Below are 136,524 nucleotides of genomic sequence, written 5' to 3' on the forward strand. Positions count from 1 at the left end.
AAGCAAGCATTCTCCTAGCAGCCTTTCTATGAAGCTGAACTCTCAGCTTCTCCTGCACCATGCCTACCTGGATGCTTCCATGCCTTGATGATAATGGACTGAACTTCTGAACGTATAAGCCAGCCCCAATTAAACGTCATACTTATAAGAGTTGCCTTGGTTATGGTATCTGTTCATAGCAGGAAAACCCTAAGTAAGACACTTCACCAATGCAAAGAGCAGGTCTAATATTCTTCACACCAGTAAAAAGCACCACCCCAAGTTATTTGTTTTAAGCTGTTTTCTTTCTCTCTCCCTTTCCCTCTATTTCTTTCTTCCTTCAAACAAGAGCTGGCTATGTAGCCCAGACTAGCCTCAAATTCATGGTGATCCTCCTGTCTCAGCTTCTTCAATCCCAGGTGAGGACCACCATGCTTGCCTTCATATTTCTTAGACTATTGTTGTCTTGAGATTTAATGATATTTCATGGGCTTTAACCTAGTATGGTTGTGTTTTTAAACTGATTGAGAATTTCAGAACATGCCAATAGCATGTTTTGATTGAACCCATCCTCAGTGCCTTTCTGTTAACTCCACAACTGAATCCACTTTATGCCACTCGTGAGTGTGGGAATAGAAGTATAAACCGTATCTTGAACAGGCCTATCAGGGGCACAACCCTGAAGAAAACTGACTCCTTCTCCTGGCAGCCATCACACATTGGAGCTTAGCACTCCATTTAGGAGTGAGACTTCGTGAGCCTCTCCCCTTCCACACTGGAATTCGCCTGGCTCTTTTAGACTGCTGATAAAGATCTCCAGATGATAACTAAGAAGTACCAGAGTGAATGTTTCTTCCAGCATCACCCTGGGCAGGTACTCTGCCACCTCCTCTGGGCAGGATGGAGGGGGCATTGACTTCAGTGACAACGTATCTCGGTAGAAAACCATCTTTAGTCCATTTATAAGCAAATTGTAACCTAACTCCTTACACGTGAGTCCCTCCTTTCTGCTGGATTACACTGTCCACCTTACAGCTTGACATCTAACATTGCTATATGTTCATGAAGACGGCTAAAATGGCTGAAAACTTTAGCTGCAGCTCCAGGGGACACAACAAGAAAATGACAGGAAGAGATGACAGCAGAAGACAGACCAGGGTGTGTGCTCACATGTGTGTGTGTGTGTGTGTGTGTGTATGTGTGTGTGTGTGTGTGTGCTCGGAAGTACTGATGTGAGGGGTTTGACACGGAAGGTCAGCAGTACAGGGTGCGTGTTTGCATGTGAAGGAGCACATGGATGTGCTTGTAAGAGATGGAACCCAAAGTGAGCCTCAGGTCTAGAGACAGGCTCTGCCCTTCCCAGCCTTTCTCAGTGTTACCCAGGGTCAGTCCTGGATCTCAGAGGGATTTGAGACATGAACTCATTTGGGTCACAGCTTCCCTCAGGGCCTAGACAAATTTAGGACAATTGGACCCATGTGTGGACCCGCAAGCTCCATGGAAGGCAGTAATGCTTTAAGATTCCTCTCAGCAAGAGAATTAAGAAAAGGAGGCACCTGGCCAGGAGTGGCAGTGCCCCTGGAGACTCTCAGGACCTCGGAGACAGAAAGCAGGAGGGTCGAGGCTTCAAAGAGTTCAGTTACATGCTGAGTTTGGGGCCAGCGCAAACTCTGTGTAACCCCGTCTCCAAAACCAAAAAGCAAACAGTTAACAAAGCAGAGTCTAAAGACATGGAAGGAGAACCCAAAGAGAGTTCTGGAAGCAGAAGCAGGTTCTCAGCCCTAAGCAAAACGACCACTATTTTCTCAGAAATAGAAACCTGTAAACCCTAGCTGTCCTGAGAGCTTCCATAAGCCCCCTCCTCCCATTCTTAGCCCCCCATCTCTTCCTCTTCTACAACAGGAGGTAGGGTGTACTCCAAGCTTGCCCAACAGAACAGATATATTAATGTTGCCTGTTAGCATCTCTTGGCCTTACTTTAGTCTTGGATCACACATCCTTAGTTACTTCCTTTATCCCAAGGACTAATAAAAGTTGAAGGGCAGAAGGGAAGCTGCCCTGAGGATGGGGAGGGGGTGAGTCTTGGGGGGGGAGAATCAAAGAAGGAGGAAGTTTCAAAATTCCTGAGAATGGCATGGAGCCAGTGACTACTCTGATGAACAGTTTACTTAAGAACTTCTTTGTATGAAATAAAACTTACTGACACAAAACCATAATTCTGCATCCGCAGGACCAGCACACAGCAGAGGCTAAGTCAGTCACAATGCCTCCGATTGCATCTGTGTTAGCCCCAGAGATGCCTTTCTCCCAGGTTTATCTTGGAATGAAACAAACACATGGAGGGAAACAGAGTCACCTAAGGAGACCTGAGAACTCCGAGAACAGTGCCTGAGCCTGAACTCTGTGTCTGAACCTATAGTCTCCAAATGGATGGAGCTCACAAGTCCCTAGTTTTGCTTAAACTAGTTTCATCTGTGGCTCTGCCCTTACTTGTCATTGAGAGCCTTGATTGACACTACAAATGGGCATAACTGTTAATAAGAAAGACAGGAAGTAATAGAATCGATGTGAGGGGTAGACAAATTGAGTGATAGGTGAAGTCTCTGAAGCTTTCCAGACTCTCAAGGTGTTTTATGAATTTGTCTTCATTTCCAGATTGAATGCATGGGCTCGTCTGAAACTCAGACCTTAGTAAAGTTGTCATGTACTTGCAGCAGAAAGCGGTTCACCAGTCTCCATGCATAGCTTGGTGGCCTCTGGGGTAGAACATGTCAGTTTCCTCTCACAGAATGACCCTTTGTAGGTCAACCATACTTCCACCAATGACCACACACCCAGAAGTATATGAGCATAGAAACTGGAGTCAGTGTGCTATTTAAACAAACAAACAAAAAACATGGAGGCCATAGAGTTGGGGTGTTGTATTGTGGTGGGAGTGAATCTGGGGAGAGGTATAGAGAGAAGTTGGGGATGTGACCAAATCACCCTCAAATATGAGCAAAATACATTGTATGAAATTCTCAATAGAAAGATGTCATGTGTCTTTGAGATTCTTTTGTTTCTTTCTTGTGTGTGATGTTCATGTGTGTACATAGTCATGTAGGTGTGGGAAAGCAAAGTGCCTGTGTTGGGTATCTTTTCCCAACTGTCACTACTTCTCAGGTCCCAAAGATTGCAGAAGTACTGAGCCATCTTCTCATCTCCCCTCTCCCCCCCCCCCCGTATTCTTTTCAGAGACTCCTAACCATAAATTATGAAAGTGTAGAGGGTGTATGTATTTTTTAAAATTATTTCTGTTATTATTTGTGGAGATTCTACCTGAGCCTCAGAATATCTACAGGGAATGTCTCAAAAAGACAACAGCTGACTTATTCAGTCATGTCTGGGTTCCAGGTTCTGATCTGTTTGTTAGCTCTGTAAAAATCACTCAGCTATTGGTAGAGATTGTCCCAATGCCACCATTATTTGCGGAAACCAAGTCACAAGGGTGACTTTTCCTAAGCCATCAGCTTCAGTGAACCATGCAAAGAAGGAAGACAGACAGATAGACTTCCACACAGCCCACCACCAGGGTTTCAATCAGGGACCAGCACCAGCTACATCATTGTCATTGACTGCCCATGTAAGCGAAGCAAGAGGCAAATGACCCAGATAACTCTGCTTCCATCTGGAAAAAGATGGAGGAGCCAGCTCTGCTATTATGGTGTCTCAATCCTCTGCATTCTCTGTTTAAACGCAGCCTCGGAAAAACTCACACTTCATTTGAAATTAAGCGATTTCTGAGAAATCCCATTTTCCTTCTCTGTGGTAGCCAACCACCTGAGATTGCTTGATACATCTGTGCCAAGAATTAAAACAAAACAAAACAAGAATCTTCAGCATCAAAGCCATACAGGAAGTTCACTTGCATGACAACTAGGAATTAAAATGTCAAAGGGTGTTTGGGGAATCCACTGGGTGGCTACTATTAAGGCCACTCTTTCAGACTGACAAAGGAAGCTGAATTTATCCAAAACATTTGTCACCCGCCCATGAGTAAAATCATAAAGTGGTTTTTAACTTTCGTTAGATTTAACTTGGGGTTGGAGAGATGGCTAAGCAACTTCTCAGTTGAAGTTCCCTCTTCCCAGATGATCCCAGCTTATTATAGTGAGCTGACAAAAACTAACCAGCACAGCTGTCCCCTTGTAAAATTGTCACACAAATACACCCTAATCAAGCCACTACCTTTCATTTGTTTATCCACAGGATCTATTAACCTCACAACAGAAAACAAACTCTTACATGTTCCCTTGTCTTTAACACTTTCAACATTTTAAAAGAGTCCAAGTTTGTTCTTTCTTTTCTTGTTTTAAAATCTAATGGCTCAACCAGGAGTGGTGGCCCAGAGTTTGATGCCAGCCTAGTGGTACACAGAGCCAGTTCCAGGACAGCTAGGACTACAAAAAAAAAAAAAAAAAAAAAAAAAACAAAAACCAAAAACCCTTACTCAAAACAAAATGAATTCATGAATTAATTAATTAAATCTGATGTCTCTTTGAAAGTCTAAACCCAGCTATGGGCTCCTGTAAAACCAGAAAAAATTTATTTATCTTTTATTCCAAGAGGGAAGAACCAGGGCACAACTACAATAAAAGCAGAGCAAAACCAATATCCAGACATAATTCAAACCATTAATCAAATCCTGTAATTCAATCTACAGCATCTGGGACTCACAATCTCCAGGGTTCCAAGTACTCCATCATGTATGTGAAACATATACAATTTGTCCCATGGACTCAGATCCGTTCCACGAAATGGCTGAAACTGTCCTTGTGACCATATTACAGCCTTGGCATCTCCAACCCGCTGGGGTCTGCCCTGGAACCAAGGCTGTTCCTTTACTAATGGTCTCTTCTTCTCTTTTCAGGGACAACCACCCTGCCACATGGTGACAACCCTCAGCCTCTTTCTCTGGTCTCTTCAGTCCTGGGGTTTCCACTGTGAATAAGGCTACACCTTCCCCAGTGGCTTCTTTAGACTCTCTGTAGGGACTCTAATCCTACTATACAGTGTCAAATCCCAGATACTCCTATGACTTCTGCAATCTTGAAGTTTTTTATTGATCCCAAACTAATACAACCTGGTAGACTCTTACACATTATCAAGTTTATTTCCAGAATAAGATCACATGTTCTGCCCCCGTTTGGATCATAGCTCTGTGTGCTGACCCCCAAAAAGTATTCAGAGAAGGTTTCACCACAGTGGTGTTGTTCTTTTCTTTCTTTTCTTTTTTTTTTAAATTGAACAACTTTATTTTAAAAAACAGAGATAAATTTACAGATTATAAAAGCATTTTTGCATAAAAGTGTATGAATACATTTTTGTCAGCACTTGATTTTTTTTAAAGGTTTGATAGTGTGCATTAAAATCTTACTAGTTACAATGAGCATAAAGTACATGTAAAACAAGATGTAACCTGGAAATAGTCAAAGTTTTCTTGGTGTGTAAAAATTAAGCATAATGATTTTTCATTTTTTTTGGCCTTTGTTGTTTTTTGTTTTTGTTTTTTTTTTTTTGTTTTTTTTTTTTTTGAACTTCGTATGGTCTGTGAGTTCTTCTCTTAATAACAGCTGATCTCGTAGTCTCAGGTGACCCAGTAAAGCTTCAGTGATCTTGGTATCTTCCTAATTGTAGCTTGCTGGAAGCTGACAGAATTAAGAAATTCCTTTAGCCTGAGTGATGCCATTTTACACAAATCTCAGCCTAGGTTTCTGTTTCCCACAGTAAAGGCCTTTTCCCAGAAATTAGGTGATCTCACTTTGGTCAGGTAGCTAGCCGAGTAGAATGCTCACCCAGACAATGGATTCTGCTTGGCAGAACACTCCCTCCTGCACCTGGGTCATTCCCCTCCTCAAGTAATTCTTCACAAAGGGTATTGTGAGAAATCCTTTGACTGAAAAGTTCCTTTAGTTCCATACCTTACTTTCCCATGCCTTATTTCCTTCTACTACCTGTATAAAACTAGCATGTGAAAAATTAAAAATTTGTCAGCTTGATTGGACCACTTGACTTGCTGGCCTTATTCGTGCCTCTTGTTCCCCCATTCTCTCCTAGGTGATTCCGGGTTCCCGTTGACTGTCCTGCAGGTCAGGTCAATAGCCACAGCTGATGAGAAACTACAGGTTTTTAATCCAAACATACCATACAAATGACCCCATCTTAGGTGATAAAACATCATGGCTCTAAACAACTTGAGGAGGAGAGTGTTGAGTTAATTTCAGCTCTAAGGTCACACTCTGGTGCTGATCTAAGTTGGGGCAGGAACCTGAAAGCAGGAGCTAGTGCGGGGGCTATAGGGAGTGCTGCTTACCGGCTTGCTCCTCACTTGTTTATCCTGATTTCCTATTGTCCCCAGTGAACTGTCCCCTCCCATAGGCCTGCCTACAATCAGATCTTCTGGAAGAATTTTCTCAATTCAGAGTCCCTCTTCCAAGATGCCTCTAGTTTGCTTCCGGTTGACACAAATCACCAGGCATAGGCCCTGAGAACGTCTTTGTTTCATTTTTAAACTTCACAAACCTGGCCTTCATCATCTGCATAGCTCTCAGCATTACCATCCAAGTTCTCACAGGACAAGCGCCCATTAAGCTTTGAGTACTCAGTGGCATTTCAGCTGAAAAAAAACCTTAAAAACTCCCACAACCCCCTGAACAACATAGTCAGGTCTATTGCAACAACTCAGTTTTAGATTGCTAGGAATGTAGGCCTCTTCTAGAGAAATGTGTGTATTAAGCTTTGCCTCTTACAGGTATTTTGTTTGGTGGTAAACAAATATCCAGCATAAGAAGAAAAGTGTGAGATCTACTCTTTGGGGGTAGAGCCAACATCCCAAGTCATTTGAGATCTGTGCCCACACACTAGGAAGGTATCTGTCTCACTTCATAAAACCAATACAGTTTGTCCCTCTGCTCCAAGTACCAGCCTTGACACACATGAACGTGTTTACTTCTTCTCTCCTTAACTCCTACTTTGGCAATGTGTGCCTAGAAGCCAGATGAGAAATTTACCATATGGCCTCAACTGCTGGCCAGATTAAGACAACCCTGGACAGCTAAAGATTTGGTGTGGGTTGAAAACTAAAAACCTGTCCCAGCGATGATGATGACGATGATAATAATAATAATAATAATAATGATAATAATAATAATAATAATAATAATAGTGGGCTAATTTTAAACAATTGTAAATTTATTGTGCAAAGTGGCAAGTCTCATAGTGGCATTTAAAATGTTTTTAGTTTTAAAAATTAGGCGTGTGTGTGTGTGTGTGTGTGTGTGTGTGTGTGTGTGTGCAAATGGCTGCAGGTGATCACAAGGTCAGAAGATGGCACTGTGTCCCCTGCAGCTGGTGTTACAGAGCTGGTGAGCCCCCTCACATGGGTACTGGACACTGAACTCGAGTCCTCTGGAAGAATAGTAAAACACTATTAACTGGTGAGTCATCTTCTAGTGCACAGAATGACATTTAAGTTTATTTTACACTGTGACCTTATTCACCCCATTACCCTCTCTTCTCCCACTCTTCACTTCTGCCCTCTGATTCCCCCTTCATCTTCCCAAATAGTCTCTATTGTGTGTGTGTGTGTGTGTGTGTGTGTGTGTGTGTGTGTGTTGCTAAATCTAGGAGATGTTTGTCTTCCTGGATCAGGCTTACATTTCATAACACAACAATCTCCAATTACATCCATTTTTCTCCACATGACATAGTTATACTTTTTTTGTGGCTGAATAAAACTGTTTGATGGGTGAGGTAGAAAATGAAATAGGAGAATTCAATTTTTCCTTTACAGCTTCACTTACTTATGAAGAAAGTGTTTGTTCTCATGAAGCATGGACCCCACCCAGTCTTCTTCCTTAAATATCTTTTAGAAGTCTTTTTGGTAATGGGGTAGTGGTGATGGAATGTGTGCAGGAGGGTGGGGGCAGGGTGGAGTGGGTTACCGTTTCTGGGAGCACCTCTAGATTTGATTGGTCGCATAAATAAGCTTTTGTTAGTGAAAAAGGAGTTTTATATATATATATATATATATATATATATATATATATATATATATATACACACATTTATACACACATATCATTATAAATATGAATAATTAATATGTAATATTATGTATTACACATATTACATATATATGTATATGTTACATCTTAATTATTTATATGTGTACATGTTATATATTACTTTTATATACACTCCTGCCTGCAAATGCCCTATGTATGGTTCAATTGTATGTGTCCATACCTCTATGTGTTTCCTAACTAGTCCCTGCAAATGTCCTAATGTCACAGAGGAAGGAGGTAGTCTAGGGTAAAAAGTCTGAGCTCACATCTGGGTTTTGAAAACCTACCAATTCCTGAGCTCGACTTGAAATCCCACCAATCCCACCCTGGATATTTCCACCCTGGAAAACGCTATCCCCAAGAAACTATGCAAAGCCTGACTCCTATTCCGTTCTGTGTGCGTCTCGATTGAGCAGAAGTAGCCACCCTCTCGTGTCTTTCCTAGTAAATCTATGTGAGGTCTGTTGTACAGTGTGACCTTCTGCTAGTCTTTGGCTTCCCACAGCCAGGATACCTTTCCCATCAAAGCTGTAAAAGGCTCGTTGGAAAAACCTTTAGAGCTGTGACATTTACAGTCAGAGGGGGGAGGGGTGATTTCTTCATTCCCCACATTTGTTGTGCAGCGCTGGACTTCATTCTGTTTAGCTGGCCAAAGTCACATCACTGTGTGTTGTCCACCAGAAACCCTCAGCCTCAGGCTCCACACTGCAGTAAGTTAAACCACGAAAGAGGCACATCCTCCATTGTCCACCAGGTGGCGACGAAGCTTCAGGAGAACCAAACAGGGTGCTCCAGAGGCCAAACCATTGAGGCCAGCTGTTGTTACTTATTAGGCCCGCTGGCAGTGTGGGAGAGGAAGCTGATTCAGACAGCTGTGAAAAGGCTTCTGGGGGCACGGGAAAAGTCTCACGGTTCCAGAAAAACCAGCAAATTGATGTAACAATTTTCCTCATTTAATCAAAACCAAACACCTCTTTCCACAACTAAGGGGAGGGTAGGGGGAGGTGCTGAATGGCAGGATGGGACAGAAGGTAACACTGATCAAAATCGCTCCTAAAGAGGCCAAGAATGAAGACATTCTTGAATTCTATTGTTCAGTGCTGCCAGAACTGGGGTGTGACAGCAGTCTTCCCAGGCTTTGCCTGACCCGTTCCGGTGCCTTTCATGCCCCGCCCCCCGCCCTATATTTCTTGCTGAAGTCCTTTTTATTCTGTAATAGTTTCCGTCATACTTCACTGGGCCCCGAATTAAAGAATTAAAGCCCTGAGATGGGAACAGGCTCCTGGACTTCCTGCCCAGTTTCCCATTTGTGAAAAGGTCCCTGTGTTGGACACTCTTCCTCTCTGATTATCTCCCAGGAGCCTGTCTGGAAGGGGTTGAGCACGTGACTTCCGTTTTCCCTTGGTCATGGGTTCCACCGACAGGATTTTGACGGCGAGGAAAGAACCCCACAACTGAGGTCCTTCGTGGCTCTCCAGTCCCTGAAATGGCCTTTGGAAATGAACAGTAGCCTTTCTCACTCCAGAAGCACAGAGCCTTACCACCCGCAGCTTAAACGAATGTGCTGGAAAGTATTTACATATATAGGACCCTGGGAAAGTACTTCAGCCAACCAAACCACACATGGTGGAACAGACAAAAGTTGCTTTATTTCCTAGATACTTAGGTCCCATTCACTTTGCTTCACGGACCCTGCTTAAAACACCCGCATGGTACTGGATCATCACAACATTTCCCGGAGTCTGGACGTCGTGACAAAAATCGAGGGGCCTGCCAGAGCTCAGCCCTGACCCTCTGGCCTCTTCTGTGTCTGGAAACCTGAAAGCCTCACTGGGGATTTGGAGAAGAGGATCCAGTCCTGACTGATCTCTGGAATCAGGAGCCAGCCAGCAGCACTTGACTAACAAATGAGCACCGTATGCAAAGCAAGCTGGGTAAATCATTAGGTGTTTTATTATGAGGAAAGAAAGCGTCACCGTACACTGAGATTTTACTAGGCTATGATTTTGAACTCCGAGTCATAGGTCTAGAAACCCATGGCATCTGGTTGCAATAGAAATGCTATTTCTGTTGTCTTTAACAATAGGTAAGAAATAGATGTCTGTTCTAAGCTCCTTCCTTGTGGATTCTCAAGGAACCAGGCTTCTGTTGACCTGGTCCACTGTCTTCCTTTTTAGCGTGCAAAAGCCCATGGGCAGTGTCTCTACATGCTGCAGATAAAACACGTTCTCCCCGAATAAACAGCCACATAAGTTTTTTTTTTGTCTTTGTAACTGGCTGTGAGTTACTGCTCCTCTCACTGGCGAATCACTCGCCCACGCCTCCCTCCACGATGACTGGTTGTTGTACTCTTTCCCATCTTCCTGTGTCTTTTCTTCCAACGAGGGAACCTCTCTGAAGGGGCCTGCGCAAATCACAAAAGGCCCTGACTCCCCATGGTGTTTCTTTGTTTCCTCCCTGGGTGATGCTTACAATGTTCCCTGAGAACACTTCTGTGTATCAGTTATGTATTTTTTGGATTCCGCCACTTCACAACCCCTGAAACATTAGCATAGATCTTTTTGCAAGATGCTGCCTTAATGGACAGTCCCTTGAGGAAAGTTGATGGCCCTTGGGAACCTACCTACTTTACATAATAAAGTTGTGGGAATGTGGGCAGTAGGGGGCGCTCTGTTTGCAAAGTGAACATGGCTCACTTGGCACCAAGGTCAAAGATCATGCCTTCTCTGCCTCCTTTAGTGCCCCTTGCTGCCGCAGAACTGAGTACACCATGTTCTAGTTTTCACACCATGCCCAGACCCTGTGTGCTTCTGTCTTTTACAACTTCGGCGACGGTGTTTACTTTTGTTAGAGTGGGGTTGCATTACAGTGGTGGGGAGAAAACCACCAAGTGCTCCTTCTGTGTCTTGTTACATAGATTGTCTGGAATTTATTTTTAAACAATTATGTGTAAATGTGTCCGGCAGAGAGGGACCTATGCACACGCATGTGCCCTCAAAATCAAGAAGAGAACAGTGGATTCCCTTCAACTGCAGCTATAGTGGTAGTAAGCCACCCAACATAGCTGCTGGGACCTGAACTTTGGATTCATCTGTAAGAGTAGTTCACGTTCTTAACCACTGAGCCACATCTTCACCCTCCTTTTCTGGAAGCCAGTGCTGTGCCTTGAAAGACCAAGGTGCATCTGTGTATGTGCTTGTTGGAGTGGATGTGGATGTGTCTGCCCCCTCCTAAATTCTGCATTTATAGACTCACAAACTTCCTGTAGGGATTTTAAATACAAAGCCATTCAGTTGGGACAAAGATGTGGCAGTTCTCTGAAGACGTCTGTACGTGTGTGCCTGTGTATTTGGGTGATAGTGTGTTCATATGTGCCAGTGTGTGTGAGTGTGTGTGCATGTCTGTGCACACATTTTCTTGTGTGCCTTTGTCAAGTTGTGGGTCTGTTTATGATTTTGTGTGTGCATTAGAATTTGTAGGCATGCTGGTTGGTGATGGGGGCAGGGGGCAGGTCTCTCTGAATGAAAGCAGGCAGAGGGCCTGGTCTGCATCCTATGGAATTCCAGCTCAGACTTTCAACCATTATGCTGGCATGAAGGATCTCCTTACAAGGTCAAGCCCAATGACTCCCAAAGGAGCACCAATGAAGTGAGCCAAAGTTCAGTGTTCTTTGGATCTTTGCCTTCTTGAGCACAACAGCCCCAGCCTCTCCTGGTCAATGTTGTCTTGTTATATGATGCAAACATCTCTGGCTCAATGCTCCTTCATATAACTCAAAGGGCTGAACCATGTGGATCATGATTCTCTGATACTTGATTCTAATCCAAAGGATGCTCTATCCTAGATTCCTCTGTCTTCCCTTTGCTGAATTCTGCTCTGCTTTGCAAGCTCCATGGAGAGCAAGCACAGCCACACTTCCTGTGGATTCCTTCCCTGTAAGAACTTTAAATAATGAGCCATTAAATTGGGGCAGGTGTGTGGTGTTCTCATGGAAGTATGGGAAGATGTAAATGACACTTGAGCAGGAATGGAACTCAAGAGATGGGACTTTGTTTACCCCACCCTGCTCTTCCTTCTGCTGTGAAGGGCAGAGAATCAGAAATAAAATTTAAGCTTAGAACTAATAGATTGAAAGTACTTAAACTTTGAATGTCAGACCTCAGGCTCTTCTGTCTTCCCAAGGAAGGACCCACATAGTCTCTCATTCCATAAAACCTCAACACTGCATGTCCGTCCTAAATAGTCTGCATTTTGTTGCTGTTTGGGTGTAAACTGTCCCCCATAAGCCCATGTATCAGAACCCTCTGCCCCCCCAGTTGATGATGCTGTTTGAGAAGATTATAGAACTTTTAGGAGGTAGGGCCTTGCTAGAGAAAAGATGTCACTGAAGGAGGGCTTTCAGTTCTCACAGTCTGACCCCACTTCCTGATCTTTATTTCTAGGCTGCTGAGGCAGACTGATGGGCTGACTTCTTGCTCCTAAACTGTGCCTTCTCTGCCATGTCGGGCTGTATTTCACAGGCTAAGCCAAAGCAACTCTTTTCTCCTGTAAGTTTTCATCAGCACACATCACTACAACAATGAGAAATTAACTAAGACATCACCCTTACTCACGCTGTTCCTTTGAGACCACACTTGGATACGGAATGCATGCTGGCTCTTGGATACAGAGCATGGTGAGTTCTAACATGGATGCAGTTTTAATAAATATCTGTATTTTTTTGAGACACACATACAAAACACACATAGGAATAAATTTACAATCTAATCCTTGGCAGTGGGGGTGGTGAACATGCCATTTGCTTGTCAGAGTAAAATGTGGCTGAGCGCATAGACGAGCCAGGTACTTTTTCTCCAGAAGCCTTCCATGTGGCTACAAGAAACACAAATCAGACTATAGAAACTGAATGTATATTGGTCTGGGAACTCAGAAGGCTGGGGCGGGACAGTATATAGTAATACACACAGCACACCAAGGACTATCATCACCGCGGCCACAATGGAGTCAAAAAAGGCAAAATAAAAATGTACATGCTACACATTGATTAAGTCTATTCTACAGTGCACAGAGTACCTGGTTAAAGCTGTTACATGTAAGACAGATGTGGGACTCTGAGCTCAGTGCAGTAGACCAAGTCTGTCAGTTATCGGAGAAAATATATACATATGCATGCATTGCTTTCAAAATACTGAACAAATTAGCGTACAATACTTATCTGACAGATCCTGAGAAATGAACCTTTCTTGACTCTTACAGAGTGGCTGTCATATGTGCTCTGCATGTTCACCCTGCTTTGCTCAGACCTTGACATACAAAGCTTCATACATGTCCTTCTCATGAGGAGAACGGTATCTCCTTGGGTGCACTGCTTGCAAATATTATCATCCAGCCACAAGCAGCCTCATGGTGATTTCTCCCTCCTTTCCCTACTTCCCTCCTCTGTCTAGGATATTTTCAGCCAGGGAAAGATCAGGAACTTACTTACATCCCCTTTCATTTTCATTTTTTCCTTTCATTTTCCATTTTTTGAGCCATATATTTTTATTCTCAGGGCTGTGGTAGATGAGTGGCCATATTAGATCACAATTATGGAAACCTTAAAATGTGCTCCCTAATGTTTTCTACATTATCCATACATACATCCATCCTTCCTTCCTTCCTTCCTTCCTTCCTTCCTTCATTCATTCATTCCTACCTTCCATTAAATCATCCTTTTTCCCTCCCTGCCTCCATTCTTCCTTCCTTTCTTGAATTCACTGAACTCCCGGATACTAGCTTTTTACTTACTGGTTCAATCAGCTCTCATCTTTGTAGCCAATTGTGTGTGTGTGTGTGTGTGTGTGTGTGTGTGTGTAAAACTCTTCAAAACTCTATTTTACAATACACAGAGAAAGGATGAGCCTTGTGGGGAGGGTTCTTTTAAATACTATACATATTTGGCATTATACGAGGGATAGTTATGGGAGCAAAAATAAACATGGCCATTGCTTTTAGTCTGTCTTTACAAAAGTAAGCATCTTCTCTATTGAAAGAGTCTCTTCAGCGTCTGCTCCCAGAAGTCTGCAGAGAGAACACTTTATCCATAGATTTGGATATGGGTCCCTTTTCTTGGCAGGGGCCCTGTTTCTGACAGGTCCTGTGGATTTGGCTTTGTCTGGTCCTAGTTGAGCAGTGAGTAAGCACTAGAGGAATTTTCCAGGGATGAGCTGGTTGTCTCTGGGGTGGAAACATTATATGTTCCTGCAAAAAAAAAATTAAAACAAAACAGCATCTCAGCCTCAAAGACAAAAGTTCAGGCACTTTGCGGGGCAATATCTTCTAAGGAACCAAGATGAACTCTGGTGCAGCAGCCATGTCTGGAAACCAAGCCATGTCTGCCATCCGCCCTCACTCAACGTGCCGGAGAACAAACAACGGAAGTGCTGCCCTCGAGCATGCGCAGCAGCCACCAAGCGCTAACTGTACCACACACCAGCAGTCAGACTTTCACACCAAGCAGGGCAGATCTCAACGGAGGAAGTCTCTCCATACGCCCCCACATGCATGGACCTGAGGGCTTCTACACAAGGAAAACTTTCTGGTCCCCTTATCTTGACTTGGGGACACCATTAGGAAGTAACAAATCATTGAGCCAAAGGTTCATAAAGGGAAGAAAAGGAACGAGAAGATTAACCATAAGGGAAGAAGAGGCAAGATGCAGAGGAGGGGCAGGTACTGACCGAAGTACTGAGGACTAGCACAGCGGGAGGGCAGTTGGCGTGACTGCTCAGCCTTACGTGGGCAGACAGGAGGCACTGTGCACTGTGCTTGGAGTAGATAAAGAGCATACACTGCGCGAGGGAAGGGTTGAAACGACTACTACCCTACCATCATGATGATGAACTGCCACTGCTAACAGGGTTTCCATCATTGCCTTGGGGGACCTTTGGGGCTGCTGACAACATAAACCAAAGTTACAGTAATTAGCCGCCGCGCCCCTCCCCCAAATATCCAGAGCAAGGCTGTACCGATGGCCCACATAAGACTATCCAGCAGCAGTGACCAGAAATCTCAGGCCCTGATATGCCAGGAACAAGGCCCACACCTCAACTTAGACCCCTGGATTATTCTCCAAAAAAGAAAAAGAAAAAAAAGAGTATATTTTGTAAAGTTTAGATTTGGTGGGTTATGTTGTAACTTCTGCTCACTTGGTTGGGAATGCTGAATACCTATGCAGTGCAATAGTTTTGATGTTCTAAAGACTCGGTCATTTTATATTTAGGTCAAATTTGTGACTTTCAAAGTAAAAGGGGACAATCTCCCAGTCTCGAATGGAAGCACATCCAGTGGAGTTGGGTCTCCGCAGACTTCTCAGACTATTCAGACTGAGATATATTTGATATCACATGTATGGTAGCCAGTGTCTGGAAGTGCACACAGTCTAAGTTTGCATTTGTGAGGTCTATCTGGTTCTAAAGAGATGGAAGGGTGTCTGGGAGGTGGATGAATGAAAGACTGCTTAGCATGCGTGAGAACCTGGGCTTGATCCTGAATACTGAAAAAAAATGAAAAGGTCGGAGTTCAGTCAGTCATTTTCTTGTGGGAGGGGACTGGGATGGGCATTCCTTGTTGAGGAGCAGTGTAACAGGTCTGCTCTATCAGGAGGTGTGCTGGGACTGTCCTGTCAGGGGCAGTGTTCTGGGACTGTCTTGTGGGAAGCAGTAGTTAGAACTGGGATTTACATTTTGACAGAAAAGACAAGTTCATTAATGCTATCTAGTTCCTATTTCCCAGGTAGAACTTATAAGTGTCCAATAGAATATCTAGGTTGCATGGTACCTCGTGCATGTATACCCAGTTTGTGAATGCCGATGTAAAACACACATGCTCCATAAAGGGGAAGAACAACCCTGACTTGAATCCTATAATCAAAATGTCCATGGTTACTCTTTGTGACACAGAAAAGAATTCTATGTTAGACAAGCCCAGAGACTTGCAGGTACTGTTTATATTTGATAGACAGTTCCCCGGGTCAGGTCAAGATTCCTAACATCTTTGGGACTTTACATTAGTTGCCCATTTAGAGTAACTGCCTCTCTTTAGCAACCTCCTGGTTGCTTATGAACATGTAAGCAAGTTCCAATATTAAATATCTACCCTAAACACAGTAGTTTAGATTTCTGGCAAGAAGCAGGGGAAAGAGGCAGGATTAAGTCTGGGCCAGTATAATCTGGTCTACCTGAGAATACCTAGTAGTCACTACTTACCTGTTTTACCAAACAGATTGTTAAATCTTCGGGATATCGGAGAACTCATTGAAAACACAGGTGTCGATGAGCCTAGGGATGTTGACTAGAAAAGAGAGGGAGAAAAGACAATCAGAAAGCAAGTCTGGGAGATCAAAGCTGCTTAGAGGGTTTGGCTTGCTGCTGTCTAGTGGCCGCTTTCTTGTGTTTGAAATGCTATCTTGTCAAGTGACAGCCAGGGTATGGGATGTTCTGGACTGGAGAAATAGCTTGCAAATATATATGAGTTGTAATCTCCCTTCCCCTTACCCATCCCCCCTCTATACTTTCATCCTTCCTTCCTCCTTGCCTCTCTCTTCCTTTCCTTCCCTCTTTTTTTTCCTTCCCTCCCTCTTTCTTTTTGCCAGTTCCACACCTATTTGTTCCTTTCTCACATTCTTCTTCCTTCCCTGTATTTTTCCTCCCCTTCCATTCCCTTCCATTCCCTTCCCTTCCTTTCTTTTTCCTTCCTCTCTCCTCCCCTCCCCTGCCCTGCCCTTCCTTTCCTCTCCTTCCCTTCTCTTTCTCCATTTTATTTTTCTTTCTTTGCTAAGGATCCATGGTCATAACCCCAAGGTATGAGTTGGTCTACTCCCTTGTATCATATTACCGGACTCCATGAGGATATGAAACAGGAAGTATTTTCATGGTCAGTCTTACCTTTGAGTGTTGAGAAGACCACCTTGACAATGAAAACTTATGCAGCAAAGCTTCCTGCACCTGTATTGTTTGAAAGAAGTCAGGGTCAATCAATAGGCTTGGTTTGGGCATGTTAGACATTTCCAGAAGCACAAAAACTATCATCATTCTCACCTTCTGATCCCAGAGGCAGCCGAAGAGCAAAATGAAGAGCCCCTGTGGAAAGTATTAAGAGCTGTGTTTTAAGATTCAGTTCTGCAGAAAGCATTATTAAGCAGGTGTTGAGTTTGTCCCACCTCTTTCCCCGATCTGAATGGATGTGATGAGTCCAGAACACGATGAAATTGCAAGAAGCAACAGTTATGCAGTGAGGAGCCATAAATGACCCATGCTAAGGGAATCATTTCTATTTTTCTCCATTTATAAACAGTATTTCCATGCAGGTTATGGTACTAACTGCATGTCTTTAATTATGAACTGTTCCTCATTCATCCCTCTATGTTGTGAAGAAAATCATAGGAGGAAACCGTTTCTATTCATGGAAGCATATCTTGAAATCCAAGAATCTTGTAGCTTATAACACACAGTGGTAGGAGTTGGAATTCATACACTTTTGTTATAGGCATCCAAGAACAAGATGCTTCCTTTTGTCCATCTTTCTCTTATAGCTCGTTTAACTAACTGGCACCCACTGGAAATGACTACATACTCTAAGAGAGAAAAGAAATGTCTGCCCCTGAGCATCAGTGACTGGATTGGCACATACAGAGAGTTTATTTTTCAACATACTTTTCCAGAGAAACTATGGGGTACCCAGCATCTATTTCCTTCAGTTGTCATTGAAAAACATACCTTGGACCAAGGTCTTCATTAGGCACTAGGGGGAGATACATGGACCAACAGAACCCTGTCTTCTCAAAGCTTGTTGATGCTCACAGAGACCAAATGGAACTGTGACTCGACTTAGTGCTAGTGCTATATTTAAGAGAAAAGACTAAGGGAAAATTATCTTGAGCAAACAGCCTCATCTAGTTTAGGATGATGACTCTCCTCCTCCTTGTATTATGGAAACATTTGGAACCAAGTTATAATGTAGGTGATAAAAAGGTTCAAGGTTCCATGGGAACAGAGAACTCTGTCCCTTTGTCTCTTTGAGTGCTTGCAATTACGGTTCTCTGAAGTTTAGGTCTTCTGTACATGAAAACCCTTCCCCATTCCTCCTCTTGTGTGTCTATCATTAATTTATCCCACAAGAACGGGCATTTCCTGAGATCCTGGTGGCATGAGCTTACCTGGAAGGCATTGAGAAGGGTAAATATGATGTGAAACACGGCATTGCTCCCCTGGATCACTGTGGCAAGACCAAACCCCCAAGTGAGCCCCAAAAGTGGCGTGAGGACTCCGATGCTCTTGCTGATCTGGAATAGGCTGCTCTTCTCCTGCTTGCCTGGCTTGTCCCCGATGGAGGGCCTCAGGATCTTGGTGATGACCACAACTGTGATGCTCACGTTCACCACCACAATAATCAGCGCCGGAATGGCAAAAGCCAGCAGTGCCCTGGTGTCCTCCCAGTTGAGCCAACATGCATTCTTCCTCATGTAGACTTCCTGTGGCTGAGTAACCCCCACTGTGATGGATGAGATGATGAGTGGACAGCCATAGCCTAGCGAGAAGGCAAAGGCTTTCTGGGCGGACTTGCTTGCATCATGTAGAATGAAAATCAGCCGGTAGAAGAGCATGAGGCCCAGCGTTAGCATCCAGAAGAAGACGCTGAGGTAGAAGAAGTGAATGAAGAACGTGGCCGCCACACAGGCTGTTTCGTTGAGCGGGTAGTGCCCGTCATGGATAGCACCAGCCACGATGAACCAGATGTCAGCAATCAGAAGGCAGAAGGCAATGTTCACTATGCAGATGTGGCGCATATAGGAAGTTCGGTTCTTGGTCACCGATTTCCACACCATGGCTTCCACAACTAGACAGGCAGCTAAGCTGACTATGGAAAAGCCCAATCCAATGTAAGAAATTATATCCAGAAGTATTTTTAAAAGAGAACCTGGATCTGGGGAGTCTGGGGACATGAGGATGGAGAAGGACGTCAGGTGGTTACATTTGCAGAAAACTCTGTCCGTATGGTCAGCAGCGTCATCTTCCACAGAGCACCCACTGCTGTCCCAGCCCCCTGTGTTGTTGGCGAGGCTGAAGTTCCAGAAGACGCACTGTGGCTTGCCACCTGATCGATGGTTGTTCTTGAAGGTCATGGAAATCCTAAAAGGCTTGACAATATTCTGACTGATGGTGGTCGTCATTACTAAGCTGCCGGAGGATGCCTTTCTCTGTTCACCCTGGGCAAGTATGGCTTTGAGAGTCGGGAAAGCCACGGTCACGATCGACGAGTCAGGATGCAGGTTTCCCAGCTGACACTCATCAATGGCTACGTCGCCCCACAGGTCAGAGTCCGTGAAGACGAACTTCTGTTGGTAGATTTGGGGGGGACCATGTTTTATCACCATGCTCTTCATCTGCACGTTAGGGTGGAAGAGGAACGGAGGAGCGCTGTCTCCCAGCTGGAGCGCCTGGGAAAACCTTTCCACGGAGTGCAGGAACTGGGAGCTCTGGTTGCTCTGATGCTGTAGTAACTTCTCCCAGGAGTTCAAGGTGGACTTGTCTAAGATGACATTGACAGTAGCAAGTATATCCTGTAGGCGACATGGGTAGGGGGTAGGGGGGTGAAATCGATTTTCAAGATTTAAAAATAAGACAACATTTCTCTAGATACTGGTTGGTGCAAGGGTCTGAGGCACCACAAGCAGAGAAAATGTCTCCTCTCAACAGACCTTGACAGAGGCAGAGACCACAAGGCTGTGAGACTTGGCTTGTTATTCGGTGACAATGACCGTGAGAATCATCCCCACACCACAGAGCTGGCTGGGTGGGGTCTTATACTAATTTTTGGCTATTACTTTTGTAAACATATACATGTTCATGTGCATGTGTGTCAGTGTGTGTGTATGTGTGTGAGTGTGTGTGTGTGTGTGTGTGTGTGTGTGTGTGTGTGTGTGTGTGTGTTTAGGTTCAGAGGTTAATATTGGGTCTCTTTCACAGTAGCTGTCCACAAGGGTCTGTCACTGAAACAGGAGCTACTGATGCTGCATGTTCGGCTGACTGGGATACTCTAGGGAGCATCCTCCTATCTGCTTCCCCAGCACTGGGATTCAGGCCCAGCACTGGGATTCAGGCCCAGCACTTGGATTCAAGCCTGTACTCATTTTATCTACATGAGTACAGGAAATTTCACTCAGATTCTCATGCTTGCACAGTAGGCACTTTCTAGACATCTCCCCAGGCCAGTGGTGATTGACTTTGTTTACAATCTCAAGCCTCTGAAGGTTTTGGGTAGGCAGCATGTCAACAGCAAGAGTGTCTCAGAAGACCCACGCTAGCCCTGAACATCAAATAGCTGTGAAACTGTTTCCAAGGGCAGCTTTGTCTGATAAATAACTTCTCTTCCTCATAAGCTTGGGCCTGATGTTTTCCATTTAGTCCCTCCTCCGTATTTTTGCCTTGTCGGACTTATAAACGAGTAAGCCTATGGAACAGGTTGAGTGACAACCTCTGACAGGACATATCCTGATACCCAAACCTTGAGAATGTGGCCTTATACAGAAAGCCTTTGCAAATGTAATTATTTTAAGGATCCGTTCTAGTCAGCTTTAACTGTCAACTTGATACAACCTAGAGTCACAAGTGTTGCCCAAGAAGAAGTCTTGATAGAGGGGATGCCCAGAGCAGATTGGTGGGTAGGCCTGTTTGTGAAATTGTTTAATTAATACAGGAGAGCCCAGTGCATTGTGGGCAACACCATTCCCTGTGCAGGTGGTCCTAAGCTATCTAGGAAAGTAAGCTAAGCACGAGATTGTGAGCCACCAAGAGGCATTCCTCTGTGGCTTCTGCATCAAGTTCCTGCCTTGACTTTCCTCAGTGATGGACTGCCACCTGTAAATTTTCCTTCCCCGAGATGTTTATCAAAGCAACAGAATTAACCTCGGGCAAGACTTACTCTGAATTATCTGAGTGGCTCCCAAGTCTAATATGTCTATACAAAAGACGGACGAGAAAAAGGCTTGGACAGAGAGATTCGGGCTGTGCAGCAGGAACCAAAGCATAGCTGGTGTCCTCAGAAGCTTGAAGAAGTGAAGAAAGGTTCTTCACTAGCACTTTCTCTGAGAGTGTGGCTTTGCAGCCACCTTGAATCACCTGTCGAAGAGTGACAGTACTTCTGCCCAAGCTACCCAACCGGTGCTTGGATTGTCCCCACCCGCAAATGTAAAGCTTTGCACGTTGCTACCAGCCTCCATGCTTGTTGGTCTACTGTTGGGTTTAGACACTAAAAGGCAGGCAATGAAAAGATGGGAGTGAGAAGAATTGACGTGTATCATCCCTGCTGTCCTCTTACCCTGTTCTCTTCATCCCCAGCTTGTCTCTGGTAAAAACTACACTGGCCTTCAAAATCTGTAGCTTCTGAGGAGAGTGAATTTCAACTACGATTTCAGCTATCACTGGACTTGTGTGAAATCCAGTCTTTTGTCTATAGCATGGCAATGGTTTATAAAGACTATGGCCTCTGAGTGCCCCAGCCCTTATTTTATTCTGACTCACCTCTGTATGTTTCCCTTCATTGAAGTTTCTGTGTTTGAACTATTAGGAGCTCTCTTTTCTCCCCAAACAAGTACCTCCCAGTTTACATTCAATGTAAGACCTTTGAGAATCTTGTCTTGGTTTCCTTTTTAAAACTGTAACAAAATATTCTGACACCCCCCCCCCCCCACAAATTAAGAGCCTATAATTTCAGATCACATCCTATCATGACAGGGCAGCAGACAGTGGCAGGATCTTAAGAGAGCTGGTCATATTACAGCTACAGTCAAGAGCAGAGAGCAACAAACAGAGGCACGCATGCAAGTGCGCAGCTCATGTCCTCCACTCTTAATTCAGGATGGCCTCTAGGGAATGGTGCTGCCCACAATCAGATGGGTCCTCCTAAATCAATTAATTTAATAAAGACAGTCTGTGGCAGACCTTCTCAGAAGCTGACTGTAACCAAGCCAGTATTTCACAGATGTGCCAAGAGGCCTGACTTCTAGGGGCCAAATTGACACCACCATACCCACCTCACACGTATGTTGTAATCTCTAAATTACTAGGCTTTTATTCTAGAACACTAGCAGAAATTCATTCTATCTGAATGAAGGCAGAGATTCATTGAAGAAATCCTAAAACTTCCTGTTCTCCTAGAAGTCATAGCCCACAGATCACACTATGCTATTCTCCTATCTAAATCAGTGCTCTGAGAGAGATGACTCTGTGTAGGAAGGAATGATGCTTCCTACACACAAGCCCAGAGGTGTGAGAAGGCAAGGACCCAAACTCCCATAGGGCGTAAGTACACTTACCCTCATCATTTCTGAATTCACTTGGGTGGGAACTGTTGAGAGCAAATCAAGGATGCTGATGATGGCTCCCAGGCTCCCGGGAGATGAGCGGATGTCCTGTTCTTCCTTCCCAGCACTAACGGAAAGGTCCCTAAGGTATGTAGGGAGCTTCTGGTCCTGGGAGGGGCTCTTGATCAAAGCCTAGTTTTATTTTTAAAAGCAAAAACAAATGAAATTAATCTGATCCAATAACCTGGAAGCTGTGGTTTCCTTTTTTTCTCAATGCTTACATCAATAGTATATACTATAAATTAAAGCCTAAGCCTCTTCAACTCTCTGTGCACACTCCTCAGGATAGAGAAAGATTATGGTCTCATGCACAGAAAGCAAAGAGTTAAACATACGCCAACCTGGAAACTTACTAGAAAGAAAGAAATGGTCAATAAACTAGTCCCTTGTCCACACAGAAGCACGTCTACCACTCTTTTCTTATACTACTCATACTTCTGATTGTGAATATGTTTGTCCCTCCTTATTTCATCCTTCTATATCTGTTGTCTTGGTATAAGTATTAGGAGTGTCCCGAAAAGTGCTATGCAGGCTGCCAAGGGAGTGGAGTGCACTGAAGTCCTACACAGCTGTGAAGCCTATGAACCTCAAAAGAGACCAGTACGTCAAGATGCTCCTAGAGTTGCTACAGTGTCACTCCTTCTTGGCAATAACCAATTGCCATCTAATGGGACTTGAAGTTTATTCAACAGCAGGGAAACCATGTCTGTTCCTAGAAATCTAGCCAACGACTTGGGCCTAGTGACGTCATGCATCTTAGAGGACACCCTTGTACCACCACTTCACCAAAACACATAATTCCTAGCTTAATTTTAAACACACACATATACACAGATAAGTGTAGCTTCTAACCCTCACCAACAAAACTCTCTGCAATGGACAGAAGCCATTATAGAAACCCATTACTGGTCAGAATGCAGAAAATGACTGTTCACAGGGTGTCCAGTCCAATGGATACAGTGTGACATCTGTATCTAAGGCTCAGGAAAAAAAATGGAGGAAAAAGTAGAAAGATTGTAAGAGCCAGAGGAGTTGGAAATCATCTGTGAGATTGTGTCTTGTAGAAATGACCAAAAAAGCTTTATCCAGGATGCCTCAATAACATGGCTGTCTCAACATGACACAGGGACAACAATAACAGACATGCTAACATGTAAGGGAAAAAATTCACAGGGTCCCATGCCTAGAGAAAGAACTAAGGCAACTCAGGGACACTGAGCGCAGAGGAAGTATTCTTACCCAGGGATGAGTTTCCTAATTGGTAATACAATATCAAGTGGTCAGCTCTGAAGTCATACATACAAGCAACATTAAATGATCTGAGAAGACTGTGTGTGTGTGTGTGTGTTTGCGAATAAATATATACATTAAAGTAAAATGGGAACAAGCAGAGGTATGGGAATATTTGAAAGAGAGGAATGGAATGGGTAATTATATTTTAATAATAAAATATTTTTATAAAAATAAGAATTATTCTTAGAGAATCTTGATCCAGATGACAAATTATATCATCTATCTGTACACATCAGCTTTCTAACTATCTTTTATTCCCCTTGACATAGGGTTTCTCTGCATAGTCCTGACTGTCCTGGAACTCACACTGTAGACCAGGATGGCCTTCAACTCACAGATCCACCAGCCTCTATCTCCTGAGTGCTGGGATTAAAAGCTTGCATCACTATTATCTGGCTCTATCTGCCTTTCCAATGCTTTGTGAGGTGTGAGTTGAAACAAAATATTTTTCTGTAGAGAACCTTTGATAAGCACCCATTTGTGAATATGCAGATATTTGTTTGATTTAAATTCTTTGTACCAGCGTCACATTGTGGTTCACTTTCAATACTTTCTTAATTATTTGTTATTGAATTTTGTTTCTATATTATCTCCTTATGGAAACATTATAGCTATTTGTCATCAGAGGTATTTGAAAGAAATTAGTAAGAAAGTATAATACACCAGCACTTGCAGGTCTCAGACATGAGGCGCTGGGTATTTGAGGTTAGGCATCCAGGTGAGCCTAGAGAACGACACATCCATTGTTGACTTCATGGTCAAATTTGTTTTCAAAGCAATTTTAGGTTTCATTTTTGAAATAATTAATCCTGATTGTCAACTTGCTGGGATTTGGAATCATCGCAGAAGCAAACTTGGGCATATCTAATAGAGAGTTTCTAGGCTGAGTCCATTGAAGTAGGAAGAACCACTTTAAATGTGGTTGGTTACCACTCAACAGGTTGGGGTTCTGGGATTGAAAAGATGAGGTCAATGTAAGCATCAGCACCATATCCCTCAGCTTCCTGACTGTAGATGCAACATAACCCTCCTTTCCCCCCTCCCACCATGATGGTCTTCACCCTACAACCATGAGCTAGAACAAAACTTTCCTCCCTTTCACTTTCCTCGGCCATAGATTTTTGTCAGAGCAATTAGAAAAGTAGCCAGTACAATATGTGTTGACCATGCATTTCAGAGTGGTACATGGGACAATTTTCCTAAGTGCTGAGAATTCTGCTGAGCCAGAGAAATATCCCTTCCCAAGGATTTAGAGTCCAGGGTTTCAGATTCACCTTGGCCAACTGGAGTAAACCATTGATTGGGGCTGAGATGCAGGCCCTTGTCTCCTCCTTCCACTGGGAGCCCACACATTTATAAGTGACGGTCCCACCGATGGTCTGTCCAGGGCTTCTGGAAACACCTGAAAACTGACACAGCTTCTGGATGACTTTCCCAGGTTCCCCAATACCTATGATGGGATCCTGGCATGTGATATTCTCCTCTGCATCAGAAACATAGAAATAAAAGAGACGGTTGGGAAATTTCTTTCAGCTATAAAGAAGAATGAAGTTGTGTAATCTGTAGGGTAATGGGTATAACTGGGGATAGCCCTGCTTACCAAGGGTTTTAAGGTCATAGATAATACCTTCCTACTTTGATGGACAGGCCCCTGTTACCAATATGTACAAGAATGGACACACAAGTATTCAGTAAGTTCAAATTAACTGGTTAGAAGAACTATGGAATCTTCATATATCAGGGGGCTCCAGTTACAAGGAAGTCATCACTACTGGCTAGTTTTGTGTCAACTTGACACAGCTGGAGTTATCACAGAGAAAGGAGACTTTATTGAGGAAATGCCTCCATGAGATCCAGCTATAAGGCATTTTCTCGACTAGTAATCAAGGGGAGAGGGTCCAGTGTGGGTGGTGCCATCCCTGGCCTGGTAGACCTGGGTTCTATAAGAAAGCAAACTGAACAAGCCATGGGAAGCAAGCCAGTAAGTAACATCCCTCCATGGCCTATGCATCAGCTCCTGCTTTCTGACTTGCGTGAGTTCCAGTCCTGAGTTCCTTTGGTGATGAACAGCAATGTGGAAGTGTAAGATGAATAAACCCTTTCCTCCCCAACTTGCTTCTTGGTCATGATGTTTTGTGCAGGAATAAAAACCCTGACACCATCTTAATCACCCGGCTTTCCTGAGTAGGGAGGATTCTTCCACATGAACTCTATTAGAAACAGTCACACAGATCACAAGTTCTTGTCTTAAGAATAGAGCAGGTAGCCAAGCACTGACACAATTGTATTTGTACACATTTATGCAAAAATGTTTAAATTTTTTCTTTTATCTTTGTTTTTTAAACTAAAGTTAAAAAAAAAAGAATAGAGCAGGTCACAGTGGCTCAGTGGTGACAGAGGATAGGAGGGCCAGCACCTGATCTTCCCATCATTATTTTTCAAAGGGATCTATCTCAGGAAGATTGCTGGTAAGGATACATTCTCTTGGTCTTATCTGTAAGGAATCTCAGAAGGACACAGAAAGCACCCAGTCTAGTCTGCTTAGCAACCCACTTAGCCTTCAGGGCTTGGCCTAAGAGTGACATCATTTGCCAGGCTTCCTCTCCGATATCAGCAGTAGAGTTGAACCAGGCAACATTCTTGCCTTCCACAATAATTCTAACTTTATGTTCACTCTAGCATCTGTGACAGCATCTTCAATTGCATCTCTTACTCCCTAGGCTAGAGGCCAGAGAACATGGCCTCTGTTTCTTTTAAAAATTCTCTGTGGTTCTCCCAAAGCCTTTATATGCAAATGAGGAAGCCAATCAATCAATTAATAAGTCTCTGCTCATAGAGACTTGAAAGTTATTTAAATGCACTTACTTGGAACAAGGGTAAGCTTCATAGATGGACTCCGGACTGAGCTGTTGGCTGCATTGGTAAAGTGGCAGGACACATTGATGTCTTTGTGACACAAACGCCGTGAGTTTGCAGGAAGACTGTATTTGTAGCATGCCTGCTTGCCAATAACTTCTCTTTCTAAAAATAATATTATTGAGAATATGAATTCACAATATGAATAGACAAGACATAAATAAGGGTTGTCAAGATGTTCTGATATGAACAAATTTGCCCCCCAAATCTTCTGGGAACCTGTGACATCTAATTTTAATATGGTTTCATGTATTCATGTGAAAATAACCTTCAGTTCTCAGAGTAGGTAAATTCATCTTTGAATGTGTGCTAGCCAAAATGTCACCTTGACCATACATAGTTTCAAGTCTAAGCCTACATCCTGCTCTGAACATCAACTGCACCCTGCCTCACAGTGATTTATAATCATGTCTTTATAGACCATTCTATATTTTAAAGATTAATGTAAAATTAAAAAAATAAATGATATGCACCCAGGGGTGCCTATGTATGCGTTAGCTAGTGCAGTTACCTGCAGAGACCAGCAGAGGGCATCAGATACCACGGAGCTGAAATTGCTGGTGCTTGTGAAACCCACCTAAGGTGGGTTCTGGGAACTGAACTTTAACTTGGAGCAGTATACTCTCTCAGCAATTAAGCCATCTCTCTTCCCCAAGGTCATTCTGACCTACTAACCCAGAAGCTTCAAGAGAGAAAGTCTCCAGTCTCCTTTATCTTCACATCTCCCAGTGCTTGGCTGATTATCAGGCATATACGAAACACTCAATGTATGCACACTGAATGTTGACATTCTTCAACATCTGGGGTGAATGTCCATCATCCAATAATGTAACACAGCCTTCTTTATCTAATGAGAGTCTTGATTTTCTGAACTTCCACTGCCTTTTCAGTGTATGCTACTCACTTTTTAGGCTATTTAGTGTTAAATACATTGCCTTTGATAAGCATAGGTCTTTTTAGACAATAAAGTGTACGCCTAAATTTATTATTATCATTATTAATTTACTTCTAATTTATGTGTGTCTGATAGTCTGTTTATGCATTGTGTACATGCAGGATCTCACAGATGCTAGAAGTGTGTGCAGGATGCACTACAACTAGAGTTATAGGTGATTGTAAATTATCCAAGGAGGATGCTTAAAGCCAAACCCAGGTCCTCTGCAAGAGCCTTTCCAGGTGTCTTCAACTGTAGGAGACTTGGAGATCCTTGTGCTCACAGCTAAGCACCAGTGGCAATGGAGCCGGCCCTTCAAAGGATGGGATGCATAACCTGTTGTCTGCCCGGAAGGCTGGGAGCCGGGGTTCATGGCTTGGTGACCTTTGCTCTACCTGTGTGACCAAGACTACACTGGATCCTTTCCCAGATCCTTATCACGAGCTTGTTTTTCTCAGTCATTCCATAGAGCCAATCATTGTGGAAGGTGTCATGTGTACTTAACAACGATGTAGTCACATCTGATCTTTATTTAGCTTATTTTGTTCCTCAAGGAAATTTATGGGCCTTTGCTTTAGTGTGCATATCGGATTGAATTAATTGTCACCAGAAAAACTGTACTCCATTTAAGTATACCTAAAATAAACTTCTGGGGTTGGGCTTATGAAGTTTGAACCAACACCAGCTGGTGAGTCATGTTGAAATGAACAGGCTCTTTGCCTCCCACAACCCATTACTCTGTTGGCCATGGTGGTTGCAGACACTCCCATATTCAACTTCTAAGCTATCTCTCCGTCCTATGCCTATTTTCTTTCCAGCCATGATTGAAGAATTATTGTTTGTCTAATTTAGTTTTCTACCAAGCATGTCGCTCCTTGAAGATCTTCTTTTAGGGGTGGGATGTGGTGGGCAATGGCTTGGGTACCATTTAAAATACAAAGGCTAGGGATGAAGAGATGTCTCTGTGGTTAAAGGCATTGACTGCTCTTGCAGACAACCTGGGTTTTGTCCCCAGAACCCATAATCTCCTATAACCCCAGTTGCAGGGGACTCAACATAGACTTCTGACTTCCATGGGCCCTGTGTCAATGTGATACACACACATATATGCAGGCAGAACACTTACACACATAACACGAAATAAATAAATCTAATGAAAGTTTTGAAGAACAAGGTCTTCCTGACACTAAGAGCCTTCAATCAGAGGTTCTTGGGTGCTGATAATGGCAAATGCCTTCAGGAAGCATCATTCTTGCTAGAGAGTGATTCTTACTTTCTTTCCCTCTGTGCTGCTTGGCTTTTTCTCTCTTATCATCTTGATGGCTACAGTCATGCGTTTAGAAGGATGACTGGGTCATTCTCTATCACGTTATAACAGAGAAGAGTGCATCATCAGAGTGTCTAGTTGGACACTCTGAGAGTGTGGAGATGAAGAAAAACTTACGGGCTCCACCCAAGACTTCTGGTTCAAACCAGTGAGTCATCAGCCATATACCAAAACAAGATAAGAGAGACAGGCAGACTTCTCCCTGATACACACTCCAAGATTTTTTTTTTATCCCACAGCAACCAATGTTCTTAACGACCAATCCATCTTTCCAGCCCCAGGTTCTGTATTTTAAATGGTCCCCTAGCCATTCCCCACCATGTCTCACCCTGGAACAATGGCAGGCTCTTCAAAGGGTGGCTTGCCCAGTAAAAGACTGGAAAACAAAACTCCATCTGTCGTGGTTAGAAGTCTAGCCTCCTCTCTGGGCACTGAGGATGGACCCCATGGGCCATTCACAGGTCTGGCCAGTGCTCTGCAACAGAGCTACATCCTTACCCTCTTTTCATTTCCGATTTTGAGACAGGGCTTCCCCGATTTGCCAAGCTTGTCCTTAAATTCTCTCTGATGGCTTAGGCCTAGCATAGGAATCCAACTGTGTCAGCTTCCTGAGTAATTAGAATTACCTTCCTGTACCTGCGAGTGTAGCGCCTCCATTTCTGAGTATTCTTTAATATGTATTTTTAAGAGTAAAAAAATCACATCTATGAGCTAATATGGCCTAGCAGATGGCACGGTCTGCCTCTTACCAGCGGGAAAGGATGAGGAATCCAAGTGGAAAGTCACAGTGTACTTCTCCCCTGCATCCTCTTCTACGCAGCACTTGAACTGATGGGAACTGGTACACAGGCCACTGGCTTCCAAAGGATCCATCATGATGTCTGACTCCAGAGGCAGTGGGTGAACGGTGACATCTTTGGTGGCAATGCTGTATGAATTCTTATATCGAAATATGCAGTGGTAGGTTCCTGAGGATGAGGAAGCCAAAGTGAGACAGAGGGAAATCATTGCTCTTAAAAGGTATCGTGATGAAGTCATCAATCCTAAATAACATCAGGAACAAAGAGTGTCTGTGTGTTTTCTCCTCAAATGTGTGCACGGACCTGCTCCACCTTCCTAAACACTGGGAGTGCTTGACTGACTCCCCTCCTACACACTTCACAAGTCTAAAGAACTAGCCAATAGCCTTCCTACCTTCGAGTATGCATTCACTCCAATCAAATTAACTGGCTTTATCCAAGGTCAAGAATGAAACCGGGCTCCAAACTCTTTACTCCAAGCTTCTCCCTCAACCAAGGGAAGAATGGAAATTTGGTGGTGTGCAGAAAAGTGAAAGTTTTCGAAGAACTGGGACATCATAGAGCACTTTGGTGTTATCGCAGCCACTTGTCTGTCTCTAGGTGAATGGTCCACTTAGACTGTAGGTCACCATGGTACCAGAGGTCAAACCACCATTTGAGCAGCTGCCAGGGATGTTTAAGTACTTAGCCCAGTGACCTACTATATCATAAAGGCCCCATGGATGTCAGCTGTCACCAGACAGTTCTACTGAATCCTTATGCCTTCAATGACTTGCATCCCCTGACAATACAAACAACAAACAGGAAGTTCAAATTCTTCTCTACTTAAAACTAGAGTTTTCATGGCACCACTGGGTAGTGTAGCGCCAAACATGTAATAAATCTGTATATCATCATCATCATCATCCTTATCATTTTGTGTGCACAAGTGTATACAGATGTATGTGTGTGCAGGTACATGTGTATACACACACGTGTGGCGATCAGAGAACAGTCCCCAGTGTTGTTTCGTGGATACCTTCCCTTGTCTGTTTGAGACAAGGTCTCTCACTGGCCTAGAGCTTTGCCAAGTAGGCTCAACTAGCTGGCTAGCAAACCTCCTGTCTCCACCTGCCCCCACTGCCACTGCTAAGGTTGCAAGCTAGCACGACTGTGCAGGGCTTTCTATGTGGTTTCTGGGGATCAAGCACAGATTCTCACGCTTGCAGGGTAAGAGCTTTACTGGCCGAGCCATGTCTCAGGCTGTAGGAAAGCTATTTTTGAAAAAATACTCCTACTGTCAAGATGGCAGGAGTGCTGGCTGTGGAGTTCAATCCTGGCTGCACAACTTAATGTGCACTGCTGTGTTTGGTATTGCTTATGAACATCATTTTCCACATCCATAAGATGGGATAATGTGGACCAGGTGGTGGTGGTCCAGGCCTTAACCCAGGACTTGGGAGGGAGAGGCAGGTGGATCTCTATGAGTTTGAGTCCAACCTGGTCTACAGAGTTTGAGGACAGCCAAGGCTACACAGAGAAAGCCTGCCTTGAAAATTAATTAATTAACTAACTAATTAATTAATCAATTAATGGGATAACGCTGATATGCCTCCTACACTGTCATGTCACCCACAAAGAGTAATTAATCTAAATTACTCATGATGGGCATGTCTCAAGACAGACCTTTCAAAGGCAGCTGCCTGCCATAGTGTATTTCCAGGGGTCTAGACAGCCTGCTGCAGGGTCTGGCCAGTCACTCACCATTCCACTCTCTGGTGGAGGTCTTCACCGTCAGCACCGACTCTGCTCCATCCTCGTACCTCCTCAGGGTATAAAACCTTGGGTGGATTTTAATACCAGCGGAAGTATTCCAGTACACCTCATCAAAACTACTCACATCGCTGAGGCATGATATAGAAAAGCTTTGTCCCTCAGAAACAGAAATTGGGTCCCGGGTTATTGTTAGGTTGGCTGAAAGAGGGCAAAACAAAACAGACAAGACAAAAACTGACGACAGATCCAATGTTTAGTTTTCCGGATGACATCAACACGGGAATGACATTTAAGACAGAGACAGCAACACGGACCGTCCTGACTCTACCCGTGTCAACGCGGGATTGGTACCTTGCTGCTCCTGGGTTTTACTTGTTTCTAGGCTGTTCCCGGTGGTGCTCTGAACTGTACTCACTTCCATCACATGCCTTAGGACCTCGGGCACTTCCCCTTTGGAGCTGGAATTATCTGATGATTAGCAGGGTAAAAGGTTGCAAACTTAGGGATGTTGGCTTAATCCGGGCTCCCCTCCAACCTCCTCTGTGACCCCTCAGTGGAAAAATACAGGATTGGGTTCTTGTAACCACTTCATATTTACTCTTTAAGCACTTTCCCCACAACACGGTGTTGTGTCTTTGAAGGCAGCTATGCCCTCCACTGGACCACCAATGTCAGACCACGGAAATGTATATTTACTTCTTTCTATATCTGTCCCCATAAGAAGGCAGCCTTTTGCCTCTGTTGGTACATCCTTAGCATTTTCTGAAGATCTAGTATACAGTTGGTGCTTCATAAACAAATGAGTGGATTCTTGATTTACCTTTTCAGCAGAGGGATCATAAAGTTCACTCTCCAAATAATCATGCTTAGATCATCTCAGGAAGATTGGATGTATGAGCATCTTAATGTTATTTATAGCTATTTCATTTTAACTATATATAACACTATAATGGAGGTTAGTAATATAATTAACATAATATAATACTAACCGAGGTTAGTACATGAATAATATAATAATTAGTAATATAAAAATCGCGTTTACTGCTATTTTTAGAATTTGTTCATAGATTCTGTAAGACATTGTTGACAGTGTTGGTATTATTACAATATAAATGCTGATATTAAAGCACATTATTCATTTTTCTCCTGTTCTATCTTAATTTTCTCTGGGAGCATATCTCTCCCACAATTGACATCTCAAGATGGTATTTGCTTTAGTGATTTATGGAGGTGAACTGCCTATTGCCACAAGCCTGGTTTTTTTTTTTTTTTTTTTCAGTCATATCTCAGTCTTATTCTCAGTGATCATCAAAAGAAGCCAGCGCTTTTCACAGTGTCTGAGTGGGGTTCACATGCTGAGGCATAGTACCCAAGTATACACAAGACATAGTGTGTCCCTCACTCTGCCCTGCCTGACTGGAGGGATCTGAAAAGGGCTCTCTGGGGGGCTAGCCATTTCTGAGCAGAAAGCAAATCTTCATGAGCCCAGATATCTGCTTCTCTTGTTTCCAGGGTAGGTCAGATGGCCAGACCAGGAATTTTCAGCAAACACTAACTCTGCCTCTATAACATGTTCAGGTTTCCATATAAGAGCTATGTCTGTTGAATATGCACTAAGTTCCCAGAGCAGAACATGTGCGGAAGGCAAATGAGTATTGTTGGCATCCTGCTTCTCATGACATTTCTCCAAAAGGCTGTAAACGGTCCATTTTCAGAGGATAGATGGAAAGAAATGTCTGTAGCTGTGGTGGCTCTAGAATACCAATTGATGAATGGTCCCTTTATTATTTTAATCAGCGTAGGACCAGTGTTGAAGACTGAATGAGACATGTCCCCCAAGGCTCATGTGTTTAAACACTTAGTTCCTAACTGGTGATACTCTGTGAAGGCTACAAAACTTTTAAAGCTTGGAACTTGCTGAAGCCAGTATATCACTGTGGACTGGATTTAAGGTTTTATAGCCTAGCACACTTCCTGTGCCCCCCCTCATTCCTGTGTATCAATAAATAAGAAATAGCCTTTTAGAAGCTGAAAGACTGAAATGAACCTTATTATTCAACCATGTGACAATACCATGTGGCAACACCAAGTGGTTAGGTCATTCTAGCTTTATATGGGCTTATTTCTAGAACAGAGAGACTGAATGAGAAGCAACAAGAGGGAGGTCTGAGGGTGGGGAAGTAACTGAGGCTATTGGGATTTAAGGAGGGGAAACCCAGTTGTGGGGAAAAGAGAGGTTAGCAATCACATGAATTCAATGACCACAGAACTAGCCGGGTCATGATACTACTTTCTTAGCCCAACTGCTTCCTTTATCTGAACAACACAATTCGTTTCTTCCCAGTCTTTCTGGCCCAAGCCAGTTTAAAATGATTCCATCTGCATTGAAATGGCCTAGAGAGACTGTCTGACACCATCCCACACCCAGGGAAAGCTGGGTTTTATTCTGCCCACTGATGCAATGATCCCAGCTGATGAGCAGCTATAACATATGTTTGTCTAAAGAGCTATGACAAGAGTTCTTACCTACAGAGGTGAAGGTCACTGCTATGTTCTTACTGCCTTTGGCTCCGTAGGCACTGACAAACTCACACGTGTAGATGACTGTTGTTCCAGAAGAGCCACTGGGACACTGGGTCCCATCTGCCTTGAGGGTGTAAGTACTGCAGCTAGACTCTAGATCTGTGTCTGGGTTCCCTGCAATGATATAAACAAATCCTCAACATCTTGGGTTTTAAGTTATATTTTATTTCAAATGGGGGTTTCTATCCCATCTTTGATCATTCAGTTCCTAGATAAAAGACACATCCCATCTTTGATCATTCAGTTCCCAGATAAAAGACACGCAATATTTATATTTATAATAAACCTTAGTCAGCACTAGAGCTGGGCATATATCTATCCTCTAAGCTATTAGTTTTTACCTCCCTATCAATAACCCTGAGTTGTGACTTGTGAGTTATGGGTATAATAAATAGATTGTCATTAAGAGTTATTTTTATTGCTATGTTCTTTTAGTAGAACTGTATTTGGTTTGGTCCTAGCTCCCTGAATTACCTAGTCTCAGGTACTTAGTCACTCAAGTAGCATCAGGGATGTCTCTTATCTCAGGGAGAGGGCCTTTAGCTGCTGGTTGGCCACTCCCACAAGTTTTATGCCACCATTGTACTGGCATACCCTGCAGGCTGGACACCATGTTCTGAGTGGGTCACTTTTACTCTGATTGGCCAGTCCACATCAGACCATTCATATAATCTCTTATCCCGTGGCATCTTCCTCTCTCCTTTCACTCCTTCTTCCTTGTGGTCTCTTGCTTCTGCTCCAAACCCAGGAATCAATTTCTCCCTCTCTATCTCTCTTCTGCCTAGCTATAGGCTGTAGGCACCTTTATTCTTCAATCAGGGATAACTTTGGGGGCAAGGTTATATATTGTCACTTGTGTCTACATAGGAATTCTAAATCCCCGGGGGCAACTGGGCCTTGGGGGCTAATATTTAGCATTAGAATACACAGCAAAAGACAAAAACCTCAAAAAATATGATTGTCTGACTCTGAATTAGCAAGTCTTTTAGTGGAAACTTCAGCTTCATGCTTTTTTAGTTGCTGACAACTCCATATCTCCAAAATCACAGCTTCCATTCCCAGAAACAGCCCACCCTCCAAGCCATCTTTACTTCTTGCCTAGGGTTCTCAAATAACACTGTGTGTAATTATTCTCCTACTCTGGTCTCCATATTCTTCTCTCCCCAACTTCACCTGTCACTGTGGTTGTCAAACACGCTTCCAACACTTATACCATCCCCAAGTGAAAAACACAGAATAGGCTGGTGGGTTAGTGTCAAAATAAATGCATTATTTCAACTATAGCTGATCAATAATGATCACAACTGGACACAAGGTGGACTCATCAGAGAGGGAGGAACCTCAGTTAAAGTATCTCCATAAGACCAAATTGTAAAGCATTTTCTTAATTAGTGGTCAGTGGGGGAGCATCCAGCCCATTGTGGGTGATTCCATCCCTGGGTTTGTGGTCCTGAGCTCTTTGGAAAGCAGATTGAGCAAGCCATGAAGAGCAAGCCAGTAAGCAGCACCCATCCATGGCCTCTGCATCAGCTCCTGCCTCCAGGTCCTGGCCCTACATGTGTTCCTGCTCTTACTGCTTTTGATGGTGAACTGCTGTTATGCTTTGATGATGATGTTCTATGGAACTGTGAGGAAAATACGGGTCAAATATTAGTCTGCTCATGTGAAAACTATTCAAGCTCTGCCCCGTCTCATGATGCTACTGCATTCGATACCTGTGGTTTTCCACTCCTCTTTTCATTAAGTCTTTGAAACTGGCCTTTCTCACCCTCTATGTTATCAAAAGTGTTTTCTTAAGGCCAACAGGAACTTTCTCTTTCCTCCATCTTGGGCTTCTTATTTTTTCTCCTTTGCCTCCACTGCCAGCCATCTTCTTTCCACTATAGTTGTGTGAGCCTCTTTCAGGTCCTTCCTTCTTTCCTGCCTTCATGCTCCTGGGCTTCCTTTCTAAGGCCCTCCCTGAGCAGCTTTCTTAAATGCCTATGTTGCTCCTGGTATTATCCCTGACCACACCCCTTACCCCACCCTCTTCCACTCTTGCTCCTCTTTTCTTCACTCCCTTGGCAACACCAGCTCCCCACCCCCACCCCAGGCTCCTGCTATGACCTGAGACTTGGACCTCTTCCCTCTCTGCTCTAAGAGAAATGACCAGGTTGGAAACTTCTGAGGCAAATTCCCAAACGTTTGATTTGACATGTCCGGTACCTCAAACTCAACACATGCTATTTCTTTACTTTTCCCCAGACAGAATTCCCACATCCAGTGTTTCCTGTCAGTGTTATTGGCTGGAACCCAAATTAAGATGCTTAAAGGCCACTTTAATCACCTGAACTTCCTCACATTGCACTTCCACTTACTTGTGAAAACCCTCTTTGAGATTACACCCCCCAAACATGGCTGTCTCCAACAGTGAAAGGTCACCCCCTACCCCCTAGCCCCTGGCTTAGGCCCTACTGTGGTCTCAACTTTGCAACTGATTACATCTAGACTTCAATTGTGAACTAATTCTCTCTCTGACTTACTCATCGTGCTGCCTGGAAGCTTCCGTTTCTTTTTGTTCTCGGCTGGGTTTGGTTTTGAGACAGGGCCTCACTCTAAAGCACAAGCTCACTTTAAATTTGCAGTGTGGTTCAGACTGGCCTTCAATTTGTGATGCTCCTGCCTTAGCCTCCTGAGCTTCAAGTACAAATAATCAATCATGATGTCCGGTGCATGTTTAGGTTTCTAAACTTTAGCTCTGATCATCTAATTTTCTTTCACCTTTAAATTCTTACTGTAGGTACTGAGTAAAGTCAAATGTTCTTAACAGTGTCCCACCGGGAAACCAGGGATTAGACAGATCCCTAATAGGCAGACAGATAAGGAGAAGACCCACGAATAGATAATGAAGATGGCAAACTTCCAGCTTATTCTTCACCCTCCTGACCTAAGACATATGCCTGGTATCTCAAAAGAAAGACTCCGTGTGTTTCAGTGGGCCAAGCCAACAAGTCAGGGCTAGATCAAGCAGGACATGCTTACACCAACATTGTAGGCCTATCAACCTCATTGTTGGTTAGGTTTCAAACCCAGGACTCAGATCCCTAACCTTGTTAGTATATAGGCAATGTCACCAGCCTGCTTTCAGGGACCTAGGAATAGCTTATGTCATCATCACCTGCCACAGCCAGATGTGCCAGGTGTGTGCTCTGGCTAAAAGGACCTGGCCACCACTCCAGATTTTTCTCTCTCTGTGTTCCTCCTCTCTGCTTTCTGCCCACAGCTGGTCTCCTTCTCCCTCCCTTTCTTCCTCTCTCCCTCTCTTCTCTGTCTTCTCTCTTTGTCTCCTTGTCCCTATGTCGATTTCTCTAGCCTTGGTCTCCTGAGACGGGTGAACCCACCTGAGAGCTGTTTCCAAATAAATCTGCCTTTAAACTTTTAATTTGGCTTGAAGTTGCTTATTAGATCAGCCGAGAAAAGCTATTATCTTGGTGCTGAAACCTGGGTCCCAGAGAGAAAACCAAAAATTGTCTTTCTTCAAACTGACCAGACCTAAACTGGGGAAGGAAAACCCCTCAAAGACCCTTAGGATCCCCAGCCAATTGAGAGAGACCACCTAGTTTTAGGCTCCTGATATCTTCCTTCCTATGCTTTGCATAAGGTCTTTCTCTCACTTTCTCTAGATTGGCCTTACTGAGTTTGTGTGTGTGTGTGTGTGTGTGTGTGTGTGTGTATGTGTGTTCACCCTTCATAAAAGCCTTTCTCCAGCTGCTGAGTCTGTCCGTCATATCTGAGATTTCTCTCATTGCTACCCATTACACTTGAGGTGTGTGTGTGTGTGTGTGTGTGTGTGTGTGTGTGTGTGTGTGTATGTGTGTGTGTGTGTGTCCCCATCCATCCATCTGTCTGTCTTTAAATTATTTCATTGCCAGATGAAACAAGCCTGATTCAGACCCCCAGAGGACAGTGGCATTTCTTACACAATATCTTCTAACCTATTATTCTCCTCTGAATTTGATTCTTCAATTTGTCAAAACATGAACCACATGCTGCCCCATTCCTGGATGCTTGTGGTCACATTTGCAACTCCCCATCGTCTTCCTGTTGAATCTACCTCATCCTTAAAGGTCCGGCCTTTTTACCTAATGAACAGTCCAGTAAACCATCCAGGGTGAGAGGCGTGTCGAAAAAGACAGAGCGTAGGAATGTGTCAGTGAGAGGTCCCATCAAAGAAAATCCAATACAGTTCAAGTGAGGGTCATTTCAGATGGGTGACTGAGAAAGACTTCAGAGGAGAGGATGTTATTCTAAGCCTTCAAAGACAACGGAGAGGTTTATAGAAATCAAGGCTGTGGTGTGAAGTGAGGCTGTCAGTTGTGTGAGCCTAGACCAGCCATTCGCACTATAGGGCTTAGCACTCCATATGGCTGCTCTGGGGACCAGGGCTGGGTGCAGGATGGGACACCAACAAGCTATACAGGAAATCCATTGTTTTGCAGGCTGGTCAACCTTGCTGGACTTAGGAAAGTCTGCAAAGGGGTCACCGAAGAGAGAGGTCCTTGAGCATCTAACCGCAGACTTCCTGGTTCCTCTGCCAGAGGGTGAGGTCTGTCACCTTCCAGAGTTGAAAGAGACAAGGGAACTGCGCAAGGTCTCTCCTCCATCTGGCAGCTCCTTCAGGATGCCTGTGCCACATTTTCCTTATAAACTGGGGAAGTGACTAAATGTCCCTTACAGATGGTTTTTTAGAGTTGACCAGATGTCTTTCTCGGTCCTCAGAGGTCTAATCAGATGCTGCAAGTGGCATGTGCTTGGTGAACTAGAGGTGCTTGGGAAAGGGTGGGTAAAAACCTGACTTTTCATAGGATAGTGATGATGGTGATGATGGTGGTGGTGGTGGTGATTTGGTGGTGGTGGTAATGGTGGTGATGTAGCATAGTCTATGGGCACAGACTTGTAATTGAAAGATATGTATTTTAGGTCAAAGATTTTGCTGCTTAAATGTTAGCACATAATACTATTGTTTCTTAAAAGGAGAGGTAGCTATGGTCTCACATGGTTCCTAAGTATCCTTTTTTTATCAAAACTGCTAGCAGCTCAGTCCAGAGCTGACTCACCAGGATGAAGAAGATGATGGTCACTATAGCTAGTGAAATCAAACCAGTGAAGAGTCACAATTTTTATATTGGGACAACCTTAGGAAAGTTGTTTAATCTGGATCTTAATTTCCTTATTACCCCATTGGAGGATGGATATATATATATATATATATATATATATATATATATATATATGTATATATATATATATATATATATACACATATATATATATGTATATATAATCTGTTATTAAAAAGCTACTATTTCTGCTTTATTTTTTTTAAGATCTTTTAATTTTATGCTGTGCCTGGGTGTTTTGCCTGTGTGTGCATCCAGGCAGCACGTGTGTGCATGGTGTCCAGAAAGGTCAGAAAAGAGCATCAGACCCCTTAGAACTGGAGTTACATATAATTGGAAGCTGCCACTTGGGTGCCGGGAACTAAACCCTGGTCCTCTGCAAGAGCAACAAGTGCTCTTAATGTCTCTGGACACCACTGCTTTTCTTCCCATTCATTAATATAACCCATGGAGGATGGGGAACTTCAGTTTGGATCTCAGGGCAAACTAAAGCAGAGTTTGGTAAAACACTATAAATGATGACTGACGTCATATCCCCAACATCTGTGACAATGCAGCCACCTGAGAATAATGTCAGCAGGCAGAAGAGAGAAACAGGAGATTCCTGGATCAACCAGAATAAACAGCTTCTCTCCTCTGCCTTACAAGATCTCCCATTTTCGGGTTGAAAGGCAAGCAAGGGGCCTCTTTGCAAAGTCTTCATCCACCATCCTTACCTAGAATGCTTATTTCCCCTTCCTGCTTCCACTCAATGCTGCTCCAGTTGGCAATATTTTCGCTGCAGCAGTTCAACGATATAGGGTTGTTATCACACACCACCTTTCTTTCTTCCTTGGCCAAAATCCGGATGGGAGTGACATCTAATTTTCTGACTGTCCCATATTCAAAAATATCCAGTGTCACATTGCAACCATACATGCCTGCAAACAAGACACAAAATTATGAGTTATGATCACTCCTGTGAGTTTCCTTTAATAAAACTGAGCCTCACTTCATGTGCCGTGGCATCTGAGACTTGATTCAAGGACCCCTTGAGGAATGTTCAGAAACTGTCAAGCCAGTGCAGGCACGTCTGATGACATGAGGTAAGAGGTAGAAGGGGGGCATTCTCGGAGTCACATGGGGAAGTGCAGTTGGGAAATCTTGAAGGTTGGGGGGGACCATGAATTATTCGGGTGTGCTATTTAACCCTGTGGTAAAACTGGAATCTGCAAAGGTCTGATCAGAGTCACACATCCACAGTCCTCTTTGCTGTGTAGAGGAAGAGAGTTGGTCCTCTTGATATCTGGTTTTAAGTGAGGTTATTAAATACTAGAATGTGGCAGGCTCATTGTTAATCTCTGGAGAATTAAGATGTATGATTTTGTGGTTGCCTGGAGTGGTAGGAGGGTGGGGAAAGGCCAAATAGAGGGATGGCTCTGGGGAAAAAAAAGTATTTGAGGAGGCTGGGTATATTTCCACCTTAATTTTAGTGATGTCTTTTCAAGTATATACGTCAAAACTTAACAAGTTGTATACTTAATATACGTGCAGTACGTTATATGCCAACCTCATCTCAGCAAACTAAAATTTTCATAAAAACCATTACTACATACTATGTAAAATTAAAAAACAAAGCACTGCATTTAAACATCATTTAGAATTGTGCCCTGGGTCATTGGGCAGATGGTTCAGTGGTCTCCTGTGTAAGCATGGGGATCTGAGTTCAGATCCCTGGAGCCTGTAGAAAAATGGAACTGGTAGCATGCACCTGTAACTCTACACCCAGAGAGGCAGAAAGGCAGGCGGGTTTTTAGATCTCCCTGACTACAGAGAGACCTCGCCTATCAAACCAAAATGGGAACAATGAAGGAAGGTACCCTGAAGTCTGGCTTCCTTGTGGTGATGTACACATCTCCATGCAACATACACACACACACACACACACACACACACACACACATACATACACACACACATACACCCACACATACACACACATACACATGGAAACACACACATACGTACACACATATAAATAAACACACATGCACACACATACAAACACACATACATATACCCACACATACATACATATACACATGGAAGCACACACATAAACACACATGCACACATATACATGCACATATATACACACATATAAATATACACATATGAAGACATATATACACACATACACACATGAATAGGCACACAAACACACACACACACACACACACACACACACACACACACACACACACGAAAGCATGCCATGGGATGAATTTTCTGTTTTGGCTTCTTCTGAATAGTTTATCCCCCAACCCCTGTTCTGTGGGCTGCTTCTCTGAGCACACCATTCAGTTCCTCCCACAAGTCTCTGATCAGAAACCTACCTGCATCCTGCTGTGTGAAGTTGTAAATGGTGAGGCGGGTGATCAGGCTTATATTGTTGATGACTGAGGTGTGGATGGAGAATTTTTCACTGTTCTGGATTTCAGAGCGTTTTTCTCCATAGTACCAAGACGTGTTGGAGGACAAAAATTCACTTTCACATTCCAGAGTTACATTGTCTCCTTCAAAGATGAACTCTGGTATGACAGTGAACTTTGTTTCATCTAGAAATTTAAAGAAAAAGTTTGAGGATTACACATCCATGGTGCTGACCATGGGAATCTGCAGGTTTTCCTCTGAGATTTTTTTTTTAAGATTTATTGATTTATTATATATGAGTACACTGTAGCTGTCTTTAGACACACCAGAAGAGGGCATCAGATCTCACTACAGACGCTTGTGAGCCACCATGTGGTTTCTGGGATTTGAACTCAGGACCTCTGGAAGAGCAGTCAGTGCTCTTAACCCCGGAGTCATATCTTTAGCCCAACCTCCAGGACTCTTGAGGGCTCTTCTTAGCATCTGTCTGCCACAGTCTTGCTCACACACCCCCCTTACCACTCTCTGAGTAACAAAGGTCCCATCGTGTACTGATGCACCTGAGCCCATATCTGAATCCCATCTGGGAAGTGCAAAACGGTACCTAAAGTCATGGATTTTCCCACTACCATTTTAGATGACCTGGAACCAGACTTTGGAAGCCTTCCCATGCACCAGGTCCATCCAGGCTTGAGGTGTTGGTGAGGTATGGATAGGTCTTTGTAGGGCTAGTGTGGTGTGGATATGTTCTGAGGCCCACCCTTTAAACCAATAATAGAACCCTGTTTAGTATCAGCATCTGCTGTTACTGTTTCCCCACAGTGATAGCCTTATATTTATGGATCTTTTCAATATAAGCACATAAGCAAGTCATAAGCCCCATGGTTCTAGTATGAACCCCATTCCCGTCTCCCTGATGCCCCTGCTGCAGTAATGCTAGTCAAAAAGAGACAGGTGGCTTGCAATGCTCCAGACCTCTGTACCAGGAAACATCTATGATTCCCCAGCTCTTTGTTTCCTGCCTCTTTTTAGTATAGAATTATTATACTGTATATAATGTATCTCATTATGGAATTTTATTTTTGCTTGCTTATTTAATTAAAGACAATTTTTCTCCTTATAGCCCTAGCTGTCCTGGAACTTACTCTGTAAGTCAGGCTGGCCTTGAACTCAGAGATCCACTTGCCTGTGCCTCCTGAGGGCTGGGATTATAGACTTGTATCACCACTGCCTGCTTCATTTTGGCATTCAAAAGACAATTTTGTTGTTGTTGTTGTTGTTGTTGAGTCTCTCTCCAACTTCTCCCCCAACCCCTCCCATCCCCAGGAGCTTCCTTTCTTCTTACATTAAAAGTTAGGGTCTACATATGAGAAAGAATATGCAATTTTTCCTGAGCTCAGCTGAGTATTTTCAAAATTCATCCATTTTCCTGGAATTTTTATAATTTTATTGTTTTTGATATACTAGGAAACACACACACACACACACACACACACACACCGAGATTTCATTATCTGCTTATTTTTGAGAGTTATCTAGGCTGATACTATTTTCTAGATCATGTGAATGGTGCAGCAGTACACAGAGATATACAAGAATCTCTGGGGGGTAGATTTCCTAGGTTTACTCAATACCATTACATCCTGCCTGCCCCAAATGAACAAGGCAGGTGGGGTGTGATAATGAACTAGGTTCCACTTACTGCTGCTCGGTGTTCCTTGGAAGGAGTTGTAGTCCATTCTGTAAGTCTGGTTGAGGTTCTGTATGACTTGCTCATTGGCTTTATGAATTGATCCAGGAGGTGGTGCCGATCTAAACTGGACTATGTAGTCCACAACCACGCTGCCTTTGCTGCATAGAGACCACTCGGTTCAGTAAAGTAGTAATTCATCTAGGAGAATCTAGATCCTTGTGGTTTATTGCACAGGGAAGCAAAATAGCAGAGGCCAACTGAGTTCCATCAGTGAGGAACCACTCAAGCAAGCCTGTCTTTAAACGTAGCCCATACCCAAGGCAATATTTGGCCAGTAATATAAATAAGAAAAGTGGTTATATAAAGAACAATGAGCTGAGCCCGTAAGGGTTCCAGGCTCCCTTAGAGCTCATCATGTACGCCAAGAAATCCTGAGATCCTGTCTGTATCAGAATCTTCTAGTAATGTCTCTAACATTGCTGTCCGATACAACTCTATTTTAACATTTCAGACTCTCAGAACCACAGATGTATTTGTTGGCAAACATCTTTCATGCATGAGATGAACACACCTTTGTGTTTTCTCAATGCTAAGGGGTAGGAACGCGTCTCGGTGTTTCCGTTTCCCGTTTCCGGTTCACCACTGTGCTCTGGTGGTTTCCGGTTCACTACCTTGCTCTGGTGGTCAGAGCTCTCACCTCTGCCAAGCTGCTCCTGCTAAGGATCCCACATAATAGCCCATGGCTGTTTTGTCTCGTTCCCTGGTATATTGGTTTCTGCCCTCATAGAAAAATGAGAAAATTACATCATTCTTACGTGAACTGTGTCACAGTCACCGATCTGAATCCTGGTAAAGTTTTGTAACCCGCTCGGAACTGGAAAAGAAAGCAAAGAGAACGATATGAGACTGGTCATACCGAAGACTTATAGGTACACTTTGCCAACCTGGATAACGCTTCATTTTATCTATATTGCTAGTGGTGGCATTGGCAGAGCTTTGAAGGAGTAATTTCTAACAACTTGTGTCAGTCTTAGTTTTTAGAGAAGCATACAGTAACTTTAAGTGGTCAAAATGGCTGCTCAGGAACATGCAAGAGAAAGAGAGGCTTGGGGATGTCGGTGGGGGGACATGTCACCAAACTCCAAGTGAAAGAAAAAAGGAAGTGGAAGGAAAGGATCCTACACAACATCTGACAACATTCAGGAAGACCTTTCAAGAACATTACAGAGTCTTTCCAGAAATCTCCCTGTCTGCCAGATATTTATTACCACATATTTAATACATTTATTAATACACTCAGTATGTGTATTCTGAGGTAAGGAGCAGAAATCCATTCCTGAGTGTCAGAGGCAGCCCCCGGGGCTACGTACTGAACCAGAGTCAGAGAATTGGAAGTCAGGAGCACCCTCACGGACATCATCCCATTTGTCCTCCACCTTAATACCAGTGTGACTTTGGTAAAGCCAGTTTCATTTGTCAACAGGATGTGTTCATATTGTTTTTCTGAATATCAACCCCATAAGAATTCCTGACCTTCTCAAGTCCATTACCATGTATCATATTTAGCCTTTAAGTGTCACTTGACACAACCTAGAATCACCTACAAAGACAGCCTCTACTGAAGGAATACTTAGGTTATGTTGGCTTGTAGGCATAGCTGTGAGAAATTGTCTTAATTTAATTGTTAACTTATGTAGGAAGACCTAGCCCACTGTGGGCGGCATCATCTGTAGGCAGAGGGCCCAGAGCTACATGAGACAGGGGAAAGCTAAATGAAAACTAGCAGCAAGAAGCAGGCAGTATAGATGAACTCATTCCTATCTATTTTGGACTGTGGTTATGATATGTTTAGTTGTTTGAGTCTCTACCTTTACTTCCTCAAAATGACAGACTAATGACCTTTGCTTAAATTCCTTTGTTTCAGAGTTGCAATAGAAATTAAAATGAGGGCACCAAGAAATCTACAATATGTGTTGTTGGCCTGGTGCCTGGGTGAGTGAGACTATTACATGATCCCATAGTTCCTTAAAAATATATAATTTAGTGACTGGTATGCTATATAGAATTATTATACATAAGAGATGTAAAGCAGTCATTCAAAGACTCTGTAGAATCAATATTCCATCAAGGCACCATGTCAAAATCATTATTTTTGTGTGGCATACTGAGTTAGGCCGTGGGGACTTCTCCTGCCCTGAGGACTAGGAGTTATGGGGAGTCACAACCTCAGCCCGTGTGTAATAGTAGTCACCACACCAATTAGGAGACAGTGTTTAAAATACATCAACTTAAGCAAAACATTTACATTTGGCTTAATCCAACATCAAGCCCTGCATCTGGGAGACAGTTAACACTTGCAGAGGCATCTCTGTTTTTACCTTAGTAACAAAAGGCTGACCCTGGAGTGAACACCTAGTGACTTCCAAGCTAGAGAAGTTTGAAACTCTCTGAGTTCAGCCTTGAGGTGGGCTGCCCAGTGATGTTAGAAGTCTTACCTGTGTAGAAAAAAACCTAACCATTTAGGGTTCAGTACCATTCACGTGGTAGAAGGAGAATGCGAGACTGCCTGGACCAGGCTCAGGAGCCTCTGAATTGCTTTTAGTGAAGGGATGCCACCAATCATCTAAATCATCTCTACTCAAGGGAAAAGTCCTCCTGAGAGGCCAAGGTGACACCCTAGTCCTCTGACTGCTGTTTGAGTGCTTCTTAATTCTCCACAGGTGAGTTTTCATGACTTCAAATCCTTATACCTAGTGCACACTGTCCACTGTGAATGTAAGTGACTCCAATCCTCCTAAATAGTTTCTCTGGTAAGAGACTCCAGTAGCCCAAACCTACCGCTCTTTCCAGATCAGTCTTGTAGGACCTATAGAGGGCAGAGGATGTGTTCTTTAGGTCTTCTTGAAATCCTATGTTCAGTCTGACTTTGATTTTTAAGGTAATATATGCTGAAAAAACATAGGGAAACATAAATTTCTCGCTGGTGTTTAAATACAGACAAGACAGACAATCATTGGCTTATGGTAAAGTTGAAAAACACATTCAACAAATCTTTAAAGAATAAGTGCATACCTTCTGGGAGCTGGCAGAAAGGTCCCTGGGAAGGAAGTCCTTTCAGACAATCACAGTAGCGGCCTGGCAGGGCCCTGTCATGCTCTTGACAAGTCAGAGAGTGGCGACATCTTTCCTCAGGCCACTGGTAGCCTTTCTCGCAGAAGCACAAGAGGTCATTTCCAGCAGGAGTGCAGACTGCCATCAACCAAAAGAGCCATGCAAAACAAGGTGGTCACCATCCTTACATTGGCAGATTGCAAGTATCTATGCCAGTAGGAAATCCTAGCTCAGTTCCACACAGACCTTCTAGAAAGCTCGGTAGAATTGCATAAGATTGCCTATATGGATCACAAAGCTATAGATGAGGTCCCGGAAAGGTGACAATGTTGAGTGGCTACAGACTATTAAGTCATTTTTTCTTTTTTTTTGCTGGAAAGTCATGTTTTCTATCACGTGTTCACTAGATATCTATGCTGATTTGATCCCTTGATACAGAGCAGTAGAGATTCTCAACCTGGGGATTGCACACCTTTGGCACACCTTTGACTCCCAAAATATTACTGCAGCAAAATTACAGTTACAAAGCACCAATGAAAATAATGTTATGGTTGGGGGTCAGTGCAACATGAAGAACTGTATTAAAGAGTTGCCCCACTAAGAAGGTTGAGAATCACAGAGAGACCACTGAACATCTCTGCCTCTAGAAAGACAGCCTTTTGTGGTGCTTTCTTATTGAACATAGTAAAAATGCAGGTATAATTTAGCATGTATTCCCTTCTATCTGTCTGTTTGTCTATCTATCTATCTATCTATCTATCTATCTATCTATCTATCTATCTACCTCTATCTATCCATCCATCTATCCATCTATCTATCATCTATCTATCTATCTATCTATCTATCTATCTATCTATCTATCTATCTACCTATCTATCATCTATCTATCTATCTATCTATCTATCTATCTATCTATCTATCTATCATCTCTCTCTCTCTCTTCCTTTCCTTTTTCCCTCCTCATTTTTCCTTTCCTTCCTCTCTTTTCCTCTGGGGAAGGTAGCTGCCTGGTACAAAGACCTGTCGGGAGGAGAACCACAGGGTAAGGAATTAAGGCCTCTAAACAATAATTATTTAGGAACAGTATTCTGCAAAAAAACAAAACAACAACAACAAAAAACTGCACGTTGAACTTGAAAATGACCTTTTTAGTCCACTAGAGCTGTCAACTCAAAGTTTCTAAGCTAGAACCACCATCTAGGTGCTACTACAAGACTCCAGGCCCCCAGAGACTTTAGATAATACATGGTTGTTGTTGTTCAATAGTCCTAAGAGAGATTTGTTACATGGGAATAAATCATGAATATAGAACACAAATAAATAGCCTTTACATTTCAAGTCAAAAAGAATTGCCTAAATGGACCCTAATCTCACTGGGGTCATTATAAAAAAGAAAAAAAAAAAAAAAAGTGCTCTGCAAACAGAGACCCTTGAATCAGTTTCTCACATTGGATCAAAGAAACTGTTCTGCAGGTGGGGCCCCTTAGGATGCTGCTACTCAAAACAAAGTCATAAAACAGTCATCTCTGAAATAGGAAAGACAAGCAAATTACAATGGTGCTTTCATAGGACAAAGCACAGACCCATCCATGGGACACTGTGTCTCTGGGGATGGTACCTGAGACAAAAGAAGAATGTTTGCTTTCAGTAGGGAGTTCTTAAATGCAAAGGCAAAGCATGACCTTGGAGAACTTTGCTTACTGTATTGCTTCTGACCTAGGTACGTGCCTGGTTCCTATTCCCTGACTGACAACACCCCAAAGGAAAGAAGTGGCTGCTCTTGACATCCTGAGATGCACCCACACATTGTTCAGGGGAAAAGGATCTAGTAATTTGTCAGGAAGAGTTTGTCCATGTCTTGTTGGTCACTTGTTGCTAATGTCTTTGATTATCATTTAAGGTAAGGTGATTGGCTTTGGAATTTACAGCTAGTGAGTTCATTCCAGGAAATATGGGGTCATAAAGTCACACAATGGTCTGGTTGGGTCATTATGCTTGCCTCCCATTCTTAGTTTGATTTACAAGCAGGACCTCTGTCTTTCTCCTGATAATGCCTACTCATGCTCCCCCAAGCAATGCATGTCTCACTCACCTGTAGTCATTGCTATGCTCAAAATGTCAGTGCCCTTCTCTTGAATGGGAAAATGGAGGCTGTTCAAGTGAGCTCTGATGGACTCCAGGAAGGAGACATTTTCAAAACTGATCTCAATATCCACCATGTATTCTTCTGCCACAGGACCACCCGCTGCAACTGAAAGGAGAGTTTGTGAAGATCATGAGTGTTTGCAGGGGCAGGAGAGAGACCTTGGTGGGCTCTGCAGCAAAGTAGATACTGGGCACATCCATCCATCAAAAAGAGCCCTTTTAGAGAAAAAGAAACTGTTAGCTACCTCTACCAACCACCCTCAACCTTGATGTCCAAGGCCAAAGGCCATGAGTGATGAGTAAACTGTGATTGGGGCAAGACTAATGGGCATGACCCGGAAGGGATGCTCTCTTGCTGCTGCAGTGAATAAGAGTTTGAATCTCCACCCACAGGAGTGAGTTGCTGTTCTTATAACAGTGTGTAGTTGGTTTGCATACAGTCTAAGGGTTGAACAGACATGCACGCATGCTTGAAACCCTTCCAGAACCCCACATCCACACCCAGTTAATTTCCTTTGGTCTTAAAGTGTACACAGATACCCAGTATGCTCATTCTTTATTGTTGCTTCATAGCCATGGTAAACAGAACTCAAGCGGTGGTCATCAAAAGTCTGTCAATTTGAAATGCAAAAGAAAAAAAGAAAAGTCCTAGTTTTTCATTGCTTTTCCAGCTTGTCTCCAGGAAGTTGAATGCCAGCTTGCCAAATAAATTTGTCGAGAGAGAGAGAGAGAGAGAGAGAGAGAGAGAGAGAGAGAGAGAGAGAAGAGAGAGAGAGAGACAGACAGACAGACAGACACAGACAGAGACACAGAAAGACACAGAGACACAAATACACACAGAGAGAGACAGAGAGAGACAGCATATAGATATGATCTTATCTAACCTTAGACTGTTTCTTCCCCAGTTTCTTATATCACATTATGTCTTGACTACCATTTCTGAGCTCCTGGGACAGGAACTGAATCCTTCTCTCCTGATGACCTTATCCATCTTTCTTGGTGCTCACCATATAACAAGCATGTGTCTAATCACTTCTTACTAAGACCATCCCCTAAGTAATAAATTCACTTCTCTTGTCCTGGCTGGGAAATTACAATTGGGGCTGAAGAGGGTCGGGGGGTTCAGTCCCTACCTCATCAAAAAAGTTTGAAGGGTAAGATTTTCTTTTGTACAAAGAGGTATTGAAGATGTTTTTAAATAGGTGGGAAAAATGGATACTTTCAAAACCATTTCTTTAAATTTTAAGGGAAATCTGAAAGCACGGTCTGTATCTTAACATGTAGCTAGAATTCTTCTTTTGGAAGACAATTGTTTTTCCATGAAATGGTAAGATTCATTTCAACCAACTGGGGCCATTACTGGGAAACACTAAGAATGTTCAGAGTAGGAAACTCGAGTAGTTAAATATTTATTGCTAGATATCTGGAAGCTAATGTGTATTTCTTGGGGGTATACACACTGATCTTAGACTATAACCTGGTCGGAAATAGTTTCTTTTTGGCATTGTTCTGTTTGCTGCAATGAACTCTAAGTTGTTTTCTTTTTAAGTCTATAGAGGTATTTCAGGGATGTGTTTGATGCTATAGTTTCCTCTTTATACTAATAGAGTAAAATAGATTTTAAGTCGGATGGGGTGGCATGTGACTGTCCTCCTGCCATTTGGGAGCTGGAGGGAGGAGGGTGAGTGAGGCGTGCTTTAACTACCTTTGAGTCAGAGGTTAGTCTGGGATTTGTGAGGCCTCGCCTCAAAACTAAACTAAACTAAGATTTCAAAGTCACTAGTAAAGTCTGATATGGAGTCTTGTGTATTTCAGTGTAGTGACACTGCCTAACGTTTCCTGTTTTCTATCTGATTCTCAAACGTTCTGCAGTGAAAGCAGGCTTCCTGGAGGGACTGCTGATCTCAATTCCTGTGATTCCAACTCCAGACACATGGTATCTCCCACTAAGCACATTTCCAGCTGGGCAACTGCACAGTATTTACATCTGCCTTCCAGAACATTCATTTTTCTGAAAAGACATGTGATCGTGTTTATTCCCTCTGGTAAACTCACTAGCTCAGGGTCCTCCCATGAAGGCAAACAGGATTTCCTAGGATGGTGGCTACTCTGGATGATGGGTGGAGTCGACAACCATCCCACATCATCTACTTTGTTATCTGTAAGGCCCCCAGCCTGCCTCCCTGTGCCCTTTTCATACATAAGAGCAGAACAAGTGTGCACCTGAAAAGTAGCAGCTCTGCCTGGCTACAGTGACTACTGGTTAGAGGTGAGGCAGTTCTGCTGAGCTTTTCCACAAAACTGAACCGAAAGCATAAAGCCCAAGATGTATGGGATCTTATGACTTAGCAAGATTCTGCCTATAGGATTCATTCAGCTGGTAACTTAGAACTAGGCTCTGGGGGTCTCTTTTCCCACCCACCTGTCACATTCTTCAACACCTGAAGGAGCTTCAGAGTCATTCTTAGCTATACATCACCCTTTCCTAGAGGTGGGTGAGGACGGATCAGTAGTTCCTCCTCCTCTTCCTCGTCCTCCTCTTCCTCCCCCCCCCCTTTTAAGTGGTCTTGCCATAAGCCCAGGCTGACCTGGAGTTTACTGTGTGACTTAGGCTAGCCTCTAATTCATGACCCCTTCACTTCTGCCTCAGCCTCCTAAATGTTAGGACTACCATCGTATGTCACTATGCCTGGCCGGAACATGTTTCTTTTTGAAAATGCTCACTTCTTTGAAGAAGCCCCAGAAGTAGCACTGCATTAGGTAAGCCAGAGGCTTGTCCTTGAGGGTCACCCACACTTGATTTACCGTGACTGAGAGCATCCCCAGCCTTACCGGCCCAGGTGAAGCAAACTATACTCATTGAGTTAAGCTTGGATACCTAGATGAGAACAAACCTTACATTGATTTTGATGTTCGGGTGGCTGGCGAGCTAACATTCTAAACCAAAGAATAAAACAGAGAAAGTGACCCTGGAGACAGACATTAGCAGATTAGGTTCTTGCTTGCTTCGACTTTTATATTCAGTCATCTATTGTTCCTCCCAATGACAAATGGGCACTCTCTTGCTATATTTGCTGAGCCTCTTGTGCTTTGAAGGTTTGTTTCTATTTGCTTAAATGTGAGCATGGCAGGTCCATACAGTACCCTTGGGGTCCAGTAGTGGGTGTCGAACCCTGTAGGGCAGGAGTTGTGAGTGGTTGTGAGCTGTCCCCATGTGGGTGCTAGGAATGGAACTCAGATTCCCTGGGAGAATAAGTGATGCTGACTGCCAAGAGGTCCCTCCAGCCTATTGTTTGTCATGTCTACTCTGACACTGGCTCCCCCTGCCTTCCAGTGACACCAGCTGACAGAGTCGAAATAGCAGGAGCAGCTACAACACTTGCCAATTGTTCTTGCTTCACAGATTAAAGGGTAATATGCTTCCTACCGTTTTACAGGTGGCAAAACTGAGGTTCGCAAGGTTGAAATCTCATGGTAATACCTGAGCTAAGATTTAAAAGGACACGTTGCGGACTCAAAGTCCATTTTCTTTGAGCCACACACTGCTCCAACTCGAGTGGAAGAACAGTCACCTCACAAAGCACTAGGAAATTAGATCAATGTTGCATGTAGCTTTGTAGCAAGCTTCAGTGTTTAGTTACTTTGCTAGTGTCAAGTTCAAAACCAAAACTATTAATAGTAAAAATGTGACAACCTTGAGAACTTCCTTGAAATCTATCGGCATCATGAATGTCTTAGAAATCCAAACTTAGGGCAACGGCTTTTAGCCGCTAGCCGTCCTGACGTTTCACGTGTCCGTTTCGTGATTTATTGATTTTCTTGCAGATTTATTTTTACTGGGTGTCTGTTTCTCTGCACTCTGCCAGATGCCCCAGCCATAGACAATCAAAAGAGCAAGGCTTCTTAAGAGGCAAGTCCTGTCTCCATGATATTTCCCTCCTCAGTTGAAGGCAACTGGTCAGTTTGTATCTTTTTATCAGACAGTTCTGCAGGGAATTAAAAAAAGAGTAAGGAAGCAGAGCAAAGGAGTAATAAGATGATAATGGCAACAATAATGATGATGATGATGATGATGATAATAATAATAATAATAATAAATAATAATAATAATAAATGAAGGGAGTCTGGCCAGCTTAAGCATGAGTCTGGCAGGCCTTGCCCTTCTCCACAATTCCCTCTGCTTTGCTAAAAACTGCCAAATGACATTCCTAAAGCTAGCCCCCAAGGTCTATTCCTTTTTTTGGTCATTACCTGACACTGACTAACAAGGCCCAGCTAGCAAAGTACGGAAGTCCAGTAATAAAAAGCCTATTTTGGCTCACCTCATCAACATGCACAGTTAAAACGAAACACCTCATCCTAACATGGGGCTTCCCCATGTACCTTTATGAACTGCCATTTTCCTGCATGCCACCTCTGTCTCCTCTCTATCCAGAGGCAGACCTTTGTCCTCCAGAACAAATATCCCTGCCTGCTTCCTCTTGGTCCCTTCACCCTCATTCTCTGCCTCTTGAACTTGTTTCTAATTCCCTGTCCTTCATCCCTCTGGGGCAAATAAATCTCCTTTGTGCTTCGAACTGATCTTGGGGGCCCTGAGCTGGATACTTTTCTATTACAACAACAGCAATACAGGATGCTAGAAAAGACCTTTTTAAAGTTCTAGATGTTGAGCAGAGACTTGAATGGGATGAAAGAAGTCTGAGACAGCCAAGCATCGCTCTGCGAAAGGCAAACAAATGTGGAGTCCCTGAGTGAGTTGCAGCCCCCTTGGCCCACTAGAGGAACATGAGATGACTCCCATTTGGCAGTGTTTTTCTTTGTGGATCAAAGCTACAGGAACCCTGGCAAGTCACCCAGAACCTCAGGCATCAGCGTAATACCATCTAGTTCTCCTTGGGCATATGAGAAGCCTAGAGTCAGAAATGCCAAAATCTAGGGCCTGGAGATGGAAGAACACACCGCTCTTGCCGAAGACCTGGGTTTGGATCCCAGCACCCACATGGCTGCTCTTAATTGTAAGGACAATTCCAGGGATGCTCTCTTTTAACCCCTGCAGGCTCAGTTCGTACACATATAAAGTGTATGCACATGAAGAAAAAGCACTATGTGCATAAAAACAAAACAAGCAAATCTAAAACCAATTAAAACAAGAAAGAAAAAAATACAAGCTCTGCTTTTCTATCTGCTTCTTATCCGGAAGACCTTGGATCCTGGAAAAGTGACATTCTTTGTCTTGCTCTTGGCTGCAAGGGACTCAGGAGGGTCAGACCAGAGATCCCTTCCCTTCCATGTGTGTACCCTAGAGGACCAACACCCTTCTCTGTCATATGAACCAGCTGCTCCCTGACAGCTCACTTATATTTTCTTTGTCTTCGTCCCCTTCATTCTTTGTATTGTTTGTCTGGATTGTTCTGGCCCACACTGCCCTGAGAGGACAAAAGAGCACATTCCAGGTGTCACTGGTGTCAGACGATGCCCATCCGCAGGCCCAGGAGACACTAACTAACCAGGATTTCCCCTCTCCTTTCCCACAAGTCTCTGCCAGCCTCAAAGCACTTATCTGTAAAAGACATTTCTGGAAAGTTGGCCACTAACTGCCACAAACAGCACTGGGTCTTAATCGCAGCTGTTTAAGCAAATAATACTGATTTTGCCTGGCAACGGAAGGGAATGGAGGGTTCTCAGAAGCAGAGCTTAAGTTGATGCATGAATGGACCTCTCACCTGTAACAGGGTACCTGCTGACTTCACCCAGAAGGGAGCTTGCCAGGGGTGGGGGGAGCCAAGGATTCTTCATTGCTAATGATTTCATTCTCATACCCCTCCATCAACCTCTGAGCAATGAACATGGAAAGACACGCACTCTTCTGCTTGTTCCTTGACATTTCCCAGAAGGCCCTTGAGTAGCACTGTCTGTACCATGCTGACGCCATCAAAAAGGTCCCATTATCCTTCTGGGGCTAAGGTTTGTTATACAAGAGAAAATTGCCTGAATTCTAGGCTATGACTCAGCAGGTGTGGGTGGAGGGCAAGAAGGTTAACATCTCAGATGATGAAACAGTGGACGGCGAAGTCCAGAGAAAATCACTAGTTGGAAGAATCCACCATAGACTGAGATGTCAGGACTAGCACCATGCAATGTTCTTTCCATGGTAACATGGAACTGATACCCAATCCTCCTCTTTCCTTAAAGCTACTCTAGGGTTGTGAGATGGGGGGCTGGGAAGATGTCTGGGGAAAGAGTTTTCATCAACCTGAGCTTAGATTCCTAGAAACCATGTTTTAAAAAGTGAAAGACAGACAGACAGAGTAACTCAAAGGCCTGTAATTCTAGAGCTCCCGATACCAGGAGATAGGAGACAGAGACGGAAGAATCTTTCATGTCAGCGTTCCTGCCAGCTAGCCTGTTGAACACAGCAGCACATGAGAGGTAGGGAGCAGAGGACCAATACCTGAGCCCAGCCTCCAATCTCCACACATGAGTTAATATGCATACACCTGAACTCACACACATGAAGGAATGCACATGCACATGAATGCACATATGCACCTGCACTCATACACACACACACACACAAAGCCATGAAATAAGATCTCATAAGATAGTGAGTCTGGACAAGAAACAGAAACACCTTGAAAACCAGAATGTGGGGACTTGAGACCTGAATGTTGAATGGGACACTTTCTTACTTGAGGGAGTCACTGAAACTCTGAATGAGACACTTAGTAGACCTGTAAACTAGAGGTAAGGTATTTCTCTACAGTGTTGAGATGAAGCAATTTGGATCCTCTGGGAAAGCCCGTAGGCACATGTCTGGTATGTACAGTAATTATTAATAGTGTTAAAATGCACACGTAAGTCAGGCTAGCGAGACAGCCTGGTTGGTAAAGCGCTTGTGTTCCAAACATGAGGCTTTGAATCCAGTCCCAGAAACTGCATAAAGAAATCTAAGCATAGTGAACACGCTTGTAACCCAGCACTAGGCAGGTGGAGACAGTGGTTCCTTAGAGATCACTGGCTAACCAGCCTAGCTGAGTTGGTAAAGTCAACCAATGAGCCTCACTGATTTTCCTGGCTCTACCTCCCCAGGGCTGGGCTTCCAAGTAGGTCCCACCCTACTTGGTTTTCTATATGGATGCTAGAGATCAAACTAAGGTTCACATGCCTATGTGGAAACAATTTACCAACTGATCTATTTCATTAACTCCAGGCTATAAAGTTCTTCAACTGTCTTAAAGCCCCTGAAATACAACAACGGTGATATATGCATAAAATATATAATGATATATGTATGAGATATGATATATGTATGTACATGTATGCATATAGACATACACACAAATATAGTGTCTCAGGAAGGTAGTGAGTCTGGACATCTGACTTGTCACATATGTAGAAATCTATAATGTCCTGAGAATAAATATAAACATTGATTTCACCACTAACAAATGGATTATGTGAAGCATAAATGTGATTATATCTATTTATATCTATCCACCTATCTCTATCTCTATCTATCTATCTATCTATCATCTATCTATCTATCTATCTATCTATCTATCTATCTATCTATATCTATCTATCTATCTATCGTCTATCTCTATCTAACTAGATAGATGAAATTCTCAAAGAATATATTTTTTAAAAGATGATTTTTATCTCAAGTTTTAAACATGTGGTCCAGTGATTCAGAGAGGAATTTTATTGCTATTTATTTCTTCTAGAACACGTACATCTCCTGCTATCATGGCCTCAGAAAGGGAGATATACAGATACCAGAGCAGATGTGCCATTCTGAACTCTGCCTCCCATCTGAACTCCACACTCAATGAATACACCAGGCCGAACTCGGGCCTCTTTGGGGTGCATCTGCTTGCAAAGTTTGCATTGTTTGCTTCCTTTGCTTTGCTGGAGACTCACAGTCTTACTGCAGTTTACAACCCGGCCACCCAGAGCCCAGCATGGGAATTCTCCATGGCTATTTTGTCTTTCGGTGGTTTTGTAAAAGTACCAAGGCAAATCCATCATCTGTGGGGGACAGGCAGATTGTTTAACACTTCCCATTGACTCTAGGTCCCCCGAGAACACAGGGCAACACATATGATGAATGGGAAACATGTCTTTGTGGAGATTTACTCTTGTCATGATTGTTTTTAGTGAAAGTGTGTTTGGAAAAATTTTGGAATGTTCAAATCCTTAGATGTGTGAGTATTTCCTGCCCCCAGAACTACCCCCTTATGCTACTAAGGGGAGTGACAAACAATGGGGCTCAGAAGAGCAGAGAGAAGTGGTTTTGCAGCTGTGTGGACACCAGCTGCTGCCTAGGACGCTGTTGACTTGAGCCCTAGAACTTGCTGGAAACCAAGAGCTTAGATTCATCTGTGCCAGGCTCCATTTTGAACCATGAAAGCCTTCCACAATCCAACAGACATGACTCTGGCTCAGGGCCTGTCACAGGGTAAAAGAGAGTTCACAGGGTTGGTGGGATGAAGGAAGCATCTCCCTTGTGTTTGAGCACAGAGGCTACATGCTGGCTTCAGGGAAATAATGAGAAGGGACACTGGAGTCCATTGGTACAACCAAGTGGAGGAGAAAGTGGAGGAGAAGAAGACTGAGAAGGACAACTGGAAAAGAACAGACAGGCACTGGGAGAAAAGGGGAAGGAGGGAAGAAAAAGTCACTGGCTTGGGAAGAGGTTTGACGGTGTGAGGGCATCTGAGGAGGGCGGCATGAGCTTATGAGCATGTGCAGAGCCAACAGTGGTGGTTGAGATTGCGAGGTGACGTCATGATCACTTAGCATCGTTTCATAACACTGAGAATGGGCTTCCTTATAACACTCTTAGCAAACAAAAAACACTGTTCTTCCTGGGTTACTGGGAGACAGAATTATGGGGAATAAAGCACTTTTAAAAAGTTGCCCTGTGGAGGCTGGAGAGGTGGATCAGTGGTTAAGAGCACTGACTGCTTTTTCAGAGGCCCTGAGTTCAATTCCCAGCACCCACATGGTGCTGGTGGCTCATAACCATAATACCTTCTTCTGGTGTGTCTGAAAAAAGTCATAGTGTAAATAAATAAATAAATAAATAAATAAATAAATAAATAAATAAATAAATAATAAATCTTTAAAAAAAGAAAGTTGACTCAGAGCCTGGTTTGGAGGCCTTTAATCTCAGCCAATTGGAAGGCTGAGACAGGCAGATCCCAAATTCAATGACACCTTGGGCAACTTAAACTTAGCAAGACCCTATAAATAATAAATAAATAAATAAATAAATAAATAAGTAAATATTGCTATGGTTATTTGGCCATAAAAATGAAAATGGCTCTCATAGGATCATAGGGAGTGAGACTATTAAGGGGTGTGGCCTTGGTGGAGTAGGTGTGGCTTTGTTGGAGGAAGCAAGTTACTAGGGGGTGGGCTTTGAGGTTTCAGAAGCTTAAACCAGGCCCAGTCTCACTCTCTCCCTGCTGCCTATAGATCCAGATCTAAGGCTCTCAGAGATTCTCCAGCACCGTGTTCACCTGAATGCCACCATGCTTCCCACCGTGTTGACAACAGGCTCAACTGTAAGTCAGCCCCAGTTAAGTGCTCTCCCTTCTAAGAGTTGCTGCAGTCATGACGTTTCTTCACAGCAATAGAACTTTGACAAAGACAGTGTCAGGGGAATGAAAAACAAGTAGATTTCTAGGATGCTGGACAGCCAGCCTAGCCTGCCTGGGGCCAGGGAGTACCATTCAAAACCCTGTCTCAACAACCAAGGTAGACAGATTCTGATGAATGCCACCTCTAACTTGCACATACATGCATGCAGATATATACTCACACATGTATTAGATAGATAGATAGATAGATAGATAGATAGATAGATAGATAGATAGATAGATAAATTAAAAAAGGGGAAAAGTATTTTCCTGCAATGTAGGTAAGACTCAAGTTTAATATCCTCCATGAAAGATGGAGGAGGATCAATTCTAGTTATAGCACACAGCATTTATAAAGAAAATTTATAACTGTGACCTTTAGCAAGAAGTTTGCATACCTGCTCTCCTTGGCCTCAGCAGCTCTTCTGCTAGTTCATGTTCTTGGAGACTCTGAAAGAACAATTGGAATTGTTTCAGTGATGCCGGGAAATCCTTCTTACTTGGCTTTTCACTCACTGGCAGCTCAGCATCACCAGAACACAGATGCAAATCTGAGGAAAACGTCACAGAGGTGTGTTTGTTTGAACCAGCCTCTAGATCCAGAAGTGGAGGAAGTCACTGATTCTGGATCTCTTGCCAACCCTGGTCTGTGAGCACTGTCTAGAAATAGACACCAGTCTCTTATGCTCTCTACTTGAGACTTGAACCCTAAGTGGGTCCGGTGATTTGTAACATGAATCAAACTCCCTACATTTTCCCAGCATTCAGCTTGGACAGACTCAGAGTTTATATGTATATATGTACATATGTGTATATATGTGTGTATGTGTACATGTGTGTGTATATGTGTTTATGTGTATATGTCTATACATGCATATGTATATATGTGTATATTCGTATTTGTATATGTGTATATGTATATATGTAGATATATATATATATGTGTATATATATGTATACACACACACACTGCTGTTCAGACTGTGTATTTATTGCCTGCTTAGACATGATATTTCCCTCCTTTGGGTCTTTTCCTCCTAGATTCTAGATAGCTCCTGTAGTCAGAGCATCTACTAATATACCTGTGGCTTTTTCTAGCTTTGTGGCTGTCGGGAAGTTACTGATACTTGTTGAACCTTTCTTTATTTTTCAGAAAAGTGGGAATAAGGACAGTGTCAATATAATAGGATTATTAGAAGACTTAAGTAGACTGCAAAATGGCATAGGGTAAGCTCTACATAAATTTTAGTTAATATAATTTACAGTGATTAAACCAAAGACTTAGACAATAGAGATGGCTTCACCAGGATGATGGCTATTCTCGGTTATCAACTTGACACACTTAGCAAGAGGGAATCTTGGTTCATATTAGCCTGTGGGCGTGTCTCAAGTCCACTCTAAACAGGGGCCACCCAAGCAGTCAGCCTGAGCTATATAAGAAAGGTAGCTGAATGCGCACACCAAAGGGTACACACCAGGAAGCAATGCTCTAGTTTCTACTTTAAATCCATGCCTTGGCTTCCCATAGTGGACCATAAGCTGTAAGGTGAAATAACCCCTTTGCTTCACAAGTGACTTTGGGAAACAAACTAGAACAATGGATAAAAATGCCCTTCTGTTCAAATGACCAGAACCTATAAAAAAACAGTTGAGCGTGACCTCCCAGACATATAACCCCAGCAGTGAGGGGAGCAGAGAGAGGATTGTGAGGGGTTGCTGCCGCCCAGTCTAGCTTTAAGTTCAGCTGGCGCTTCTGTCTCAAGAAACCAAAACAGGGAGTGACTGAGCAGGGTACCAACATCTTCCACTGGGTTCCATACATGCAGGTCCATGCATCTGAACACACACACACACACACACACACACATTCACACAGACAGACAGACAGACAGACAAAGTCACAAAGACAGAGAAAGAGAGAAATAAAGACTCTGTTGATACTAAGTTGCAACCTGAGTGCCACCATCAGATAGTGGTGGGACCTCAAGCAAGTTAATCAACCTGCATGCTTCTTCCTTAATTCTTAGCAGAAAAATAGGTACAGCCTGCTCTACAAGGTCATTGCAAAGGTCAAATGGTTACACTGGGTAGAACACAGAAAGCTTCTGTGCCACAGTAAGCACTACTGGAAGTCAGAGGCCACATTGCTGGGGATACTTTTCACCAGACTGTGCAGTGCCACCTGGTTCTCAAGTCCATCCTTTCCATCTGTGATGAGTAGTCCACTCTGCTGATGGGGTCAGTCCTAACCCAATAGCTAGTACCCAAGCCTTCCCCTTACTATCATGGCCTATCATGCATGACCTTTTTTGTTTCCTCCTAGGAAACCCACACAGAGCAAACTCCCTTCCCACCCCCCATACTTACATACAAGGCATGGTGAACAAGCCCCATTTCTTTGATGATTCTACACACACTGTTATGTCCTTTCCTATGAACTGTGCATATCTCTGATTGTCACACAACGTTAAACTTACCCTCATCAACTGGGTCCACTGTGGTTCCCTGGCCCATTCACTCTCACACTAGCTCAACTACAACAAAATTCCTAAGACACACTATCCTCCAAGACAATCAAGGGTGTTGTGACTATTCACATTCCAATGATTAAAAAACATAAACAATACAGGTACAGGAAGTCAAATACTTTGCCTAAGGTCACTGTGTTTCAGGACTCAAATTTTGAACTTAGCAGACCTGACTCCAAAGTCTGCCCTTGCCTGTGATGGTTTAGGAGACATTCTAGGAAACAGAGCTCCTCCCAGGGAGCAAGTCTTCTCTTGCCTGATGGGAAGCATCCTTCCATATTCTCCTGCATCTGCCTCCTCTTCTTTGCCCCTTCTTCTTCTTTTTCTCCTTCTTCTACTTCTCCTCCTCCTCCTCCTCCTCCTCCTCCCCCTCCTCCTCCTCCTACTCCTTCTCCTTCTTTTTCTTCTTCTTCTTCTTTTTACACTTTAATTATTAGGTTTATTTTTTTTTAGAGACAATGTTTCTCTGTATAGCCCTGTCTGTCTTGCAATTTACTCTGTAGACCAGGCTAACCTTGAACCCAGAAATCTACCTGCCTCTGCCTCCCGAGTGCTGGGATTAAAGGCACGTGTCACCATGCCCAACTCCCTTACTTCTTTTTCAATGAATAGTTTCCATGGCTGGTCTCCCTTTCCAGTCTCAGCTATAATTTTGGGAAACTACCAGCTGTTCTGTGTGTTCCTCTCCTTGAAGTCTTTAAGAGACACTGGCTGAGGAGACCATTACAATGTGTAAGAAGTAAGAAAGGGCAGGGAGCGTTCTGTGTCCATGAGAGTTTTCACAAATGCTCTTGAAGAACTGGAGACATGGTGAATGGTGACTGGAATTTCAGAAGCCCAATTACTGCTTCCTCTGCACTGAGCTGTCCCCGAGGAATGTAAGGATACAGGAACTGAAGTCACATAGTTGATGTATAGGGTGGTTCCTCTCCATTTCCCCTGCCTGCAGCTTGGCCCCGTGCCCAGGTAGAAGGAAAGTTCTGGCCCTCCAGTCCTGTCCCCTTCCTCCCTGGAAGCTGAGGAGGGGCTAGCCACCTATGTGAATTCTGTGATGTGTTTGAGGGACGTAGACAAAAGTGGCGGGTTATGGTGTGTTAAAAGTCAAAGTACGTTTCGCATCTAATGCAGAGGATCTCAAGGCTGTGTGAGGACAAAAGTTTTCCTTTCCTTCCCAAGGTCTGACTAAGCTCAGCTACGGGCTGGGAGTCTTGGTGACCAGTGCCTCCGTGTGTGAAGGTGCCTTAAGGGAGACACAACCTTCTCAAATCTTTATGGCACTAAATCTCAACTTTCCTAATGCTATGACCCTTTAGTACAGTTCCTCATGTTGTGGTGACACCCCCACACACCATAAAATTATTTCCGTGCTAGTTCGTAACTGCAATTTTGCTATTGTTATGAATCATAATGTGTCGATTCTCTTTTGGCTAAGATCAAGTGAATCAGAATGTGAGTATCTGTGTTTTCCAGTGGTTTTAGCTGACCCCTGTGAAAGGGCAGTTCGGACCCCCAGGTGGGTGGGCAAGCTACAGACTAAGGATTAATACTTTATGGTGACATCCTGGGCTTTATAGACTCACCTTTACAAAGTACAGCTCTCACATCCTGTTTTCTCCCTCCCCCTCCCTGCTGTATGGTACTACACAAACTGGGCTGTCAGGTCCTAGGATATTGATGTGAACAGGCAAAGACTAGAGTCATATCATGAGCTGACTCCCATTATTGCCCTCTCCTATTATTGGCTGGAAGAGCCATCCACTTCTCTTAAGTTCTGATTTTTACATTGTTAACAGAGGTTTATGATGTGCCTAACATGGCCATGACAATGGTGTGTGCTCTTGTGCCCCACTGTTGGGAGCGCCCAGGGACCAGTCTTGCCATCCTGAGTCCTCAGGGGAGGGGGGATTCTAGTTTGGTTAATTGTGAGACTCTGACACTTGCTGTCTCTACTAAAATTTGTTCTCTGGCTACAACAGCTAAGAAGAGGAAATGAAGTTGGGTCACAAAGCTCTGCGGTGTTTTCAGATTAGACAAAACAGCTCACTTAAACCTGTCTACACACTTTAGACAAAGTTCTTCAGATGAGGCTCTGAGCCACAACCCTATCCAGTGGGGATTTCCTGATGGCAGCACTTCAGCCGGAAGAGACAAGGTCACCAATTCCAGGAAAAGCCCCACCTCTCACGATAGATGGCTTTCTATATAATTTCCATGGAAGTGTGTGGTCTGGAGTTGGGGAGGGTAATCAATTAGAAATAAGAGTTGTGTGTTTGTGTGTGTACATGCACACACATGTTTGGCAGCCAAAGGTTAACTTTAGATGCCTTCTTCAGATATTCTTGGCCTTGGTTTTTGATTTGGTGCCTCTCTTTTTAACCTAGAGCTGGCCAATTTGGCTGGGCCAGCAGGCATTGGCACCAGTGACTCTGCTGTCTGCATCTTCCCCAGTGTGGGATGATGAGTATATACTACCCCTGGCTTTTTTACAGGGATGCTGAGGATCAGACTTGGGTCCTTACTCTTGCACAGCAGGAATGGTCCAGCAACTGAGCCATCTCCCCAGCTTCTAAGGGACTTCAGCTGCCCTGCATCTCAGCCAGTCACCGGAGCCTTCCACTCACTCCTTTTGTTAGCCTAGAATGCCAAGCTAACCTTTTGCTCCAAAGTTGTATAATTATCTTACCAGATTACTCACAGATGTCTAACAACATACATCAACTATAAGGTTCAATTCGGAGGCCCTTGATGAAAGCACATATGTATGACCCTTACAACAAGCCAGAGAAGAGATGCAAGAAGGCATAGGTTCAGAGATATAAGAAAAAATAATGAAGACTCTGAAGCTTGTGTAGGTCAGAGTCAGATATCAAGGTATGGTGCCAAGGTTAAACATATGCAGCTGTGGTGTGGGTGTAATCACTGGAGTCACTTCAGAAAGAATCATTTAACCTCAGTGTGGAAATCACACCTCATCTTCTGAATAACCACCATGGTATGGGTACAAATGTTTCCTCCTCAATCTAATGAGCAGGATGGTTCATCCTCTTGCCTAGATTGTATCCTACAGACCAGAGCTTACAAGAAGAGACATATTATGCAAATTCTTCAAATGAGAGTGGAAAACAAAAAGGTCAAAGAAAACCTAGATCCTAAAACGGGGAAAGGAAGAAAGCACGTACAGTCTTAGAGATGGTGAGTCTTCACTGTCAACTTGACCATATCAAGAATCACCCGAGAGGTTGAGGCACAACTCTGGGCATATCCATAGAGGCATTTCCAGACATGACTGCCTGAGAACAGACTTACCCTGGTGTTGTTGGCTCCACCCTTATGCTAATGGGGCAGAAATAAATAAAGGAAAGAGAAGAAAAGCAGCCAGACAGCAACATTTCCGTTACTCTGTGCCATGGCCACTATCAGTGTATACTTTATGGTCTGGCGTGTTATCCCTCCACAGACTAAGGGCTCTAAAGCTGAGTCAAACTCAAAGCTTTTGTCTCTGAGTCGTTTACGTCAGACATTTGTTTCATCAAGAAAGCCAATAGACACAGTGATAAAATAGATCATTGAAAGTAAAACCAAGTACTTCAAACATACCAAATGTGAATAAATTATACTCCCTGAATCATAGTTCTATCTTCTCAGATTAAGTTCAATACAAGGGGAGACATTCTTAAACACACTTTCTTTTCCCTCTGATGCCTGTTACAAATATAAAACAATTTAATTCTCATAAGGATCATAGGAAGTTGGTATTACTATTAGCATAATCCTATGGGTGAAGAGACTAAGATGCAGAATTATAAGTCTGATCTCCCAGCCTTCAGTGGACCTTGCCTCTAGTGTATGAAGAAATGGGATAAAAAATCTCACATGAAGCAATATACCCATCACCTTCCTACTGAGCTGAATGCCACCTGACTTCCCAAAGACAACGGGCTTTCATTATTCCTGAGGAAGAGTCTTAGTCGCTACCTATGGTCCTTTGGGACTGTTAACCCTTGACTGTGATACACACACACACACAGAGACTAATAATGGCTTTGGAAGTGTATTGCTTTATCATGGCCAGCTTCAGTGTGAAGCCTCAGCCAATCAGGTGTCTCCAGCCTTTCAGAGATGTCAGTAGGAGATTGTCATCTATAATATTTACCACAAAGAACCTTGTAGTCAGCTTACATCTTTTCTAAATCTGACCGTTCTAAGTAAATTCACAACTCTGGGTTGATCCGCAGCTGTAGAACTTTTCTTGGCTGCATACAGCCCATCCGCCTGCTCGGGCATGGAGACTGTAGTCTAGTGAGGGAAGCTGGTGTGGCTGATCTCTCCTGACACTACTGATTTTAGCTGTAGTTATTAGAGCTAAGACTAGTGCTATTCATGTGACAAAGTTACATTTGCAGCATTGTCTAACAATCCCTTCCCATCCCATCGCTTAAAAGAACTATTTTCTGATTGTTACCAGGAAATCAAAGAGCTGGGATGAGGAAATGACTTCAGACTTGGCTTTACTCACCAAAGAATGGACCACAGGCTCCGCCGGCGTACTCAGTGCAGCCTCTGAGGAACAAATCACGATAAGCACGAAGTAGAACGTGACCGTCCCTGGCGATTTCATGGCTTCACGTTTGATTGGTTTGGTCTGAAAGAAAGGATGATGTTTTAGAGACCCAGCGATTGATTTAAGAAAGGAGGTCATGAACTGCCAACTCATGTCTTGAAAGTCACATCACTCAAGGACCTTTGCAAAACTGAGGAAGAAGCATTGACCAACAGGGAGACAAGCACATCATGGAGGATGAGCAGAGGTGGTTGTTTTGAGATGTTAATGTGAGTTAAACAAAGGGTTGGGGGTACAGGTCCTATGGGCAAGATGAAGGGTGGGGTGGAGAAAAGAGGAGAAAATGAGGCTAAAGAAAGAAAGCAAGAAAAAAAAAGACAGACATTTTTGTAAGAGATGCTTTTAGGCCTGACAGATGGCATTGTGGGGAAAGTACTTATTTGCTACACAAACAGGAGAGCAGGGATTTTGCATCCCCAGTGCCTAGGCAAAGTCAGGCAGGACAGCACCATCAATAAATTCTGTGCTGCTTTGGACAGATCTGAAATGAAATGCACAGAACCTCCAAAAGCTCCTGGCCAGCCATCCTGGTGCACACAGCAGTGAACATTAAACACTGCCTCAAACAGGCTAAGACTAGACACTTGAGGTGCCTCTCTGGCTTCCATGCATGCAGCACAGCATAGGCACACCCCACACGCACACCCCACACCCCATACGCATGGAGAGATCCCTTTCATATGAGCCACTACGCAGACTGTACCATAAAAGCATTCAGAGAACTCGCTTTGCTTTTGCTACATTCAATGCACTTTGGTATTTTCAAGTCTGCCCCATTTTCTCTTACCCTATCTTTTTATTTTAATTCTATTAAAAATGAAACCATTCAATTGACCCTTTGACTGTATTTAGTTATAAACATACCAGTTTTATTTTTATAAAACTGTGTTACGGTACAAAACATCTATGATATTAGTGATGTAAAGCATCCCCGTTAGACATATTTTTTAACCTTCTCTGTATAAAGCTGGAGGTGCAAAAGGAAGCTTTCTTGTGATCAGTTAATCACCGGGATGTTTGAAAATCAGATCAATAATTTCAAACCAAGTAAATCTTGAAACAAAGCAAAACAAAACAAAAAAGGTTTGGTATAAATCCTTTCTTTCTGACTGTGTGTATGCGTGCACACTCGTCACTTTATTTTATGAGGCAGGTCTTCCAGTGAACCTGAAGTTTATCCACTAACCCAGCTGGCTGGTCATCAAGTTGAAGAACCTGCTTACCAGTATTGAGATTACAGACTGGCTTTAATGTGGGTTCTAGAGGTGCTGAACAACCTGGTGATCCAGCACGCATGTTCCCCACGAAGCCACCTCCCAGGCCCTGTCTTTGTGTTATTCTAGGCCCATGTGTATCTGTGAAAAGAGCTACAAGTTGAGATGGGAGATTTGGATTATGGTCTAGGGGCATTATTGTGACCCATGGCCTTGACTAAATCTCCTATGGACACCAGTGCTTCCTCTACAAAGTGGGGGTCATTGTAGTTTCTCCCTTGACTCTTTCACAATTTCCTGAGACGCAAATGAGATTAAAAGCCAGGAAGAGGCTCCCGAGATTCTGACTCTGAAAAAATACTAGGGAGAAGGGGGAGAGGAAGGAATTGAAAGCACGAAGGCACAGCGAACGGGATGGCAGTGGTTATCATCCCAATGGTCCATGAAGGGCAGAGAGCAGCCATGAGAGAGCTGCAGAGAACACCAGAGAATCAGGGTTGGGATACCACCTGATGAGAACCGAGACGCACGTGTCAGGAAGAACTGTATGTCAGTCACCAAGAGCCAAGTGCCGTTTCCCCTTCTCTAGTGAGAGAGAGGGAAACACAGGCTTGGGGAAACATTTCGGTTTGCACATCTGGCGATTGATGCATTTTTAAAATTTTTCAGCTCAGTTATTTTGGGACAATGCTTTGCCCTTTCAGTTCTGGGGACAGAGGCTGCAGGCCAGATGCATCTGCTGCAGGGAAACCACAATGCCATATCACGTAGCCTTTGTGTACATTTTTGACATAGGGGTAGGTCGGCCGACAAAGTCTGTTGATAGCCACTATCTTTAAGATGAATCAGCTCATCTATATTTCCAAAGGATACTCCCTCAGGAGCCAAATTAATATTCTCAGACCCCAACACAGGACATTATATATACTGGTTGGAATGACAATGAGGCAATTAATCATGGGTCTGAGAATAGTTAGACTTCCTTAGCCCCTGACACCGAGGGAAGGACTCAGGCACAGGGGAGACCACCACAGGAAGCTCCTGATCTTTACTTCCCAAATGCTTCACAAAATCATTTTTGTTCATTTGTGTTTGACTTTTGTGTTTGGGTGGTTGGCCCAAATGTGCCAACCAGTATATAATGTCCTGGGATGAGACCTGAGAAGATTAATTTGCCTCCTGAGGAAGTATCCTTTGGAGATAAAGTTCCTAAATGGTCACATCTGATGTACCAGTCTAGGCTGTGGCCAATACAGTTCCATCTCTCCCTACTTCTAGCCTCTTTTGAGATAGTTCTGGGGAAAGTTTGCACTCTTCACTTCGTTGGGACATTTGGAGAAACAAAACAACACATTGTTTGACTTGGGGTGTGTGTGTGTGTGTGTGTGTGTGTGTGTGTGTGACAAGAGACACAGATAGAACCCCAACTTACAAATATCCTCTGGAATAAGGGTCAATTGTCAGCTATACTGCAAAGATGAGGCATTGTCTGGAAGACAGGGAAATTCATACTCTGGGAGGAACATGGTATCAAGTAATTGACAACTAGTATGAACAACTTGGTCAAAGGGAACACGGTGCTGAGGAGCACAGCAACTATTCAGGCTCCTGCTTCATCATCAGGGAAGAAGCTTGAGGGTGTAACACCTCTTAGCCTAGCCACTGTCTAATTAACATGTCTGCCCAACCCCCACCTCCCCAGCTCATAGGGGAAATAGATCCACATGGATATCGGTGAGACCTGGAGCTACCTCCCACAAACAAGGCCATGTGTGCTTACAAGTAGCCTTAGTTGTAATGCCCTTAAACAAGCATAATGCTTCTAACATTCCTGGAGTAAAGGCCAAAGGCCTAGAGAGGAAGAAAATTATTTGCTGCCATTCCTAATTAATAAATTCCTAATTAATTCTTAATGGGTTGAAGTTTTGGACACTCTACCTCAAGCTGCCTACTTGTGTGAGCTGGCCTATCACGAGAATAACAGCTGGGAAATGCGCCCCAATTCCCAGGATTCTGTGGGTCATACTGAGCAATTTCCTCATCCACTCAGACTCCGTCTTCCAGTCTATAAAGCTACAAGAGGCAGAAGAAAGGAAAGTGCAGGCTGATGTCACATTCTGGGAATAAGTCATAATAATTCTCAGCAGTACATGGGCCATGACATGTCTGGCTCCTAGGCTGCCAGTAGTGATGATGACTGCACCATGAAAGGCACCAGGACAACCCAGCTTTTTCTCTCACGCCTGAGAGGCAACCTGAAGACTGGCTCTTCTCCTAGAATCCAGTCAGCAGACCTGGATAGCCCTGTTTGATTAGGGGTGAGGAAATGGGCCTATGTAGACTTCAACCCCTGCTCACAGAAGATTCAATAGAGTACCACATGGATGTTGAGGCACTTCCTACAGGGTCATTGTGGGATTCTTTTTGGACATGATTAGCTTTGGTAAACTTTATCCAGCTCTGCCTTGCCATTTTCTCCCATCTACCCCCCAATACAATACACGCTGGCCATCTTGGATTCTCAGATGAAGACGCTAAAGCTTAGGACTATTGCACCGCCAGCTAGGAGTGGGGAAAGTTGGAAACAAAGCAGTGATTCTTTGAATTTCAGCTAACCGGATTTTCCTACAGCTTGGCAAACCATGTTGATAGGACTTTGGATAATTGCAGATGGTAATGGGGGGTGGGGGTTGTCACAGTTCCTAGATACAAGGCAGGGAGCATTCTTGGGGTGGTGCTACGCTCTATGAGGGTGATGCCCTCTAGACACTGTAGTTCACACCTGTAATTCCAGTGCTGAGGAAATAAAGGCATGAAGATTGTGAATTTAAAGGTAGTCTTGGGTGCATAGTGATATATCATCCTTAAAAACAAACGGATTGCATCATTTAACCCTCTAGGTGACCCACAGCTCTGTGAGACTACCAAATCATTCCTACTTAACTTCCCCGATACAGGAATGGAAACTTTACTCAGGGCTCAGAGCCACATTTCTGGTAGGGTAGTAGGGGAACTGATTACCAAGTGACCTATTGTGCCAGGGGAGGGGCATTTGAGCCGAGAGAATTTCTTGATGAAATAGTAACAATAACACATGGAAATTTTTCTCAAAATGGAGCAGGTAAGCAAAACATGCATTCACATGGCTACCAGTTATTAGTGTGACCCAGGGCAAACCATGTTATCTATTGAGCTGGAGTTTCCTTATGAACAAAAGCAAGAATTTGACAGAGAACTGAGTTACATCTGTTAGCATCTGGAAGATCTTATGACTCTTTTAAAGACATAAAATTCCTTACATGTTTTGCATCTCAGATGCAGTCTTGACCAGTTTAACTTGTAAATCTGACTGAAGCCTTCCACCTCTAATGTGTGACCTGGCCCAGGTCTCCCTGCCTGACCTATGTTACTAGGACAATAATAGCCACCACCCTTTTTCTTTGTCCCACCTCTGCTTAGATACAAGATGGTTCTTTCTGTCACATCTTTCTCTCTAGTCCTTCCCTGCTCAACTCCTAATGCTTTTCAAAATAAAAGTGCCCTCCCCAGTACCCAAAGTCCCCATCAACATGACTTTTATTTTTTTAATAATGTGCTTAATAAGCATTCCTCATCTTTCCACTAATGATGTTGACTGACATAGCTGTATCTAAAACAGTGCAAAAAGTGTTTTCCAGTGTTCATACAAAAGCAAAATGTCAAACCAAAACCATTCTTGAGGGTGGATGGGAACAATTATCAGCAACCTATTTTTAAGTGGTTGGCAAACTAAGATAACCCTGCCATTTACTTGGCTCATTAATCTTCATCTCTTGTAGGCTCAGGATTCACTGTACATTCAAAGTTTACCCACCCACAGCGTCCAGGAAAAGGCTGCCTCCTAATGCAAGTCCCTTGATACATGGAGCTATAAATAGTCCCATTCCCTGAACACCTACACACACTAATTCAGGCCCCAGACCTTCCTGCCTGCGTGGCATGTATTGTTCCATGAAGTCATGAGTCCCTCACCCATCCATTTATTAGGACCTGACAAGTGACAGGTGTCCCACCAGGCTCGAGGAAGTGGCAGTCACCAAGACAGTGAGTCTCGTTTCCATAGAGCTTGGAGGCTAATGAAGCAGACAGACATCATTAAAGAATCAGTTACTCGAGTCACTGGAGCATTAACAGTCCTCGAGCAGTTGTTATGTACCCAATGCTGAGAAGCGACTGTATTTAATCATGTCATCTTTATAACAATCCCCCTGAAGTGTTTCAGGCATGCTTTATAATTAACAGTATGGTCTAAGATTAATGGAGCCACATAATGAGTGCTTAAACAACTTTAAGCAAGAATTGAAATGTAGGAAGCCTAAATCCAGCATAGATCATTTTAGTAGCGTGCTTAACTTTCTGGAAAGCTAATCAAACAAACTAACTAACCAGCTAGCTAGCTAGCTAGCTAGCTAACTAACTAACTAATGAAGACCTGACCAAGTTTTGAGCTTATGAAAGGTGTCCCAGTCATAGTATTTAAATAAGCAAAGAATGAGTGAAGTGAGTGAGTGAATTAGAAGTTTCCAAGTCAAAAGCACCATGTGCAAAGGTCCTGGGGTAGGAGAAAGCATGGTCCATTTAAGGAGCTATAAGTGAGCCAGAATGCCTGGACATCAAAAACACAGAAGACATATGTCTATGGGGTGAATTTCAGGGTAGGCGGACCTGATAACGTTGACCACAGGATTAGTAAGATCAAATAAAGAGAAAGGGAGGAGAGAAGGCTAGAACCAAGTTCAACAGAATTCCAAATAGTGGAATCCAGGCCAAGAGGATGATTGTACCTGAATATTTAGGACAAGGTTAGAGTGACAGAAAGTGAAAGGGGCCAGCCATATCCCTGCACACTTATACCTAGTATTTGTGAAGCTGAGGTAGGGGGAATCTCGAGTTTGAGACCAGCGTGGGCTACAAGGTGAGACCCTGTCGCCAAAATACAACACAGAAAACTAAAGCAATGAGCAAAAGCTAGCAGAGAATATGTGAGCCAGGAATATTTGGCATTGGGGGGGGGGGGATGCGGCCAAAAGTATCCAGTGATGCTGAAGTCCATGAAGAAGTATCTGAGGATGCTCACGGGGCCTTCAGAAAGGATGCTCTCCTTCATCCAGGATGGGGCATCTCATTGCTAATGAGGTGGTAACTATCCTGGGAAGAGTTGTAGTGTATAGGAGGTAAGCAGTAGGAGATTGCAAGCAATGGGGCTTCAGAATTTGCTTACAATGGTTGGGGGACATTTTCTATCGCATTCTTGAGTGTTATTGTATCCATGAATCTTTTTATGAATGGAATGCATTACATTGCATACTGGGATGGTTTCAAAGAAATCCTTGATTTTAACTCAACTTGGTCTGGGGCTCACTAAAGAGACATATTGAGTACTTTCAAAGTACTTTAGGATCGCTCTCCTCTCTGCCCCCCTTCCCTACCCTTTCCTCCTTCCATTCCTCCATCCTTTCCTCCTCTCTCTCTCCCTCCTTCCCTCTCCCTCCTTCCCTCTTCTTCCCTCCCTCTTTCCCTCCCTCCTTTCATCCTATCCTCCTCCTCCTCTCTCTCTCCCTCTTCCCTTCTTCCCTCTTTCCCTCTCTCTTCCATCTCTGTCCCCTGCTCTCTTGTTTTGTGAGGCAGTGTTTCTCTGCATAGCCTTGGCTATCCAGGAACGCACTATGTAGACCAGGCTGGCCTCAAACTCAGAGACCCACCTGCCTCTGCCTCCGGAGCACTGGTATTAAAGGGGTGTCCCACCACGGCCTGTCTTGAGATCTGTCTTTTTATATCCCTTTCCTCCTTGTCCTAGGGTACAGACTTGGATCCCTTTGAAAACATATTCTCACCAAAATTAAGACTTAAAGTGGTATGTTCATTTGTGAAATGTAAAACAGAATTCCTAGATGGAGGAACTGGGTGATGGAACCAGTTCAGGGGCAGCTTTACACACTTAGATTATTTCTCCTGTTTACTGCGGATGTGGCTTAATGTCCGAGCAATTGCTTACCCTGTACAAAGATTTGAGGTTGATCCTCAGAATTGTAAGAAAGCATACAAAGAGAAAACAGTTTGGGCTGGGGGGATATCGGGGTGGTGGTTAATGTGCTTGCTGTGCAAATGTGTGAGTCTGAATTAGAATCCTTAGCACCCATATAAGCAAACTGAGCATGACTGTATGTTTCTATAATCCCAGCTCTAGGGAGACAGAGACAAGAACCACCCTGGGGTTCATTGGTGATTAGCCAGTCTAGCCAACTGGAGAGCTCTAGGTTCAGTGAATTCAAAGCAATAATCGCAAAGATAGGGAGCTATATAAACAGACATCCAAATGTTGACCGCTGGCTACCAAGTACACAAGAGGGTGTGCATCTTCCTGTATGTGTGAAAGTGCAGAAAGTGCAGGTACACACACACACACACACACACACACACACACACAGGATGTCTTCTCTTTGTTCATCTGCATGCTGCTTGAGGCTCCAGTGAGGTTGAGATGCTGCCCACATATAACCTCCCTCCAGATCTACAGAAGTACAGGTTCAAAATCCTCAAGTGTAGCTTTAAGAGGCTCCCAGCAGACCGTATTTACAACTTCAGGGCTGATAAGACTTATCTTTGTTGACCTTATTTAATTCAATGACTCATCCCTGGCACTTGCAGGATTGTAAGGTAAATATTTATTCAACACAAACACGAAACACAATGCCAATTAAAGGATTCTATTGAAGAGCTCTCCCCCCCGCCCCCAATTTTATTTTCTTTGCCTTGAAATAAGATTCTGCGGCAGCATTGTGTCCCAGCAGCTCAGGGACTATCTGATTACAGACGAGCATTTGTTTGTACACAATGGGATGGAGTTTTCCAAAACACACTACACATGTGTTGGTTCTTGATAACCTATTCGCCTTCTTGCCTCCTTGTAAGTCACTGGGGGACTTTAACTTTTAAGCAAAGATTATCATCTTTAAAAAAAACATGAAGTTCCTAGCTGGGTGCTTATCTATTCTATCTCAGAGCTTCAACATATCACAAAGGGGTTTCCCTGCACCAGGAAGAACAATGTGAAGCAGGCATTCCAACTGCAGTCAGGGGTGGCCATAGGGATAGATTGAGAAGGAGCCCTTTAGATTAGGTGAGTAGCTAAATAACAGTAACGATCTGTGGCCACCCATCAGAGAGGCATCTTCTGGCCTAAATCTTAACAATTTCATTGCTGGATTGTTGAAAACTCAGAACAGTAGCGATTTGTCGAGTGATTTAAAATATCTCAACATGTTGGGCTAGGGAGCTGGCCTAGTCAGTAAAGTGCTTGCTGTGCAAATCTGAGGACCTGAGTTCAATCCCAGAACGTCACATAAAACAGGTGGTTTCAGCAGTCAATATCTGTAATACTTAGGTGGAGCTAGAAAGATCCCTGTGGCTTGCTGGCCAACCATTCCAGCTAGATTGGGGATGTCCAGGTTCAGTGAGAGTTCCTGTTTCCAGAAAATGAGGTGGACACTGACTGAAGGAGACTCCCAGAGGTAGACATTTGCCCTCAACACACATGCCTTCATCATGCATATGCATCCATGCAAACACACACACACACACACACACACACACACACACACACACACACACACACAAATCTTTAGCATGAACACAGTTACAGAGCCATCTTTGCCTTCAGAAGTCGCTCCTTTCCAGCCCTGGCCACACCAACTTCCTGTGATCTGGTGCGGCCACCCTTAATCATAATCTTAAGTTTCTTACATTTTTATTTCTTCCCTAAGGGATATTATTCACTTGTAACAATAAGGGGTATGCTGCACGAAACAGAAAAAAAAAAAAAAGAATTGCATATTTTTTCCTCTGAATACAATATTCTTAAATAACCTTCCTGTTCCAAGATGTCTTAATTCTGACCATATGACTTTAGCTTATAAATAGCTCTGTATATGAATGAACTTGACAATGTGTCTCCAGTGCTATCTCTGGTTTCTTACCCGTGTCCTGTTCTCTGGGACACCCCTTTTCCTTCCCCTATTCTCTCTGTTCCCCTTCTTTTCTCATGTGCTGAGTTCTGCCAAACACCTCTCCTTCAGTTTTGACTTCTTCTTGACACTTTTGCTCTTGGGGAACATGTCCAGCTCCACAGTTTAAACAGTTGGCTTATGTGAAAATAGTCCAAGCTTTACTTCTACATTGTCCTATTTGTTACATGCTGGGCATATAACTCATGCAGTGTTGTGTCTATCTCGGTCTAAATTTGGGTCATCTAAAACAGAATCTGCTGACTTTTGGGCTACCACTGTCTTTCCTAACCAACACTTCCTGGATTTGCTAACCTGCTGGTTTCATTCCCTTGATATGCAGGCCCAGAGCCTTACGATGATCGCTGAACACAAGAGGCAGACAGGAGAAGGGAATGCCATCCCACCAGCAACCAACTGACAACACTCTCAGAGGTCATGCAGCTTTTGTCAGGCTTGGCTGTTACCCAATCACATCTGGACGGTGGCTATAGGTTCCTGAATGCCCCCTCCCCCTTTCCCCTGACCACTAATTCTACACAATAGCAACTGATAAATTTGCTCAGAACGAACTCTTCTCTAGATCATCACTGTATCCAACTCAAGCATGTTAATCATTCCAGGTGCCCCGAGGAAGATGCTTAGGCAACACCTGACGAACACAGCTGCAGAGACCTAACACAAACCAAACTCAGCCAACGTTGCTTTCTCGGTGTTTGGATATAGACAGATCTACTCCCGAGCTTTGACTGTAACCTCTTACACAAGTTATGGCACAGATACTAACAGTAAACATGGGTTAAATGGATTACCACCTCTGAGTGTCTTCTCATACAGTTCTTGACCACTGTGAAGCTCCTCTTCTTTTTCCTTTTTCGAGCTTCACACACCATTTGCCCCACCCCCACCCCCGTTTTTTAACCTCAGTTACAATGACCGATACCTTTTATCAAACCTGTCTATAGACTAGATTTAAGGCATCTACACACACCAGAGAACCTCCATAGTCCCCACTTGTATAGTGGGTAAAAAAAACAATGCCTGGCTAAATTATGCAATAAGTCCAGGTCACGTAGCAAGCAGTAGTGTTGATTGCCAAAGCCTGAATTTGTAACCCATTGCCGCTCATGGTTTCTTCTGGATGCATCCTTCTTTGGGAATACACCTGCATTTCTCTTCCCAGCTACTCTTCTGGCCTAGTAGATTACTTGGTGCTTCTGTTATGGTTTTAGGAGTACGGCATAAGAATCCGGCAAATAAACTCTGAAGTCAGACTGCCCGAAATATGATTATGACTCTATTACCCACTAGTTACTTATTTTAAAAATAACTTACATAACCTTTGTATGTTTTCTCGCCTACAAAATAAAGATGATAATGACCTCTCGGCACAGCTGGAAAAAGAGCAGGCTTTACGAGCTGCTGGACATGATACTTTGGACACAGTAAGCGGGAAGTGAATATACGTTACGAAAATTCTCAACCTTGCTCCTTAACTCATGTTAAGAGTCTAAAGTGATTACAGGAGAAGATCCCCTGTGTTTTTAATTCTGCAAAACCTAGCAAGCTTCTCTGGAGCACCCAATTGCATGAGGCTGGGGTTTTATCTGTTAGGACGTAAGCAAGATTGAAATTCTTTTGAGGATGGTGATCAGAGTCAAACAGCGCGAGCTGAGATGCAGAACTGGCAAGCCACTCTGGCATTTACGATGTGCCCACAGCCGGTTCATGCATTTAACTGAGCACATCCTGTTTACTAGAACATTTAATCGGACTCCATAGGACCTGCAAGTGCCGAGAGCTAATGTGTCTGCGTCAAGGCAAAGGGGTCATTCTAGTTGAAACGGGAAAGACAAGGCCACTGCCGGTTGGAACAGGAATGTCTTTGTCATCCTTGCCTGCCAGGATTCGAACTCAGAATGCTTACAGCTGAGCACAGCCCAGGATTTTCAGAATCATAACTCCGTACTGCTGCTGGTAACCATGCTAACCCATTTACAGCCAGGTCCCATTCTCGACCTTGAGGGTGTAATGGAAGCAGTGGGGAGAGAAAAGAGTAAATAGCAAATGTACAGGATTCTTGCATAAAGGTTCCGATCCCCTTGCAACTGTGAAGTGAGTGGACCTTCCTCTGCTTATAGAAAGCTCCTGGTGCCAACAGCAACTGACAGCAGCTATTCTGGTCTGCAACTTATCCAAATGATACAATAATTTGGTGCCCCTCACAGGCCCCAGCAAACCATTCGCCATGCTCTTAAAGTGAATGTGCTCAAGATAATGGAGTCCAAATCTGATCTTTCTCTTCACATTCTAAGCTAGAAGAGGGGCCAACGGACTGAAAAGAGATCTGAGTTCTCATCCCGCAGGCCTGGAGGAGAGTCACGGTAATGCTGGGCACACCGCTGCCTCTTTCCTATTCAACCCAGCAGGAATCAGATGCCAGTTTTACCTGTGGCCTGGCAAAGGAAGGGGTACGGGGGCCTTCTGAGAGCGTGGCAGTTGTATTTGAGAGGCTGACCTGAGATTTACAGAAGACTGAACGACCTCACTACTCAGGAGGTGGCAACCTGCCTGACTTTGTGACCACCCGGAGAAGCTGCTGAGCATCTGCGATGTGACTGCACTCCGGTACAGCACGGTGCTACCCAGCCTCCTCGCAGGGAAGTGTGGTGACCAGAGAGGGTTCGGTAGCTTAGTGACTGCCCCGAAGAGGAACTGTGGGAAGCAAGTTAAACAAGACAGTCCGAAGCACAATATCAACTCCAGCAGCCCCGAGACCCCTCCCCCATGGGGTTTGTGCTCCCGAAACCTTGGATGCATCAAGAAAATGAGTGTTATTATTACTCTTACTATTTTTTCCTCTCCTTTTTCCTTGCTTGCTTTTTCTTTATGAAGGCTCCTCCCATTCTCTATGACCCATGCAGACTTGCTCATTAAGATGTTTTTATTTGACTTTTATCTTTTTTAATATAGAGAGTGGGAACAGAGAGGGAAGGACACCTTTGACAGACAATTAAAATATTTGGAAGATAAGTCATTAAGTAAAAATCAAAGTGTCCCTGCCTTCCCTTGGTCAACCATTTCGCTTTCGAACGACAGACAGACTGATCTATATAGACAGTTAATTTCTTTGCTTGCCCCCGTTTTATTTCTGGAATAATATTTCTGGAATAATAACTCTGCCGTCCTTCAAAGAAAATACCCAAACTGCTAATTTTTAATCATAAAGTTTCATCCTTAAGAAAAATTAGCAAAATAGTAAACACCAAAAATAACAAAATAGTAAAAAGGAGAAAATTTTTTTTTCAGACTTTCTAAATCTTCATGAGCTGGGCACATCCCTCCTGCATCATGTTATTCTTCAGGGGAAGAGATACTAAGTGTCATCAAAAAACTTGGCAATGAGAACATGTGGGGCCTCAGCCTGACTTATTTTAAGAGCCAGGAAGGACAAAACAAACAGACAGACAGACAAACAAACAAACAAACCTTTACCTGGTATCACACAGAGTACTTGAAGGGACAGCTTGTGGGGACAGGGGGAAACATGTATTGAAAAGTATATAATTTTAAAGCTGTCAAGAGCCAGTCTTTCAGAGTAAGAATATGCCCATATATTCCTATGCAATTAGAAAAAAAAAAAAAAAAAAGGCTCACCTCTGACCTCCAAGTACTTTAGACACCAAAGCAGCAAGTCGGAGGCCAGCCCTGTCTATATAGCAAATCCCAGACCACGAAACAAGACACAAGACCCTGTCTCAAAAACTAAAAAACAAACAAACAAACACCACCCAACTCTCTTAGGTCCTTTTGAAAGGACAAAGAGCTGTGGTGGCGTTGAACAACCTGACTGTCTCCAAAATACAAGAAAATATTCTTTAAGTAAGCTGTACACTCTAGAGATTTTTGTTCCCGAGGTTCTATCACATTCAAAGCAAGTCTGACTGGTTCTTAAGACCAGACATAACTGAGCAATACAAAACCTCCTTTCCCCGCAGCCACGGGACGGAGGTCTCCGTGCCCCACCCAAGCACTGCCTCGGAGCTCCCTCAGCTGTTCTAGTGCAATCCTTGTTCACTCCAGGCCACCACCACATGGCTGCCTAGCTATCCCTACTAAAAAGAAAATCCTACCCTCTCCCAGCAGCGAACTGGAGGGAGGCATCCGCCTATACCCCCCAAAGCCGGTCTGTGGGCTTTCAGCGGCGCACTGATCTTAAGTGATCCTTGTTACCTTCTTAGCACCTTCTTACCAGTCAGAGACTAACAGGAAAAGCTTGGATCGTACAAATGTCTCAGGTTGCCAGAGGTCTGGCTACAAAGGGACACAGATCACAGAAAGAGAAAAATCTGTTACCTGTCCACCACAGTTGTCGTCTCCAGGCAAGCGCCTGCTCTAAACAGATATCCAGAAACTTCTCCGCTCCTTTACTACCGGGTCATCGGCCCCACAGCCTTCCTGGGGAACCTCACAGAGAGTCGGGAGGCAGTGGGGCAGGCATCTTTATGGACAGGTCTGGCCACTCCTTGGCTCAACTTTTGCCTCCTGGAGCTGCACTCCTTCAAGCCTCACCGAACCATCCCCTAGAGCCTCCTTGCTGTTTGAAAAACAAGAAGCGATTTCCTGGTTCACTTCCCGGATGGCGTGTGTGATTTCCTTCACGCCCATGGGAAGTCCTTCAGGTCCTCTTACTGAGAAGCCTCTCCTCCAAGTGGAATGACTTGTTTGGGTAATGCCCCTTGTTCTTGGTTTTCTTTCTCCAATGGAGATTTAAAAAAAAAAATTAGAAATGAAAACCGTGCAAATCGGATATTCGTTAGCACTTCTGAGTGGCTGAAACAGGATACCTGACTAAAACCTTCAACATATGACCATATACTTACACTGTGTAAGAAAAATTAAAATTACCCACGGGCCCATTCCATTGTCTGTAACAGGGCCAAGAAGTCAGAAGCTAAAAATATCCCAGAGGATGGGAGACCTGTCTGGAGCTTGAGGGAGACCTGTACTTCAAATACATCACAGTAGGGGACATCTAGTTTCCAGGGAAACTGAACATTTGTAGATCAAATGATATTCATTCTGTGACACTTCAACATCATCTCAGCGACAATATTTGAAGATAAGGAGACACGAAGAGGGCTGGCCAGTAAGGACAAGTAGGCTCCTGCCAGGGTTTAATTTTAAACCACAACCGCAATTACAGTTTCTGAGCTGATCTCGATCCTGCCTGCCCTTACCTTACAGAAACTAGGTCTCAAGGGACAGCTGTGACCTGCCCAGAGTCTGAATAAAGATGAGAAGTGTTATACTGTTATTAATTGAGTGTGTGTGTGTGTATGTGTGTGTGTGTGTGTGTGTGTGTGTGTGTGTGTGTGTGAGAGAGAGAGAGAGAGAGAGAGAGAGAGAGAGAGAGAGAGAGAGAGAAAGTAAGCAATCCCAGATAAACACATGTGTTTGAGAAAACCATGTACTGTCCAGGCACTGATCCCAGAGCCTGTATATAACGATTCAAGCCATGGTCCCACCAATGCCTAGTCACACAGTCACATGCATGTGACTTGAAGGCATTAAAACTTAGCATGGAACTATGATGAAAACTGTATAGAATGTAAAGGCTTTGCTGTGGATCATTTGGAAAACCGAAAGTCCTAATCTGAACGGGCCAGGGAGGTGGATCAGCATGTAAAAGTTCTTGCCAGGCAAGCCTAAAGAACTGAGTTCGATCCCTAAAGCCCTGTAAAGGTGAATAGAGAAAATCAACTTTATTAAATCGTCCTCTGACCTCCATACACTTGCCTTCTCTCTCTTTCACACACACACACACACACACACACACACACACACACACACACACGCACATACACACACACACACACACACACACACACACACACACACACACACACACACACAACTGATGAAGAAACAGTTTAGAGGCCCGGACTGGAGACATAGAAACCACTTCTGCTTTTCCAGCTCTCTCCCTGTTCCACTCGGCCACCCTTTCTTTCTGTACACCTTGCCCTCTGACTATTCTGTCTTTGAGGGCAGAGGGTAAGTATTGATTGGCCTGAAGACAAAAGCTGGGGGAAGTCATCCTTCAGGAATCAGTTCTAGGAGCTCCAGAAGATTCTAATGTGTAAGGATGCAAATCCTTAATATGAAATAGCATAGCATTCACATATAATGTGCACGTGTGTTCCTACATGCTTTAAACTACCTAAATTCCTCAGTTAGCCAATATGATGTATTTATGCAGCGTTTGCGACATCAAAACAATTGTGATTCTGTATTGTTTGGAAGAAGGTGATAAGAGGAAAGGTTCTGTACACATTCAGTGCAGATGGAATCATTTTCCAAACAGTTTCAATCCTATGTCAGTTGAATTCAAGTATACAAAAACAAAATTAGAGAAGCTTGTGTTTTGACAAAAAGCACATGAACCCCCTATAATGTATCATTCTGCGTGCAGGCTATCAGCTGCATTCCATAGCTTCAACTGGATGGTTTTTTACCTGAAGAAAAAGCCTGCTGTCAGAGTGAGCGCCTAGACAAATATGATATGATATGATATGATATGATATGATATGATATGATATGATATGACATGTGACATATGACATGTGATATATGATATCTTTTACAATGGTCAGCTGCTTTGATGGCTCAGTTGCAGTTGGCTCTCTGATATGAAATGGGAACTGATCAAGTGGCTTTCCCTTTCCTTCCCCTCAGCCACAGTCCCCACCCCCGCCAGCCCCGCCTCTGTTGCTGGCACTAGGAACACTCTGTGCTAATCTAACACTTTACAGGGAAAACAAAGCCCGGTGGGAAATGGACCTGCCATATGGTCTCAACTGCGGCTCAGAGTTAACTGACAGACCACCTTGTCTTGTTTTGGCTCCACGTGCCTCGGACCAGCAGATGCCCCTTTCTCTTTAGCTCTAGAATGTTGGGGTTGGTGGCAAGTTGAGCTCAGACCTCAGCAAACTATGGACTCAGCCAGACTTGAGAATCCATCCTGATTCTGTTACCCATGTTTGTTAACAATGGTGTCTTACTACCAGTGCAACCTTACAGAAGAGAGACCTCCTGCTTACCCAGGCAAGAACTGGAGAGGAAATCCCTGTGCATTTCCTAGTATGGAACAAGTCATTTTATTCTTCTGTCCCCAACCTCCTTCTTCACTCAAAATGCTACTTTCTCTCTTTAAGTTTATGGGTGTTATTTTCTTCAAAGTGCATCCTAATTCTTCCGTCCTAAGTCAAGTGTTCCTCTCCCCACCCCACTCCTTCAACGAGCCTCAAAGGTATCTTTGCTGCTACCAGTCTACAGTAAAATGATCATTTCAGTGCACTGACCATAAGCCCCTTGAGTGAGGGACTAGTATGATTTGTTTTGTGCCCAGGTCCTGCTACCGAAGTGGAATGCAGTCAGTACTCAATAGAAGCTGCTGACATTAAACTAGGCCATGTCAGTTCTGGCTCCTTCCTGCTCTTGACTACGTGTCCCACGGCTTCACCTTTGGAATGCTTCCCTGCTGTCATGTGTCTCCCGGCGATTCCCATGTCAGTTTAAATCCCAAATGTCTGTCTCTGTCATGGACCAGAACCCCTGACCCATACGCCTAACTGCCTGTGGACCATTTCTGGCTGGGATTTCAACAGGCTGTACTTATTCAAAATGAAATCTTTCACCTTCCCTCTGAATGAGCTATCCCAGTGGCCTTGGCCATGTCCATTCCTCCAGCCCAAACCCACAGCCATGCTGGTGTCTCTGGCTGCCCCTCTCCTGTTAGAAAAGAATGTCCCAGGAGAAGAGGCGATGAGTACCATCCCTGACAAGACTATTTGAGCATAATACATCTGGACAAATCACACAAAGCAGTGCAAAGAATACCTGCAAACCTAAGGGACAAACATTCCCCCTTTCACATGTTAATGGGTCCATCCCCATTTTTTCCCATCTATAACCATGTTTTGGCAACGTTTTCTGACCCAACATGGTACAAGGTCAGCTGTTTCTGCCACTGAGCTGTCCTTACGCAAGGGAGGCAAAAACAAATAACTAAGTAGTTTTATAGCACACACGTGGTTTCATTGCCATCCATGGGGTGCATATTTAGGCAGAGCCTACACTGAAGGCACTGAACATGTGTGTGTTCAGTTCTAGCCCCCAAGGTTGGCGGGCCATCACTGTAACATACCCATTCTTCTAAGCATCTGTCTCTGGAAATCTCTCCAGTGGTGGTAGTTTACAGTGAGAGATACCGTCTCCTCCACCTTCTGAGCCAGCTCAGTGCAGCTGACAACTTCTTTCTACTACGTGGTGTCCCCAGTAAAACCTACAGCCTCTTCCAGAATCTCAAACACACTCCAAATAGAAACCGACATTAGATCCGCTACCTTCCCTGCCTTTTCCTGGGAGAGGGAAACTTGGAAGTATGGTTCTTTAGTACACCGATCAGCAGCAGCCCTCACACGAGCCCTCTTGACCTCTACTTGGGAGAAGCTGACATGGACTCCCAAATACAACCTTCAGTTCTCTGAGGTGCATCATTTCCTATAGGAAAGAAAAACGCTGGCTGGTCCTATGGTGTCCCTCATATGCCTCAGCTGTGATGCACAGGACATTAGAGTTATTGGGTGACTACATTTGCCACTGAATCGTCCTTCCCTGTCTCCTCCTCCTCCCCTAGGGTCAGAGGAGAGCAGGGTATTGAAGGAGCTACTGTGATAAAACATTGTCAAAAGACTTGGGAGAAAGGAATTTATTTGATTCACAATTTCAGGTCACAACCTATCCTTTTAGAAGTCCATAATCTTTGCCTGCAAAGGAACCTATTTAGAAGGAAGCTGTACTTTCGCTTTTGAGGTCTACATGCTAATGCCTGGACACATTAGTCAAGCACCTGGGTTCTTCCACTGTGTATCCTGGGGCAGATGCTGTGAGTCAGCAGGTAATGTATTCAGTGACTGACTGTGAGTGTAATCTGCAAACACTAGACTCTAGGTTCAGACCTTCAAAGTGCTTCTCCTATGCCCTTTCCAATATTCTCAGTTCATTTCAGGGCCTCATCATTTCTGATGATTCCTTCTAGTCCACCTTCAACAAAACAATAAGAAACAAAACCAAAAATAAAACCAGTCCATGATGGTAGGTGTAATTTCCTAACATGATTAACTTGACTACCAAGCAGCCACATTGTCCAAGCTACCAGACAAATAGCAGCCAAAGATTTATAAACAGAAGGAGAAAACAAATAAAAACCAAAAAGGGATAACAGGAGACCAGGTATCCTAGGCTCCCTTTTGCTACTGTGATAAAACAGTGTCAAAAGACTTGGGAGAAAGTTTATTTGACTTACAATTTCAGGTCACAGCCTGCCCTTTTAGAAAAAGTCCATGAAGGAACTCAAGCAGCTACCCAAGCCACACCCACCATCAACAATAATGATGCATGAATACACCCTTGATATCTGCTTGCTTACTACTTTTTTTCACCTAATAAGATTAAAGGTACAACCTAGGGAATGATACCACCAGCTGGAAGATGGTCTTCCTACTTTGATCAACATTAAAAACAACCCCCACAAATATACCCACTGGCCATCTTGGTCCAAATTATTTCTCATTAAGACTCTTTTTTTTCAGGCCACTCAGAGTTCCCAGGAACTAAACCACCAACCAAAGGATATACATGAAGGGACCCATGGCTCTTAGCTGCACTCGTAGCAGAGGATGGCCTTATCGGGCATCAAGGGGAGGGGAGGCCCTTGGTCCTGTGGACGCTTGATGCTCCAGTGTAGGTGGATGGTAAGGTGGGAGTGGGTGGGGAAGCACCCTCATAGAGGCAAAGCGAAAGAGGAATGGGATGGGGAGATTGTAGAAGAGAAACTGGGAAGGGGATATAATTTGAAATGTAAATGAATAAAATGATTAATTTTTTAAAAGATTCTTTTTTCAGGTGACTGTGGATCCTGTCAAATTTACAATGAAAACTAAACTTTACACCAGGTGACTGTTGGTTTTAACTACCTCTGTTATAAGGAAGTTAAACCAAGAGCCAGAATAAAATTAGCTCTTTTGGTCTTTCCATGCAATTCTGTTAATTTTATAACCAAACACTCCTCATTCCTGTCAGACATAGTCACTCATCCTTAATTTCCCTGTAAAGAAACAGTTGAAGTAGAATAGTGGATCACAAAGAAAAAGTCAAATAACACCTCTGTCCTAGAGAGAGAAATCAAGTACCTGCCAACATGTATCCCTTATCTGTTTATTAATATAGATGATGACACTTTACACACATGTTTAAGCCACAGTTCCCTTAACAACATAATTTCATTCTTGCCTCCTTCAACCACTCCCAACCTCATACACTGTTCAGGCCCCGGCTTCTCTAAAGTTCAAACAGCATCAGCACTATGGAAGATATAGACAGAAATTTCTTTCTCAGACAATGTCTATAACTAAACCTTCTTCATTAAGACATCAGCCAGCCAGCTTTATTTTAGAAAGAACCCCATCTATCCAAGCTTAGATCAGGAACATAGACTGTCCTGTCATTGCTTTGTCCTCCCTAGATAGAATCTTATTTTAGATTGTGGCTATGATGCAGTCAATAGATTATCACAGGTTCTAATGAGGAAGGTGCTGGAGAAAAGGGGACCATAGCAGGAGCTTGTGAAGTAGAAAACTGTCCCACATAAGAGCAAGCTCTAGAACCAAGCAGAACCCAACCATTAGGAAACATCCTCTTACACCTGTGTAAGCTTAACGGTATGGATATTCTCCTGGGTTCCTCCGCCCAAAGGACCCCCACTTTCCACATAGGCTGTGTCTGTGAGGCCTTCAGTTGGTGCAAAGAAAAATGAAAGTAAGTAAAACAAAAAAAAATGGTTATTTCTTGGAACATGCAGGAAATGTGCATGAACAGTGAGTGGTCAGGGAATAATGAGAGATAAATTTATAAAACCTGCTTGGAGTGACACCATTTTGCTAGGGGCTTCCAGAAACTCTCCAGTGTATGGTTCCAACACTAAAACCAGTGAGCTTCTCCACTCTTCTTTCCCAAGCACTGCCCCTCTGATCAGCTCTTCACTCTTCAAGACAGCATAATATTCCACTCTCCATCCAACTGATAAAAATTCCCCCACTCTTCCCAGGCACCTCTGGTGTATGTTGCCACAGGTCTCTCTCAAAAATTACTTTATTTCTTGATTTTGAGTTTCAACATTTCCAAAGTGATTCAGGCAGAAAGGTCACACATATGTGATATCCAAGATGGAGGGGTTGTTTCTGAATACAGCTTAGATTATCCCTGTGGTCTTATCATTATGGTCTTTCCTGACTTTATGTAGTTATTTATTCATTCATCATTCAGAAGGAGTCATGTCTCATGCTGTTCTCAGTCTGCTAGGATAGCAGGCATGAGCTAAATGCCTAGATTCCTGATATAATTAGAACCAAATAAGTAAATAACTAGCATCTTAAGTAAGTTGATAAATAAGTTAATCTCCCTGTATCCTTCCGTGGAAGAACATTGAGTGGTGTTAGCATGTTGTAATACCACTGACCTAAACTGTGGTGACTGCCATAGTAGTGATCTGAGCAACGTGATGCCACATGACACTAGAACAGAAATGGCCACTTCTGGTGTGTGTGTGTGTGTGTGTGTGTGTGTGTGTGTGTGTGTGTGTGTCTGCGTGCACGCGCTTGTGGAAGCCATAGGGCAACAGGTACCTTCTGTGATTCCTTCTCACTTTATATTTTGAGATTGCATCTCTCCCTCAACCTGGAGTTCATAGATTCAACTGAACTGCCTGGCCAGTGAGCCATGGGGATTCACCTGTTCCCACCCAGCCTGCACCCCCAGCCCGGGACAGGGGTTAAAGATGCCTGTCAGAGCTCCTGGCATTTATATGGGTGCTGCATATCAAAAATCAGTTCACCCACTGAACCTTTCCCCAGCCTCTCAGTGGCAGGATTGGAAGCAAGGAAAGAAACCTGTGTCTGTTGCCTCACCTCTCTATTTCTGAAACTACAGTTTGGCAAACAAGTGGATTTCAATAAGAGGACACCTGGCTCCACAGTGCTGACAGGCTGACATACTCTCCATTTCAAATCCCAGTGGGTTGCATATTAGTGTGAATTAGCCTGGAGTTGAAGATCCTATATTCAAAAGCAGTAGGGAATAGAGGTTAGAGACAAGCAAGTAGGTCAGGAGGTGGGATTTCAAGATGGATTTCTAAAGGTGCCTGATGACTGGTATGCCACTTGGACATGAATTCATCTGAATCCCGATACCACTCCATGAGATCTCTAAAGTCACATCTGCTGGCCATTCTATAGTTGATACTAAGTGTTCAACTAGCCACTACAAACCTTCTTCTTCTTAATAGCCTACTTAGGAAAAATCGATTAAATGAGAAAAGCCCTCTGTTGTTTCACACATCTCTAGTTTTTGCTCTTCCTGTGGCTTAGGACAAAAGCATCTCCTGCTTCTCCTGATGACCTTCTTCCTCTTCCATGGCTCTGGATCCCATTCTTTCGTTCTCTCTAGACACTAAGGGCAGTCCCACCAGTATGCTCTAGAATGGCTCTTAATACCCTTCCCTTGACACAAGATTGTTCCTCTCCCCTGACTCAATGCAAGACTCCTCTGCTACTGCAACTGCAAACCTAACCAGAGTTCACTAAGTAGATTTTTGCCCTATCTCTTCTCTGGCTTTATTTTCAAAAGCCAAAAAAAAAAAAAAAAAAAAAAAAAAAAAAAAAAAAAAGTATGGACTAGGGAGCTAGCTCAATTGGTAGAGCTCTTGCATAGCGTATTAGGGTAAAGAACAGTCCATCATGGCAGTGAAGTCAAAGCAGCAGTTTGAGGCAGTTTGTCAAACTGTCTTCTTCAATTAGAAAACCGAGAACAACAGTAGCTTATGCTCAGCTTGCTTTCATAAACAATCCAGAATCCTAGTAAGGGAATGGTATCACCCACAGTAGGCAATTTTCTCTCCTTAATCTAATAAAGGTAACTGCTCATAAGCATGATGAGAGAACTATCTCTCCGGTGATTGTAGATTTTATCAAATAGATTACTGAGATTAACTATCACAGTATATCCACATGAGCTTTTGCTATGACAACAAAACCTCAAAGAAATCCCTATTACTAGACATATGGCCAACTCTTCTACAAAGAAGTACACTACCATTTTGAGTGTAGTAAAATTGTTTTTCAGAGGAAAGCTCAAAATGCAAATTTAGCAAAACATAAAAAGCAAGGGTGTAATAACAAGTGAGCACAGCCTTCTGGTCAACCACAAAAAATGTTTCTCAGTAGTAACAATTCCCACACACACCCCCACACCTACCCAAGTCTTGACTCAAGGCCTCTGCCTTTATGTTCTATTTCGTTGGGCAACTATATACTCTATCTAAAAGGCTGCTATAAAACATATCACATGTCAGGCATAGTAAAGATGTTTGCTTGAGACAAAAATATAAAAAGGATTGGCCAGTAACCCCTCATATTGGTGAACAACAATGGCTGTGAAATTTAGTCATGAGAAGCAGCCAAAAATAGTCTGGTTGAGAAGAAGCCCAAGGTTAAGGATAGAGGCGGTGGTGGTGAAAACAGAAAATAAAGCACAATTAAGAAACAAATTTTCCAAAGTTTGACTCCTCGTGATTTTTAAAAGCCTAGAGATGAGGACGTCTGAAAAAATGGGAGTCTGTAGGTATGCCTTGGGGAAACTAGTAAAGATGGTCTTGGTAGAGAAAGGACACCTTTTTTTGTTACCTTTTGTGAATTATTTAAATAAGAATGTAATTGCACATTACTTCCAGACTGTACACATGTTAGAAACTCACATACATTCAGAAAAACTTGTTTTATTCTGGGGAAAAACATTACTCTCTAGTGTCTTGCCTATACATCAACTGAATCATTTGCCTCCCCAGACAGAAGTCATGCTTACATGGCCATTACATGCCATGGCTTACATGGGTACAACAGACTGGTATGGTGTATGCTATATTCACCATTAAGGGGAGTTCTGAGGCAAGAACTGACCTTGCCACTGTCCTCTTAACCAAGCTGGTGGATACAAAGGTGAACTTTCCTGGGTTCTAGCCTAGCTCTGGGTTTTTGAGGCAGGGTGTTAAGTCAGAGAGAAGGGTGTTTGTGGTGGATGTTGTTGCTCTTTGAAATGGCCTAGCATTGTGAAAGTTGATGTCTTGCCCTGTGGAGATTGCCCATCCTGCCACAGCTCTGATAACCTATCCCAGCACAAGGAAGAGGCTGGGTTTCCAAGTTCAAGACTTTTTAAAATTACACTGCCTTTGACTTATCAGTGTTCGCCTCTTGGGACCATGAAGCTATTTTTGAAATTGAAAGTTAGTACACAAACACAGCTACAGATCAACAATTACGGGACTATTCCAGGCCCACGCCCCTCCAGTTTGCCTCATCTGACCTGAAATATTGAGATGGGAAAGCCATTCATATTTCTAGTATTTCCACACTAATGCACACATGACAGTGCAAGTGCAGCTATGGACATGTGTGTGTGTGTGTGTGTGTGTGTATGTGTGTGTGTGTGTGAAATTCTGAGCCTCATACTCATAGACACTCAAACTTCACCATTGCAATTGGAGAGAAGGAGGTAGCAGATACACACATAATTATGGGCCATGAAAGATTTTGGCATGTTTAACAGCTAGAACAGATCGCTTCTTAAATTCTTCTCTTTTCATTGAGTTGGCCTTTCCCTCCCGTTACTCCACTCCTGGAATGCTAGGGATTGAACCCAGGGTCACACAGATATTAGGAAAATGTTTTAGCACAGTCACAATCTCTGGGATACCCTCCTAGTTTTAATTGAAAATATAACTTTCTTGAATAGTAATCTAAATTGAAAATTATTAACTAAAAAGAAAAACATTTCTCTTTAAAATATTATTAAGCAAGTGAAAATTCTAAGTATGAACTTTGTACTTATCAATATCTAAGCACAAACAAAAATCTCTTGGTCACAAAGTTATCCTTACCCAGGTTTTTTGTCTTTCCCACCGCTAATATGGTTAGCCACTGTTTTCTGAAAGAGTCCCATGTAGCCTACGTGGGCCTTGAACATACTACGTAGCCAGAGATGACCTTGAACTTCTGCTTCCTCTGCTTCCTACATGCTGGGATGGGGAACGCTGTGCAAGGTTTATTTGGTGCTGGGAAGGAAATGAGTGCTCTGTTCATGTTAGTAAAATACTCTACCAGCTAAGACATGTCCCTAGCCATGACTTACTTTGAAAATCTATATTTCAAATGAGGACCTCTGTCAACCTGCAGGAGTTAGAGACACATGAGTCAAGCCCCAACAGTTCTGAACATAGCCTGCTCTTTTTTGTTGACTCTTTAGTATTTGCATTTATTTATGAGCGTGTGTCTTTCTGTGTGTGCACCATATAGTATATGTAATGACAGAAGTCAGAAAAGGGGTGCCAGATCTCCTGAACTTGGAGTTAAAGGCTATTGTGTGCTACCTGGTACAGGTCCGGGTTCTCAGCTTGGAAGTGCTGTTAGCAAGAGACCATAACTACTGAGCCATCCCTGTAATCCCCAGGCATGCAGGATTAAAAGCAACAGAGTAGCTAGTCTTTCTGTGTCAGGGGTCATCATTTAAATGAGTATTACCTGACTTAACTCCAGTGTTGAATATGCCTGTTTCTTTCCTTAAGACAAGGCCTTACCATAGAGCCCTGGATGGCCTGCATCTTGCTGTGTAGAACATATTAGCCTCAAACTCGCAGAAACTCTCCTGCTTCTTCTGCCTCTTCCTCTTGAGAATTAGGATTAATGATATGCACTGCCACCACTGGCTAGAATGTACGTTTAACCAAAAAGACATACAAGGAATGTGGATAATATTTCAAAACTCACTGATGTAAGTTTGTTTTTAGCACTGTTTAGAATTGACACCCCGTGTTGATGACCTTTTTCAGACTTTGGTTTATCTTTCATTTGTTTTAAATGTTCTGTAGGCATTTCACCCAAATTGCACACAGGACCCCCTCCTGACTCATGCACTCCCCATGATGCAATAAACTCTGCACACAGGCACTGGGAATGACGTTAAAGGTTACTGATTCTGTCTGCATTAGTGTTCTCCCTGTGAGCCTTCTCGACACATATTCAAAGGTAGGTAGAGGATAGACTTGTTCAAGTCAAGTAGAAATGGGGCGAAACCTCACAGAGCAAGAAGGCCACATAAATCCTAAGACTCACTGAGGTCTTTTCTCTTCTCCAGAAGAAGATAATATTGCCTCTTCCTTTCCCTAAGTCTCCCTGTTTGCCCCTGACTGGCTCTGTCTGCAAACATCTCCTGAAGAGGAAGGAAAGCATCAAAATTCTCAGTTCTAAGCTCTCTGGGCCACTTTAAAAAAAAAAAAAAGTATGGTATGCAGTGCTTAAAGGCAAACAAGCTTTGACTCCCTGACCCTGGAGGAAGGAAACGGGAAGTCTTGCTGAGGGACAGGGATGAAGCAGCCCACTGGGACAGGCTGTCTTCCTACCTCCTGACCTTCTCTCTAATCATGATTGTGGAACAGACTGCCCCAGTGCGGAGGCAGAGCCTCGGGCAACAATTACAAATTCTGAGTACTTATTTTCTCACCAGTAGCTGCAGATGCCTGTCCAAGGCCTGTGGAAGATGAAGCCAGGAAACCCTCTAGAAGGGAGAAAAGAAGAGCCCCCGGCCCTCCATCTCTAGCTGGTGAATGGCTTCTGGGAAAGGGAGAGACAGTTTTCTTTAAGGGTGTGGTCCCTGGTAGCTGGACTATGCTATGCTTCAGCTCATGACTCTCCACATGAGTATAAAGGCAGCACAAATTGAACTCAAAAACAACAGAAAGCAGATTCGAAGTTGGGATGGGTAGGGTGGGAGTAGTTGTGGGAGAAGTTAGGGGAAAGGAATGGGCTTGAATATGTCCAAACTGCAATGCATACATATATAAAGTTCTCAATAAATACTAAAAATATTATACTTCTAAAAGAGAAAGAAAAACATCTTGGTGGCAGCTATTACCCTTGTACCATTATGCCCACCACAGAGTCAAATCTCAATACCCCCTTGTCTGTTGAAAAAGGATCATATACATGTTCATTTTATAGATGATAAAACACAGATTCAGCAACCATGGGGTAAGGGTGGAACCTTGATCTGCCTGCTGTCCAAGCAGGTCGGGGCAGCTGAGGCTACATTTTCTTGTGTGTCTAGCACCTGCAGATATGAGACCACCAGCTCTTGATATAGCTTCAGGTACACAGCTGCTTTCTGTACAGGGGCAAGGGGTGTGGCATTGTTTGGAGTTAACAAAGTACAATGTGAACGAAAGGAAAAGCAAAGGTCTGAGAGACTCAGTTACAGGCACTGGGTCATCTAGGTGCCAATCCATCTCTCCTTCCTTCCTTCCACATTTGCCTAAAACCCCAGGAGAGGTCTAGTGGACCACATAGATCAATGGACCGAAACCTAAGAATCAGTAACTATAACAACTGAAGAGTACAGGTCACCCTCAGCTTCCCCTTCTGTCCATCTCTGTCTTTTGGGGTCATGCTCAGTGCCCTATTCTGTATCATTTTGTCTTCAATAAGGCATAGCTCATAACAAGGATGAAGCAACTCTCAGGAACAGGCTCTCCTCTTCCCTGCTGACTCTGGGATGCATAAGGAACACCACAAAATGGAATACTGCAGAATTTACTCCTCTTCTCTTTGGCCAAGCTGCGGTGCAGGAAACAAGTCTCCTCAGCTTCTGGTCCAGAGGGAGCCCTTTACCCACAGCCATGGAACTTGTCAAATTCTAATGATACCTCTCCTCAGCCTTCGCGCCACATTCTGCCCAAGGATAAGCAACCTGGGTGGGCAGTTTCTTCATGCTTCAAGTCACCCATCGACTTAGCTTCTTTATTTCTTCTGTTAACTTGTCACAGTGGGGTCCCCCTTATAAGACCCTCACGAAAAGGCAATGCAGACAAGTAAACAGGTCATTTCTGTAACTTGTTGAGCAAGACATGAGGTGAAGACAATACAGGGTCGAGAATATGTGTGCGTTGGAGTATTAGTGATGGAGGCATGGGTCCCTCTTCCTTCCCTGTGGTGAAATTCTTACTTCTTACTCCTATATAGCCAGCCTCACTAATTCAGGCCTCTTTGTGTGTGTGTGTGTGTGTGTGTGTGTGTGTGTGTGTGTGTGTGTGTGTGTTCTAGTGTGTTGTCTCTAAGCCCTGGTCTTCTGTAGCTGGAGTTGACATTAAACTTGCGATGTAGCCAAGGAAGACCTTGAATTTCTACTTCCCAAGGGCCGAGATTCCAGGCATGAAGCTCCCATGGCTGGTGCCACTGAACTTTTTTAACTACATTACATAGTTTCACTTCTCAGAGCCTCTGCCACTCTCTCAGTGTGTCTTGGGGCCTCTCAGCAAAGGGCCCTCCAGGGCTGCCTGCCCTCCTTCCAAGCTAATATTAAGCATCTTGAGAACCAGAAATGCTTCCTATCAAGAGCGGTTTTGAGGAAACTTGATTTTAAGTTTAACTTGTGTGTTTGGGAGAGATGGACATTCTTAACCCCAGAAAGGTCACAAAACCATTTCCAACATTCACCACATAAATTTTTCCTTTGCCAAAGGACATCCCTATGGTGGCTTTGAAAATGACACCCCTTGAGCATTTTGGTCAGAGAGTAACTTTGGGGGATTTGATTATCTCAATCCACCGTGCTAAGACAGGTTTGGTAGCCAGTATCTTTTCCTACCGAGCTGTCTTGACAAGGCCTACATTTTCTTTTAAACTTTAAATATCGAAGATTTTAGTGAATCTTCTATAGCATTCATGCTCCTGGCCTGCAGCTCAGAGATATCTGAGGATTTTAGCTCCACCCTTACTCCCAACCCTGTAAACAAAGGAGCAGGGGTTGGGGATGGGGGTAAGGAACACACAAATTCCTTCCCATCCATCCTTCCAACCCTTTCTTGTCAGTAAGCTTGGTTTCCTCTCCTCTTCCTGCCTTATCTCCTCAGGAGGAAATAACAGCAGGAAGGATGTCTTTTCTCTTTGCAAGCAGACCATACTCAGACTCACAGGCCTGTCTTCACATTCACTATGCCTTTCATAAAGACTCAGTTTCAAACTCTTCTGGATTATGGAAGGTTGCTTAAACTCGGCAGCACGAAAGCCCTCCAAAGGAACAGATTGCTTGATTGAAGTGTTTATTCTGGGCCGCAACTGGCTTCCTGCTTTGCAAACAGAGGTTTCAAAGGACCAATTCTTAAAATTCCAAAGAACCCTATAAGTGACCATATTTTGACCCCTTACAGACCAAAATGGATCAGAACATCAGAGATATTTGGATTGGGGTTTTATAAAATTACACAAATGTTTAAAAATAAAAAAAGCATTTATTGCAAAGAAGAGAATTTGCGATTTTCCTCAGAAGACATTTCTAATTTTAGTGTGACCTAAGAGTGGTCCAAGTAATTTTGACAAATTCCTGGCCTTCACACAGAAAACACTGAGCTTGAGTCACACAATGGTAGTTCTAACATGTGTGTGTGTGTGTGTGTGTGTGTGTGTGTGTGTGTGTGTGTGTGTGTGTGTGTGTGTTGGAGTGGGGTCTAGTTACAAAGTCCTAAGCAGACTCTAGAATCTAAAACCAGAAGTGAGGCTTGGAAATCAGCATTTTATTGAGCGACATGGTGGTTCTACATGGAAATTTAGAAGTTGTGGAGGGATAGAGGATTGCCTTATTCAATCCCTTCTCTTGCAGAAAAGATATTAATGATGCTTGGTTCCTAGCTTTAAGTGAAGAGACCTGAGTTTTCCGGTGCCCTTAGGAAAAAAATTGGCAGGGAGCAAAGCTTTTGGGTCAATCTATAGAGCACACACACACACACACACACACACACACACATACAGACACACACACACACAGACAGTAACACACATGCACACACTGATCTCTGGCCAATCCCCTTAATCATTACAACTTCTGACCCCACATCCATCCTTGCTTTTTCCTACACCTTACCCATTCCACACAGTTTTATTGAGACACAATTGACAAGAATTAAAGTTATTTATGGTGTACGAAATGATGGTTTTATACACGAATGCCTGAAAATGGCTCCCGTCCCTGATGCATTGCCTTTCCTCGTCCTTCATGGGCCTGTTCAAGGTCATCATTGCAGGGACCTTCCCCGACTGTGTGCACGCCCCTTCTTCCTTCTGTCTGAGGAGCTAGACCGCCTTGCAAAGATCTATTCTTAGGCTCTCTGTTTCCTGTAGTATTCCTACCCTGTTAGTGTTTGCCTACTTTGCAACTGAGTACCTCGAACTATGCGATCCAGAGAAGCAGTGTTCATTCATGTGTGTGAATGATCCTTGAGCTGGCATATGATTAGAGTTCTAAAACAAGTGGGAACTGGGACTGTGACACCCTAAGGTTACCACTTACTGACTCTAGATGCCTGGCAAGCTATTTAACCTCAGTTTTCTCACCTTTGAAATGGAGCTCGTAGTATAATTGTGTCATCAAATGACATTATTCACAGTGAGTGCTCAGAACTGAGCCTAGTAAGTGTTAGGACCTCAATGATAGCAGGAAAGAGACAGACAGATCTCAGATGCTTTTCTGCTTAGACACCAACACACACACACACACACTCACACACACACACACACACACACACAGTCAGAGTCATTCTTTCTCTCTTCTCTCCCTCCCTCCCCTTTAGCTCTCCAAATCATCGTAGTTATTTCTAGGTTACTAGTAGGTTCTTCTTTCTTTTCTCTGTTTTATTCTACAGTGTGGTTTAAGTCCATAGCTAAGACTCCACATACATAACCATCTTAAATCAATCACTAATGTGTCTCCATGAACATGAGGATATGATCCATGAGGATATGTGTTTACAGATGTTAAAGTTTATGGACTAGGTTTTGAAGCCAACATGGAATCAATCAATCTCAGTCAACTGGAAATATTAGTCAAATCTTTAATGTGGAGGAGTGTGTTGATTTTGAAGACTAATCAATCTATCGCAATAAATGAGAACATTATGCGCTCTTAACTGCTGAGCCATCTCTCTATCTCCCCATATTCTTGGGTAGTCTCTAACTTACTATGTAGCCCAGGTAGGGATCCAACTTGCAGTAACCCTTCTGTTTAATCCTCTCCAAGTGCTCAGCTCACAAATCTGCAGGATCATACCTGGCTTTACTTAAACATTTATTTATGTGTTTTAAATCCTGCCCTGAGTCTGTGTAGCCACATCAGTGAGTGAGCAGCATTTTCTCACTGGCTAAACAGACTTGAGGACCTGCTTTGTATGGAGTATTTTCTTTTTTTTTTCTGTTTCTCTTTCTTTTCATTTGTTCTTTAATTTTTCTTCTATACTAGGCATCAAACCTAGGGTTTTTCACAAGCTATACATTAATATACCACCAAGTTCTAATGACTCCAGCCTAGAATTTTGTCTCAATGCTTTAAGAAAGAACACAGATCATAGCATTTCCTGTTGGAGGAGCTGCTGATGCTTTGGTTGTTATTGGTGATTCTCATCTCCTCCTTCTTCCCCTCCTTTAAATTTTCTGAGACAGGGTTTCTCTGTGTGTAGCCCTAGCTATTCTGGAACTCTCCTTGTAAACCATAGTGGCCTGGAAATTACAGAGGTCCACTTGTGTTTGCCTCCCGAGTTAAACACATGTTAAAAGTATGGGCTACGACTGCCCAGTCCTGTCTCCTCCTCAGAACAATTCCCATCTTAAGAGTATACTGAGCACTTTTGATGAACCTTTTAATGTAATGTGTCATTTAATATTTATAATATTGTATAAATTAGCTAACTATTTCCACTTTTCTACTTTAAATAAGAAGATTGGTAAAAACAAAACAACTTTTCCAGGCTTAAGACAAAACCACAAACTACACTGCCTGACAAAAATTAACATATTGACTAAGTTCAGGCAGAATCTGAGCCCCAAGCCTAGTTCTTGCCACTACATTATACTGGATTTCAAAACAGAAAAGTTCTGAGATACATACGAAAAGCCTAGAGTGCAGATCATGAACCTATATCATTTCCATTGATATAATAAAAATTCAGGGGTGGGGCAACTTAGGCAAGAAAGGATTTTGTTTTAGTTTACAGTTCCAGGTTACAGTCTACAGCTGGTTACACCATACCTATAGAGCAGAGAGAAATAAATGTGAGTGTGTTTGTTTACATAGCTGCATGTGTTCATCTTAATTTCTGCACTCTTATATAGTCAGGAGCCCTTGCCTAGGGAATGGTGCTGCCAACAGTGAGCCAAGTCTTTCCACATTAATTATGGCAATTAAAGTAATGTTCCACATACTCATAGGCTAGCCCAGTGTAGATAATCTCTTATTATGTCTTTCTTCCCAGGAGATTCTAGGCTATGTCAAATTCACAACCTAACATCACATCTGCCCTGAAGAAAGCATGGGTGGGCCCTTACGCCACCACTGTGAACTAATGGCTTTGTCTTCTAAACCAAGGTTGTGGGGTGTTTTCTAGAATATGGTTCTTATATATGAAGAAGTATTCAACCTGAGGTCCAAGAAAATGCTGCTTGGAAAATGTGCACTCTCCTACCCTGACGCCTACCCTTCTTCATTCAGGGTTTGAATTCAAAGGTGCAGGTCGCCTGAGAACCTGCATTTTTCCATCACTCCACCAACATCTTATTGTACCTGCATTCACCATGTGTGACATCTCTGGTCCTTCGTCTTTTACAGTTCTCTTGCACTGCTATATTGCAAAAAATGGAGACTATGGGCTGGAGGGGTGGCTCATATTGGTACCATATTGCTATACAAATATGAGAGCTAAGTTCAGATCCCTAGAGACTATATAAGAATCTGACTACATACAATGCACACCTACAAACCCAGTGCTGAGAGACAGACACAGGGCAATCCATTAGATCTGGCAGTTAGACAACGTGGCTAAATTGCAGGGAGCTCCAGGTTCAGTGGCTGAACCTGATATAGGTATTTCCAGTCTCCAAAGCTAAGGTGGAGAGAGAAGGAGGAAGAAACTCAGTATCAAGATCTAGCCTTCTAATGCATTCACATGCGTCCACATACACACACGCACACACATTGCACATACACCTAAACATACATGCACCTACATACACTTGCATGCACACACGTGTACCTACACACACACATGTGCCTACATACACATGAACACACACACAAATAAATACTGTAAAGAGATTAGGTTTATTCAAATGAACAGCAATGCACATTCTCTCTGCTGACAGCCCGACAGAGGCTGTGGCATCCCACCCACCAGCCAACCTTGGGGAAACCTGTGTCCTTTCTCTTCCTAGGAGAAAGAAGGTTGGACAGTTGCTTCACTGACACAAGGTTCCGGTACTTTCTCCATAACCACCACGGCTCACCCTCAGATGATGCTGCAAACTGCTCTTGGGAGCGTTGAATGGAGAATAAACAAACGGCAGGGTGTCCACTTAAAATGCTCCCTGAGTGGAAATTAAAACACCGCAGACAGCCACATTGTCAGTCACGTCTACGTTAGCAACAAGATGAAAACTCAAAGACAAGATGGTCAGAATCCTGACTGTGATTAGAGCTGAGGATCAGGGGACTGTTTCACACCTTCCTCTGGAGAGAAACTTGTGCTTTGCATGGATGTGTGCCGATGGAGGAGGGGCACATGGTTTACCCACTTGTCCTGATACTTAGAGAATTCCGGTGTTTCTGGAGAGCACAGAAGAGTTTCAATGAAGACGAGGACTCACAACCTTCTAATCCTGCCCGCCTTTAGTTCAGACAAGTGTCTGATTTCTTTCTACCCTCATTGTGCATGGAAGGGTGTGCCTGCACATGTGTATATCATGTGTCAAGAATCTCTGCATCTCCTCTGGCTTAGCAGTGTTGCAGCAGGATGCTTAGTAAATCATTCTTATCCAGTTAAAAGCTCTTTCAATTAGCCATGTCACTGCTTTAGTCAACAAGCAGGCTCTGAGTGCGGGGTGGGGGTGGGGGTGGGAGTCGACCATTATTTGAGAAGGAACTGAAGTTAGCAGTTTTCATAGCAATGCATATTATAATAAAGTAGTAGTCTTGTCAGGTCTGAACAACAATGTGGTGCGTGGGTATAACTGTGAATGAACATTTGTTCTCCAATGTACTATTACATATTATGCCTCCACTGACTCATGTGAGTGCACACGCATTCACACGTGCACGCACAGACAATCACATGTGCATGCACACACAAGCATATGGATATGCAATGCACGGTTACTGGCATATTGCAGGTGCACACACAGAGCTGCAACGCATTTTTCCCCCAGCGGTGAAGAACGGCGAAGCACTAGCAGGAGAGGGTTAAGTAGGAATCTCTAGCAATGTCTCCGCTTGTTCTTTGAGGAACAACAAAGAGAGGAAGCACAGCGTCTATGGAAGGAAATTCCCAGGCCACACGTGGACATTCACAACCTGCCCTGTGAACCCCTGAGGGGTGTCTGATAATAAACACTCGGCCAACAAAACAACCCAGAAAGGCATTTTTATAGGCATTCCTGTATTCTCACCACGGGGCTAGAAAACATTTTTCTTCATCTAGGGACCTGGAAGGGCTTGGACAGCCACCTGCTGAGAAGGCCCAGATATCTTCTCCCTGCACTGAGCTGGTGTTTCTAGTCCAGGTCACCTCTGCATCCTGAGTCTTTGAGTGTGCTGGGGCTGAGGCTGGGCCCTGAGCCACTGGAATTAGGATCACAGATGGGCCCAGGGCAGGGCCGGCATGGAATGTTGCATGTAGACCCGAGACCCACCTTTTCCTCTCCCATGAGATCCCCACACACAGGTCAGGGCACCGAACCTTAAAACAATGCTGTCCAGACCTTCCTCAGAAATGTGGAGGGAGAGATTCAAATCTAAGGGACCGTGAAGCCAAATGAGCTTTGGGTTTTATTTGTTTTGTTTTGTTTGTTTCTTTTGGTGTTGAATGTGTGGGTGCGTCGATGTGTGCATCTGTGTTCATGACCGTGCATGTGGTGGCAAGTCATTCCTCAAACGTTATCCATCGTGTTTTTTGAGTCTTTGATTTTCCTGGAGTCCAGCTAACTGGTCAGGAGAGCCTCAAAGATGAGCTTGTCTTTGCTTTTCCAGCCCTTGGACCATAAAGATCCCACCACACCCATCTTTTTATGGAGGTCCCGGGGACTGAACTGGTATTCTCATGTTTGCAAGGCAAGCACACACTTCCTGAAGTGTCAGTACAACCCAGGTTTCAGGATGCTCTGTGAGAAGATCTCACCATGTAGCCTGGGGTAGCCTGGAACTCTGTGTGTAGCCCAGGTTAACTTTGAGAAACACTCCTGCCCCGCTTGGTCTCTCTGGTGTTAAGATTAAAAGCATGGTGCAGCATACTTTTAATCGCAGCACTGGGGAGCCAGAGGCAGGTGGATTTCTGAGTTCAAGGCCAGCCTGGTCTATAGATCAAGTTTCAGGACAGCCAAAGCTACACAGAGAAGCCCTATCTGGTGTGTGGGTAGGGGGGTTAGGTGGGGGATGTGGATTAAAATCAAGTACCATTACACACAGGCAAAATGGCATTCTGAACCTCTTTGTCTATAGTAGTTTTAAAAAAACACATACTGGAAGCTGGTTATTAAGTACTTTCATAGAGAATTACTTATAAGGAACATTTAACAACACGGGCTCAAACTGTAAAACTATAAGCAAAAGTCTAGTAAAGGTCTGATGATTTATAATATACTATCTTATTTATCTCCAAGCAAATAATACATGAGACCTGTCTTGAAGACAACTAAGTCAAAGCCTCCAATAATAAAATTCTGAGGGGTTCACTAGCTGGTGTTTGCAATGACAAGTACCTGTGCATGCATATTGGGGTGGTGTGTGTGCTATAATGACTTTTCAATATCCTGTAATATGCTTAAAAACCCTTTTGTTACACATGGCAACCTGGATCCTAAAACACCATCCCTGTCTCAAAATGCCATCAGAGTCCAGCACCCAGCACTGGTGAGGGGCATAGCCTATGCTGCGGACCTTTGATCTTTGAATTGCCGTCACCGCCGTCTGAGATATTTTTAGATGGGAAAAGAATCAGACCTATCTTCTCATTTGGGTTTGCTCATAGTGGAGGACGACCTCCATCATGACCCCCTGCACTCGGGATCACATTGAGTTGACTAAGGGGAACGGCAGCTTCCATGTTTCCCTCTAGGTGGGGTTAATAGGAGTCTCTGCTCAAGCCTCCCTCTGCCCTTTGTACCGCAACAATGGACGGAAACACAGCCTTGTTGGAGGAAATTCCCAGGGCCGTGCTTCGGACATTAGACAGTTGCTTTGCTATGCTGTGTAGCCAAAGTGCATCTAAAAATAAACACATAGGTCTTCGAAGGTTCTATAATGTGGTCCTGTAACGTTGATTATATTTCAAAGGAATTTTTAAGAAAGCAACCCTAGGTAAACCTGTAGAATAAACTCTATTGTGCCTCTGTTTCTGCCTGATGAGATCCAGTATTGTTGGTGCTCTTCTGTAGAGAGGACGGTTGCTGTTCTTTTTCCTTCTCCTGGGATCTCGATGTGAGGCTGGAAGGGAGCAAAGGCATGCTTCCATGCAGCCCAGAGTCTTTAGAAGGATGTAACCCTAACCCTTACCCTAACCCTAACCCTAACCCTAACCCTAACCCTAACCCTAACCCTTACATCCATAGCATGGAGCTATTTAGCGTCAACAAGTCTCACTTAGATTTCTGACAGGCTAAGAACACACATCCCTGTGGGAATCCTTCAGTTTCGGAGCTAGAAAAGGGGCTTTCGATGTTTGCCCAATTTCGTGTTGACTGAAAATATCTCCAAACAGGGCAGTTTCCCATCAAATACGAATGTGTTTGTGACCTCCCCCCAAAACAAAAACAAAAACAAGCCATGATCAACTTCTAGAGTGACCCAAGAGCAGTTTGGGGTGAACTTTTCCCCTCTTCTTTGTTCTTGTTTCATTTTTGCACTTTTTCCTGGAAGTACAACTTAATCTATTGTTGTAAAGATTCTATTTTTAAATTATGGCAGACAAAAAATAGGGCTAGAGAGTGAAAAGTCAGCTCACGTCATTCCAAGCTAGTGATTTTTTTTTAATTTTCAGTTCTTTATCTGGTGACTTGGATTAGGGCACTGACATCATGAGACTCTCAAAAGTGGGAAGGGACCTTGGAGGTCATCGCTCAGACCCCACCCATTCAGTCATCCCTCTGGGAACACCCTGACCGCTGGTCTCCTAGGGTACTGGAATGCTGCCCAGGACAGGGTGTTCCCCCAACCCCTTTGAGACAACTCACCCATTTTTAGACAAGTCTGATAGTGGGTAAATCCTTCCACATATTGAATTTCAATCTTTTACCCTATAATTTCTATTCCATGATCTGATGGCCTTCGCTTTTCTACACGTGGGGCCCTTTCAGTAACTGGAGGCAGCCTTTGCATTCTACAACATGTAGCTCTGGCTCCAGATACCTGCGCGTCTTTCCGATGTTCTGTGGAGAGCCTTTTCTCGGTTTCGGTTTCATCAGCTTAGTCCCTTTTAAGAGCTGGGATAGTGCTTTTCCTTGGTGTGACTGGGTGTACTTGCATGCTCAGGAGCCCAGAAGGAAGTCTGCATCAGGGTGCCGCCTCCACTACTTCCCGCCTTGTTTTTTGACACCAGGTCTCCTTACTGAATCTGGAGCTCACTGGTTAGGTTAGATTGCAAGGACAGCAAGCTCTAGACATCCACGTAGCTCTGCGCCCCGCAGCGAGGACCAAGATTATAAATGTACACCACCACATCTTCCTTTTATGTAGGTGATAGAGATGCGAACCCAGGCTCTCAAGTCTGAGCGGCAAGCATTTTACCCATCTCCCCACTTCTGCTGGTAAAAGTCAGTCAGGCAACTTGTCACATATGCTAGCTACTTAATCTTTTCACCTTGTGTGTTAAAATATATTTTCAGAAACAAAATCAAGATTTAGCAAGGCCCAACAATTACCTATTGATAGATATAACAAACAAAGAATTTATAACTGCCTTTGACTCTTTTTACCCCCACAGCAGGCTCTGATTCAAATGGAAATGTTGAGGTAGATAAAGGCAGGAGAACCAATAATTCAAGGTTATTCCTTCTTCATATAAAGAGTAAGATGGAGGCCAGCATGAGCGGCAGCATCCCCGTCTCCAAAAAGGGTGGTAGAGAAAGATAAGAAGAAAGAGGAAAATAAAGGGAAGGGACAGGTAGAGGGATATTGAATTACATGAACCGAGGTTTCAGCCATAATCATGGATGTCCCATGGGTGACATCCTTTTGGCGGCTACCACAGCTGCTTATTACTAATAAACGTGAGTGGAAATTTGAGTAGTTAGGAGAAGAGCTCGTGGGGCTGCAAAAGAACAGTAAGTGAGAGGTAAAGAAACATGTGCAGCAGGAAGCAAGAGAAAATTCTGGAAATCCGGGAAGCATTTATTTGGAAACTTCATGTGGTAGAGGAACAAGAAAAGGAGGGTTAAAAGACAGAGAAAGGAGCCACTGGAGGGGCCTGAGCATCTTTGTGCTACCCTAAGCCTAGTGGTTGGGTCTGGGTGCACGTAGAAGGCATGGTTTTCCTTGCAGCTCTGTTGAAGCTGTTGCTATGCCGTACCCTAGGTAAAGGACAATATGAAAGTCCATGGTTAGAGTTAAAGGCAGAGTCTCTTAGGATGTTTTGGTGACTTTGCCTCAGAAAAGTGCAGCTCCTTGCCCTTCAAATTATCAAGAGAGGTGAAGGGTATAACTCAGTTAGTAGCGAGCTTGCCAGCTTAGCCTGCATGAGACCTGGGTTCCATCCCTGGTACAGCATAAACTGGGTGTGACAAGGGCAGGCAAGTAAGCCCGAGGCTTGGAGGGGAAAGCAGAGGCACCAGAAGTTTAAGGTCATAGTTCTTGGGAACATAGTTCAAGGCTAGCCTGAGGTACATAAGACCCTCTCTCAAAACAATCATGAACCAATGTGAGAACAGAGGGTCCCAGACCTCTGTCCACTGAGTGAAGCTGTGGCTTCTCTGTTCACCACTGCATAAAATCAAGGCTTAGGAACAGGCTGTGGATCCAAAGTCCCCTGTTGAGGCAGCCACAGGTGTGGGTGTTATAACCAGAGACCCCGGAACATGGTACAGGTTTTTCTGAGTGACCACACTGTATCAAAAGCCCCCGATACCTTCATTCCATGTGCTAATATTTGTTACCCATCAGATCTCTTTGTCCCCTCCTCCCTTTTTTAGGCAAGTGCAAGAGAGAGAATGGTGAAAGATCCTCTGCCGAGGCTTCCATTGTTACATTTGTCATCTTGCCTTCGGGTTCCTAGCACACAGCCAGCTGCCCATAGGGGAAAAGGTGTTCAGTACATAGTACTAAGAAAGTGACTTAGTGTGGTGAAGAACAGAGAACAGAGACTAGGAAGTGCCTGAGGAGACAGGCTAGCTGTTCAGAAAGACAGGAAGACTTTAAAACGTGCACGGCACACAGGGGAGCATCCTCAAAAGGCTCAGTAAATAACTGAATCCACAAAGACTACAATCAAAAGACTAGGGGAAAACCTTACCAGAAAACTTTAACTATGCATCTCATTCTGGGTCATTAAACCAAATTATTTGGCTACACACATCCATCTGTTCCTTCTTTCCTCTCTTCCTCCCTTCAGTTAGGTAATACTGATTGAGTACAAGCAATGTGCCAGACATGCCAAGGGCTATGGACTGAGAAATAAGACACCAGTGTCCGGTCTCAGATGAGAAAACCCAGAGCAACCAGCCCTTCGTATGCCATAAAATCATAGGCCCAGGGTTTGTAGTGAGGAGCAGACTGAATGTGGGGGCATAAGAGTAAACTAAGGCTGTAATGGGTAATTAGGGAGAAGCTGAATAGGGGTATCCAGGCAGATAGAGCAGCACACACAGACAAGAGTTTGTAGCAGAGTGATCACGTGATAAAGGAAGTGGTACTAAGTACAGTTGGAAAGCCAGGTTGTGAGAGGTAAGGCTGGCAGGATATTCCTGGAGCAGAGCTGGAGTCATCCACCCTTCCCAAGGCAGGACCCGGCAAAAACTCATCACCACCTGGACAACATACAGATTCAGGGAGTCCGGCAAAGAGATGGGGGTAGAGAGAGTCGCATTTCTAAGGGGCCCTTAATTAATGCCTGATACAAACGGTTCCTGGCACCTCTTTGGTCACAGCAACACAAGCAGCAGGGTGCATACATTTGACATAGTTCAGGAGAACTGCAAAATCACAATGGCCCTTTCCCAAGAACTCTTGTAGCAGGATACAGGGAATGAATGGAGGAAAAAAAAAAAAAAACCAAGGCTAAGTTCATAGTGACCAATTAATTACCCAATCAATCAATCAATCAATCAATCAGAAAAGCTAGCAAAAGAGTTCAGTAAGTTGGCTGGTAGTCTTTGAAGTCAGTCCAAAGACTTCTCCTCAGATAAAGGGTGGTTATACGAGCAACATGAAACAGTAAAGCTTAACCACACCCCACTCCATTCAGAACTGAATCCCTCGATTTTCTCTGGGCCTCAGCTGCATCACCTTGAACTCCACTAACATCCAGCATAAGCGTCCAGGTAAAGGAGCCTTGTCGTGCCCGCGAAGGATCTCCATACCAAGCAGGTAAAGCCAGGCAAGAAAGCTCTGGAAAACAACACAGATGTCCACCAGATCCCCGAACAACACGTCTGATTTTTGGTCTGGGGTTTTAATTTATAATGCACAGGTATGTAAATAAGAAACACCCATGTTGCTGCTGGCATATCCTCTATCCACCTTGGTACATTTCTAATCGGAAAACTCAAAAGTGAACTAAAGCAATCATGGTCGAGGTCTTCCCAGTAGGGAAAAAGGCAAGTCATCTCACAAATATTTCCCCTATCATTAGACAGAAGCCAAAACATATAACCTCTAATGAGATGTTCCTCCAAAGAAAACAAGACTTTGTGTTTCACCAACTATGCTGGTCGCTAGTCTCTAGCCAAAGGCAAACAAACTCAAAACAATCAATAATGCCCTCTGCCTCCCACTATTTGCCCACACAATCTTGTAAACTAACCAATCTCCGCAAGGCACAGAAGTTGAGTAGAGGCAGCCACCGGGAAGAGCTACAGAGACCCACCCATGTCTCTGCTTTAGAGGATCTTGGCTCACATCCAAGGAGACAAAAGACCACAAGAGCACCTACCTTTCTCTTCAGCAGTAGGCAGCCTCCTCAGATTTACTTCTATGTGGACAATCTCCCCGCAGACCTCTGAGGTGAGGTGAAACTTAAGGGTGTCCCATTCATTCAGGCAACCCGAGGAGGGTAGTGGTTCAGTAGATCAGACTTTAGATACTCCCAGGCTCACACCGGCTTCCAGACCTTGGGGCAGAGGTGAACTGTGGGCTGTTCCTCAACGCAGGAAGAAACTGGGAGGCTCTGTGTGGCTGGAGGTGGGGGCGGAGGCTGGGGAAGGGAAGTAATCTGGGGACTGTAATAAATGAGAAATCCTCTCCACATGATTTCCTGTATGTGGTGCCTCTTGCCTCTCACAGGCTCTCCAGAGGGAATTAGAAATTTAAACTTGTCCTCTGGCCACCGAGAGAGGAGAGAATAAACAGGCTAAGAACCATAAAAATAAGGAAAAGCGGGCAACAGGCAGTGAGCTCACGGCCCGCTACGTTTATCTTTAAACATGTACTTTCTTCCTGAAATTTCTCCAAGCATTTAACTCTGCAAAGGTCAAAGGTGCCTTCGCCCTCTTCCCCTTAGCTTCTGGCCCTGGCCCAGGCATCATGCATCAGAGCAACCAGTGAGAAAGAGGTCAGGACAGGCTCAGGAAGAGCATTGTCCTGCTCTCAGAAGAGACCCAAACTGCTCTGTTTTAGGAGAGGCTTCTGATATTTGCTATTCATCTTGAAAAAGCTCCTACTATTTATTAATCAACTGCGTTTCAGGGCTTGAAGAATTATTGATGATCTATGACCCAGAAATTGCTGGAAGCAGGATCCTCTTCATTAAAGGTTCTCAGTCTCTGCCTGGGTTGCGACTCCTTTAGGAGTTGGACAATCTTTTCACACGAGTCATACATTAGATATTCTGCATATCAGATTTTTACATGGCACTTCATAACAGCAGCAAAATTAGAGTTATGAAGTAACAATGAAGGCATTATGGTTATACATTTTATTAAAAATATAAATTGTATGAATAGGGGTCACTACAACATGAGGGTCATAGCATTAGAAATGTTGAAAAACCATTGCTCTATAATAGAGTGTAAAGCTTGTAAGCTGAAAAGGAAAGACACACATTCAAAAGTGTAAAAAATTCAAGATGGCTGCCACCGAGCACTCAGCCAAGGACAGAGAGGGTGACCTCTGTAAACCCAGGGCTTAGTATAAATACAGAGTAATTCATCAGGCTGGTCCCAGTTATAGAAAAATGGTGGGAATTCTAAGTGAGTTGACTTCAACAAGCATCAAGAGGCTCAGACTCTCCTATTTTGCTTTGGGGTGTGACGTATATTAGAAGCTGATACCTAGACAGAAATGCTAAGCTGTGAGTATGAAGAGATACAAACTACAGAATGTCAGTTAAACTCACACCAGCTGACCTGACCCCTTGCTAATGCCTTAGCTTCCTCTAGCCCTGACTCCTCCTGGCTACCAGGAAAATCACCCTCCCTGTTGTTATACAAATAATTCATTTATTTAATATCTTTGCTATATTTTAGATATGTCCATATGAGGCTAGAGAGATGGGCCCTCAGTTCTCTGCTCCTCCAGAGAACCTAAGTAGTTTCTCTGGAGAAACTGTGAGGAAATGGTCTCCACGATGTTTCCCATGGTTAAAATTTTGTACTAACTTAAGAATAACCAAATACTTCATCATGACATAGACCAGCATCTCCCATTTTACCCCGAGTCTCCCTTCTGTGTCCCCTGCTTAATCCTCTCTCTCATTCCCTCCTTCCCTACCTCTGTTCCTTTATGAAAATTACTCTATGCGGAATGCAGATTTCTTGCTCCAGAGTCCTTCACCTCTCCACAGCTCCCAGAGCAGACTTTGGGTCCTGGTATTGTTCCCTAGAAAACTATGATTATCTCCCTCACAAAGCCAGGAAGCCCCTGTAGATGTGCTTGGGAGGAAAGGGATTAAAGTCAGTAAGGGTGAAGGCAAACACACAGTCACCAAGAGATAAGAAGAGAAGGGGGAAGGGAGAAATGGCAAACGGGAGGGAAAGGAGAGGGGCCAGTGGGGAAAGGGAGAGCAGTAGGGTGGAGATGGTGGAGTTGGAAGAAAGGTGGGTTGAGAAAAGGATAGAAAACGTCAAGACAGGAGACAGGAAGTCAGAGACTATCACAGGTCAGTATTTCCCATGGGCACGGTCAGGGCGGGCTCTTTGCGCTTCCGCTTCCGGCAGGACTCCTTCATCTTTCCTCTAGCAAGAGGGAAGTCCTAGAACATACCATACAATCATTTGCAATTTCATGGTTTAGAATGCATCCTGACAGTCACCACTGAAATGTCTAAGTATGTTATTTTGGTTCCTTTCTGTAGCTCTCCAGGATGAAGTGTCTGTTTACAGAGGCTGATCTTGTCTGAGAAGCTCCACAGGGGGGCTGCCTCATTAAATGTACAAGCAGCACCAGCATGTGCAAAGACAATCGTTGCATGTGCTCTCTGAGTAGCCAGTGTTGTGTTCATAACTGGAAAATTTTAGAGGTTTATTGTAAATTTTAAAGGTTTTGTGTGTGTGTGTGTGTGTGTGTGTGTGTGTGTTTGGAGTAGTAGCAAGTACTTCTTTGAGTACTGAGTCATCTCTCTAGCTATGTGTGTATGTGTGTGTGTGTGTGTGTGTGTGTGTGTGTGTATGTGTGTGTGTGTATGTGTATTTATTTCATATTAAGGTAAGAATTACAATTTTTGCCACTTTGAAAAATGATCTTTAGACAGAAGGCAAATGTTGACAATGCCAACAGCTTGTTGTTTTAACAATGTCCAAAGGCAGGTGGTTTCCTTAAATATTCTGATGAGTTTTCAGGGGCCCCTAGGTACATACAATAAAAGCAGGGAATGAGCAAAGCTCACTGATTGTCCAAGTGAAGTGACAGGAGGACATTTCGGAACATCTAGTGCTCACCTGTTCTGGCTCAGGGAAGAACCAAAGCAGCAAGTGTATGGGAACATTTTGAGGTCAGCAACTGTGGGCAAGGCCTGGCAATCAGCAGGGGGTAGACTGGAACCTTGTAAGGTGCAGCAGGCTGAGATAGCAGTGCTGTGAGAACAGAATGACCTAACCACAGCCCTGGCTCCACACTTCGGGATTCTCTCCTGTACAGACACACAAAGGACTCCAGCAAACACCACTAGGGCAGATATTAGCAATGCTAGATGCTAAAAAGCATCATAAGCCTTCCTCTGGCCCCAAGGCTTACAAGCCACTAGATTAGTAACCTGAATCTGTATAGGGTCTCATCTTATCATCTTCCAGTGACTCCTCGGGGTGTTGTGAAAGAATTGATCTTTTTCCCCACTGCTTTTTTTCTTTCTTTCTTTCTTTCTTTCTTTCTTTCTTTCTTTCTTTCTTTATTTATTTATTCATTTATTTATTTATTTATACTGGCCCAATGTCCTTTATTACATTGGAATCCTAAAGTCTGAAGGTAGGTCCATCTGGGCCTCCATAGGTGCCCAATGAGAGAAGGGTGGCTCTAGACTGAGGGTGAGGTCAGAGAATTCTAGCCCAGCACAGGGGCAGAGGACAATCCTAGATACCATACCTGGCAGGGGGTGGGTCACAAATCCAGGATCAGGTTTCAAGAATGTCTTTGCCCAGCTCAACCTGGAAATGGTCCGACTGTTTTATTTTATGTGTCTGAATTTGTGTCTTTGCCTGCAGAGACCAGAAGAGGATATTGAATCCCCTGGGATAAGAATCACAGGTGTTTGTGAGCTGCTGTGTGGGTGCTAGGACTGGGTTTTGTCAAATCTTTAAGGCTGGGATGCTAATCCTTCTCAAACCATTCCATAAAATTGAGACAAAAACAACAACAACAAAAACACAAGCCCTCTTCCTCATCCTAAGGCCCGCATCACCCTGCTTCTAAAACTATACAAGGATACAATGACAACAAACTATATTCCTGACCAGCGTTAGTGCACAGTTTCTCAAGCTAAAATATTTGCAAATCAAATTGAACAGTGTGTCAAAACTGCCTTTCATTATGATGAAGCTGGTGTCTTTCTGAAAGCAAGAATGGTTTAAACATATGCGCATCAACAAATGCGACATAATGTGTCAATATCACAGGCAAAGATTACTCTGGTTGCTCACACAGAGACAAGCAAATTAGCAAGGCAGACACGTGTGTGGCCTCATGTATTGTAGCACACATCATAACAGCTAGGATATAGAATCCGGCTTGGTGCCTAGCAACAGGAGAACCGGACGTGTATAGCAAAGGCCCACAATGGAGCTAACAGCTGAAATGCTGGGAGTTTCAGCTGGGAGAGATCCACAGGGAAAGCCTGGAGAAGGACTATTTTGCATAACTAGAACTGGAGAAAGAGGTCTAGATTTGGACTCATGACCTTGATTAAGAAAGAACATGTATTTTATCCAGGCCCGGGGGGGGGGGGGTTCATAAAAATAAAATTCCTAGGAATTCTAGCCACATGGGCAGCTATTTACATACGTCCTGCTCTTGAGTGCAAACCCATTGACAAAGGAGACCATGATATTTACCCAGTAAACATTCAATTAACTGACTTATCTCCCCAGCCTTTTCTCTTTCATTCTAGATCTTTGACTTTACAGTTTATCTGCTCAAATGACAAAATTAACAGTACCAAATGTTATTTATGACCTTACTTTGACTTTTTTCCCCTAAATGCAAAACTCATGAATGTTTACAGTTCTTTCTTTTCTTAATAGTTCCTATTTATTGTACCAAATAACAAATAGAGTTCATTGTGGAATTTTCATTACATATATATAATGTCCTTTGATCATAGCTACCCTTATTATCTGCATTTATCCTGCCATCTACTCTTCCATAGTAGATCTGCCTTCATGAAAAAACCCCAAACCCATCCCCAGATGCCACAGAAGAGAAATACATGCTTGTTTTTCTGAGTCTGGCTTATCTCGCTTAATGTGACCTCAAATCCCATATATTTTCCTGCAAGTGACACACCTTTTCCCTTCTGCACACAAGTAATTCTTCTTTAAAACAGAATAAAAATGACTGCTTACAATTCTAATCTCTTGTGTTATGGAAACTCTGCTGGAGCCCATCTCCCTGAATCCTCTGGGATTCTTCAAGAGACAACATTGCGGGGTGTATTCTTCTGTGCCATTCTTGCTTGAGCTCCAGTGACTAATGCACTTCCTAGCTTGGTTTCTGCAACCAAAACCCCACAATCCCCCACTTCCCACAGACCAGTTAGCATAATGCTGATATGTGGATAAGACTTCTATTAGAAGTCAGAAGAAAGATAAAAGGATACCTAAATCATTCCTCAGAAAGCCTCTGAAGTGCTCACTGGTCAGCCCTGCCCTAAAGTCCTTGTGGCTTTTGCTCTATGAGGGTCTGTCAGGGTCAGTGCTTTCCTCAAGATTTTGTCTAAGTGCTATGACTTGGTTTCTTTTCCCTTCCAGAGCCTTCTGGCGTTTTTTCCTTCTGCCTCTCTGGTTCCATCTGTCACTACTATACAAAGTGCTAAGTTTTTGTAACACACAACAGTTCAGCTTCTTTCTTTCCATTCATCATTGCAAGTGTTCAGCAGGTACCAGTTTTGACCACTACCCAACCCAGTTGGGGTATCTTCTAAAATAAGCATCCATCTAGACCTTGTATATTGTGGCACCCTGGTATGTGTATGTCTAATCTACGTAAGCATCTTTGCTGTATCTTACTCAGCCTGTATCCCTCATTGTCCCACATACTGTTGAATACATTTATTGATGATGCTGGTGTAGAATAACCAGCATCAGGTCAGCAGGTAGAAGACACAGGAGACTAATTTTTATTACTGACTGGAAAATCTAGAAGTATGTGTTTGTGGAGTCACTGGTGAGCCGCAAAGCTGGTAGACAGAAAAGTGCCCACAAGCAACATTGGTCAGGTCTTAAAGTTCCATACACTTTCCAGAATGTTGTGCCTCATTGTATGGGTCTTGGTTACTACTTATTTTCTATAAATACTAAAAAAAAAATCTTAGGAGATACATTTCCCCCAATCTGTTTTATTCTGGAATGAGAAGTGTTCTGGAATGTGCTGCCCTTGGGTCTCTGCGAGCTGAGCACTCTCACCAGGGTGTGAGTTGCCCTCAGATGGGAAGGGTTTGAGAATAGGGATGAGACAATTTAGCAATCACAGGTTTGGTTTGTTGTTGTTTGTTTGTTTGTTTTATTTATGAACCAAGGAAGTGGAACAGCATGTAACGATGCTTGCCAATAAATTTGATGACCTGAGTTTAACCCTGGGAGCCCACATGATAAAAAGAGAGAAATCCCAGAGTGCATTTTCTGCTCTCCACAGCGTGGGTGCATGCGTAACAATCAAAACTAAAATCACTTCTTGAGAAATAACCAACACCACTGTTTGTGTATTATGTGGAAGACACTTTGTTAGAGTGGCTGATGTGACATCACTCAGTCCTGAGAACAACCAAAAGGCAATGTTGTCCACCTCTGAAGAAAATTGTAATCAGAGATTATGTCTCTGACTCTAGTTGGGCTTAAGGGCCCTGTACACCGACTTTTGGTTCTCTTTTGGGTTAGTAAGGAAGGAAAGAAATGAACTAAAAATGAATCAAAGAGTTCCCGAAGCAATCCATAATGTCTTTTTAGTGTCCCTATGCAACAGAAAAAAAAACCCAGAAAAGTAATAATCTTAGTAACAGTTTAAAACTCAAAAATCAATAAACCTAGAGAAGTACTAAATACTTCTGTCCCAATGTGCACAGAGGTTGGACACAATTTCCTCAAGCAATTTTGGGAGTTCACACAGGTCACCAAATTTGCCCTAATTTCACCAGAAATCTAGCTTTGCTTCCTTTATATGATGTAACATCTTGCAGATTGCATTTCTGCCTTTTGGCTATCTTCTAGAGAGAAGCAGGTGGCAGGAACCTGAGGGAAGTGAATTTGTAAAGCAGTTTTACATAGTATTTCCACGGCTTCCATCAAGCTCTCAAAGCTGCGGTGAAGGAAGACCGAAAACTCTATCAGTGTGATTCTTCAAATTGCTTATCAATGGATGCCGCACTGTAATCTTTCCTGACCAGACAATCCTGATAGAAATTTCTTACAGAATTATTTATGCACAATTTTTTATTGAAATGCCATTTTGTTTCTTATGTAGTATTTTTCCTTGAAGATTAAAAAAAAAGAAAAAAAGCTAGGCGGGATGGTGTGTGACTTAAGAAGTGGGGGCAGACAGAGCATAAAGGCTTCCTTATCTGCGCAGTGAGTTTGAGATCAGCTTTGGCTCAGTGGGACCATGTCTAAAAACATTTTTTAAAAGAAAAGCTAGAATCTGTTTTATATATAAAATAATAAACACAAACTTTTCTTGCTATAACAATTTTAGCAATGTATACAAACTTAATTGATCCGATCTAAATAAAATGTAGGCAACTCATGCTCAAAATACTGTAGTATTCTAGAAATTCCCATGTTTAGCTGAAAGAATTTGTGGTTTTCAGTAACTTTCATGCACATCTGACATCTTGTCTAAATTAAATCTGGACTAGGCATGGTGGCTCATACCTGTAATCCCAGCACTGGGGAGGCTGAGGCATGGTTATCATGAGTTTAAGCCTAAGTTGGGCTGTAGCATAAGCTCCTATGTCAACACAAAATCAATCAAATAGAAATTCTTTGATCGCTTTCAGCCATCACTGCCACGCTGTGTCTCTGGGTGATTATATGGACAAATTTGACATTACATTCATTTTTTAAAATCTGTTTTCTTTAACCAAAGCTTTTCTATATGGCCCAGTCTGGCTGGAAACTCACCATTCCACTGCTTCTGTCCCCCATGATGCATAATTATATATGCTACCACTACCATGCATGGCTTCATTTCTTGTTAATATATATAAAAATAATTATTAATTGTTATTAATTAATTACTTGTGTGTTCTAATAATTAATAATGTCATCTATGTCATATACATATGATAGAAATGCTTTTTCTATCAGGATAGAAATATATATATATATATATATATATATATATATATATATATATATATATATACTTATTTTTATTATTTTAACCCAAGTCTTGGTGAATGCAGGCAACATATTACATAGTCTTAGAATCATCCCATAGCATGATATGGGACTCATCTCCTGATAACAAATTCAACCCATGTCGAGGGCCAGGGATATAGTTCAGGGATAGATGCTTGCCTAGCATTCATAAGACAGCAGGTCCAAAACCCTGGTACTACAGAAACATGAGCTGTGCTGAACTTCTCAGCATATTTCTTTTTCTCTAGAAAATTCATGACCTGAATTCTCAATAGACTTTGGAACTAGTGCCTAAAATGGTAAGCTACATTTTCAACTTCTCATGAAATTTGAAAGTCTTAATAACAGCAGATATAAAACCCAGGAAACATTTGTAAGTTTTTGCTTTCCCATTATTTTTACTGAGAAAGGTTTTTATTCCTACTTTGTAGGCATACAGTGTAGCTGTTATTAATGGATGATATAATTTAGTTGGGCATTAATTTTTAGGCAGCAGATTTTTTATTTAGGTAGAAATAATTAACAGTCCTTGTAAAGATTCTCCATCTAGGTGTGATGATCATTTTTAAATCAGTCTTATGCCTTTGGCCACTTTAATATCAACTCTCAAAAGCATTTCTAGTTAATCTATAAATTTTCCATTATTTTCTATAAATATTGTCCTTTGTTATCACAAAAACATCATTGTGGTTGGGCAAATAGTGGACGTAGTACTATTAATTTTAAAATGCCATGTAGGGTTCAAAGCACTGTGTTAAGATCCTGCTGTTTTTTATTTGTCCAACTTTAATTGTGCACTTCTATTAGTTACTGTTTGATGTTTTAAATTTGTTCTCCATGTTCTCTGAGGGCCTGACTTTCCAGTAGCCGATATCCTCACACCCTACAACTGACCTTGGATATCGGATTTCTGGTAACTCTAGTAGCACACACTGTGTCTTGAAGTTGAATGTACCAAACCATTAGCTACAAATCAAGTTTCTTTCAAATATAAGAATTGTTTTATTCACTTACTTTGATTTATTTAATGAGTCTTGAAAGTTATTATTTTTTTCATGGACTTCATTAATTAAGTATCTCAAGATTCACTCCAACATTACTACGATTTGTAGGTAACTTCTTCTCCTCCTCCTCCTCCTTTTTCTCCTTCTCCTCCTCCTCCTCCTTCTTCTCCTCCTCCCCATTCTTCTTCTTCTTCTTCATCATCATCTTCTTCTTCTTCTTCTTCTTCTTCTTCTTCTTCTTCTTCTTCTTCTTCTTCTTCGCCTTCTCTTTCTCCTTCTCCTCCTCCTCCTCTTCCTCCTCCTCCTCCTCCCCCCTCCTCCTCATCCCCCCCTCCTCCTCCTCTTCCTCCTCCTCCTCCTCCCCCCTCCTCCTCATCCCCCCCCCCTCCTCCTCCTCCTCCTCCTCCTCCTCCTCCTCCTCCTCCTCCTCCTCCTCCTCCTCCTCCTCCTCCTTCTTCTTCTTCTTCTTCTTCTTCTTCTTCTTCTTCTTCTCCCTTTTGCTCTCTTCAGACCCACCAGATGAAGGCATTGTATCTCATTACAGATGGTTGTGAGCCACCATGTAGTTGCTGGGAATTGAACACAGGACCTCTGGAAGAGCAGTCAGTGCTCTTAACAGCTCAGGACCTCTCCAGTCCTGTAGATATTTTTTAAGACAAAATGTTGTTATGAAATCATTATGATTATTAAGGAAAACTAAGGCAAAACTCCTAAGCATTTTCAGGAGGACGCAGATTTTTACAGTATGGATAGTTCTTTCATTCTGAATTACATTTCCTGCCTACCCACACTAGAATTAAGGAAGCCAGGTTCTCTGCTGTCCACTGTTCTGCTAATATGGACATTTCTCTCGTCCTTTGTGCCAGGCATGTAGTGCAAGCTTCAACTATTCCCTCTTCTCCTTGTAACTGATGCCAGTTGTGATGTCCAGATGTTTGCAGCTCAGTAAAGTCTCTCCTGCCGTTTCTAGTGTTAGCCACTCACACTGTCTGGGTAGACTTCCTATTTGAGGCTCCACTCTTCTTCCCAGCAGGCTCCTCACTCTCTTCTTTTAAGGTTAAACACTCACTAATTTTCACCCATCCTCTACCGTCACAACTTTGCTTTAGCTCTTGGGTAGCCTGCATACTCTTTAAAATCAAGCTCAGGGTTTTCTTTTCTAAAACTCCACTGTCATCCTGGGAAAATATTCCTCTCACAGCTGCAGTCAGATGAGTTATCCATTCCCCTCACAAATATGGAGATCCTCTTAGACTCTATTCTTCATCTACCTGAATTCAGAAAGTGATAGAAGAGGCATAAGGTAGTATCACTTAGTGTGCTGAATTAGAATTCAGTGCATCAGAAAAAAAAATAGCTTGCTCTAAGACTCCCAGTCTTCATAGATCTTCACTGCATGAGTGGCAACTTCCATTCTGAGTATATGGACAGACTCTCTTCAGCCTTGGAAAAATGGGTAACTGTCAGGTTCAAGTGCATCAGGCAGCAGGGCAGACTTGGCTCTGCCCTTCATTTGGCCTGATAAGAAGGAGAATGAAAAGGAAATTAGATCCACTGTTTCCCCATCAACACTTCTCTGGTCCCCCCAACTGGAACATGCTGGCAATAAAATAGCCCAGTATTTATTTCTCATGTAAGAGCCTTCAAAGCATGTCTTTACACAGCACTCTTAGAATTGAGGGTTTACTTCAGCTGGGTGTTTATCAGGCCAATTTTTAGAAGACAATTAGCAAGTGGGGAAATTAAGAATTCTACCTATTTACTCAATGGATGAACATGTTTTGATTGCTTCACTTTGGATAGTATTTCTTTAATTAAATTATAAAATGTACTTAGTTTTGTGCCAAAGATTTGGCAGACAAACACAACTTATACAAACACAAATACACACACACACACACACACACACAGAGAGAGAGAGAGAGAGAGAGAGAGAGAGAGAGAGAGAGAGAGAGAGAGAGAATAGATAGAAAAATTCCTTACATTTTATCTACTCTTGAAGACATAAGTGAACTGGATGCAGTTCAGAAGTATTTGATTGAGAAGAAGCTTATTCCTGATCTAGGCTGAGTGGGAACACTTACAATGAGTCAGCTGTGCCTGCTATGCACGCAGGCTTTGAAGAGACAGCCGACCCTCCAGAATGTGCTCAACTCTCTTTTTCAGGTAGTAGAGAAACAGAACCCCAGAAAGTTTCCTGGGCTGATTTCAGACACATGGGTCAACACAGAAAAGAATGCAAACATTGGAATAACTTTTCTGCTTCTTGAAACTCATATTCACATACATAGTTATATCCAAAGCCATACTCTCCAACCTGGAAAGGTGGACTCTTTAAGGACATTCACTCTTAACTGTGAGTCCTGCAAAGCACCTTTTTATTGTTTGTACAGCTGTACAGAGTTGAGAGAAAAAGAAACATACTTGCTTTTGAAACTTCTGTTTGAAAACTCTCAATGAGAACCAGAGCCAAGAACAAGAGAACCTCTAAGCATGTTTATTCCTGTTCGTTAAAATGAAAGCATCCTAAAGGGGCAGCTAATCAGCTCCCTGTTTCTGTACTGAGAGACACAGTGTCCTCAGGAAGGAGCAGGAAAAGAAAAAAGAAACAAACTAAACTTGAGCCTGGGAAAAGCAGAAGTAATCTCTTCTCTTAAAGCTAATCGTTTTCTTTTTTTGCAAAGCCGTAACTATGACAGTGTTAATAGAAGGTAATGAATTCACTCCTCATGGTTATCATTTTTATCCAGCATGATAGGGATTTTCTCTTACAGTCTTATGTCTCCATCCTCTGAAGGCCTACATACCTACAGCCAGGCTACACACTGACAAGTAAACTGAGAAGGTCCTAACTTGAGAAGACAAAGGTTTGGAAATTTCCCCAGAAATTTACATTGAAGAAAAAAAAGATCCATTTATCCCAGCCCGCTGCTCCTGTCCTCTGAAACAGCAGGGTATATACTGACACAATCCATCCAGAAATATTGTTATCAACATAAAATTGACGTTTTGCTTACATATCAGCCTCAGGTGTAAGTTATACAGAGAAAAGAGAGAGGGAGGAACAAGGACTTGATAAACATTGGGAATGGTAAGTTACTTTTAATTTTTTTTCAAGCACAACAGTCTTAATTTGAAAGAAGGAAGGGTTTTTTGTTTGAGTGTTTGTTTTGTTCTAACTACAGGGTATATAATTTGAACAGTAAGTAAAAAAGTTTGCTGGTCTAGAGTATGTTAAGACTGTAATTTACACATGACTCTGTCCCACGGTGTTATGAAAAACACCCAATATTTGCAGAAACAACCAGATGACACACGGTTAATGGATGGGGAGAAAGCGCACGCCCTTGAGCCACCCTTCATCCTTGACTGCTTTGATTATTACTGGGGACCAGCAGGCCTCTTCTGAACACCCCGGCTCCAACTGTGCCTGACTTTGTATGATCAGCTTAGGATCCCTCTCTGACCTAAGCAGGAACGAAAAGGAGAGACCGCTATAAAGATGCTCGCCAGTGTTCGTTGTCACCCTGTCCCCAGTAGCTAGAAAGTGGAACGGGTGTGGATGTCCACCTTCTGCTGAGAGAGCAATGAAAACATGGTGCATATTCACAATGGAATGTTACTCAGATATAAAGAAAAATGAAGTAATGGGTTTTTCAGGCGAGTGAGTAAAATTGGAATCAGGTATGCTGAGTATGGTACTATAGGCACGGACCTAAGCGAATGCTGCACATTGGCATGTCCTCTGTCGTGGGATGATCCTAAAACTGAAACAACAGCAAAACCAACAACATAGCAAAAATAGGGCCACTGGGAAAGAGATGCCTTAAGGGGTTGGGCAGGGAGACAATGGATTACAGGTAATATGACAGTAAAGGGGGAGATTACTTAGGATGGAAAGGGTTAAGCACGGAGTGGAGGGGAAGGGAACACCCAAGAGTAAAACACAAGGATTAATCAAAATAAAACCAGTATGAAAAAGTCATAAAGAAACATCCTACTTTTAAACCAATATATTTTGTTACCTATAATAAATTTTTATTTTATATATATGTAAAAAAAATTTTAGAAGGAATTTGAAAAAAAAGGTACTCACAGTCAGGAGCAGTTAGTCATCAAACAGCATCTCCAGTCCCAGGGGTGGGACTCTCCTCCCCTTATGAGCTGCTGAGGGGGGGACCCCGGGAACCTGAGGAAATATTCTGAAGGTGAGAAGGGTGTGTCGTGAGACAATATGGTAGATTTGGGGAAGTGAAAATGCAGGATGCAGACAGTCACTTCGGCAGAGAATTTTGTGGGGAGGTAAAGTGGAGGTGATCTCATGCAGACATGCAGTGTTCATGCACAGGTGTACATATATGTCTGTGGAGACTAGAGCACAACCTTTGGTGTCACACCTCAGAAGTCATCTTTGTTAAGGCTGCCTACCAGAGAGTCCTAGGAATCTGCACGTTTCTAGCTGTGCTTCCAAGTAGGTGCTACTAAGCTCAGCATTGCTTCTTCATGCAAGCACTTTAACAACCAATGCACACATGTTTATCAGCTTTTTAGTCACCTCATGGCTTCTCAACTCTTCTATCTGTAAGCTTTGTGAAGAATGGCTTCCATAGGAGTCTAATCTGGTGTGGAATTTGCAGAGGGAGGTAAAGAATAAAGCTTAAGCCCCCCCCCCCCCCTTTTTTTAGAAAATTAAGAATTTCTAGGCAGGGACAATACAAAATTAAGCCAAGCATGAGACATTCTGAATGTGGGACCCTGTGGGACTTGCAAACCACATACCCATGATGGTGGCCTGTTTGGAGAACACAGTGAGGAGAACTATTTCAGGACTGGGTTGGAGTCAGAGTGATGAGGGTTCTTTATCCTTGTTTGTGAAACAAACTGATGCACATGAGGCAGACTCTGGAGTCTAAGAACATTGCAAATGCTTCCATTTGTCCTCTTGCCATAGACTGGGAAGCTATTTCTCTCTGGCAAGTACATAGGACAATCACTGAGTATTGCCAGCCAGAGAGGGCCACTGGATTCATGTGTCAATCATGCAGCCATAACTGAGGGACCACGTGGATGACCTTTGTTCTCCAGTTCTTCTACACACCAAGCTATTTTTGGAAGGTAGAGCAGAGAGCACGCTCTACCTAGAACTCAGTGGTAAATCTTATTGATAGAGTTCAGCACAGCCCAGGTAAACAAAGATGTTCTTAGAAAGGACATGCAGGGGTGAGGCAGGGAGTAGCGGTGATGGTACAGAGCATCTCTTGTAGACAAAGGCAAGAAAGACAGCTCTTAAGGTCAGATTAGTTACAGATGGGAACACTTGGGACACCTTACTGATTTTTTTTTCTTCTTCATTTCACCTTCAGTGAAATGGTGTTTTTATTTAATTTTCCATCATGTTTTAAATTGACAACCCGTAAATGTTTATTAAAACATGCTTTCTCATACAGGCACACATTGAAAAAAAAAGGTAAAAACCGAATAACTCAAGATCCACCTATCATAATCTCTCTTGAAGCGAAAACCTAGAAAAGTAACACTCTTAAGCAGTTTTCTAGTATGTAACACATGTGTACTAATATAATCAGTTCATAGATTGTTTGAATTTATTCCTGTCTGGCTAAAACTCAGTACTACCGTCTGTAATCTTACTTCTCCCTGAATTTAACAGTTTAGATTAATATCCCATGACATTTGTCCCTATCTTGTTTGACATAGCTCACCGCCCCCGGTTGAAGATTGTTAGATAGTTTTATGTTTTAATATTATTCCATTTTTTATAGTACTATATTTTCCTTATTCTCTCTTCCATTCATACCCATTTACTTAGGTAATTTTGTCTTTCCTGACTAAGATTACTATGGACAGGAAGTGAAGATAATTGTTTGATATGCAGGTTTGATTTAATTTCATGAATAGCTACCCATAGTAGAAATTTCTGGATCACACGATAGTTTTGTGTTAGATTTTTTTCATAATGGCTGCACCAAATTACTTTTACACCAATAATACACAAAGACTCTTTTGTTTGATTTTTTTTTTCTTAAGATTTTAACTTTTGTTTATGCGTCTATGTGGGAATGTATTTCACATGGCTGTAGTGCCAGTGGAGACCATATGACAGTAACCTTCTTCCGTGGCCTGGCTTGGTGCACGCTATGTCATCTGGCTGCTCAGGTCCTCAAGAAGAACACCCAGTTCTCTTACCCACTAAGACGTCTCTCCAGGCGCCGGATTCCCTTTGGCCCACATTCTCACCAACAGTTCTACTGTGTCTTTCCCAATAGCCATCTTGACATGTGTCAGTAATCTGAAGGACCCGGTGAGTAAGACATGCTGAACATGTTTCCACCATTTGCTGGACACGTGCATACTTTTCAGAGGTAGTAATAAATCTTTGCCATTTATAAGACCAGGTTATTTGTTTTCTTGTTGTCCAGTCGTTTCAAACACCAATTTATTCTGGACATGATCCTCACATCGAGTATCTGTTTCCAGAATGTTCCTTCCTGTTCCACGGGCAGACTTTTGCTCTGCTGGCTGTGCTCTGTGAAAGTGAATGTGCCTTACTGTTTTTTATGTATTTACACTGACTTTTGCTCCTGTCGTGTGTAAAGATATGGATTATTTTTATGCCCATGTATTTTAACTTAGAATTTCTATTAGTGGGAATTTATCTCATCGGAATAACATAAGAATACCGCAAGGCTTTTGGAACAGAACAGATAATGTTTTCCCCTTATGGTAATACATATAAACCCCAAACAATGAGATTCCAAGCCTGGGGGGATTCATTATATTGCTGCTGTGGAAAGTACCACAATTCTGTTCCAGGAGGCTCAAGACTGCTGTAAGTCCAGCTTGCAAGGATCCGCTGCCTCTTTGGACGTCCATGGGCACCAGCACACATGGCATACACTCAGACAGCCACATATAAATACAATTAAAATCTATATGCAATAAGGAGACAGTCATATTTCATAATTACATGTCTCGTAAGTCATGTTTTCTACACTACATATTTGACAGGAAGAAAAGATAAATCGGTAAATGATCACCATTGAATGACCTTTATCTATGAACATATACATATGGATGTATATTTGAATGTTAGCATGTTAGCTTTTCATTTCTCTATTTAATTTTATTGTTGAAATATAACATAATAACATTTCTACCTTCTCTCTCTTTCTCCCACATCCTGCCCTATGTCTCTTCTTGCTCTCTTTCAAATTAATGGCCACTTAAAAAAAAAGTAGTTTGCTTTAGAAAATTGTAGCTTTATACTATTTGGTAATAGTATTTGCATTCTTTATACCAAGTATCTAAATGTGCTTGTTTTGTTTCATTCTTGGTGTTTGTTCATTTCAGCTTCTGTTCACAAGGTAATTCACTTTCAGGCCATGGGTCACCTTTGTTCTCTTACATACTCAGCTTTAAACAAAAAGTAAAAGTAGAAAGATCCAGCATATTAAATCTTGAGCTGTAAGAAAAGCAAGTATTTCTGGGTGTCAGGTGCCACAGTTTCTTGCTTTGAAACAAACCATCACAGTCATGTAGAATCACTTCCTCTGCTGAGGTCCTTTTGCCTTTCCTCTGGTGATAAAGGGGTCTTGGCAGCTTAGGGAATCTGACGAGACACAGCAACAGAGGATGAGCAGCGAAGAAAGAAATCTTCCAGCTTGTATTTTAAGGAGCATACTTCTCTGGGTCCAGCTGGTCCTTGAGAACCTCCACGTCGCCATGACCTCTCCTCTTCCTCTCACCTTACTGATTTGTAATCTCGATTATCTTAATTTCTCTGTTTATTTTGGAACTTGACCATTGGACTACTTCTCAACCCTCATTTTCAAACATGCGCCTCATTTACTGCTTAGGATGCTGGAATGGTAGAACAGACACATGACACCCCCCCCCCCGAAAGTCCCAGCTATCACATTGATTTCCCAAGCACCAACTCTGGAATTATCACTTGTTGTAGAGCCAAATGACAATAAAATATGAGTCATATTTGTTGCCCAATTTTTTTAAAAAGTCTACTTAAAATAATAATTCATACATATTACTTAATATTTATATGTACACGCCTACGCTCACAAAGTAGAAAGGACATGACAGCATCAGAACACAGACTACAGCAATGTGGAAACAAAGCTACCATGTTGTCGCAGACGCATATCTGTGACCATAGAAGGCCGAGGCTGGAGTTCTCAGGTTCTGTGCCCAGTTGCCACAGACTGTACAGAGACATGTGTGTAGTTATAGGAGAGGGGATGGTTTGTTATGAAAGAGATGCACGGGGCCTCCTCCCCTGTGGCCTGGCCCCAAGAAGGCAATGAGGGAAAGCACTGAGGTGTGTGGTCCCAGTGACTTAAAAAATTAATACTTTTCCATTTTCATTAAAACATAATTACATGTCTTCCTCCTTCTCTTTCCTCCCTCCAATCTCTCTGATATTTCTTCCCTCTAATTTTTCCCATGTACTCCATCCCTCTAAAATCCGTGGCTCCTTTTCTTTGATTATTAATGCTATACATGTATATGCATAAATATATAAATATAGCCCATTGAGTCCACTTAGTGCTGCTTGTGTTCAGGGTTGAATGCTTGGTATTGGATAAGCAGTTAGGGGTTCAGAGCTGAAAAAGACTAGCTCTCCTCATCTCTTAAGTCGTTAGTTACCTGTAGTTCTTTTTGTCTAGGGACCCTATGAGATTCCTACCCCAACCTTCCACAATAGCATATCTGTTGGTATAAAATTGTTCGGGTCTTGTTCAGGCAGCCATATTGTTATGGTGTCATGGGTCACATTTGGAGATAAAATCCCACATCAGACTTCTTGGGTATTACCAACCACTGCCAGGTCCCTATAATGCATACCTTTCTGAGCATGTTCCCTAGAATGAATGAAAATGGTGTAGACTAAGAGCTGCCAGTCTTTCCGCTGTGGCTACTTTGACTATGTCAGTCTCTGAAACTTTCTCCTGCATATGATATTGTTCTTCCTTAGCATCCTGTTGGTAGAAGACAGACAAAGTGCTGTCTAAAGAAAATGTTTGTTAGACTGTTGAGAAGGTTTGGAAGTTAAGGGCACCTGCCATCAAGCCTGCAGGGTTAACTCCCAGTACTTGAGTACCATCCCCAGGACCCATGCTCTGGAGAGGGGAAATCAGTGTTCCCATTTCAGGGTTCTCAGGTTCGTATTAAGGACAGATTCAAATGGAAACTCAAGGTTAATTTTATTAGAGTTTAAAAGAAAACTCTAAGGCAGGCAAGCTGTAAATCTTCACACATGTCTGGAAGAGAGAAAGGGGAAAACCACATGCTATTTAAGCTGGCATGGAGATCAGGTATATGGGGGAGAAACAGCCATATGACATCAAGTGGGAGCTTTAGAGAGAGGGTAAACAAGTCCAAAGAATCAGAAAGGCATACCTAGCTTCTGGGCAGCTTGCAAAAGGAAGATGCAAGGGGGAGGGGGAATTACATCTTTTTTGTCTTGGGTCCTAGAAAGTGGTAAGACCCAGCTGACCCTCAAGGTTCTTTTCTTCACTGTAGGGCCTGCAATAGGAGGGGGTGATCTGGGAAGAAAAAGCACATTAAGGGTAATTATTCTGCCTAACTCCTTAGCATGGTCTAGAGTGAGCCTTCTTTGCTTCGGGTTACCTTGGCCGAATAATTGACCTGGCCCAACTGAAATGTTCGGTTTTTATCCAGGCCAGAGGTCATATTCTCTTGGCCAGACGGAGTTTTTTTTCTTAGTGGCATTTCTTGTTACTCTAGCATGCTAACCTCCAACTGTGCACTCTGGCATATACATGTTTACATGCATGTGCTTGGGTGCACACTCATACTCACACACACACAAACACACATACACAATAAATACAAACAATTAAATAAATGTTAAAAACCACATTTGTACAACGGATTGTTCAAAGGGATAGCCACACTTCACATTGAATAGCATGAGACCACATTTGTTCTTCAAACTGCAGATAGGAATCTACTGCATGACCCTTGAAGGACATTTGCTTGGGTAGAAGAGTATGTGCATTTTCTGGTTGGTGAAGTAACAGTGAATGAGTGAATGGCAGGCTTTTTTTTTTTTTTTTGTAATAAACCATAAAAGCATGAACATCCTGAGTTGTCCATTGGCAGAGCTTACGTACTCCAAACCAATTAACAATCACAACAGAAGGAATAGTACCTTACAAGGTCACAGAGGTTAAGAGACAGCAAGACAACACTCATCTGACTGGGTTAATGACTGTAGACATCTGCTGGTCTTGGTGTGACTAGTGATTGACAGTTCTCATAACAGTGGTGATTTCCTCTGTCTTTTCTGTGTTATTACCACTGTGGCCCTTAGGCCAGAGGAGTAACCAACTCAGAGGAAGCTTTGAACCAACTTTGTAAAATAAAAGAGTGAGTTGTCTTAAGGATTCTATTGCTGTGATTAAACCTGGAGACCTAAAGAAACCTGGAGAAAGAAGAGTTTATTTGGCTTATAGTTCTACATCACTGTTCATCACTGAAGGAAGTCAAGATGGAAACTCAAGGAGAGCAAGAACCTTGGAGCAAGAAATGAAGACCACTGGAGCAATACTACTTATTGGCTTGCTCCTCATGGCTTGCTCAGCCTGCTTTCTTATAGAACCCTGGACTGCCAGCCTAGGAATGGCACCACCCATAGTGGGGTGGGCCCGCTCACATCAATCACTAATTAAATAAATGTTCCATAGGCTTGCCTACAGGCTGATCTGATGAAGGCATGTACTCAGTGTGGCTCCCTCTTCTCAGATAACTCTATGCAGCACAGACATGTGATGCTATGTTTAAGGTTCAAGGTGGCATTCAATCCATACACATCTAAGAAGAACCATTCTAGAAAAAGGAGTTAATGCAGTTTGTCCTTCCATTCTGCCATTAGGGTAAAGCTGAAGAAACTTAAGGAATGTTCTCTTTCAGAAGCACTTGAATATCTACATCCCTTTCAGGCTTGTTTCCTTCATACCAGAGCCTAGAAGTGTAAGTGTTGATTGTTGATCCTAACATCTACAAGAGTTAACAGTAATAAGGGTTGTGAGAGTGCTTAACACACTACAAACAAGGCAACTCTTAATCCTGACTATCTTGTGTGTGCAGCCTAAGAACCTAATCCAAGCAGGGGAGCTGATCTAGTGCAGAATGGATTTTAATGAAGTCAAATCTACCAACAGGCCTTCAGCTAAATACAGAGAAAATTTAAGCCCCTTGATTAAGGATATACCTGTAAGAAGAAAATGTAGGTAATGTTCCAACTATGAACATCTGAGATATCATATCCTAAGAAAAAACAAAAGGGCTGTGTATACCTCAGTGGTAGATATTGACTTAGTATTTGAGAAGCCCTGGCTTTGTGTTCTCAGCAACTCAACAACTATAGACCATGTTTTCTTTTCTTATCCTAGCACCGAATAATGCCTGGTGTATCTGTCACCTTCTGCTGCAGTTGGCCTAAGCTGCCCTGTGGTCTGTGTGTTGGGGACCAGCCATGCTTTTGAGTTCCACTTCCTCTCCCAGGGTGTCCAGACACTGGAAGAAGGAATCTGAGCTGGGATGGGGTAGGATCTGCAGAATTCCTGTCTAGCTAGGAGTGGATGCCAGGGAGGGCCAAGAGAAAGAACTTTCAGAAGATTTCAGGGTTCCGGTTCTTTTAGGCAATGCTTAATAAAACAGCTCTCTTAAACAATCTTCAGTGAAAGAGCCAGTGCATACATACTTTATTCGAGGTGAACCAAGGCTTTATGTGAACCTTGGAGAGGGGGAAGGTGCTTTTCAGGATGAGTATAAATCATTGGCCAGAGCTTAACCTACTGTGAACACCTCATTTGCACGGAGAGGCATTCCAGGTACTTGCTGGGTGGATTCTTGTGGGGAAAGAGGAAATTGAACTTGTAGTTTACCAAGGACTGTGTGACCTTCCTCAGATAGAGGGTGTGTGGGTCAGGTTCCACAGATAAGGTCCTGCTGTTAAGGGGAACAATTCATTTTGCCCTGAACTCAGAAGAGTTTTCCAGACACAATAAACTTCCATCTTAAGTAGCAGGTTTTCCCAACACTGCCCCTTACCCTGAACCTCTATAGCCCCTGAGGTTAATTTCCCTTCCCACAATTTCAGTCATTGTTATGTAGCCCAGCCATTTTGACTGCATACTCTTTTGGTTCCCATGCATTCTCTCCCCTTTCTTTCTCTTCCTTTCTCATCTGGTTCAGCCTGGACCCTTGCAGATGCCTCTGGCTGTTCTCTCCTCACCTCTGCAATAGAAACCTCCTTCTCAATCATAGGAACAGTCCTTTCTTCATTTTCATTCACAGATGACTAGAGTTCAGTTTCCACCACCATGTTGGGTGGCTCATAACTACCCCTAATTCCATCTCCAGGGAATCTGATGCTGCCTTCTGGCCTCTGTATAGCTGTGTTTCCTCCCCCCCCCCCACACACACACACACTTAACTAAAATAAATCTTCAAGGCTTGCTAGTTCAGCTCTTTCCTCTCCGACCCTAGCCTCTTCCTTCTGACAAATAGAAAAAAATTAAAGAGGTCTTCCTTAGCACACACCTCTTTCTCTCAAACCTCTTCAGTAAACAATGACCTGCACGTTACATTCTCTGTGCCTACATTGTGTTTTTCATTCTAAGAAAGAAAACTGATTTCTATCTCAGACTCTCAGTTTCAGCGGAAATAAAAATAATATCTTCTCTCTGTGTGGTTGATTTCTCCTCCTCATTGCACATGATTCTAACATTCAACACAAGTGGTTTTTTTTATCTCATTTAACTGTCAGATGGGTCTCCCTGCTCCCACCCCTAATAATTGTTTCCAGTGTGATCTTCCCTTTATATGTCTCCACTGGCAAGAAGAAAGAAACTAAGTCTGAAAGCCTGGCTTTTTGGGGTGTGTGTCCTGTAAGCTGAGGACTTTGCTCATTCTTCTTGGCATTACTGTCTTGCTTTCAGGTCCTGGGAGTTAAAATTAGGGATGCAAAAACTGGGACTTCCATAGCTCAAAATGTTGCTGGCTACAAAGAGTACAAACTGGTCCTGAGATTCATCTTTCAGCTATGAACCCATGGCTAGCAGGGGTTTACTTAACATAAGTGTCAAAATTTTTGCCAGAGCTAAATTAACAGTTCAAAGTTACTCATCTGCTGATGAGGATATGATGAGTACCAGACAGCACCCTGTAGCTGGCCCCCTCCCCCACCAGTTCTCTGGCGTTCTTGATTGGGAAGGAAAATAACATTGGAATAAGGACATCGTGAGTTTGAATCTTTTTTTTTTTTATCACTTTCTAGGTGAACTTAGCCTCTGTGCTCTGTTTTCTCATCTACACACTGAGTGTGCTATGACATATATATGTACCCAGTGCAGAGACATATAATTAGAGCTGTCAAAGGCTGGCGGGGGGTGGGGCGGTGGTGGAGCCTTAATTGTTACAGTTCTCGATGCATGGGGTGAAGAAGAAAATTTCATTGCCCAGAAGTCCTGTGGAAATGCTGGGTGTTGTGTATTTGTAATCCCAAGGCTGAAGATGCAGAAACGGCCAGATCTTTGGAGCACACTAGCAATGCAGCCTACTTTGAAAGTTTCAGACCAACAAGAAACCCATCTTTAAATAAGGTGGGTGGTTCCTTAGGAACAACTCCCAAGGTCAACTATTGGCCCCAACACACACTTGCACCCAAGAAACAAACAAACAAACAAACAAACACACACACACACACACACATACACAATTACCCACATTTGCACACACTCATGCACACACAGAGACATGCACATACATTGTACTGTATTTGAGTTTACTTCATCAGGAGCATTCCAGCAGGGAAATCTTGTAAGGCTGGCTCCTTACTGCTTGCCTATAGAAGGCCAAGTCTGTGTCACGGTGCTGATGACATTAAGTTCACAGAAGCTGCCCCTTGCCCAGGGTTTTGTGCTATGAGCATTGTTGAATACTGAGCGGCAGTTGATTGATTCGCAGTGCCAAGAGATAGCTGGGGTAAGTCCTCTTTGACTCAGGATTTGAGTCTTGGGCTGGCAAGGAGGATGTCTGGGGGCTGGGAACAGAGCCCCGAGCCAGGGAAATGTATGCTTTGGGAAGCTGAGCAACCAAATGCTTCCCTTGGAGTTATCCTCAGGGTCAAGGTTACTCTTTTTATTATCTACAATGCTGACATTCAACAGCTTGGAGAGAAGTCTGAACTTGTTTTTGTTTTTGAGACACAGTCTCACACTAGCTCTGGCTGCCTTGGAACTCATAAAAATTCACCTGCCTCGGCCTTCCATGTGCTAGGTTTAAAGTTATGTCCCACCATGACTTGTCTAGGGGTTTTGATTTTTTTAATTTTACAAGCAGGGGTTTATTTATTTAAAAGGCAAACATTTTATTTTTTATTTATGTCTATAGTGGTCTGGTGTGTGTGTGTGTGTGTGTGTGTGTGTGTGTGTGTGTGTGTGTGTGTGTGTGGTTATGCTTGCTTGTGTATATATGCACAAGAGTATGTGCAGATGCTCATGGAAGCCAGAAGTGGGTGTCAAATTCCCCAGAGTTAGATTCCAGGCAATAATCAACTGCCAAACATGGCTGCTGGGAACTCAGGCCCTCTGCAGGAGGCATCTTTCAACCTGGTCTTGAAAGATGGGATCTGAGCTTCCAACCGTGATTGTGTCTTGGTAAGATGTATAAGACGAGGAACTGAGAAAGGCATGTCTAACCAGGAACAGAATTTTTGCTATCTGCTCTGCAGTTTTATACTAAGGATAAAACAGATGTTAGCCTATATTATAACTAACACATATTGAGCACTGAATGCCTTGCGGGAATTTTGCTAAATATACTATTTATTTAATTTTCCCAGCAACCTGGAGACAGGACCTTGGCTGTCGTTGTTTCACAGCAGAGGACTGCCTGGGGTTGAGGAGAGATTAATTGCCCAAGGATTTATGGCTAAGCATAAGAGGTGGAAATAGATAAGGTGCTCAGCATCTACTAGAGGCGACCGTCCCCCACTTCCTCAAATGAACAAATAAACAAAAGCAAAATCCCTTCGGGGAGAAGGAGTTTCATCGGACTGCCTCATAGTCACACCTCCTATGGCTGCTGATTATACTCCGGATGTGAACTATGGCTTGTTTTAATGCTTCCCCAGATGTGTATCTCTGTCTACGTGGGCACTTGCCGCACCTGCAAGGCCAGGATAAGAAAAATACATTCCCATGTGGTATGGAGGAGTGGGAGGCCGGAAAAGGTCTGAATGCTGCTGTCTGGGCCTCAGTAGGGCAGCAAACAAAAGCAGAGAGAGAGGCAGGTTAGAAAGAAATGGCAATCCAGCACACTTAAAGACCGCCTAAATAGGTGGTTCTTAACTAATGAATCACTACCCTCCAGGGGTAGAAAGACACTTTCACAGGGGTTTCTTAAAACCATTAAAAAGACATAAAAATTTACATTACAATTCATAACAGTAGCAAAATTACAGTTACAAAGTAACAACAAAAATAATTTTATGGTTTGGGGAATCACAACAACAGGAGAAACTCTATTAAAGGTCACAACATTAGGAAGATAGAGAACCTAAACACTAAGTAGAAGTCTCTTTTTTCCTTTTTCCCTTTTCTCTCTTTTCTTCCTTCTTTCTTTCTTTTTCTCTCTCTTTTTCCTGTCTTTCTTTCTTTTTTCTCTTTCTCTCTCTCTTCCTTCCTTCCTTCCTTCCTTCCTTCTTTCCTTCTTTCTTTCCAGTATGCCTTTATGTGCAAACAAGCATATGCCTCGCTGCATGTGTGCCACAGGTACATATGGAAGTCCGTGGACAACTCCACTAGGTGAGTCTCTCCTTCCACCGTGTGGGTCCTGGGACTTAAAGTCAGTCATCATTCGTGACAGTAGACCTTTCCCCGCTCAGCCATCTCACCAGACCTAAAAAGTCTGTTTTTTGTTAATTAAGAAAAAATAATCAGAAAATTCTTTTGGCTTATCAATCTTCAGTTTTGTTTCTCTAAGAAGACTTCTTTTGCTACTTTTATTTTTTACCTGACAAGGGACTTTTAACGTTTTCTATTAGAAAATAAACAAGAAATAGGAAAGGAAATATGTTTCTTTCTTATTCTCTGCCCCTCCCATAGACCTTTCTTCTAGCGTTTCAAAAAAAAGAATTTTTTTGTATTATTTTAGTGTGTGTGTGTGTGTGTGTGTGTGTGTGTGTGTGCAGTGAACTGAACCCAGGTTCTCTGCAAGAGCAGTAAGTGCTGTGAACTTCTGACTGATTGCTCCCTTTGGCTTTAGGCAGGCATTTTTCAATCTAAATGGAGAGAATGTCCCAAGGTGTGCACACACACGTGTGTGTGTGTGTGTGTGTGTGTGTGTGTGTGTGTGTAAAGCAGAGAAGGGAGATTAAGTCAATGAGGCCACAGTAGAAAGAGAAGCAGTTAACAGGACCCAGTGCCCAGAAACCCCCAAATCCATCTTTTGGGTACTGACGGCATCTTCAAATTTGAAGAAAGGGAGGATAAGGGAAGGGAAAGATATGCATAATTTCTCATTCTGCCTCAGGTGTGGTCCAGCAGGAGCACCTCACAGGATTTAGTAGATGGCACATTGTCCTTGTATACTTGGAGGTCTGAGTTTGCTCCCCCACTGAACAGAGGATGAAAACTGAAAGGTGCTGTTTAAAAATCCTTCTACTTCAAGTACAAAACAGCTGCTTGGCCCTACTTCTCCACCGAGGACTCAGCAAGGTAATTGTCTTCTTCCCCATTTTACAACTAGTGCTACTATAGCCTGTCTTAGGACTTCACAACAGAAAAGGTTTGTGTGTGTGGTGTATTGCCCTCTCTTTCAATGAGTTTCCTTTAAGCACTCTGACTTACTTTAGCAAGCATTGTGGACTTTAGCAAGAGCTGCCTTTCCTCAGGTGCTCATCAAATAACAGGAAGTCTCTAAGAATGTTAAGCATGTAAGAATCCAGTGACTGCCCAGGCCACATAATGCAGACCTGATGTAGGCCTCTCTCTCTCTCTTTCTGTCTCTCTTTGTCTCTTTGTCTCTTTGTCTCTGTCTCTTTCTGTCTCTGTCTCCCTGTCTCCCACACCACACCACACACACACACTCACACACACACACACACACACACACACACACACACACTCACACACACACACTCACACACACACTCACACACACACACACACACACACACACACACACACACACACACACACACACATGAGCGCTCGCACACACACAAAAACTGACAGGCACCGAATGAGGCTTGCCCTGTGTCTATCTACCCAGCAGATTCCCAGGTACCAAGGTTTGTATCAAAGTGGGTATTGGTGGTCACACTGTGGAAAACCCCAACTCTCAGAAAGGTCTAAAAGAAGACCCAGTTTCCTTCTCTTCAGAGCCTTAGTCAAGACTATCTGTGTGGTGATTGAATTTTCCTCAAAGCCCCTAACATGCTGCTGTTAAGCACTGATAAGCCATCTAATAAATTCCATACCTTCAGCAATCCATCTCAGTGTCTGTCTTGAACCCATACATGATCTGAGCAAGGGGTGGGGGTGGGGTTACCCAATGGTCTGATGTAAGAAGTGACGTACTTTTGCTGTTTAAGCTGAGGTCTCCTTGTCTAGTGAACCTCCTGCTTCTGCCTCAAAAGAGCTGAGAGAGAATGGTACCCACAGGCTTTCCTCCCCTACTCACACCCATGACTCTATCTCTTGGCATTTCCTTATGCTAATGTGTCCAAGGCTTGGCAGGGGAACCAAGTCAGTACAGTTAAGTAACAGAGCCAGGCATCTAACTCATTACAACTTGGTTCAGACTATTCCCAAGGTTTTCTTCATTGTTGAGGCTCAGAGAAATGTCTGTGACCATAGAAAATTAACCAAAAAGAGTGGCTCATACCATCCCTACCTTCCCATACTCAAGAGGTTTCAGAACCTTCTTGCATACATAGAAGTTACTTAGACAGTATATGGAAACACAGGTCTCTAGTGTTTATTTTAGTGTGTGTGTGTGTGCCTGACTGTGTATTATACAGGTACATATTTCTCATTTGCTTTCAATCCTACCCCACTTTTTTTTTTGAGACACAGTCTCACTATGTAAACTAGGTTAACCTTAAATTTCAGCAATCCACCTGTGTATGACTCCTGAGTGCTTACATTAAAAATGTGCACAACCATGACCTGCTCCACATTAGGTTTATGAGGCCAGGTCTCCCATGAACCCTGAAGTTCACTGTTTAAGCCAGACTGGGGCACAGAGCTTCAGGGTTCATGAGAGATCTGAACCTTCCCAGTGTTGGCAATGCAAGCACAAACTACTGTGGCCAGAATGGTTTACATGAATTCAGGGGAATCAAGCCCAGGTGCCCCTAGGTTTTTAAGGTAAGCAATTTGGTAACTGACCCATCTCCCCAGCCCGAGCAAATCATTTCTAAGAAGCGCTTGACAGCACGGAAGCTGTTGGTTCGGTTGGGGTAAGATTCTGAGAATTGGTCTCCAGTCTAAGAGAAAGCAGGTCTCAAACAAGTCTTTTTTTCCCACCTCTCAGACTCATATATGAACAATGGTCAAAACCAATTCTGACCATGTCTCTTTAACGTGATCTCTTAGTCATCCCTTTCAAATTCAGCAGCAAGGGTGGGTTCTCCGTAACATTCTCTCACTCTGGTGAAACAGATGGAAGACGGGGCTAGTCCCTGGCCAAGCTGACTCCGGGAAAGCTGAGTCACATTACCACCAGCACCAGGTGAGGCTCTCAGACAGCCCAGTTATCCTTGGCAGAGCCTGGCAGCGTGTGGTGATGGAATTCAAAAGCTCCTTTCCCTGGGCCCTGGTGAGGGATATGGCTGAGAACTAAGAACCAGGAAGTCTTATCCACAAAACCAACGTAAGCCTTGGCAGCACATCACAGAGAGGAGATCCTCTGCTCTGGATCAGAGAATCGTTCAAATTCCAGTCGGGTGTCACCTCCCATTCGGTTGGCATCGTGTAGCTGCTGGCAATGTTTGAACTGATGATTCCTACCCAGCAAGATAAGGTCTTGCCAAACCCATGCGGGCTGGCATTTTTGGGTGATAAGTTTCTCTTCTCCTAGGGTGTTAACTGTGAAGAGACATAAAACCATAGAAAATCCGAGCACGAAGAGACCTTTGAGGTTATCTGTTGGACACAGGCTTGCCGTTTCACAGATTAACCATGGAAACAATAAGGCAAGCTGGGTGCGGCCCTCCCAGGGTTTCCCTGACCCAGAGAGAATCGCCCCCCCTTCACAGGACTCAGTCTGTGGGATGGAATCCCGGCTCATTTAGCTAGGTTCAAGCCGGGTAAAATGTGGACCTATTATAGAGTTAGCAGTAGTGACCGAGTTATGAGAACCTTCCTACATTTTCCCCCCTGATCTGACTCTCCATTCAGCTTGCCCCAGTTTTCAGAAGACTTCGAAATGAGCTAAACTGTTGCTCAGGCGGGGGATAGCTTCGAAATGAGCTAAGCAAGCATAAAGTCCTGAGTTCAGTTCTCAGTACCCCTGTAAGCCATCATGCTTGTTGTGGGCATCAGAAGCTGTTTGCAGTCAGTCTCCGAATTCAGCAATGACGTCACCCCAGACACAAGGACCCTCTTTCGATGGTTGCCTTGGCAACCGCTACATATTCCTGACGTGTGCCTCACCTGTGCTTGGTGTGTGCATGATTTCATCACGGGCCCCAAATGAAAGGATAAATGAGACTGTCTAAACCGCGTGTGCTCTGGGAGGAGTTGCAGTGTGATGGTAACGTAGTCGCATGGCATGGGATAGACCACTGGCTCAATCAAAAGAGAGCGTATGCACGTGAACAAGCACGTGCGTACAGAGAAGTTGCGCGGGGTGAGGGAGCTGGGAGGTGAGGGGTGGGAGATTTGGAGGGTTCAGGGTCGGGGGAGGAACTGCCCCATGGTTTGGTTTTCAAAATAATGTACTTGTGCCGTTAGTGCTAAGGTCTCCCCGTGTAGCTTAGATTTGCCTCAAATTCATGAGCCTCCATAGAGCCGAGGGATGACAGGAATGGGGTACCATGACCATTTGAGAGGTGAAATCTCTTAAAAGAGAACCTCAGAAGTTTAATTTTAATCCCAAAAACTAGATCTGTACATATACAATGAGAGGTTCTTTGTAGCTTCCCTGAGGCTAGGCCAAGGAGGGAGAGAGAGAGAGAGAAAGAGAAAGAGAGAGAGAGAGAGAGAGAGAGAGAGAGAGAGAGAGAGAGAGAGAGAGAGAGAGACCCTGTTAGACCTTAAATGGAGCACAGAAACAGATGTATGCTGGTGGTGGAAAAAGCTGAGGTGAGATTCCAGTGAAACTGTCTTTACTTGCCAATGTACTTATACACAAGAAAGCTTCCAGAAACAAAGTTAAAGACCTAATTTTCTAACATTTCCCACAGAGTTGTGTATGTACATTCTAGCAGAGCGTATGGTCTAGCTAATGGACTGCAAGGCACTGGGAGACTGTAACTCAAGCCTGGGACTGCAGAGATGAGGAAAATCTGTTTACTGCTTCCTGGTCCCAGGGGTGAGCTGAGCCTCAGGGTAGAGGGCAGAGGCGCTGTGCCGAGTCATTTCCTTGTCAACTTGACACAAACTTAGGTCACCTGGGAAGAAGGAACATCAACTGAGAAAATGTCCCCATCAGATTGAACAAGCATCTGGGGCGTTTTCTTGATGAATGATTGATGCAGGGAGGAGTCACCCCACTAGGGCTAGAGTTAGTCTGGTACAGGTGGTGCTCTGTTACCAAAAAAAAAAAAAAAAAAAAAAAAAAAAAAAAGGCAAGAGCAAGCCAGTAAGTAATCCCTGCAGGCTCCTGATTTCAGGCCTTGGTTTCCCTTAGTATCCGACTGTAGTGGGGATGAGTTAGGCAATAAGCCTCCTCCCCCTCAACTTGCTTTCCCTCGTAGTCTTTATCACAGCGCTAGAACTTGAAGTAGAGCACGCATTAATGGCGCAGTGGTTCTGAACTCTCCTGGATAGCATTTGAGCTAAAAATCTCTGCTGTGGATGCAAACCCCCTGTTTATGGATGTTAGGCCTTAAAAGCCAAATCCGCAAAGGGAACAACACAGCCACGTCAGGTAGGGGCAGAGCGCAAACCGTACACAGTTTTCCAAATTACTTCGTTCCTAAAGTTAAATCTGAAAAGCACAAGGTAGTTTCAGTCAATCTGGCCTAACGTCCTTGACTTAACCCTGTATCCCACACATGATGCCCAAGTGTATCCCATCTACACGGGCTGGTTTCTAGTGGGTGAAATCCCTGGTTCTCCCTTTGCTTAGAAGCAGCCCTCCACAATTATCAGCACCCTGGGCCACAAACCCAGGAAACGGAGGCATTGTTTGCCCTTTAGCTGAGCTATTGTGCACTGGGCTT

The 136,524-nt window shown here is 43.3% G+C and overlaps 1 protein-coding gene across 3 annotated transcripts; it reads right to left on the reverse strand.

Annotated features, from left to right (window-relative positions):
- Nucleotides 1-12,776: 12,776 nt before the first annotated feature.
- ADGRF5 (adhesion G protein-coupled receptor F5) lies at nt 12,777-106,167 on the reverse strand. 3 transcript variants are annotated; one of them, XM_080917301.1, is made up of 22 exons: nt 105,999-106,167; nt 65,302-65,427; nt 58,656-58,707; nt 48,561-48,719; nt 46,430-46,606; nt 46,196-46,305; nt 44,173-44,231; nt 43,367-43,515; nt 41,628-41,849; nt 39,969-40,172; nt 34,037-34,207; nt 31,862-31,978; nt 31,499-31,708; nt 29,705-29,923; nt 26,644-26,799; nt 25,053-25,261; nt 22,438-22,617; nt 18,280-19,683; nt 17,162-17,203; nt 17,009-17,068; nt 16,331-16,415; nt 12,777-14,324 (listed from the first exon to the last, which is right to left on the reverse strand). In XM_080917301.1, the coding sequence occupies exons 2-22, from the start codon at nt 65,401-65,403 to the stop codon at nt 14,245-14,247; spliced, it is 4,167 nt and encodes a 1,388-aa protein (XP_080773427.1). In that variant the 5' UTR covers nt 65,404-65,427; nt 105,999-106,167; the 3' UTR covers nt 12,777-14,244. The 3 variants fall into 3 exon arrangements, with proteins under 3 accessions (XP_080773427.1, XP_080773426.1, XP_080773428.1); XM_080917300.1 differs by lacking the exon at nt 105,999-106,167 and adding an exon at nt 79,019-79,230; XM_080917302.1 differs by lacking the exons at nt 31,862-31,978; nt 105,999-106,167 and adding an exon at nt 79,019-79,230.
- Nucleotides 106,168-136,524: the final 30,357 nt, after the last annotated feature.

The sequence above is a fragment of the Micromys minutus genome (genome assembly GCF_963924665.1).
Source record: "Micromys minutus genome assembly, chromosome: 5".
In the NCBI taxonomy this organism is placed as follows: Eukaryota; Metazoa; Chordata; class Mammalia; order Rodentia; family Muridae; genus Micromys; species Micromys minutus.

Coding starts and splice junctions, on each gene's coding strand:
- ADGRF5 (XM_080917301.1), bottom strand. CDS start 65,403: ATGAAATCGCCAGGGACGGTCACGTTCTACTTCGTGCTTATCGTGATT. Junction 58,708..65,301: donor AGCCTGTGGTCCATTCTTTG/GTGAGTAAAGCC, acceptor TTGTTCTTTCAG/AGTCTCCAAGAACATGAACT. Junction 46,607..48,560: donor GAGCATAGCAATGACTACAG/GTGAGTGAGACA, acceptor GGTTGATGGCAG/TCTGCACTCCTGCTGGAAAT.